Here is a 123,861-nt window from a genome sequence, read left to right as displayed (position 1 = left end):
GTAAAAAAACCTCCTTGCTGCTGGTGTTGAGCTGCACATTGCTTGCTTCCAAAGAGCAGCAGTCCCCTTACAATTAGGTTTGAGGATTATTTTTTCACTAGAAATTTGAATTGCTGTGAAAGAAGTTTCCCAAAGGCCCAAGCAATGCAGGATGTTCAGAATCAGGATTAGCTGAGTTGTGCCTTGCTTTTCTTCATGCATCCCTCAGTGTCTGAATCTGGGGATGTGAGGCTTCATTAGCTTTATTTGTGAGGTTTCATTAGCTTTGTTCATGTGGTTTTATTAGGTTTATTTGCCTAGTTACTGGCACAGTGCTTCTGCAGGAGGTGTTGAAATGACTTCATTCCATATGGTGTCCTCTTATTCAAGGCTGTGTTAGTGTAAATCTTTTCCCACAGGTTGTACATAGCTCCAGAGAAGGCTGGAGTCAGGATAATCACTGCATAATTGAGGATTAGGAATCTAATTCAGGATTCCTCTTGTTGCTGTGTCTTCACCTCATTCATTCTACCATTCTCTGAGCCTCCTACATAGTTCTCTATGTCAGCTTTAATCATAGAATGGTTTGGGTGGGAAGGGACCTTAAAGAGCACCTAGTTCCAACTCCCTGCCACAGACAGGGGCACCTCCCACTGGAGCAGGCTGCTGGTCTAGTTCCATCTTGTTTGGAACTAGATGGTCTTTAAGGTCCCTTCCCACCCAAACCATTCTGTGACTCTATGAATATCCCTAAGTGTAAAGCCATGCAGCAGGCCCTGCTCAGAGGTTTAAATGTCTGAGCTGATAATGGTTACAAAGTGAACAAAACAAAAAACCCCTCCAAAGTGTGATTCAAGGAGGGAAATGACTTTAATGTCCTGCAGACTGAACTTCATAGGAAAGAAATAGAACTAAGTCTAGATAGAGAACAGAACAAGAGGTCTGGGGACCAGACCACAGACAACAGCATCACCATTAACTGCCTGAGGAGGGAACTGGACAAGAAGAGCATGGAACTGCAGCGCCTGGAAAACACAGTGAGGGAAATGAGGACTGAACCTCAGCTGGAGCTCCAGGTTGGTGAGCAGCTGCAGCAAGAGTGGTCAGGACAGAGAGTGCTGGGGCTGGAGCTGTACTTCAGACATACACATTGGAACTGGTTCCAGTGGGAGGCCTCTGGAGCTCATGGGTCAGTGTTTTCTTTCCAGTCTGAATATGCATTTTTTTTCCCTGACCTGGTTGGAGTTGTCCTGCTCAATGCAGGGGGGCTGCACAAACTGACCTTTGAAGGTCCCTTCCAACTGTGAAGATGTGACCTGCCCAGCTTCCATTTCTCTTTAGTGAAGTAGAAGCACTATTTCTACTTTTGATCTTTGCCATACAAGCCTTAGGAGAAAATGGAATGTTGTGTCCATAGTGTGTTTGACTTTGGCTGGCTTGTCAAGCACTGGAGCAGGCTGCCCAGGGAGGTGGTGGAGTCCCCATCCCTGGAGGTGCTCAAGAAACCTGGGGCACTTGGGGATGTGGTTTGATGGCCATGGTGGTTCTGGGCCAGCAGTTGGACTCAATGATCTTGGAGGTCTTCTCCAACTGAAACCATTCTGTGATTCTCTGTAGGCCTCCAAAACATTTTTGTAGACTTCCAGAGAGCTTGCTGCTGCCAGACAGTTCAAACCAACCCACTACAGGTGGCATTTTGGGGAGTAGGCACTTCTGTAAGAAGAATTGGTAAATGCAAGGCTTCAGAATGCCTTACTTAAGGAAAACATGAAGTGTTTATAAGCCTGAGCTGAATGCAGAGCTGTGTCAGAAAGGACTACTCCTGACAAAGCAGATTCCTAGACACCAACCTGTAGCACCTTCCCCTTCCTCCAAGACTTCAGCCCCTCAAAAATGAGCTGTAATTAGGTAGCCAGTTTTACATTATGATTTGAGATCAAGTTCATTCCTTTATTTTCTACCACACCACAGGCTGGTGCTACCTCACAGATGGCTCATGATTTTCTCAACCCATTATTTTCCCTTTCAAATCCTCCCACCAGGAAGTTTCTTCTTTTCTCCTGTTTCCCTGCCATACTATCAGCAGTCCCAGCACTTTATGCTTTGAAGGGTGCACATTGCTGCCTGCAGGAATCAAATCACTGATCAGTGATTCATGGACAGTTTCATTCCAGCTTACAGTGCAGCCAGTCAGGTTTGAGCACCTGAAATGCCTTAGCCAGAGCTGCTCTAAAGGTTACACTAACCTAGCCAATTCATTCATCATTTTTACATCAATTTGGCATTTTAAATTATTAAAAGTGAAGATTCTAAGCAATACTTTATTTAGGAAAGTGGAGTAAGAGGCAAGAACAACCTGCAGGCTGGGGTCAGAGTGGCTGGAGAGCAGCCAGGCAGAGAGGGACCTGGGGGTGCTGGTTGATAGTAGCCAGCAGTGTGCCCAGTGGGCCAAGAAGGCCAATGGCATCCTGGCCTGCATCAGGAACAGTGTGGCCAGCAGGAGCAGGGAGGTCATTCTGCCCCTGTACTCTGCACTGGTTAGGCCACACTTTGAGTCCTGTGTCCAGTTCTGGGCCCCTCAGTTTAGGAAAGATGTTGAGATGCTGGAAGGTGTCCAGAGAAGGGCAACAAAGCTGGGGAGGGGTCTGGAGCACAGCCCTGGGAGGAGAGGCTGAGGGAGCTGGGGTTGCTTAGCCTGCAGAAGAGGAGGCTCAGGGGAGACCTTCTTGCTCTCTACAACTCCCTGAAGGGAGGTTGTAGCCAGGTGGGGGTTGGCCTCTTCTCCCAGGCAGCCAGCACCAGAACAAGAGGACACAGTCTCAAGCTGTGCCAGGGGAGGTTCAGGCTGGATGCTAGGAAGAAGTTCTTCCCATCAAGAGAGATTGGCCATTGGGATGTGCTGCCCAGGGAGGTGGTGGAGTCCCCATCCCTGGAGGTGTTTAGGAAGAGCCTGCCTGAGACACTTGGTGCTATGGTTTAGTTGATCAGATGGTGCTGGGTGAGAGGTTGGACTTGATGATCTCAAAGGTCTTTTCCAACCTGGTTAATTCTGTCCTATTCTATTCTAAACCACATAGCTGTTGTAGACCAGACCTTGCTGACCTCATTTTCCTGTCATATTCAGCTGTTTAAGTTGAAGCTGAACTATAGAAAAACAGGAATGAGCAGGAAGTTCTAAGGGCAGACATCAACATTTCTCTTGGCTGATTCCTGAATTGCTGTTATTCAGATGGCTGCAATCAAAGAAAAAAATGAAAGCATTGGGAGAATCTCCTCTCTGACTGTCCAGCTGGAGTCAACCAAGGACACACTCCGTAAAGTGAGAGAAGACCTTGCCTCCAAACAGATTGACTTGGAGGCTGCTGAGAGAGCAGTGTCAGATCTGACAGCCTGTCTGCAGGAGAAAGAGAGAGCCCTTGGGGTTAGCCATGAGGAAATCAAGGAGCTCCATTCCCAGCTTGGCAGGAAGATGCAGGAGCTCCACATTCGGAAGAGCGAAGAAGACCGTTTGCACCGAGCGCAGCTGGAGTGGGAGACGCTGAAACTGCAGGTGCTGGAGAAGCAGAGGACTGCTGAGATCTTCCAGAAGCACATTGATAGCATGACCCAGGTCATGGCCCAGCACAGTCGAACTGCTGGAGCAATGGAGCTTGAGAAATCTCAGCTTCTAAAAGAAATCTATGACTGGAAACTCAGAGCAGAAGAAGTGAAGGTGTGTCTGTGTTTGTAAGACACTAAATATTTGCTCTTTTTAAACATGTATCTTAATGTGCTAATCCTGGGGGTTAAAGCAGGTCAGACAAGGCTCCAGGGAGACCTTAGAGCTGCATTTCAATATCTAAAGGAGACCTACAGGAAGGCTGGGGAGGGACTGCTTAGAAGGGCCTGTGGGGATAGGACAAGGGGCAATGGTTTGAAACTGGAGCAGAGCAGATACAGGTTGGACATCAGGAGGAAGCTCTGCACAATGAGGGTGGGGAAATACTGGAACAGGTTGCCCAGGAATGAGGTTGAGGGCCTGTGCCTGGAGGTATTCAAGATCAGACTTGATGTGGCCCTGAGCAGCCTGATCTAGTTGGAGGTGTCCCTGCTGGCTGCAGGGGGGGTGGACAAGATGACCTTTAAGGCTCCCTCCCAACCCTGTGCAATCTGTTTACTTTTTTCTTGCCTTCTTGCCCCAAACTGTTCTCTGACTACAAAGATGTAAAGGACTGGTGATGCCTGCACATCCCTATGGTTGTTTGCTGTAATCCTGTACATTACACATAGTTACCAGTGGTTTCTTTATGCAAGCAGATTGCAAAGGATGAGAAAGAAGCCAGAATACATGCAATGGAGGCCAGACTGAGTGAGCTGGAACTGGAAAAGGTTAAACTGCTTAGCACATGCACTGAGAGGCTCCATGCACTTGATGATATGAAACTGCAGAAAGAGCAGCTACTGAATGAACTCCAGCTCAGCCAGAGCAAGCTAGCTGGCCTTGCAGGTAGGGAGCCTCAACTTAGCTCAGCTCTGAGAGCTGCTAAATTGAGCTGAGGTTAAAAATAAAAGAGCAGCTTGCTTGCTGAATCCAAATAGGGCTGCTGGTAGGGCAGAGGGGTGCTTGCCAGCATGGGATGCTGCTGGTGGTAGGGCAGAGGGGTGCCTGCCAGCATGGGATGCTGCTGGTGGTAGGGCAGAGGGGTGCCTGCCAGCATGGGATGCTGCTGGTGGTAGGGCAGAGGGGTGCCTGCCAGCATGGGATGCTGCTGGTGGTAGGGCAGAGGGGTGCCTGCCAGCATGGGATGCTTGAATTGCTTCAGGGAGCTATGTCATGGTTTGGGATTCTGGCACAGAGCGGTATGAATGCAGTCTTTGTGGCAGTCTCACTACCCTTAGCACAAAATACTTCAAGTGCCTGACTCTGAGGAGCCAAGAGGCAGATCTAGGGCATCACAGGATAGAAACCTGAGCAGTTTTTCCTGAGTGTCATTTAGAAGCACTAGTGGATCCCATTAACCATCTGTGGTCAGGAGATTTTTGTGTCTGCTTTGTTGTGTTTGTGCCCCAATGTTATTTGAAGTCTACATTCCACCTCCACTGCTTTCACAGCTAATGTGTGAGGAAAACAATCAAGAAAATACTCTTGAAAAGCTAAAAAATTAGGGGCTGGACCCAAGGCCACCAGCAAAATCCAGGGAGCTCCTCTCTTGAATCCACACTGCAGCCAGCCAGATGCTGCTGCTACTGTTCACATTCTTTGCTCTGCACTCACCCCTGGACTCTAATAATAAATACCCAGTGGCAACATTTATTTCTTCACAACTCAGCTGTACTTCTGAACACATGAAGTTTTGGAAGAGTGCCCCAAGATTTTACAGGGAAGGTTTGTATGGCACTGTTGAGAGGCAAGAGCATTAGGAAAGGCTTGTTGTAGGGAATGACCACAGAGGAATTAGAGCCAAATAGAGACTGAGCACTTACAAACTGGCTGGCTTGGAGAGGCATGTAGGCATCAGAGGAGCTGAAGAGAGATAAAATAACCAGAGCTGAGAAGTGGTGTGGCTGGGGAATGCTTGACAAATTAGATCAGTCCAGACCTAAGTCTGGTGATAAAGTGTTGCTGGAGAGAAGAATGACCAGGGCAAAATGCTGTCTCTCACTAATTCCCTTCACTGTCATGACATGCAGTTGGGTCTAGCTGCAGGACCTCAGAACTGGGGGTTTGCATCACTTTCTTGATTTGTGCTTTGCCAAGCACCCACAGAACTCCTTCTGGTGGAAGAGAAGCCTTTGAGGACATGGAGGACAACAAACTTGTTATGCATTTGTCACCAGTAGGTGTTACTTGCTCTACATCTTAGTTGTCTGCATATCTAACACTCCTTTAAAGAGGGTAGGTGACAGATCAGTAATCTTGGTCTAGAAGAAGAAGAATTTTCTTTGTCACTACCATTTCAATCTTTGCTTACCCTCCCCAGGGGGATTTGAAGATTTGAAGAGGAATTACCAGGATAAAATCAAGGAGATGGAAAACACTGCAAACAGACTGAAAATGCAGTTGATATCTGCCCAAGCTGAACTGGAACAGACCAGGACTGCTCTAAAGACTATGGAGGGATCTGATGGCAATGGTAATTATGGCTTGAGCTTCCCCAAAATCATGTTTGTCTTTTCAACAAGAAGATTTCTGTGAGTATGGATCCCTCAGTAAATGCTTTAATGATATGCCAGCTATTTGGTGAGCTAAATGAACATCATTGCAGATGGCAAACTCTTTTTATCTTGCCATTTACTAGATACTTAGAAAGCATGAGTTGAGTTTCCTCAAGTGATCTTTATGCATATGTCCAGGGAATGCCATCTTCTTGTCTTGAGTGGGGTGGCTCTGGTGCCACTGCCTTGAACAAAGCTCCAGCTGATTCTGGTGGGTGGTTTGCACACATAAGTGACCATGGGATCCTGGTTCAGCTTGCTTGTTGAAACACAATGCTGATAACTGACTTCCAGGGGCTTTTGTCAGAACTCAGGATGCATAATCCATGGCATTGATGAAGAATTCACTCTGTCTCCTACAGCCATGAAAGTTGCAGTGGGCATGCAGAAGAAGATCACAGCCAAGAGGGGACAGATAGATGCATTATGGAGCAAGATTAAATTCTTGGAAGAGGCAATGGCAAATGCAGCTAAGGTCATGAGAGCTCTGTATAAAAGTAGTTAACTGTAGTTAGAGAAGGTTTTCTTTGGAGAAATGTGTGGCCAAAAGCACAATTAGGCCTGAAAAGGCCCAAACTGAATTTGACTTGATTGAACTCTCCCTGTCCCAGCATGTATCAGGGAATACCACCACCTAAATTAGCCTTCTGCACAGAGACAGGGTTTGATTGATATTTATTCTCTGTGAGAGAACAGTTCTAGTTGCAGTGAGAACCAGGCTCTTACACAGCAGTTCTTCTTTAAAACACCAACTAATGCAGTCAGTATCCTTCTGAATGTGGCCCCCCCTTTGTTTTCTGAGATGGTTCTTTGCAGTCCTGGTTGTAAACTCAGTCTGTCAGGGTCTGGCTGGCTCATTGAGGCTTTCCCAGCATTTTCTGTGCCAAAGAGATCTTTAGTTACCAATAGCTGGAGTTAACTGAATGATCTTTTCTATCTCTTCACTATAACCTGTCCTCCTTCTTTACTGGCTTTGGATCCTGTGGCTCCTGGAGTTTAAGATTCCACTTTCAAAATGGTTCTAAAGTCTGACCTGTACTTTTCCTCAGGAGACCCAGCTTCTCCTGGCAAACCCTCATCTTTCTGCAAGATGCAATAGCTAAGCTTCTGAAAAGGTTTAATTCAGATCTTTCAAAGAGGAAAGAAAATGTGCAAGAAACAAATAGAGAGAGATGGGGGGTTTGGGGCTCATGCTTTGTTGTTCTCGTCTTCCATCTAGGAGAAGCATTACCTCAGAGAAGAAAATAGTAAACTAAGTCAGGAACTGAGCTGTATTACAGCAGAAAATACCAGGCTTGCTGGGGAAATGGAGATCCTGAGATCACAGGACAAATACCTGAAAGACAAATTATCTAAGATGGAGACAGCCCTGGATAAGGTAATTGAAGGTCATTTACCTTGATAAATCATTCCACCTCAGTGAGACTTGTGGGTGCTTTCCTCTGCAGTCACTTGGGAAGGGAAAAGTGATGCATCCACAGTGCCTCAGGGGGCCTGGCCAAGCCTTAGTGGCAGGCACAAAGCAGCACAGAAAGAGAGGCAGGCTGTATTTTAAAACCAAGGAAGGGACTCTGCTGGAGTCTGGTTCATAAAGATCTCTCTCTCTCTTTTTGCACTTTGGTTTAGAGCTCTCTCTCTTCTTCTTGTTCTCCTGATAAGCACTTAGTGAAAAATAGCCTCATGATTGGATCTTTTTTACTTGTTAAAGAAGAAATAGCATACAACAACAGAGACAGGTCAAGAAAGCTACCAGCCATCCATTTTAAAACCTTCAGTACAGTTTCTGGATAGTTTAGTGGATGTTTTTCCATCCCAGAGGTGTTCAGTAGGCCTGAGCTCATGTAAGAAGGTCAGCTGCTTCTGTAAGCCTGTCAAGAAAGGCATCTGGTGACAGTGCAGTATCTGTAATAAACACAGCATCTCAGTGTCTAACTTCTTTGGTTATCAGAATGAGGATGGAAAAGTGTAATCCATATAATTGTTCAGCACCAGACTTTATGGAGTTAGATCATCATAGAATCACAGAATGGTAGGGGTTGGAAGGGACCTCCAGAGATCACCCAGTCCAACCCCCCTGCCAGAGCAGGGTCACCCAGGGCAGCTCACACAGGAGCACATCCAGCTGGGTTTGGAATACCTCCAGAGAAGGAGACTCCACAACCTCTCTGGGAAGCCTGCTCTAGGACTCTGCCACCCTCACAGTGACAAAGTTTTCCCTTCTGTTCCCCTGGCATCTCCTCTGCCCCAGCTTGCCCCCAGTGCCCCTTGTGCTGTCCTTGGGCATCCCTGAGCAGAGCCTGGCTCTGTCCTCCCAACACTGCCCTGCACATCTCGATCAACAGGAGTGAGTGCACTCCTCAAGCTCCTCTGCTCCCAGGTAAAGAGCTCCATCTCCCTCAGCCTGTTCTCACAGGGAGATGTTCCACTGCCTTCAGCAGCTTTGTGGCTCTGCTCTGGACTCTTTCAAGCAGTTCCCTGAGGTCCTTCTTGAACTGAGGGGCCCAGAACTGGACACAATATTCCAATAAGTTTATGCATTCCACTATTCCAATATTCCAGTGATCCCAGTAATGGTTGGACTTGACCTTGTAAGGTCCTTCCCAACCAAAACAGTTCTGTGTTCTGTGAAAATGAGTTGATGTCTCTTCTCTCCTCCCATGCAGGCATCCAAGCAGTTTGCAGAGTACCAGTGCCTAATCCAGCGGCAGGAGCAGGAAGCCATGCGCTTCAGGCTGCAGCACACCTTGGATGTCAAGGTGAGGCTGCTCCTGAGAAGCAGGGGTGTTAAGCTAGAGGCATTTACTTGGTGTCCTGATTCTAGGTTTAGCCTTATTTATGGCACAGTGCTCCAAAACTTGTGCAACCCTGTTTTCTGTGGAATACACTCTGAGGGGTATTTATAGCAGGGACAACAACAAAAGGTAAACAGCTACAGGAATGAGCTAAGCTTTGCTTTCAGGGACACTTCAGCATTTTCATCCAGCCTTAGACAAATAAAAGCTGGAAATGTTCATGGCATTATGCTGGTAAATTAATCAGAGCTAAGATCTGTAGGAATGCCTTGTGTTAGTGTAACTGTCACAGACAGAAAACACAAACAAGCTTTTGGGCATCCACATCCTTCTTCAGGCCTGAAATAAAACCACAGAGTCACAGATTGCACTGGGTTGGGAGGGACCTTCAAAGGTCATCTTGTCCAACCCTCCTGCAGTCAGCATGGACATCTCCAACTAGATCAGGCTGCCCAAGGCTGCATCCAGCCTAATCTTGAATGTCTCCAGAGACAGGTCCTCAGCCACCTCCTTGGGCAGCCTGTTCCAGGATTTCCCCATTCTCTTTGTGAAGAACTTCCTCCTGATGTCCAACCTAAATCTCCCCTGCTCCGGTTTCAAATTGTTGTCCCAGCAAGCTGAAAGCTATACACAGGCTGTTACCAAAGGCAAAGTGATTTGACTGAAAGGGATGGCCTGTTGCAGAGGACATGCTGCCTACAGACATTTATTCTGCTTAGCTGTACATGTTTATTCCACTTGGTTAATGTTTTTCTGCAGGAGCTGCAGGGCCCAGGCTACTCATCAGCTTTTGCTTCAAGCAAGCTGAGGCACATAGTGCCCCTTTCCCACCTGCACTCTGTTCTCCTGCCACCTTCCTTGAGCTTGGACAGTTGTGCCCTGCCTGTGAGTACCTCAGAATGGGAAATGGGGGTGTTCCAAAGGGTGAAAACAACATGGCATTTCAAAATGGGAGTGTATCTGGTAGGAGTGTCCAAAAGTGAAATCTTAATACTGAAGGTGAAATAATATTCTGTAGCTTCTCATCTGGTTTGACCTTCCAGATGTTCTTGCTTTCCATTTATGAAACCCATGTAAAAAGCATGAGTATAGGTAAGAAGCTGAGGAAGAAAGTGCCTTTATGAATACTTTGTGCTGGCTGATCTTATTTCAGGTGCCTCCCAAGCCAGACATTTTGAAGGAAGAACCACTGCAGGATCTAAAGAGGATTCTTCAAGAGTTAACAGGCTCAGACAATGACATTCCCACTGTGGATCATGGCAAGGGGGACAGCAATGGTGGGGAAAAACCATCTTTAGCAACCATGAGGAATACAGTGTAAGAGCAAAATGCTGCCACTTCTGTTGTGTGCTGTGCTTCTGCCTTCTTCAACTGGGATCTGGCTGTTCATGTGCTTCAGGAGCAGTTATTGGATGCCTTTTTGCAAGCACATTGAGCCTGAAGAAGCTAAATAGAAGCAGTGTTGTGTGACTAACCAGAAGGAAGACTGCAGTCTTCTCTAAAGCAGAAGTTTGTTGTCTTTCTTCCATCTTTGTGACTACCCAGAACCCATAATGAATCCTACTCCTTTATTTCCCAAAGATATCCATTGCTAAGGTGGTCTAAACTCACTCCAGCTCTAAACAGAGTTTTTTAATCAACTCACAGAACAGTTTTATGATGCTTTTTCTTCACTCATAGAATGTGGCTGCCATAGAATGTGGCTGCTATAGAATGTGGTGGCTGCCACCATTGCTCAGCTTTGAAACAAGCTGGCCTTCTAAAACTTTGAAATGCAGCAATCCTTCTGGCACAGCTTTTTTTTTGGGGGGGTGATTCTGCCAGCAATGTGTTTCTCCATGCAGGGGGAGTGCAGCGAGAGACTCTGGGATAGTGAGAAGTTCTTGCACTTAGCTGAGGAACCTGCTTCAGAAAATACTCATCTGAGATTCAGTTTCTAAGCCTTTTGCAGTAGAGCATCAGTCCTGAGCTGCTTTGTGTTTTATTCATAATGCTAAGAGCTCCCTGGGAACTGCAAAACAAAGCTGTGATGTTACTTTCATCCCCCTAAAAAAAAGGGCTCTGGAACTTATTTACATTGTTTGCTTTTAATTTGCATGTGTAAGATGTGGAGATCCCACATGAGAGGCTCACATTCTGACTGTGGAGGCTAAGCAGCATTAGCAAAACTTAGCATAAGGTTTCTAGAATGCAAGGTTTGCCATCACTTTGTTTGCAGGGATCCTCCATGCTTCCATACTGCAGAACTTCAGTCCCAGAACATCACCCTGCCCTTCACATCTCAGGGTAAGTTTTCACTGGCCATGCTTGAGGGTGAGTGTCCCCCATATCAAGAGCAAAACTGGACCATTACAGACTATGACCAAAACTATAGTCCAAACACAGTATAACCTCTTAGGGCATTTACTCAAATACCTCTTGGTAGGTGCTGTTGCAAAGTCTTCATGGCACCTACTGCAAAATCTGCATCTGGTTGCAAACCAGCTCCAGGGAGGCTGATATCAGCACAGCAAAAATGATTGTCTTCCATGGTAGTTATTCATGAATAGGGATAGTCTTGGGTAGGACTCTGAGGCCCACTGTGCCTCAGAGGTAGGCTACAGCTCCTGCTTGTCCTCAGGAGTAACTGCTATGGGTTCCCTTTGGTACTCCTGAGTCTAAAAATCTCCTAGGTAGATACTGTCAGGCTTCCAGCAAACCTACTGCAAGGATTTTTCCTAGCTTCCAAAATACCTGGGAGAAGCATTTTTTCCATGGGAGACTTGAGAAGTAGTTGAAGAAGGGGAGTTTGTAAGAAACCTCCTGAATTACTTACAGGAAGTCCCACAAGGGGTGTTAGGAGTAAGGAAACAGCCTAAACCAGGGAGTGGCCAGCAGGAAAAAGCAGGACTTTCTTGCTGCTACCTTGTAGTAGCCTCCTGCTACCTTGGCTACTAATAAGGAAAGGAAAGGAGCACGATGAAGGGGAGTCCAATGTTGTGACTGGTGCAGAGATAATGTCAAAGCTGGTTTGGAGGTTTTTCTTCAGGTGTGTTCTCACTGCTCTTTCCTTGGCTGTCTCCTAGGAGCTGCTTCCATCTTCTCAGCAGCTCCAAGTTACACATCCTCCCCCCAGAATGTCTCTCAGGAGCAGAGGTACAGAGCAAAGTCTCCAGTACACATGCTGTTAACTTCTCCACCCCACGACTCTGCAGCTGGCCTCAGGGCCTCTCCAGAGCACAGACTGTCCACAAACAAGGTTGGCTCTCCAGAGGCTACACCCACAGCCCCCCAGATAAGTAAGTCTGGTTGCATTTACTGATCCAAAGAGCTTGCCTGGGTTTCTTCCCAGCCAGTACAGTGAGGAGGGATCTGGCAGGAGATTTAGCAGGTCATAACTGTCACCTTCAGTCAGTTGCCAGTCACTGCTCAAAGAGCAAGATAAGTGGCACTGCTCTTTTTATTCTCCTGTCTGTGGGTGTTTGTGTTCTGCCAGAAGAGTGCCTGTTGAGTTCTGCACTGCTCTGGAGCTTTAGAGACTTGGCAGTTCTGGTTTTATTCCTGGCTTTAGTAAGCTACATCTTTCTGTACCTTAAGTTTTCCATCTGTAAAATGCAACTGACACTACTGCTTTCCTTTGGGCAACCTGCAGTTTGACTGGCAAAGAAGGACTTGGAAGTCATGGTTTCAAATACTGCTTTAGTAACACAAACCACTTTTTCCCCATCCCATGAGAGGAGAAACTCACAGGCAAGATAACAATGAGGTTGTATTTTCCCTTAAACAGGAATTCACTTGAAGAGCCACACCAGAAAGTACAAATTCCTGTTAACAACCTTCTCTTCTTACTCATTTTCTCTGCTACTGCAAGTTTTATTGTTCCACATTTTATTTACCTCAGAGGGAATGTTAGAGTGGTTTATAATCACTTCTTTTTTTCTCTCTCTCTTTTTTTTCACATGGATAATTTTCTCACTAGCTTCTCAGTCCATGAAAGCCAGAGAGCAGACACCCAGGAGGCCACAGAACAAGATGGAAAGCCTGCAGGACCTGCTGGGATCCCTACAGATAAAAAACTAAGGTGCCAGATTTTACCAAAACTATTTTTCCTGTGTTATTAAAAATGCTCACACTGTCCAGAAACAGCTCCTGCTACCTCCCAGGGTGTTTGCATGAGGGCAGGGTAGGTGTGCCTGGTTTACTAGCAGTACCCACTGGTACATTATCCTGCTCCTAGGATCCTAATCCTTAGATTAACTCCCCAGTGCACTGTTGCTCAGCCCTTTAACTCTAATAAGCTTCAAGATCTTTAACATTTCAAAGCTGGCAGCAGGTCAGGGGTGCCTTTGTGTGCTGTCATGTCCAATTAAATGAAAATTTGAACAAGTTGATGGCTCTTGGATGGAAACTGAAAAATACTCTGACACCAGTAGGCTCCAAAACCAGAGTTTCCCAGCAGTGGCCTCAGAAGCATACTCTGTTATAGAATGGGTTGGGTTGGAAGGGACCTTCAAGATCCCCCAGTCCCAACCCCCTGCCATGGGCAGGGACACCTCCCACCAGCACAGCTTGCTCAAGGCCTCATCCAGCCTGGCCTTGAACACCGCCAGGGAGGGGACATCCCCAACCTCCCTGGACAACCTGTTCCAGTGTCTCTCCACCCTCACTGGCAAGAATTTCTTCTCAGTCTCCCCTCTTCCAGCTCAGCACCACTGTCCCTCATCCTGTCACTACAAGCCCTTGGCAAAACTCCCTCCTCAGCTTTCTGGTAGCCTCTCTTCAGGTACTGAATGGAGGAGTAGAAGTGAGGAACATGTATGTGTGGAGTCCCCTCAAATTCCACCATTGCTTTCTTCATGCTCTCCACATCAAAGAGCTTTTTAATAAGGCCTTGGATTGGCTTATCAACTTTTGATTTTGTCCAGCACCTATTGTCAGTTTCCTGACAGCTTCTTCATCTTTTTCCTCCTCAACCTCTTTTTAAATCCGAGATGACCACAGTGACCATGGAGGTTCAGGTTCCCTTCTTGCTCCCTTTGAAGCCATTGCTGGAATGCTAATGTGATGGCAGGATGAGATGGCATTTATTTCCTCTGAAGCCTTCTATGTGCACACTTAGTAAACCTGAGTTTAGGAGACCAAAGTCATTAATTTCAAACCATGCCAAGAGAGAGATTCTGAACTCAGTACACTGAGTTTTGCTCTTTGGTGCCTTGATTTCACAAGGCAGATGTGGTGATGCCTGCCTTTCACCAGGTTTATCCTTTCTGTTAAGGCCCTGCACATAAAGAATTGCAAGCTGAAGCTGCACTTAAAAGGGCTCAATAAATGCAGTGTAACATGCAGGAGGCTACACAGAGCTTCAGGTGTCTGCACCTGAGGCCTCAGCCAAGGTGGTGTTCAGCTAATCCTTTCTTGCTGCTATTTTCAGCTGTGTCAGCAATAATCAGAACTCAGGAAGTGAAGACAGAGAAAGCAAAGGGGAAGAAGACAAAGCAATCAGAATTCAGCTGCCATTTCACTTAGTGATTCCTGCCACCCCTGTACCTTGTGTTCAGATGTGTCTTGAAGGATTCATAATAAAACTCCTTACACTTTTCTAGCTCTGGCTTGCAACCACAACACTCTCTTCAGTTTAAAGGAGGGGGAAGTAGAGAGGAATAGAAATAAGTCTAAACACAGACTCACTGGCACACCTTTCAGTAGCTGTGTGCTGTCAGGGGCACTGGCCACAGGGCTTCAAGTGCCACTATTTCTTCCAGGTGCTCTGGCTCTTGCTCACCATTTCAGGTCTGCCTTTCAGCAAGTTAGCTTTTTTAATGCTTTATTGGGCATTGCATTGTCTCATTCTAAAAGAAGTTGCTTTCCCCTACCCCATTTGTGTCATTAATTCATTAAACTCACCAAATGGTTTGGGGTGGAAGGATCACAGGATCTTTCCACCACAAGGGACCTTAAAGGTGATCTAGTTCCAACTCCCCTGCCAATGGGCAGGGACACCTTCCACCAGAGCATCTCTGACTCATCTGGATGTCCCCAGACTGCCAAGCATTTCCAACAAAAGCAGGAAAGCTGCCTGTGGCCCCTGGTAACTGATGACATAGAGTGTGGGAACCACTTATCCACAGCTGGAAGACTGCACAGGTTTCACCCCATAGCATGATTCCTGTAAGCAGAATGGACTCAGGAGGTGCTATTTTGTCTGGAATTTTTCAGTGTGTTGGGATGTTTGGCTTGATTCATAGCACAAAAGGAGAGGCCACAGGGGTTTAGCTTTGCAGCTGAGGATGTGGATATCCCCAGCTTGGGATTTGCTAATGTGTTTTTTAATTCTTCAATCAGTGTCACTGTATAAAAACTAAATTAGGTAAAAGTTTAAGCAGAGAAAAAATGCATTTGGAATCTTTACTGACTTTTCTAACAGTCTAGTGTGACACATCCAAGGCTCCACCACCCTGGCTGAAATAGCTGGGTGTATTACTTTCAGTTGGCCTCCCAAATGCCCTGCAGCTGAGTCACCCACACAGACAACCTGCCCTGAATATGAATGCCTGAGAATCATGTTCTCAAAGGCCATTCCTGCTGTAAGCTTTAGTAATAAACAGGAAGGCAGTGTTGAGCACACCTGGGACACATGGATTTGTTCTTTCCACTTTTCTCTGTCTTCTGGCATTTGAGGATTTTGCAGCAGTGGGCACTTACAAGAGCTAAAAGGTGATCCAAAACCAAAACCAGTTCCAAAGCAGTAAGATAAGCAGGGTCAGAGTGATGTTTAAAGCTTCCCTGGTGTTTGACAATACCTCAGGGAATAGGATAGCTCTTGGGAACAGAGGCAGGGGAGGAAGGCATTTGTACTCATCCCAAATTGAGAACATCTCCAAATTTTGTTAGTTTTATTCTTTTTCTGAGAATTTTGCCATGGAAGCTGCTGGCTTGGTAGCAGAGGAGTCCTTGCTGTAAACAGGATGTCCTCCTGCAATAACCCAGTACCCAAGCACAGCAAAGCAGCCCCAGGGGCAGCAGGAGGTGCTAGTGGAGCAGCTTTGCTACCATTACTCTGTGACCTCATCATCTGCTTCCTGAAATGCAGCAAATGCCTTGGATTTGGGGCAGTGTGGAGCACCAGGCTGAAATGCAAGGATTTTGTCCAAACCAAATGATTCGTAGCTGTGGCTCAGCAGAAGTAGCTTCATGAGAGCAAACCATGCAGATCCAAGCTTGCTTTGTTGACTTCACAGCACTAACATCCAGAGCAGCTCAAATCTCTGAGGGTTGGTTGCATTTATTTTCAGTTTGAGATCTTCTTGTGTGGGAAGAAGAGGTTAGTGGGGTGTTCCTCAGTTGTTTATTGGCAGCAGCATTTTCATTTAAGTCAAGTGACTTTCTGTATTTCTGAATCATTTCAGCTGTCAGTCAAAATGCTAATTAGAGGCCTCTCTCCTCTCCTAGGAATCAGCTGCTTTGAAAATGGAAAGGCTCATGTTAGATGGCTTGTGGATCAGAGTTTGGACTTCTCACAATGTATTTGACAGACCTGCCAAAGTTTTCATAAGGAAGCGGATGTAGAGCATGAGCTCATCTGTTAGCCCCATGGCCCAGCAGGCTGCAAAAGGTCAGTGAAAAGTGCTCCCTCAGTTGTGTTCAGGGAGCCAAGCTAAAAGAGTTTCAAAAGGCTGCAGCCCTGTGGGAACAGAAGGGAGCAGGTGGAGAGGTACAAATAGCCAGAGAGAAGGGAGCTCTGCCAAGCAAAAAAGGCAGCTTAACCTCCTCCTGCTGCAATCCAGCCAAGTTGGGAACAGGCCTGGGCTTCTTCCTGCCACCAGCAGAAGGCAAGGAACTGGCCTGGGGAAGCAAAAGAGTCATGGCCTGGTGGGCTCTAGAGCAGATACCTACAAATCCTGCTCTTTGCAGTACAAACAGCACTTTTTCATTCCATGTCATGCCACAAACAGCACTTTGCTGTTCCATGTCATATAGGTGGAGGACAGGAGGACTGTTAGGCAAATCTTGACCACAGGAGGAGACCACAGCTGGCAACCAACCCCCTAGAAACAAAACCTAACAGCAGTCTAATATTTGTGGATGGATCATGTGGAGAGACTCCAAACTGTAAGTGTAATACCCAGAGAGGGGCTTTGGGGGAATGAATATGCAGCAGGACAAGTTGCAGTGCAAGTTTCTGTGTGTGACTTCAAACTGGTTTATGCCCAGCAGCCAGTCCAGCCTCAGGCTGTCTGCTCAGCTTGCCATCCAGGCACAGCATTTAATGAACCAAACTGCTTCACAAATAGGAGTAGATTAATTGCATTTCACCTAAAAGTAATCAAATTGTCTGGCCTGTCAGATGTCCATGGCAGGGAGGTTGGAGCAGATGATCTCTGAGGTCTCTTCCAACCTGAGCCATTCTGAGTTTGTTGCCAGCAGGGTGAGCAGGTGAACTTCAAAGGCAGGGGTTTGGCTGCAGCCTTTCTGGCCTTGCCAAGCTGAGTGGGACAGTTTATTGGGTTGGTTTTAGATATCCTGAGCAGCTGGCTGCTAGATCCACACAGGAATGTCAACAGGAACTTGTTTCTCACAGGTAGCTTCACTAGTCTCAGGGTCAGGACATTGTATTAGGTATCAACCCATTCTAGCACTATCAATTTCATGCAGCAAGACAACTTTGGTTACATTTACCTTCCTGTCTGAAAACATTGCTCAGGAAGGAGAAACCATCTTTGTAAACCAGGAGAAAACACTACTCAGCTCCTCCAGTTAGCCTGAAACCCAAACTTCTTTCTTTTACCAGACATATAACTGTTAATATAATACATAGCACAGGTCCTGCTGGGCAAGCAGGGATGTGAATGGCATCATCCTGAGGCTGTAGCAGCAGTACAGAGACCTTGCTCAGTCAGCAGGCTGATGCAATCTGGAGGACTACATGCATTGCCCATGGGACTCAAGTGCAGGGTGTTTCATTAAAAGAAACACAATTATTCTCCATCTGGGAGGTTTCTTAGGGGTTAGCCTCTTTGAAACATGTTCATCATTGCATTAGGGAATCTATTCTAGTGTGGGTTAAGTGGTTTTCTAGTGAATATCTTAATCCAATAGCACAGTTAATCTTCTCAGACAGGCCTCCAGTGCAGGTATAAATACACTCAAATGGCAGTGGCTCTAAGTTGACACTGTCTCCTCCTTTGAAGAGCTTGCATTAATGGGAGAAGAACTGTCAACAGCTTGAAATAATCTTTTGCCTTGACTTCAGTGGGTTCCAAAGATCCATTCCTTTTTCAGCTGTACCAATTTAATTAGGGTAGCAAGCCATTAGTTCCAGCACAACTTTACCTGTTCAGTGAAAGCTGGAAGTTACTGAGTGAAACCCACACAAATGTCCTGTGTCCTCAGCAGTGGGGCAGATGGACAGAACTTCAGAGCTTTGTTTGAGCATGGTAAGCAAAGAGGTAATTGAGCAGGAGAAGTATTTGTAACAGTGAAGCAGTGGCACCTAAATATTAACACAAAGCTTCTTTCAGTTTATTTTTTCAACCCAGGGCATGCTGACTACATCCTATTTGCCTTTTAAGTTCAGGTAGTAACTTAGGTCCCACATTAGTTCCTTGCTGTGAGTGTTGAGGACCAGTGCATGCACTTGTGCATGTGTTTAAGGCCACCAAAGCAGCATCAACCACCTGCTGAGCTCCATCCTCTCCCTTTGGAGTCAGAAGTTTTACCACATTCTTTGCAGAGCTGCAGTATTTCTTCACACAGTGTTTGCCAGGGATGTTTCTCATCCTGGACAAGCAGTTAACAAAAAGCTTATAGTCAGTCTTGAGTTTAGCTCCTACCCATATTCCCTACCTTGTTTTTTTTTCCTATGACAGTTCTCTTGAAGGAAATGAAAAGTTATTCACCTGAATCTTCAGGTGTTGGAGATAACCTGAGAGCAAAAACCCAACTGACCCACAGAACAAGTTGCTCTGCCACGTAGCAACAGCTGGGAGGGGCTTGGTTGAGCACACAAAAATTTCAGCTTCCCCATGGAATTATTTGCCTTAGTCTTCCTCCCTCTTCACCCTCCCCAAGACCTTCAGCTATTTTGTGGCTGTGTCTGCATGAGGAGGCAGCCCAGCCCACTCTCCATGGGTTTGTTTCAAGGAACAGCTGCTGCTGAAGTCCCAGAAACATTCCAGACACTTGCTCTTGGCAGCAGCTCCAGGAGGATCCCATCACCCTGATGTCCATTACCTACTAGATGCAGGAGATAAGCCTCCAAAGCTCAGCTTCCAATCTCCCACCAAAATCCATTCTATGTCCCACATTCAGACGACTCCACCATGCAAAGCAGGAGTAAGTTAGCAGAAGCAGTTGTGGCAGAGGCCCATGTTGAAGCTAAGTAGCTGCTAACAACACTGTGCCCTTGTTCCCAGGGAGGCAGACTATGTCCCCTAACTCAGTTTCAGAAGGAATCCCATTCCCCAGCCATCATGGCAGCCCAGGCTTTTGAAAAGCTTGCTCCCACCTTGACCAAGTAATTCATTAAGCCCAGCCAGGCCTTTCTGACCTTTGCTCTGCTCTCCTCTCAGCAGGATGATCTGCCCAAAAGGGACCTATCTGCCAAGCCTTCATTTGACCTGAGTGCTTCCTGCAGAGCAGGGAGCAGAGAGTGAGCTATTTTGGGGCTAGCTCCTCCAACTCACCTTTCAACAATTCTTTAGCACTAAGATTTCAGGTCAAGAAACTAAATTCCTGTCAGTTATTAAAATGAGGCAGTTCACTGGGCAGGTTGTGATGGACTGTCAGTCTGAAAGTGTTTATTGTTCACTTAACACATTACATAAGTTAAAACACTTAGGTTCCTATTACAGTGGAGGCAACCACACTCCTCACTATGCTTCCAAAGCCCTAAGCAGTTGGTACAAAGATGCATCCCACAGTCCCAACTCAAAGCAACATCAAGTCCAGGGTCCTGAGTTACTCAGGCAGGCAGCTGCTTGGAATGCTGCTCTTGCCTTCAGAGCCTACCTTGCACATCTTCAGATGTCTGAAGTTGATTTTGCAGGCTGCCCAATGCTTTCCTAAAGGGGATGGCAGAGCTCTGCTGCTCGCATGGTTTAACCAGGCTGGATATGGGCTTTACAGAGCTCTGTACTTGAGAGGGTCTTCTACTGAAGAAGGGGTAAAGTTTAGGGGCCCTGTGATTAATCTAAGCAGTTTTGCCATTGGCTAAGCAGCTTCCAAAATCCCATTAGTGGTACCCCCACCACTGATGCACTATTTGATCTTCATGTTCAGTCACTAAGGTCCTGTTGCTGCATTCTTCCCAACGTCTCACCTTCCCGTCTTCCACCAGGATAAATTTCCACTCCATTCTGGTGTCTGCTGGCAGACTAATAGACTCAGACCAGAAGCCATCCTTGTCATACTTGAGGGGAACGTAGCTGTGCCACTGGCCAAGACACTCATGGTCCCCAGTGACACCCAGCAGCTGGGCATCCGAGTGCGTGAGGTAGTGCACCCGGAAGGTCACGTGGATGTTCTGGAACATGGGGGGCACGGCTGCAACCCTCTTGGCTTTCAGGTCCCCATCAGGGCAGTCTCCCTGTTCCCATTCCTTGCTGTCCGAGTCTTCCAGGCTGCCATTCTTGCCAGCCTCCCCCCAGGCCAGGTGCTCAGAAACAACTTCCCACTCCTCATGGTCCAAGTCCTTACTCGCAACTGGCTGCTCTGGCTGCTCCTCATTTCTGTCCTTACAGACATCATCAGAGACTGCTGCCAAGTTCATCACACACCATCCATCACTTGCTTGTCCCGTCTGGGGGCTCAGGTCACCTGCCTGGCTGTCCTGTGGATCAGCTGGATGCTCCCTGGAGTCGGTGGCACCCTGCACGGGAGGCAGCTGCTCCGTCTCCAGAGGTTTGCCACTTTGAAGATGGTTAACCTCTTCCCTTGCCACATCCGCCACATCCACCACATCCTCTCCTGGCTTCCCAGGGCTGGTCAGGACAGCAGCCTCGGCCTCGGGCAGCTGCCCACCACTCTTCAGAAGATCCCCTAGAAATGACACGGAATTACACCAGGCAGGGTTAAGCCGCGCGGCTCGGCTCGGCAGCAGCAGCCCTGAGCCCTCGCTGGCAGCCTTGTCCGGACCGAGCCCCGCCGAGCTCCCCCCGCACCCCGCCGGTACCTGCAGCCTCCGCCTCGCACTGGGGCTCCTCGCTGCCGTCCCGCACCGGAGCCGCCTCGCCGCCGCCCTCCTCTCCCCGGCCGTCCCCGCTGCCGTACCAGAGCCAGGCGAGCAGCGCGGCCAGCAGCCCCACCAGCAGCGCCGGCCACAGCCCCGCTCCCAGCCAGCCCCAGCCGCGGGCCTCGGCGGGCAGGGCGGCGGCGGGGGAGCGCGGAGCAGAAGCCAGCGGGGGCGGCTGCCGCAGCACGGGCGGGCCGCGGTCGCGGGCCATGGCGGGGCGCTGGCGCTCGGGCACCCGCCGCGGCCCCCCTCGGCGCCGCTTTAAGCCAGGCCCCGGCCCCGGGGAGGAGCCGCCCCGGCGGGGAGGGAGAGAGGGAGGAGATGCCCTCGGAGCGCGGCGGGGGGGCAGAGGTTAGGTGGGAAAAAGTCATGAGGCTGCGCGCTGTCCCCTGCCCCCTTTCAGCCACCTCTCCCCTTCTCTGCTCTCCCCTTTCCTGCGTCTTTCCTCATTTCATCGCCTTAACCAGGCATTCTGCACAAGGGAGCCGTGCTGGAGGTGTTGTAAACCAGAGATAATGCAAAAAGCGAAGGGAGATGACCTGCAGAAGTTGAGGTTCTTTCCTATTTTCACATGAAAGCAAGCACTGGAGCTGTAGTAACTGCAGAGGTTTCATTCTAGCAGTACTGGTGGCCTTAGACATACAGACTCTAACAGGTCTGTGCTGTATGGCTGCTTTGCTTCTCGTTTTAATGGCTTATCTCTCTCCTCCCCTCCTTTTCTGCACTCTCTTCCCCTTTTTTCATCCCTTCTGGATGAAAATCCAAGCTTCCTCTGTTATCCCTTGGAAGTGTGATGCATTCTCTACTACTTTTGTAACTTCTGCATCATACTCTAATGTTAGAGAAGCTTACATTTTAAGTAAGAATTAAGCTACAATTTAGATTGCTTAATATTACCCAGCTCTGCTGTGTCTGTGTTATGCCCAGGAAGCTTTTCTGGACTACCAAGACTCCAGGGTCCATTAGTGCAGAGGATATTTGATGTTTCTTTTTTATTTGCCTTTGTTTTACTACCCATTTTTCCCTCTTGAAGTGATGATGTCAAATTTCATTTCTAAGTCAAGAAGGTTAGACAGCTCCTAGGAACCCAGGAGATTTAGTAAATACAACTAACACCTTGGTAGCTCTGGGGTAATTAAACAACTGTAAAAGTGTTTATGGGGCTGTTAACACCAAAGATTATCACCAGAGAAGGAGCTGGGGGGAAGCAGCTCCATTCAGCTTCCGCTGCTGCCTTTTTTCCACCCCCCAATCCATTCTCTTTATCTGCCCAAAGGTGTTGTCATGATTTGGTTTCTGAAGCCCACTGATGAGATTCCACTCCCCTATCTCATTAGAAAAGAGAAGGGCTAAGTGGATGTCCCTGTAAGTCTATTTCCAGTGTGTGAATGCCTTAATCTTTCAGTGTCACTTAGAGCAGTGCTACCTCAGCTTAACAGGACAGTAAATGTCACTCCAATTTATAGAAGCACAAGTGTGCAGTCTCCGTGGGGCAGTGGTGGCCTGTGCAGATGCACAGGATTCATGATCTAAACAGTTGTCCTTTCTGTGCTTACCACAGTCACTATGAAGCCCTCCTCCAGCAAAGTGCTGGGCTTGGGCTTCAGCAAAAATCTCTCTCTGGGCCCTTTGATGTGTGGGATGCGTTGGGGCATGTGCTCAGCACACACTGCTCAGATCTTCTGCTCAATCATACAGAGGGAGACAAGGACTGAGAAGCAGCCAGGACCTGCCAGGGCACTCTCTCAGTGGATGTGGGTTTGGGTGCACTCTGTTTTACCACTCTTGATGTTTCAAAGTGCAGCTTAGCCTTGCTGCTTAAAGCAGACACTGGACTGTAATGAGCTGTGCTAAGTACTGACACTCTTTCTGTAGTAGGTGATACTTTCACAGCTTGCTTAGACTCCTTTTTTCTAGCCTTCAAAACAGAGGCAGTCTCATGCTCTGCATTTGTCCCCACCCTGCTCAGCCAGGATTATCAGCTAGGGCACCTACCTGCTGCTGTTCTTTATGTCTGGATGTATATACTGCAATTTTACATTCCTACTCATCTCCCTGAAGCAGAGCAGACAAAAATCATTCATTGTTGTATCACTGAAAGAGAGCCTCCTGCCAGCCTCCAGCACTTTGGAGCTGCTAACCCCAGTGTTTCTATCCTTAAACACAGTTGATAGAACAGAGGAAGGAAGAAACACCAAGCTTAGAAGGGACTATTAGAGACATCCTTAAGGAACAGTTTGTTTTGAAGACCCAAAACCGCACATGATGAAAGGCAGGGTGCTGCTTTAATGAGCAAAGAAAAGAGCAAAGGTCTCCCCTGGTTCTCTTCATCTTCCATGCTGGTACAAGTCTCTTCTGTTGCCAGACTCTTTTTTCACTCAGTGTCTGCATAAGAATCTGAAGCAAAGCACACAGCTTGCTTTGAGTGCTCAGAGAGTAATTGTCATCACTGCCTTTGAAGGGCTACAGAAAGAGGGACTCACAAAGAACCCAGGTGCCACCAGAGCCAAGCTTGGAGCACAGCCAGGCAGGGAAGGACAGTTTTGCAACCCGGATCCCAGATTCCCACACAAGTCCTACACAGTTCCCAGAGGATATTTGTGCCCAGTCGCTTCCAGTTGCCCTCAGCATCCGCTCATCAAATGCACTTTGAGGGCTGTGGTCTCCTAGGTCATGGCCATGTTTGTGTCCTGCTGGGCAGCAGCCAGAGTTCAGAGGTGAGAGAGGTTTCTGTGAGCAAGGAATTCAGCTTTAGCAAGGATTCCATGTTAGCAGTGGCTGCACTGAGGGACAGGAGCTGAAAAGGCTTCCTAATTTGCATCCCTCCTGAGCAGGATTGCATTTCAGTCCAGGGTAGGTCCACACCAGTGCAGAAAGGAATTGTCTGACCCTTCAGGTTCCCTGTCCTCATTGCCTGTTTTGTGCAGGCTTTTGCTTTCATGGCTTGTGAGTGTTAGAAACAGAGATGCTGGACAGCAAAGTGAGAAGAGGATGCTGAGGGTCCTGTTCTGAAGCAAACACACAGATCATTGCAGACAGGAGCTTGCCTGACACCTTTTCCCATCTCCAAACCAGCACAGTAGGGAGGATATTTACTATTACTGTCCTAGAAACACCTCTAGAGCCACAGCTGGTATTAGGAAGTCCTGGCCCCTGTGCACTGTCTTAAGTGATATTCACTCTGCAGGCTGTGCCATCTAGTGTGGTGAGAGGGAATCTCAAGTGAGAAATGTCCTGCTGAATCAGAGCCCTGCTCACCCTTCCCTCTCCTCTGGCTCTGACAGTGGCAGTAGGGTGCTCTTTAGGGAGTGCTTTTGAGCCTGGCCTGTGTCTGATCCTGTGGTATGCACAGTGGCTGTGTTCAGGATGTTGGAGAGCACTGCCTTGTGTTGGACAGTGCTTCTAGTTTGAAAAGAGAACAAAATAGAAACCTGAACAGGTGTGCAAGAAATAGAAGCTGGGGAGCCCTGTTAACCCCTGTGGCTGTCCACAGACAACCCAAGGATGAGAGTTTGGCACTGGAAGCTTTCTGGAGGTTTGCAGAGAGATCTTCCTGAGCAGGTGAAAAAGCCAGTGGTGCTCTGGTGGAGCTCTGGTGAGGAGGGGAAGGAGAACAGGCCACAGGTGAGATGGAAGCAGGTAGCAGCTTTCCATTGGAAAGCTCAGTCTAAGGTAGCTCTCCCTAGAAGCTAGGTTGAAACCTGAAACTGAAGACTGCTGCCATGAAGGCTTTTGTGGCAGTTGCTTGACAGTCTCCACATTAGATCTCCACCCAAGCAGGCAGGAGGATGGAAAGGGCAAAGCATTCATCCAGCTCGGACCTGCATCACGCCCTGGGAAGAAACCATAGCTCTGAGTGTAGTTCTGAAGCTTCCTTTTCCCACGGAACGGCCAATACCTGGGCTCCCACCGCTGCTGCTGCTCTGTGCAGCATTTCCCAGAGGCCAGCAGGTGGCACATGAGGAGTGTGGCTGACAGCCCAAGCCCTGCCCGCCCAGGCCCAGAGGAGATGGTCTCCCAGTTGCCCTTAGCAACGTAAACCCTCCCAAAAGCCACCGTAGAGCAAAGCATTTCCAGTTGCTTATTATCACCCTTGTACTTAGCTGGAGTTCTTATGTCTGCCCTCAGCTCTCTCTTATCTGTGTGAGTCACTCTGTTTGCTCCCCCTTGGCCTGTTGGTCATAGGTGTGCAATCATTCCTGTAGCTCTCCCTGTTTTCATGTTGTTTGTATCCTTCTTAAAGAGCACTCACCAAAGCTGTTCTTCCTTAGCTTTTCAGTCACTGTCTTTTCAAGTCATGCTTCCTGTTGTTCTCATGTCCCCTAGCTGGTGCAGCTGCAGCTCATACACCATTTCATGACTGGCACCTGATGCTTTTTACCTCCTCCCAGCTTAGACTCAATCATAGAATGGCTCAGGTTGGAAGGGACCTTAGAGATCCTCTACTCCAATTCCCCCTGCCACGGGCAGGGACACCTCTCAACTAGACTCAGCTGCTCAAGGCCTCGTCCAACCTGGCCTTGAACAGCCCCAGGGAGGAGGCAGCCATAACCTCCCTGGGCAACCTTGTTCCAGGGTATCATCAGCTCCCAGAGTTTTCTCCAGGCTGCTCCAGCCCTTGGATCATCTTAGTGGCCTCCTCTGGCCTCACTCCAACAGCTCTGTGTCCTTCTTATGCTGGGGACACCAGAACTGGAGGCAGGATTGGAGGTGAAGTCTCAGTAGAGCAGAGGAAGGGGGCAGAATCCCTTCTCTTGCCCTGCTGCCCACACTCCTCTGGCTGCAGCCCAGCACACAGCTGCCTGCTGGGCTGCAGGAGGGCACTGCTGGCTCCTGGGGAGCTGCTCAATTAATCAACATCCCCAAGGCTTTAAGCTTTGACTTCCATGAGGATCCTTTACCTTGCCAGGCCCATTGAAAAAATGAGCATCAAAGACATCCAAATATTTGTTTTCAAGCAACTTTTAACTCAGAAATTTATCAGAGTCCAAAGTCTGAAGAACACTGAGAAAACAAATACAGACTTGACTTTTGTGATTGAAAAAATGGGACATCTGTGTTGGCAGCTGGCAGGGACAAGCTTCTAAGGTACCAGCAGTATGGGGTTAGCTCCTGGGGAAAGCCAGCTCCTGGGAGGACGCTCAGCCAGGAGCTGGTGTGGAATGTGGTGGTTGTTTCACAGTCTGCCTTGCAGTGTGTTACCTGTGGCAGCAGCTTTACAGGAAAATGGCTTTGTTTAGCTGGAGCTTCCCAAGTTATGGTCTTAGCCCAGCTGTGATTCTGGGCACCACAGTACAGGAAGGACAGTGAGGTCCTGGAATGTGTCCAGAGAAGAGCAATGAGGCTGGTGAGGGGTTTGGAAGGTGTCACACAAGGAGATGCTAGGGGACAGGGGGTTGTTTAGTCTGGAGAAGAAGAGGATGAGGGGAGACCTCATTGCTCTCTACAACTCCCTGAAAGGAGGCTGCAGTGAGGCTGGTGTTGGTCTCTTCTCCCAGGTAACTGGCAATAGGACAAGAGGGAATGGGTTGTGCCAGGGGAGCTTCAGGTTGGACATCAGGGAAACTTTCTTTGCTGCCAGAGTCATGGACTGAAAGAGGCTGCCCAGGGACCAACTGTAAGCCAGCTACCATGACCACAAAACTACATCCTGGAGCACCACATCTACAGCTTCTTGAATCCATCTGGGGATGGTTACTCCATCACCCCCCTGGGCAGCCTGTGCCAGAGTCTCACCACCCTCTTACTGAAGAACTTCCTCCTCAGCTCCAGTCTAACCCTGCTCTCCCTCAGCTTCAACCCATTGCCCCTTGTCCTTGTGACAGCAGATCTGGTGTCACAGAGTTGCATGGGAGTATCTTCATCCATGTCACCCATTTCCCCACCCTGAAAGAAGCAGCCAGGGATCTAAATAAGGCAGCAACAAGAATATTTCATGAGCCTTGAAATACAGCTTAGCTGAGATCAAATCTGCATGCCCTCTTCTGAAGCTGTCCCCCACAAGTTCCTCTTTCTTGGGTTGAATGTTTGAAGGAGGATGTCACTGGTCACTTAGTCATGTGCTGCCTGAGTCTGATGACAGGAGAAAGCTTGAAGACCTTTGCCACCCAGTCATGTCAGAAGAAAGGGCAAGGCATTGGCCAGCAATTTGTGCTTAACAAGGCAGCACTTGATGCCATGACTCCATCCCAAGACCCAGGTCACATGCTAGACCCAGCCAAGGGTGTGATGTTTTTGCTTCCCCAAAGTATTCTCTGCCTTGCCTTGCCCTCCCCTTCTCCCCCAGAGTTTTTTTTCCCTCAGTGGCACTTTTGTGTTGAGAAAATGGTGCACATCACTGAACACAGCATGGCCTTCAGCAGCTGGGAGCAGTTGTACTCCTGCAGGGAGGCTGGCAGCCTGCCCAGCCACACAGTTGCTGAATTTTGTTTACCCTGCTAGAGTCAAACCCTGCCCAGCTCTGGTGCTTGCTGCACCGTGGTGCCAAAGCTTTGCCTGCAGCTGGGCAGTGGCTCTGAGCTGCTGACCCACAGCATGTCTCTGCACCTCCTCAGGTGGGGCTGGGAGATGGATTACACCTGCTGAGGGGAACAGTTCACTCCTGGTCACAGAACCACTGAATTGTAGGGGTTTGGAAGGGCCCTCTGGAGATATCCAGTCCAATGCCCCTGCCAAGGCAGGGTCCCCTAAAGAAGGTCACAGAGGAGCACAGACAGAGGGATTTGGAATGTCTCCAGAGATGAAATCTCCATCACCTCTCTGGGCAGCCTGCTGCCCTTTGTCTGGGCACCACTGAACAAAGCCTGGTCCCATCCACCCTTGAAGTATTGATCAGCACTGATGAGATCCCCCTCAGGCTGCTCTTAGCTGCATGAACATGAGCACATCTCCCCAGCACTGTGCAATACAGGTGCCCCTGAACCCGTGTCAGCAGCCCCAGTGCACCACACAACTAAGCTCACTCAAGAACAGGTGAGAAACTGAGCCACCTTCTCCTGCCTCAGCACACAGGGTCAGCTGGAGTGTCTCTGGACAGCCCAGCACTGTGCTGTGTAAGTGCAGCTCCAAGTTCTGCATTTTTACCCATTTTCTTCTGAAGAAGAAGATTAGAGATGCTAGGTCCTAGGAAAGGAGATGCTGTGGGCTTCCTACCAGGATAAGGAGCTCCCTCCTTTCTTTATCTCTCTGGGTTGGACTCTTTGAATATCATCCTCCTTGCCTCCATCCTTCTGCTGCACAGATCACTCCAGACTCTGCTGCCTGGCACATTTCCATGGAAGCCAGTTCCTCTCATGCCTGTAGCTAGTGTTGGCCTGCCCTGGGGCAGGCTCTGGGGGCTGTCACACACACTGCCTCCTTGTGCAGCTGGCAGACACCAGCTCTTTGTCTCAGGGCTGGTTTACAAAGCATTTGTTTACCGATGGCTGCCACTGGCTAGCTGGGAGCAGGGCTAGGGAATGACTCATTCTGGCTTCGTTTCTGGGCCAGCCAAGAGAGCAGTGCAGTGCAGCAGAGTGGGAAGCAGGAAGAGGCTCCCACTTGGGGTTCTTTCCTCATCTGTAGCAATAAGTTTGGTGCATTTAAGGGCTGAGCCTGCAGGATTTGTGCATGGGAAGACTCCAGAGAGCTCAGCTGTGCTGGCACTGCCTGCTAAAAGACATCTCAGAGTTTTTATTAGATCCAGTTGATCACTTGAGTAAAGAATAATGCAATGCAGGCTAGCAAAACCATCTAACCACAGCCTTCAACACCTATGTTTATCTCAGGAACCAGGGAAGAGAGCAGTCTGTGACATGAGACAGGCTCAGAACACAGCAGACACTGGTTGTAGGTCTGCAGGCACACTCAAATGCACAGGCACTGTCATCTGCAGTTAGCCTCTGCTCAAATCCCTGCCTTACTGTTCCAGACCTCCACTTTTCCTCAATAAATAGGATGCAGAAGCAGCATGCATCCAAGTTTCAATGCAGCAGCATGCATTTTAAGCTCTAGAATCTGCTTTTGAATTCTTTCAGCTCACTAAGGAGTTGAGCATAGGTTACAAAAGACAAAACCAAACCAAGGCTCCTAGAGCACTGCAGGGGGGGTGTTGAAAAGCCCTGAGCCACCCAGTCCTTCAGAACCATCTCAGAAGTTTGTCTTTCTCATCCAGAGAAGGAGGATGTGGAGCCCTGAGCAGGGATGCAGCAATAAGACACACCAGAGCATGTCCACTGCAGTGGAGCATCCTTCACCTTTGTCCTGTTGGAGTTGCACTCCTGTGGAACATGACTCACAGGACAGGCAAAAGTGGTTGCTGATTTTACATGTGCTCCCTGTCACTTCAGACTAGGGATGGACTGCTGAAGATGTGCTCAGGCAGGCTGAATCCCAGCCACAAGAGGTCTGTCTCTGTCCCCTCCCTTCATGCCACCAAAAGGTGAAGCAAACAGGTGCAGCTGGCAGCACTACAGAATGCACTGATCTGTGCATTCCCCATGCACAAAGCTCCTGTCAGATCAGAGGGCTTGAGTCAGCAGCCAGAGTTCTCATCCAGCACACCTGGTTGGTCCTGTCCCTGCTTCAGGATTGTGTAGAAAGCTGAGGGCCTGGAGGAGTTCTGTCAGGTCCTCCCTGGGTTCTCCCTGACTTAACCCATAAGGGCTCCTCCCATCGCCTGAGGTGTCCTCAGGGGAGAAACCAGGTGGAGAGTAGGATTTCATGCACAAGGTACAAGATCAAGCACTTGAAAAGAAAGAGGTTTGGATTGCTGCAGCCTGCATTGGAGGAAGATGCAGTCTGGCAGCTACAGCTTGATTTAAGGCAGTAAAACTCTGACAGCAGATTTCCAGATTAGCTGAGTTTGGCCCTGCAAGCCAGATCCTCAGTGCCTCTTGCCAGAGTCTCCCGTACACCTCACTGCATGCTCTGGGGCTTCCTCTCCCTCCTTTCCCAATTCAGTGCAAGTCACAGCCTGTCTTGCACAGCCACCAGTGCCATTGTCTCATCCCACATCTCCTCCACCCCACATCCCCTAGCATGGCTCCTTGAGGCTGCCCAAGCCCAGCAGTGAGGGCTCTGCCATCCTGCTGGGGATGAACACAAGATTAACAGATTCATAGAATGGTTTGTGAATGGTTAAGGGACCTTAAAGATCACCCAGTTCCAACCCCCCTGCCACTGGACACTTCCCACCAGCTGTGGCAGTTTTAGGCTGTGCCTTTCAAATGTAGCTGCAGATTTTGAGCAGAAAAGTAGGGAAAAAAATATATAAATCAATCAACCCACCACACCAGCCCAGGTTGCTCAAGGCCTCATCCAGCCTGGCCTTGAACACCTCCAGGGAGGGAGCACCCACAACACCTCTGGGCAACCTGTGCCAGTCTCTCCCCACCCTCACTGCAAAGAATTCCACTCTAAGGTGTAAAGATGTGCAAAGAGGACATAGTGTGGGTGAGTGGTGGATGTGGTGGGGAGAAGAGAGTGGGGGCTGATTAGGTTCAAGGTGAAGTCTGGAGGAGGAGTGGAACTGAGTGAGGAGAGAAATCTGGGTGGAAAGAATAGCAAGGCAAGGGAGGCCTGAAGCGATGGTGGCCTCCTACGAAGGTGGCACAGTTTGCCACCTCCTCCTCTTGAGGCTCTCCATGCAGCAGCAGCTGATGAGTCAGGGAGGCAGCAAACCAAAGGAGAAGTGGCTGGTGGGTGTTGAAGTGCTGCACTGGTTAATTGGGGCAGAGCTCAGGTGATGGGGAGTATGGCTGGGTGTGGGGAGGTGTAAGTGTGTGGCATGATCTGTATCACAACTGCAACAAGCATGTAGTGTGGGGAGGGGGGAATTGTGGCTTTCAATTCATGAGTTCTGGGGTGATTTAGTTGGGGAGTGTCACAAACATGAGAGTCAAGCAGGACCAAATTTCACTTTGGGGCCCTTCCCTCCAAGAAGGACATTTAGGAGCTGGAGAGTGTTCACAGAAGGGCAACAAAGCTGGTGAAGGGTCTGGAGAACAGGGCTGGGGAGGAGCAGCTGAGGGACCTGGGGTTGTTTGGTGTGGAGGAGGCTGAGGGGAGACCTCAGTGCTCTCTACAGCTTCCTGAGAGGAGGTCTCAGTGAGATGGGGATTGGTCTCTTCCTCCCTAGTAGCAGGTGATAGAAGGCTGTGAAAAGCAGTGATGTAAACACTGCTCTGCACAACGAGAGAGTTGCTCTCTATTCCTCTCCTGCATTAGTCTCTTATTTAGAGACAACAGACCTGCTTCTGTTCTGACTGATCCTGGATTCTTACTGACACTGCAGCACATGCAGCAGGATGTCCTCACTACAAACACAGGCCCCAGAGCAGGTCAGCTGCTCAGGTGAAATGAGAAAGGGGTCCCCATCCCACTGCTTCAGCAGCCATGGAAGATGTGGTTAATATGCTGCAGGAGGAGGTATCTGCTTGTCGAAATCATCCCCACAGCTGCTCCCCACCAAAAGCCAGGACTTGATAGTGTAACAGAAGGTTTATGGTTTCAGAGAGAAAATTGCCATCCAAGATTCCTTCTTTTCCCCAGAGGGAGAGTTCTATTGCTGGAGTTAAATTAGCCTTCAAAACCAGAGTCTAATTATTTACTCTGTCGCCTGCTGTCTGAGGAGATGATGGTGACACAGAGCTAAAAACACCACTGTGGAGTGGGAACCTCCATGAAAACAAGCTGCCAGAACAATCTTTTTCCTTTTTTCCTGCATGGGTGGAACCATAAAACCCGGAGTTTTCCCAAACAACTCTGAAATGTGACCTCAAGACCTTCCCCGAGCAAGAGGAGAAAAACAAAGGCGAGCAGTAACCTAACGCTGCTAACAATTGCAGCCACAATGACAGGAGGTGGTGGTTGGGAAGGGAAACACTTGGGTCCATCCGAGCAGGAAATCCACCTGATGGGCTGCTGGCTCTTCTCTAGGGCAGCCAGTACTGGCACCAGGCTGAGGGTGGCCAGCTGCCAGCTCAGGGTTTGGCAGGGCAAGAGGAGAGGGAACTGACTCATGAGTTTCAAAACGCATGGTGCTGCTGGCAGCTGGGGTATGGCTGTGGGACAGGAGCCCTGTGCTGCAGGGGCTTTCCTGCCTTCTGTGCAGTGTGAAGGTGGTGATGGGAGGTGTTTAGCACAGCACCCACTATGGGAAAGCCTCTGCTGCAGCTGTCTTTTCTTCCTGATAGCACTGCAACAGGAGGAGAATCCTAGAATGGGTTGGGTTGGAAGGGACCTTCAAGATCATCCAGTTCCAACCCCTGCCATGGGCAGGGACACCTCCCACCAGCACAGCTTGCTCAAGGCCTTATCTAGCCTGGCCTTGAACACCTCCCGGGGGGGGGGGTCATCCAGGACCTCCCTGGGCAACCTGTTCCAGTGTCTCCTCACCCTCACTGCACAGAATTTCCTCCTACTCTCCAGTCTAAGTCTGCCTTCCATCAAGATGCTGCGTGGGGAGCTGGAGGAAGAGTGCCCAGGCTCTTCAAGAGAAAGGAGCACATCAGTTTGGGTTTTTTGGTGGTTTCACTGTGTTAGTGGAAGCTGGATTATGGTAGGAGCTGATCTGAGAAGATATGGTGGCACCTGACTGAAGCTTACTTCAATCTAGAGGCTGTTCATGTTCCCTTCGGGTGCTTGTTCCTCAGAAACCCTGCTGCACCGGGAGCCAGAACAGATCCAGGGGAAAGATTTCGGCCGTGCCAGCAGGGGCTCCTCCTGCAGGAAGAAACAAACCCAAATTCTTCTGGCATACGTTTTCCCTCCCCTGGTAAGCAGGGTACAGGGACCAGCCTGATGGACTAAGCGTGGCCATGTCTGGGTCCCAAAGCCTCCCCACCACTGGTTCTCACCGGGAAGGAGGGATGGAGGGAGGCAGGGAAAGAGAGAGGGAGAGAGGGAAAGAGGAAAAGAAGGGAGGAAAGGAAGGGAGAAAGGAAGGGAGAAAGGAAGGGAGAAAGGAAGGGAGAAAGGAAGGGAGAAAGGAAGGGAGAAAGGAAGGGAGAAAGGAAGGGAGAAAGGAAGGGAGAAAGGAAGGGAGGTAAGGAGGGATGGGAGGGACGGAAGGAATGGAGGGATGGCAAGGAGGTAAGCAAGGCTAGAGGCAGGCAGGCATCGCGGCTCCTCCCGGCTCCTCCCGGCCCGTCGGCGGGCGGGGCTCGGCGTCCGCCCTCCCCCTGCGCCCGGCCCGGAGCCCGGCGGCGGCGGCGGCGCTGGCTGTGTCCCTCCTACGGCAGCAGCCATGAAGTCCCTGTGCCTCGTCACCGTGGGGGTCCTGGCCATGACACTGCTGATCGCCAGCGTCTCCTTGCTGGTGGCACACGTCTTCCAGACCGTGGTGGACCTGCAAGTGAAGCAGGTGAGAGCTCGGCCCGCGTCTCTCCCCAGCCCCTCCTGGCCGGTTTATTCCCTCTCAAAATAACCCCGGGAGGGAGGGAGGGAGAGGGCTGACGAGTGACATTTCTGGCTCCCTCGTTGCAGCAGCTGCGGTTGGGTGAGGGCAGGAGCATCCCTGGGCAGTGACCCCCCCTGCCCGGCACCACCCCGTTGGCTGGGGCTCGGGATGGGGGCCGAGGCTGCACTGGGCCTGGGCTGGGTAAAAACTGCGTGAATAGGAGTAAAAATCGTCTCTCTCTCGGCAGCTCTGCTGGCTGTGGGGCAGGGGACACCTAAGACCCCTCTCGTTTTGCTGTCCCAGTCGCAGGCTTCTTGCAGCTGCCGTTCAGCTGCTCCTGCTGCTGCTCCGGTTGCTGCTGCCGCTGGAGCACAGCCAGAGGTGCTGGGGGCTGGAGCACCTCTGGTGGGTTGCCAGGCCGGGCTGACAGCAAGGATTTCACCTTAAAGGCTGCTTGTAGAGCCCCTGGAGACATCCATCCTGGCGCTTTGTAGGGCTGCAAAGATGCTGAGGGGAGTGGTGAGGCAAGACAGAGAACTGGGGCTTTTTAGTATGGGAAAGAGCAGAGTGAGGGGAGATCTCTTCAATGCTTGAAGGGTGGGTGGCAGGAGGATGGGATCAGGCTTTCTTTCAGTGCTGCCCAGTGACAGGACAAAGGGAATGGGCACAAACTCAAACAGAAGAACTTCCAGTGAAACATGAGGGAGAACTTCTTTAATTTAAGAGTGCTGGAGCCCTGGAGCAGGCTGCTCCAGAGGTGGTCCCTCTGGAGACATTCCAACCCCACCTGGATGTGTTCCTGTGTGACCTTCTTTAGGTGAACCTTCCTTGGCAGAAGGGTTGGACTGGCTGATCTCCAGAGGTCCCTTCCAACCCCTGCCATTCTGTGATTCAGTGAGGGCAGAGTCCTTCACTCTCTGTGGTGCCTGGGCTTTTGTTCCTCTCTCATACAGGCTCTTTGCAGTTAGCCAGTGGGCCAGTGAGAAGGGTCAGCCGTGTCTGTGTTAGCAACTCCTGTGAAGCAGAGAAATGAGCAATGATTTATCTGCTGTCTGCTACCCTGACAGAGAAACCCAAAGTCCTAACAAATGAAGGGATTTGAGCAGTGCTATTGTCTGCCTGGTGCCCAAAGTCTGCTGATCCCCTGTGCTGCCCTCACCAAAGCGCTGCTCTGTTCCATGGGGTGTTGACAGAGGGCATTTCCTAGCACAGAAGCTGTGTTGGCTTAACTTACATCAGTTTGGGTGAGTGAGTGCAATTTGAGGTTGGTAGTCAGCTTAAAGCAACTTGTGGCACTTTGAACTGTGCCTGTAAACTGCAGGGGCCAGCCAAAAAAAACTAACCAAATGAAGGAGGTTACCACAGGGTAAGCTGTCAGCCTGCAGCCTGCCAGTGTGGCAGTTGCTCTTCAGGAGCACCTGACACAGGAGGAGCTCCTGTGTATGTCCTCAGGAGCGCAGCATGGGTAAGGGAAGCCTTCTCCTGAAGTTATTTGCTCCTCAGCAAATTCCTCTTCTAGTCTGCAAGCCAGGTGTGAAGTGATGTGAGTGTTCAGGTATGCAAAGTCCTATGCAAAGCAAGCCAAATCAGCACAGCTCTGCATTGGCATCTGCAGGTCCTTCTCCCAGGTCTTAGGTCTCTTTGGGAAGGAGTCTGTAATCCTCTGGATCACAGCAGAAGTTCTAGGTCTCAGTCTCTTCTGTAGAGTCAGAGAGTTGGTTGAATTAGAAAAGCCTTCTAAGATCACTGAGCCCAACCATCAACCCAGCCCCACCAAGGCCACTAAACCATGGCCCCAAGTGCCATGGCCACATGTTTCCTGAACACCTCCAGGGATGGGGCTCCACCACCTCCCTGGGCAGCCTGTTCCAATCCCTGACCACTCTTGCAGCAAAGAAACTTTTTCTCCTCTCCAGCCTAAGCCTCCCCTGGCACAGTTTCAGGTCATTGCCTCTCCTCCTGTCACCTGAGAGCAGGGAGAAGAGGCCAACCCCCAGCTCACTGCAATCATCTTTCAGGGAGTTGCAGAGAGCAGTGAGGTCTGCCCTCAGCCTCCTCTCCGTGCTGGGAGCAGCAGAGGGAAGGTTTGGTGGGAGAGTGTGGGCCTGTCAGGAATTAGGTGTGATCCTCCTTACGCACATTATCTCTTGGCTGCCTGCTCCTCACCCTCCGGCTTGATTATGTAAGGGCAACTCGCTCCTCGCTCAGCAGGGCTTTCAGTAATGCAGGATCAACTTCCCAGAGCTCAGCCTTTTCCTTCTTACTGCTCCCCAGCTTCCAGGGTACCTCTGGATGGCACTGCTCCCCGTGCTTCCCTCCTGGCCCTCTGCAGGAGCCAGCCTCACAAACTGCGGTGGTGCAGCTTCCAGCTCCCAGGCTCTGCTGATTCGGCTGCTTTCCATGTGTGCTTTGTCCCATGTGAGCTTTTCCTCAGCTGTGTGTTTGGAAAGTTGCTGTCTCTTGTGCAACCACATGTGCAGCTTAGAAAATCTTCTGCAAATAGGCAGATCTCAGTTTGCCTGGGAAATGTGGCAAGACTTGAGCTTTTCCAGCTGGAGCTGGAACATCATCTCTGTGGCTCTGGCCCATCATAGCCTCCTCAGCCTCTTGTCACTTGCAGAAAGGACAGGAGGATGCCCTTCTGACAGGCTGTTCATGGTCCTTTGAGGGCTTCCAGCAGTCCTGAAGCAGGGCTGACATGCAGTGAAGGGCTGTCTTTGCAGCCTCCACTGCAGCTGCAATGGAAGATGGCATCTCTCTGAGACAGGAATCTGATGAGTCTGAGGCCTCTCCAGGCTACTGCCTGCAGCACTGGTGTCTGATTTGAGGCTTCTGAGAACTTTGTTTAGGTTGTGTCTCTTGTCCTTGCATAAAGATGCAGCAAGAAGAGACATCTGATCCTCTGTCCTCCCACAGCAGAGGAGCAATAACTACAGCAGAGCTCTCTCTCTTACATGTTTCAGATTAAAGAGTTCATCTGTGAGGTAAGATCTGACAACCTGCCCAGCCTAGCAGTGAACACAAGCTCTGACAAAAAACCCCACAAGTGGTCCCAGTCCTGCCACAGCAGATCCTGCTCTGGTGTGGAGGAAAGGCAGCAGAGGGATAGGCTTGAGTGCCATCAGCTGAGGGATATGGACATATTTTTGGCTCAGAACTGTGTGCTCATATTTTCTCTCAGGTCTAGGCTGTGTAACATCAGGTGATAACCCCAAATATCCCTGGTGACACAGGGTGAAAAGCAGAAGGAACCAAAAGCTGCTCATATGTTGTTATTTGAGAGTTCCCTGGGAGTCTGAAGCCAGCTGAGAAGTTTGTGCAGCTGGATTTACAGCCCTGGCTGTCACTGTACAGAGCTATAAATAGACAGGTGGCTTCTGTGGGAGTTCCAAACAGCGCCAGGCAGATCCAGCAAACAAATCACCAGATGACTTGGTTTCACTGCCCTTTTGCTCTGTGGCTCACCTCCCAGGGGAGCACTTATGATTTCAAACTTTCAGGCTCAACCTGCCAGAGCAAAGCTCCTGCAGTTCCTTTTTGTCAGTGCTCCTTGTGTGCCAGCTGGGGCATGAGTGTTTGTACAGAGGGCATGGTAGAAACCCACCTTGCATTAATGATCCTGCAGCAAACTGGGCAGCTTCCTTGGCACAGAATCCTGGAATGGGTTGAGCTGGAAGGGACCTTCAAGATCAGCCAGTTCCAGCTCCCTGCCATGGGCAGGGACACCTCCCACCAGCCCAGGTTGCTCAAGGCCTCATCCAGCCTGGCCTTGAACGCCTCCAGGGAGGGGACATCCACAGTCTCCCTGGGCAACCTGTGCCAGTGTCTCCCCACCCTCACTGGAAAGAATTTCTTCCTAATCTCCAGTCTCAATCTTCCCACTTCCAGCTGAAAGAGGCTAGGTAGATCACAAGCAAATAGGGTGGAAAGCATTGGGCTGCACAGGAGGTGAGGTGTTGGTAGTTCCAGAGCAATCCTCAGAGCTCCTGGAGCATGTCTGAAATAGATGGTTTTCTTTTGTGTGCTGTGCACAGAATATCTGGCTGGAGATTCTCAGAGGAAAGCAGCCTGCAACTGCAGAGTGCTCCCAGCTGGGCTGGCTTGCACTGCCATGCAGCAGTACTGCTGCCATGCCAAGCTTCTGCCAACAAGTTTTTCTGTCAGACAGTCTCCTCTTTATCTAATCAGGCAAAATTCAAATCTACAGCTCCTGAAGTGGGGAGGCCAAGAATCAGTCCTGAGGCAACTGTGGCTGATAAAGTTAAGGCCTCAAAAGCAGTAAGGGAGAGATGGCAGCTGTCCAGTCTGCCCTCCTTTTGAGCTTGCACTTACAATATTTGGCTTGTTTGGTCAGAAGAATGAAAAGAGCAAGTGTTGATGGGCCCAGTTAACTGCAAATCATTTCCCCTTCTCTCCCTTTCTTCCACCTACAGGTGATGAGGTTTTCAAAGAGAGCCTTTTCTTTGTGCTTGCTGCTAAAAGATTCCACTCTGCAAGCCACAGTTCCCTTTGCTACCCCTGCTGCAGCACCAGTGTTGGAGCTGTATGACAAGCCTTGATTGTGGTGGTGCTGGTGGTGATGCTTTTATACTGGGGTGAATCTTCTCTGAAAACAACACAGGAGAGGTTGAGAGGATATTCTGTGTTCACACACACAGAGAACCACAGAGTGCTAGGTTGGGAGGGACCCCAAGGATCCAACCCTTCTGGGTGATAGTGGAATTGAAATGGGCTGGCCCAGCACCCTGTCAAGGTGAGGCTTCAAACTGTCCAGTGTAGGACAATCCACTGCTTCCCCTGGGAGATGATTCCAACCTAACAGAGCTCCACAGAGGTGCAGTTTACCCACAGGAAAGCAATTTGCCACTTGCAGGCTTTCCTCACAGGCCACTGGAAAACAAAGTCTGCTTGCTTTGGAGGCAGAGTCTCCCAGCTGTGCTGGAATCTGGCATGTCAGGGCAAGGAAATCATAACCACAAGGAATCTGTGCTGCTTTTCTGGCCTCCTAGGAGGTCTCTCTTAGGACTACTTGGCTTCCCATTGTTGAGTGCCACTTTTGTCTGTAACATTGGCATGTTTGATGGGGTCTTCCACCAGGTGAGGCTTTTGCTGACAGAGAAGATGCCACAGGATCATTGTGTAATAGCTCCTAAGTGTTCATCCTGAAAAATGCCAGGCTGAAGTGTCTGTGGGAAGAAGTGGAGCAACAAACCCAGCAAATCTCTGCCCCTAGCCTGTGAGCCGTGTAGCAGGTGTCTGATCTTAGGATTTAGTGCTTCAAAGTCAGACAGCTCTGAAATCATTGGTAGAATTGGGGCCTTGAATCCCATTGTCTGTGCTTGGTCTGAAGGCACAGAATTCCTCAAGGGAATCCTACAGGGATCCTGCAGGAAGGCTGCAGAGAGACTTTTCCTGAGGGTGTCTAGAGACAGGACAAGGAGGAATGGTTTGAAGCTGAGGGAGGGCAGGGTCAGACTGGAGCTGAGGAAGAAGCTCTTCAGTATGAGGGGGGTGAGACTCTGGAGGAAAATGCCCAGGGAGGCTGTGGCAGCCTCCTCCCTGGGGGTGTTCAAGGCCAGGTTGGATGAGGCCTTCAGCAGCTGACTCTACTTGAGAGGTGTTCCTGACCTTGACAGGGGGGTTGGAGTAGATGAGCTCTGAGGTCCCTTCCAACCTGAGCCGTTCTAGGATTCTCTCTCTCCTCTCAAAGCCATGCAGCATCTCTCATTAACAGCTACTCTCTCTTTCTCTTGTTTCAGGGAACAGTGCTGAAAAATGGCACAGAAACCTTTGAGGCCTGGGAGGATCCTCCCCCACCAGTCTACATGCAGTTCTACTTCTTCAATGTGACCAACCCTCTAGAAGTGCTCCAAGGTGCTACTCCTCTGGTCGAGGAAATAGGGCCCTACACCTACAGGTAGGACCATGTCTCTGAGCCTGTTGTGTGTGAGGAAGCCAAAAAGAGGGGTTCAGAGCACTTGGGAGCCCATTCTAGGAGAAAACCTAACAGTTAAGGTGTGAGTAGAAGTTTGCTCAAGGGAGTACCACCCAGACAGCACAACCAGGCTGACACCTGGAGACCCTGCAGTCAGTTCCACTTCTGTCACTTTTTGGGGCTGGATTTTCACAGATTCCTGGAGTGATTTAAGTTGGAAGGGACCTTCAAGATCATCCAGTTCCAACCCCCCTGCCATAAGCAGGGACACCTCCCACCAGCCCAGGTTGTGCAAGGCCTCATCCAGCCTGGCCTTGAATACTTCCAAGGAGGGGACATCCACAGCCTCCCTGGGCAGCCTGTGCCAGTGTCTCCCCACCCTCACTGCCAAGAATTTCTTCCTCATCTCCAGTCTCAATCTTCCCTCTTCCAGTTCAAAGCCATTGTCCCTCATCCTGGCACTCCAAGCTTCATTCTGCATGCAGCAGTGTAAAGCAGAGCAGTCCTGGGGCCTTATGGTCTTGGAAATCATGGAGATAAGAACCTCAGCAAAAAGGCTGTTTCCTCCTTCTCCTTGACCTTGGTCTCTGCACTGCCTTTCTGTTTCTTTCCTCACACACCTCAGCTATAATCTTTTCCCTTATCTCCTCTGTATTTCAGTGCTGTTTCTTCAGCCTTGACCAACAACCTGGGGTTCTTTGGCAAAATATCTTAAACCAGCAGAGATGGGGAAAAAACACAGAAGCTGTCAAGTTGCAAGCATTTCTTCACCTCTCTGTATTACAGTGCTGATAATCAGTCAGCAGTGCATGCTCCCTGTCAGGAAGATAAATAGGGCCAGCTCCAGCTGTAACAGATCCACAGACTGCACTGGGTTGGAAGGGGCCCTCAAAGGGCATCTTGTCAGCAGGGACACCTCCAAGATCAGGCTGCCTACATGAAACCACACAGTCCCATGCTCTTCTGCACCCTGGTTCTCAATCCCCTTTGCTGGCTCCTTTCTCCCTCTTCCTGAGCTCTGAATGTCCTCTGGGCATCATGCACAGCCCCATTTGTGAAGCTTGTACTTAGCCTTGGAAGTGTGAAGTGGGCTGGCCAGGGCTGGTGGTGGAGCTGGCTGGGAGTGCCAGAGGGGAAGCTCAGCCTGAGCTGCTGGTTTGTGGCTCACTGGGAGAGCCTTCCCCTGCATTCCAGCCACGAAGGCTGTCCCTGGCTAGGTGATGGTGGTGCGAGGGAGGGAGGGAGGCTGAGCCTTCCAGCCCTGCATGTTTCACTGCTTCTGGCTGGTTTGGTTAGTCTGAGCCTGGCATGTCTGAGCAGGACTTGATTCTGCTGGCTCTGAAGGAGAGAAGAAAGAGGGAAGTTAGAAAGTGGAGTGTGCTTTCCCAGCAGATTCTTTAATCCTAGCCTAGCTGTCACTGTACCAGACTGTCAGCAGTGAGTGAGGGAAGAGAGGAGGCATGTGGGAGGAGAGGGAGAGGGAGGGATGGTGCAGATGGACTGCATGCTCCAGCCAGAGACAAAAGACCAAGTTTGGTTCACAGGCTCCATAGAGCAAAGCATCAAAGCCTCATAGAATCACAGAACTGTTTCAGCTGGAGAAGCCCTCCAAATCATCCAGTCCAAACATCAGCCCAGCACCACCATGGCCACTAAGCCATGTCCCCAGGTGCCATGGCCACACACTTCTTGAACACCTCCAGGCATGGTGACTCCACCAGCTCCCTGGGCTAGGCCTGTTCCAATGCCTCATTTAGGTTTAGCTTGTGGCAGAGCACCTAAAATGCCCCAACATGATGTGTGTGGCTCAGTGTCTTTATAACCTCCCAGGGGAGGTTCAGGCTGGATGTTAGGAAGAAATTCTTCCCAGCAAGAGAGGTTGGCCATTGGGATGTGCTGCCCAGGGAGGTGGTGGAGTCACTGTCTCTGAAGGTGTTTAAAATAAGACTGGATGAGGCACTTGGTGCCATGGTTTAGTTGATGAGGTGGTGTTGGGTGAGAGGTTGCACTTGATGATCTCTGAGGTCTTTTCCAACCTGGTTAATTGTTAATTCTGTGATTCTGTGATAAAGCAGTGGGGAGAAGGGCTGGAAGTGAACTGGCCCAGACAAGCAGAGGGGGAAAAAAAGCCCTAATGAATAAGGGAGGGGAGGTGGGAGAGCTTAGCTGAATCTCTTCCTGCATACTTTTCCTGCAATCCACAGTTTTGACCAGCACACTTTGGGAACCCAGTTAGCACAGGGGGAGAGTCTGTAACAAAAATGGAGTGGTGCTGGTGTTCATAAAGCCTGGGAGCTGAATTTGCACCATATAAAAGAGTTCATTCTGAAGTGCAGGCTGCTCATCTGCCTGAGCCTGCTGAGTCCCAAAGGACACCTGAATGTTGCCTGGTCTTGCACACAGCTTTTTATCTTTAACATCCAAGATCCTTCTACTCACATCCCTGCTCAGGGAGAGTGTTATTTTCCTCTCCAGCCCTTTTAGAGTTGGAGAGGCTTCTGAAGTCTACATTCCCTCCAGAGCTTGTTGACTGTGACATTGCTGTGCTTCCTGTGTACATTTCAAACTGCAAGACCTGTTTCAGGGAAGGCTCTTCACAGTGTCCATTTCCACCCCCTCAGTTGAAGCTCTAGGGTATAAATTAGGCTCTTGCCATACCAGGCTGGAAGTGTGCCTCTGGATCCTTCTGTCCTCTCTGAAGTGTTCCCTTCCCTTGAAGGGTTTTAAAGATGAGATAGAAATGTGAAGTGCAATTAACATGTGGGTTGGTGGCACTTTTGGAAGCCCCCTGTGAGGTGTGGGTCAGCTTACACTGGCAGCAGCAAAAATGAATCTGGTCCTAATGAGCTGAAAATGCCACCCTTCTGTGCCTAAAGCAGCACAACAGCCACCAGCTAATGGCAGTTCATAGAATCCTAGAATGGTTAGGGTTGGAAGGGGCCTCCACAGCTCATCCAGTCCAACCCCCCTGCAGTCAGCAGGGACTAGAGCACATTGCTCACAGCCTGACCTTGAATATCTCCAGGGATGGAGCCTCAGCTACCTCCCTGAGCAACCTGTTGCAGTGTTCCAGCTGCCTCCTGGTGCAGAACTTGTTCCTCACATCCAATCTAAATCTGCACTGCTCTCATTTCAAGCCCTTGCCCCTTGTCCTGCCCCTGCAGGCCTTTAAACAGTCCCTCTGCAGCCTTCTTGTAGCCCCCTTCAGGAAGGCCTCTATCAGGTCTCCCTGGAGCCTGTCCTCATAGCAGAGGCTCTCCAGCCCCCTAACCACCTTCATGCCCTCCTCTAGAGGGACCTGCTCCATCAGGTCTATGTCCTTTCTGTGTTGAGGGCTCCAGAGCTGGACAGGGTAGTGCAGGTGAAGTGTCCCCAGTTAATGTTATCTGTGCTCTGTGAACTTGATTAGCAGACCATCTCTTGTTTTTCAGGGAGTACAGGCCACGAGTGCACGTTCACTTTTTGGACAATGGTACCAAAGTATCTGCTCTGAATCCAAAGACATATATATTTGAACCTGAGAAATCAGTTGGAGACCCTGAAGTGGACCTGATCAGAACCATTAATATTCCTGCAGTGGTGAGTTTGCTTTCCTTTCTGCTTGGCAGTCATCCCCACACCCTTGCTAACCAGCAGCTGCTGCTTCACGCTGCCTCTCCCTGTGTGGTGACTGAAGAACGAGAGAGGCAGCTTGTGTCTGGGGCAGATAGCACCTTCAGCTTTGGTGTGGGCTGTTGTGTGTGGGGGTTATGGTGTCCCTCCCTCCCCACACACCTCTGTAAGTGCCTTGCTTTAGTGCTGAAGCTGACACACACACTTTAGGGGTGAGCAGAAACCAGGCTTGTGGGGGTTCCATCAGTGGAGCTCAGCAATCTCTGCTGTCAGCTGCACAGGAGGAGCTGGCTCTGGAATGAGAAAGTTTGGAATGCCTGGGGCTGCTTTTGGCAAAATGGCAAAAATTGCCTCCATGTCTGCATCATGGGAACAAAACAACTACAGCAGAGAAGTGTGAGGCAGAGCTGAAAGAGAGGAGGTGTCAGAATGAAACTGAAGTGAAAACCTGCACCCCCCAAACTGTGTGAGGTGCAAGGCCCTGCAGAGAGTCTCATTCCAGTGATCAGAGACAGACCCTGAGCTTTGGTCTCACAGGAACAGTGTGAGAGCAAGCAGAGCCAAACCTTGCAAAGGGAGTTAGAGTGTAGTAAATTACCTGCTGGCTGTGTCAGCCTTTACTCCCTGTACTAGCTTGGCTGGCTTCAATTACAGGCTACATTCACTTCTGCTTTCCCCCCAGCATTTGCCCAACTGCCTTGTCTGATTTTGTCCATGAGGACATAAATGCCCTCTCTGTAGCAGCAGAAAGGACTCAGTGTGTTAAAAGCTGTGACCACTCACAGTGTTTACAATTGCTGCCAGGCATTTGAGTGGTGGTAAGTGTTATCTCCTGCTCTGATTTTTGACTGTGGTGTACTGGAGCAGGCAGGACTAGAACTCCAAGCTGGTTCACCCAAGCAATATTCCCTTCCTTTGCTTTTGCTTTGTAAAAGACATCTTTTTGCAAGCAGTTGCTCTGCAGCCTTCTTGTAGCCTCCTTCAGGTACTGGAAGGCAGCTCTAAGGTCTGCCTGGAGCCTTCTCTTCTCCAGGCTGAACAACCCCAGCTCTCTCAGCCTGTCCTCAGAGTCACCATGAGGGTGGTGGCACACTGCAACAGTTTGTTCAGGGAGGTGATTGAGGCCCCATCCCTGAAGATATTCAGGGTCAGGCTGGAGAAGGCTCTGAGCAACCTGCTCTAGTGGATGATGTCCCTGCTGTGACTGCAGGGGGGTTGGACTGGATGACCTTTGGAGGTCCCTTCCAACCCAAACCATTCTATGATTCTATGTTGTGAATTGACTTGCCAGCTAGAAGGGAAATGCAGTGTGGGTTTGTTTGCATTTGGGAGAAGCTGGTAGCTTTTAAACCCCTGAAGTGTGACTTCCCAAGGCTGAAATCCAAAGCACATCCCCAGCTGTCCTGTGCTGGTGCTTTAGGAAGCACTTCTGCATGTTTCACTTCTTCATTCTGAAGACTCTGGCAATGGGTGGTGTGGAGCTGAGCTGGTTGTGTGCCAGCAGCAGGATGAACAGGAACCTGCAGGAGCTCATCCCTGTGGGAATAAAGCTGAAGAACCTGTTAGCCACTATGTTACCTGACATTTGCAAATGTGGAACTGGAAATACAGTTGAAACCCTGGTGAGACCACAGCTGGAGTATGGAGGCCAGCTCTGGGCTCCCCAGTTCAAGAGAGACAGGCAACTAACAGAGAGAGTCCAGTGGAGGCTATGAAGATGCTGAGGGGCCTGGAGCATCTCTGTGAGGAGGAAGGGCTGAGAGCCCTGGGGCTGTTGAGCCTGCAGAAGAGCAGCCTGAGAGGGGATCTTCTTAGTGCTGATGGGGGACAAGGGGATTGGTGCCAGACTTTTCTCAGTGGTGCCCAGTGACAGGACAAGGGACAGTGGACACAAACTGAAACCCAGGAGATTTCACTTGGGCTTGAGAATGCTGTGAGGGTGCTGGAGCCCTGGAGCAGGCTGCCCAGAGAGGTGGTGGAGTCTCCTTCTCTGAAGAGATTCCAAACCCACCTGGCCATTGTGATCCTGGGCAAGGTGCTGTGGGTGTCCCTGCTTTAGCAGGGAGGTTGGGCTGGGTGATCCCCAGAGGCCCCTTCCAGCCCCAACCACGCTGGGACCGCACAAACCACGTGCAGTGCTGCAGTGTCTGTGTGCCTGTGTTTGTGTGCAGCTGGCTTTGTTTGTTCTCCTGTGAACCTGACCACTGCTCCCTTATTCCAACCCCTGGCAGACTGCCATGGAGTGGACCAGGTCAACCCCTCTCCAGCTTGCCACAGAGGTGCTGCTGCTCCTGTACCAAGAATCCCTGTTCACGACTCGCACCGTCCACGACCTGCTGTGGGGCTACAAAGACAGGCTGCTGTCCACCATCCATCTGCTGCACCCCGAGATTGACCCAGTGTTTGGGCTCTTTAACAAGGTAACTGGGGAGCAAGACCTCCTGATGCTTCAGGTGGGGAATTACCATGGCCTGTGGGCTTTGTGGGGCTGGTTGGGTGAGCTCACTAGAAACTTTTCCTGACCAATGTCCTTAGTAATTGCAGGGTGTTTCTGGCATGCAAAATGCCATGCAGCCAGAAACCATGTGGAAGGCAGGCATGACTTGAAAACATGCAGCCAGGTTCCCTGTAGAAGCCAGAAGCCATGACTGAAAGGGTGTCTGCATGTCATTTTGAGCTGTGGGCACTCCTTGTTGCTTGGAGAGCTGGGTAGAGAATAAGTGTAGTGTTCTACACCTGAGGAGGCACAGCCTCATGCACCAGTACCAGTGAGGGGTTGGCCTGCTGGAAAGCAGCTCCATGGAGAAGGACCTGGGAGTCTTGGTGGACAATAAGTTACCCATGGGACAGCAATGTGGTCCAGAAGGCCAGTGGTCTGGCATTGGAGTGTGGTCAGCACGTCAAGGGAGGTTCTTCTTCCCCTCTCTTCTGCTCTGGTGAGGCCACATCTGAGTATTGTGTCCAGTTCTGGGCTCTCCAGTTCAAGAGGGTCAGGGATATATTGGAGAGTGTCCAAAGGAGGCTATGAGGATGCTGAAGGGACTGGAACAGCTGTGTGATGAGAAAAGGCTGAGAGACCTGGGGCTGGTTACTCTGCAGAGGAGAAGTCTGAGAGGGGATCTGATCAATGTTTGTAAGTCTCTGAGGGGTGGGTGTCAAGAAGAAGGGGCCAGACTCTTTTCAGTGGTGTCCTGGGATAGGACAAAGGGCAATGGACACAAACTGGAACCCAGGAAACTCCACCTCAACATGAGGAGAAACTTCTTTACTGTCAAGGTGCTGGAGCCCTGGAGCAGGCTGCCCAGGGAGGTTGTGGAGTCTCCTTCTCTGGAGACTTTGAAGCCCCACCTGGCTGTGTTCCTGTGTGACCTGCCCTGGGTGACCCTGCTCTGGCAGTGGGGTTGGACTGGTTGATATCTGGAGGTCCCTTCCACCCCAAACTGTGTTTCTGTGTCCTGCAGTGCTCAGGTTATCTCCTCTGGGTTTATTTTTTTTGCCAAAGGTTGGACTTTTGTTTCTTTCAGCAGCAAATTTCAAAGGAGAAGAAAAGTTCCTCTGAAGTTTTATTTCCTCCACTTGGGAGGTGTAAGCACCTGGCCCAGTCACCTCCACCTCTTTTCTACCCAAGGTGGAGTTTAATGTTCTGCCCTTACCTCAGGGGCAGGCCATGAATCCTGGGGTGGATTTAAAGTGCTGGCAGCTTCACCTCCTGCCACCCTGTTGGAGGTGTTAGAGAATGAGCAGAGTGCTGAAAACCTCCCCTCTCTGGTTGCAGATGAATGGCACTGATGATGGAGAATATGTTTTCCTGAGTGGGGAGACAGACTACCTTAACTTCTCAAGGATTGTGGAATGGAAAGGAAAAGAGTAAGTTGTGCCATGCAGTGTGGCCTCTGCCCTGTTCAGGTTTTGGATTCACTTGAGCATTGGTTACCAAAAATGGATCCTTTTATTCTGAGTAGCTCATGGCAGCTGTAGCTTCAGACCAGCCCCTCAGGATTTTGCTGTGTGTCGTATAACCATGAAAGGCAAACAGCTCAGCCCTGGGAGGGCACACTGCTGGGGACTCACCTCTGAACCTCTGACTGACTGCCCCTTGGCAGAGAGGACTCTCCCAGCCACCTCCTGGGACAGTACTGCTGTGTCTACAAAGTCAGTGTTGCCAGACTTCACCTGCTCTGCACCCAAAGCCAAGGCTGGGGCATCTTGTGGAGGGATGATGTAGACTGCAGATGAGGAAGAAATTGTTGCCAGTGAGGGTGGGGAGACACTGGAACAGGTTGCCCAGGGAAGCTGTGGTTGTCCTCTCCCTGGTGGTGCTTTCAAGGCCAGGTTGAATGAGGCCTTGAGCAACCTGTGCTGGTGGGAGATGTCCCTGCCTGTGGCAGGGGGGCTGGACCTGGGTGATCTTTAAGGTCCTTTCCAACCCAACTCATTCTATGAACCTTCAGTGGGCAGCCTGTGTTATGCAGAAGCCAAAGAGAAGCTACCTAAAACATCCCTCTGCTTTAACCAGAACAACTGCCAGCAGTGACATGTGTGGGAGGAAGTCCTGCAGGCATATTCATGCTTGCCTGGCACCAGTTTCAGTGGGCCACAAATGAAGTTTAAACCCATTTTAATCCCCTTTTTGTGAGCAGAGCTGTGACAGGAGGACTTGGCACTGTGTAGAGCTGATTCTGATTTGCTGGCATTGGCCTGACCACCACCCAAAGCTCTTTTAACCTTTACTCTCTGTGCTTTGTCTTCTTCAGGTCATTGAGCTGGTGGACAACAGAGACATGTAACATGATCAATGGGACAGATGGGACATCCTTCCACCCACTGATCAGCAAAGATGAGAACATTTATATCTTTTCTTCTGATTTTTGCAGGTAAGGAGAGGAAAATGTCACTCAGACTTTAGAGCAGGGTGTTTCTATCCATCCCTCTTGAGCTTTGATGTTAGGCTGCTGGTTTTCCTCCCAGGAAGTGTTCTGCATTTATTCATGGCATGAAGGATGAGAGAGTTACACCAGAACAACCCCATGCATGAAGGAAAGGATGGGCTGTATTAAAATAAAGTGAAGGCCACCTCCCTGGAGGTGCTCAAGGCCAGGTTGGAGGAGGCCTTGAGCAACCTGGGCTGGGGGCAGGTGTCCCTACCCATGGTAGGAGGTTGGAATTGGATGATCTGTAAGGTTACTTCCATCCCAACCTATTCTATGAACCTATGAACACTTGGAAGCTGACTGGAAGGGCAGAGTGGACTGTCATGCAAGCCTAGTACTGAGAAGAATGGAAAGATCTGTATCAGCCCTGCCCAAAGCTGCTTTCCTCCAACGTTTTCCCTTTCAGACAACCCAGATTGCCCTTTGCAGCGAGTCATGACTTGCTGCTGTTTGACGTGCAAGATACAGAAAATCTCAGTGTTTCCTTCCCTTATCTCTTCCCTTGCTCATTTCCCTGGCTCTGAAAACCAAAACTGATCTGCAGTTCCCTGCCTTCCATCCCTGTGTTACTTTCCTTGTCCCTTCCAGTAGCGTGTTGCCAGCACCTCCTCGCACAGCAGGCAGGAAGGGCCTGTGGTGACAGGACAGGGGGCAATGGCTTGAATCTAGAGCAGAGGAGATTTAGATTGGACCTTAGGAAGAAGATCTTTACTCTGATGGTGGTGAGGCACTGGAAGAGGTTGCCTGGAGAAGTTGTGGACACCTTATGCCTGGAAGTGTTTAAAACAAGGCTTAGCAACCTGGGCTGGTGGGAGGTGTCCCTGCTCAAGGCAGGGGGTTGGAACTGGGTTATCTTTAAGGTCCCTTTCAACTCAAGCCACTCTGTGGTTCTATGAATATGGGGAGCAGAGTGAGAGCCTGAGATGCTGACAGCAGGCATCAGTGTCCCTGCAGCAGCACAGCAGGCACAGGATTGTCTCTTTGGGGCAGCAGCAGAACGCTGAGCTGTGTGTTTGCTGAGCAAAAGCCTGGTGCATTTCATAGAGGGGAGTTTTGGAATGGGTTTTAACCAAGTCTGGAGCTTACTGCAGGTTTGTTACCCAGGCCTCAGCAAAGAGACCTCTGCAGCAGCTGTAGGTGTGTGCTCAAGACTAACAGCTCTGGGCCTGGCTTTTCTCCCTTGCAGGTCTCTGTACCTGGTGTACGACAGCTCAGGAACCATTTCGGGCATCCCAACCTACCGCTTTGTGCCCTCTGCCATGGTGTTTGCCAACACAACAGTGAACCCAGACAATGCTGGCTTCTGCATCCCTCCAGGAAACTGCCCTGGCACTGGTGTCCTCAATGTCAGCATCTGCAAGCAGGGTATGTCCAGATGGCATCGGGCTGCAAGGGACCCTCAAAGGGCATCTTGTCCGACCCCCCTGCAGCCGGCAGGGACGCCTCCAGCTGGAGCAGGCTGCCCAGGGCCACACTGAGTCTGATCTTGAATGTCTCCGTGGATGGGGGCCTCAACCACATCCCTGGGCAACCTGTCCCAATGTCTCACCACCCTCATTGTGCAGAACTTCCTCCTGATGTCCAACCCAAATCTCCCCTGCTCTGGTTTCAAACCATTGCCCCTCGTCCTATCACCGCAGCCTCTTCTAAACAGTCCCTCCTCAGCCTTCCTGTAGCCCTCTTCAGGTACTGGAAGGCTGCTCTAAGGTCTCTCTGGAGCCATCTCTTCTCCAGGCTGAACAACCCCAATTCTTTCAGCCTGTCCCCATAGGGGAGGTTTCTCCAGCCCTCTGATCTTCTTTGTGGAAACTTAAGACACAAAGCCATGCTGATGGTCCAGAAGGAAAAATGAGCTGGCTGTGAAGACAGGGAGTCAGAGTGTTGGTTCTGTAGCTCCAGGATGGACTTCACCTTTGACTGTTAAAGACACAGTGGAAATAGTTTTGAGGTCCTCAAAGACTTCCTTGAATCCTGCTGTGCCTATTTTAGGTGGTGAGTTTCTGTGTTTTCACTGTCTGTGTTTTCACACTCCAGGGGCTCCAATATTCCTGTCAGCTCCACATTTTTACCTAGCAGATCAGAAGTTTGTGGACGACATAGAGGGCATGCACCCAAAAAAGGAATACCATGAGACATTTCTGGACATCAATCCTGTGAGTGCAGCCTTTTTTTCAGGGGTCTGGAGTCCTGAGAAGAGAGCTAGGGAAGCATGGGGATGATGCCTGCCATGGGAGTTTGCAGAGTTGTTGGGATTCTCCCTGGGAAATGCTGGACATAAAGGGAGCGTGCAGCTGATGGGCCATGGCTTTACACTTGTGGTTTAGCCCTGGTAGGCAACTGAACACCACACTGCCCCTCAAGCAGGATGGAAGGGATAATCAGAAGGCTAAAAGCAAGAGAATTCAGGCTGAGGAAAGACAGGAAGAGAAACAAACCCAAGAAAAAACATGTGATGCAGAAATATCCCAGCTGGGCACCACCAGGCAGTCCTTGAGCAACAGCAGTCCTTGAGCAACAGCAGCCCTGGCAAGCTTCCCACCCAGTGCTTCATCACTGAGCATGATGTCACAGGGTATGGGATATCCCTTTGGCAGCTTTGGGTCAGCTCCTCCTGGCTGTGCCTTCTCCCAGCTTCTTGCCCACCCCCAGCCTACTCACTGGCAGGGCAGGGTGAGAAACAGAAGAGGCCTTCAGGCTGTGCAGGCACTGCTCACAGGAAGTACAGCATCCATGAGCTGCCAGCACTCCTTTTATCATCATTCCAAAGCACAGCCTAATATCAGCTGCCTCAAAGGAAACTAATTCTATCCCAGCTACAACCAGTACAACACTGATCTCCACATCCACACACACAAATATGTAGGTCAAGGGAGAGAGCAGGATCAGAGAAGCAGAGGAGACTGACTCATTAAGCTGTTCTGTGTAGCTAAAGCAGGAGGAAATGGCAGTGTTCCTCTTTAAGATCCTAGTGTAGATTGACAGGTTCATAGAATGGTTTGGGTTGGAAAGGACCTTCCCTTGGGTTGGAAGGGACACCTTCCACTGGACCACATTGCTCAAGGCCTCAAACAAGTGCAGGGATGGGGCACCCACAGACTCTCTGGACAGCAAAACCCCTGCCCTTTCAGGAGTAAAGGGCCACAGGCTTCCTGTGTGTGAGTTACAACAGCATCTTGGTGACAGGAAGTAAATAACAACCCTAGGTAGGCCTTGTCAGGTCCCCAGCAGTGTGAATATCAGGTTGTATTCCCTCAGCTCCTGGTAGTTCACATCTATTCCTGGGGTTCTTCTGACACTGATTTCTTTTCTTCCCAGCTGACAGGGCTTGTCCTGCAAGCAGCCAAGCGGATGCAGGTCAACGTTCATGTCAGGAAGCTACCTGAGTTTTTGTAAGTGCTCCCTGCTCAGCTCTGCAGAGATACTCTTGAGTCCTTCTGGCATGTTGATTTACTCCTCGCCACTGCTGGATGCTCCTCTTCTTACCCAGCTTCTCAGCTGATGTTTATTGGCTCAAACAACCCCCCCAAAAAAAGCAGCATTTTATCTGCCCAGTCCTCTCAGCACAGCTGGTGAGGTTTCTTCACGACAGCACCAGGAACACGGCTTGGGAGCAAGCTGCTGCTTCATGTGTGCCAAACATTCAGGGGTTTAGCTTGGTTTTGGGGTTTTTTTCTGCTCTGCACATGTTGCTTGGACAATAGTCTCTGTGTTTCACAAATATGAGCAACCTTCACCAGCAGCTTAGCTTTGCATTCCTGCTGACTGGCACAAATCTGTCATTCAGTTGGTTATTAATGAGCCTCTTCTGGATCCTTCTTGCTCTTTGTCTCCAAGTCCCAAAACAGAACTTATTGTTTATATTGGAGGTTAGGAGTCATATATTCATAGAATAGGTTGGGAGGGACCTTAAAGGTCATCCAGTTCCAACTCCCTGCCATGGGCAGGGACATCTCCCACCAGCCCAGGTTGCTCAGGGCCTCATCCAGGCCTCCAGGGAGGGGCATTTCTTCTACTCCAGCAGGGAGGTGAAAACCCACAGTCAAAAGGAACAAGCCAGAGGTTTTTCAGGGACACTTTCCTCATTCATTGTTCTGTTCTAATCTGTCTTCAGAACTCTACAAGCTGACAACTTGCAAACCCCTAATTTGTTACTGTGTTTGTGTTTGTGTTTTTCTTAACCCAGTGAAACAGGCAACATCCGAACCCTGATCTTCCCAGTGATGTATTTAAACGAGGTAAAGACTGTGGTTGTTCCTCTGCAGCACTGTGGTGCTTGTATGATTGCAAAAATACTCTGAGCTAACCAGAAAACAAAAAGCTGTTTGCTTTGTTGTCTTGTGCAGTGAGAGGGAGAAGCTGGTGCTGTCTCTAGGCTGCCTGCCGCTTCTCGACCACCGCGTTAAGTTCAGCCTTGCCAAACACTCTCAGTCCTTTTCATTTCCAGAGTATTGGCCATGAGGAAAAGGGCTGCTCAGCTGAGGAGGAGGGAGCTCAGGAGATCCCATCTCTTTGGGTTTTTGAGTCATCTTTTGTGAGCATTCCTGTGCTGTAGTTGCCATCACTGAATGCCTTAGCTTCAGTTTTAGTGAGGCACGCCATCCTTTCAGGCCTACATTACTCCCTTCCTAAGCTGAGAGTTAAAAATCACTGCTTGCTTCTGGAGTGCAGACTACATGATCCCTCTGGCTGTGTGAGGAGAGCTAAGAATTCCTAAAGGATATCAAGAAGCAGTGAAGTAGAGGGGGGAGAGTTGTGGGACTGTTGTTTCCCTACCCTGCACAAAACTAAACTGATCTCATCGCAAGGAAGAGCACAAATAACGTCTTCTTCTCCCTCTTCATCTCTCTCTGCTCCAGAGTGTTCTGATTGATGAAGGATCTGCCACCAAGCTCAGGCACGTCCTGCTGGAAGCCAGTGTTGTCACTGGGATCCCCTTTGTGATCATGGCTCTAGGAATTGTTTTTGGGATTGTTTTCATTGTGCTGGTGTGCAGGTCCCGGGGAGTAAGCGAAGAGGTAAGTGGCCTGGGAATGTCACCTTGCCTCCTGCACACCATTCTGTGTTGCATTTTCTTTTTGGTTGATTTTACCTGTCCAGTGTCTTTCTGCATACATTTTTATATGTTGTTTCTGTTTAAAATGCCCTTTCTAGGGAAGGGAAGTTTTAATAGACTCAGAATAAAAGCAGCAAAGCAAAGGAATGGAGCTAATGTAAGAAACATGGTAAGGCAGGTCCTGTCTTTTGTGCCTAATTCCCTCGCCAGCAGTAGTACAAGCATAATACAATCAGCCTGTCTAGAGGACCCTGAAGGATAAGATGCAAAAAAAAAATGAATTAAAATCAATCACACTGGATGGGCAGGTTGAAGGCAGCAGCAAGCTGACAGTGTTCTCAGCAGAAACAATTGTGTGCTGCCAGCAGGTTGCTCTTCGGCACCACAGTGCAGATTTCCAGCCAAAAGGCAGATGAATTTTACAGCAGGGAGTTTTCTCCAGACACTGCTGGTTTGCATGTCTGTTTCTGAGGAGTTCTGTCGCAGAATGAGATGTGCTGTCACAGAATGAGATGTTCTGTCACAGAATGACATGCTGGCATGAAGGCTGCTGGTCATGTCAAAAGCCGATGCCAAAATTCCACCCTGCTGGGCAAGGCAGCTGCGTTCAGCCCAGACAAACCCTTTGGTCAGAGACACAGACTGGGTACTCTAGGAGGCTGTTTTCTCCTTGTAGTTGCTGTGGTCTTAAGTGTGGTCTTGCTTGTGTGATGTTTCCCAAATCCAACTTCCCAGCAGTGTGAGAGAGCACCCTCAAGCCTGCCTCCAGAGCACCCAGCCACACCACATCCCCCTGCCACCACACCTCCGACAGGACTGTGTGATGGTTGTGGCAGCGAGGTCTGCAAGCTCCTTTCCTCAAGCAGCAGCTTTGAGCAGCTGACCTTGGCTTGCTTGGCTTCATGCTTTATTTTCTCAGGAGGCATTTCATGAGCAGATGCTCTCAGGACTGTACTTCAGGTTCCTTTACAAGCCAGCCTGGTACTTTTTCCTTTGAGCTGTTGAGTCTCCCTGTGTTTAGAGAGTCAAAACTGTCCCATCACCTGAGGCTTCTGTCCCAGGCATTCCTGCTCCACCCTACATGTAGAGCTTCCTACCAGCTCTCCTGGATGTTCTTGAACACTGCAGAGGGATTAAAATGACAAAGCAACACCTGAATTCCTTGAGTTTTCTGCATTGCTTTTGTTGCTCTTCCTGCAAACCAAAGTACTTCAGCTGGTTACAGCTCTCCCTGCAGTCCCCCTTCCAGCCTGCCATCATCTGCAGGATCCTAACAGGGAGCCTGAGGTGCCTGCCCAAGCTGCCACCCACCCTCTGGTGCTTTTTCAGTGCAGTGCTGGTTCTCTTAGAGGAGTCTGTACTTAGAAGTAGGAGCCAAGAGCTTTTTCCCTCCCTGTCTGCAGTTTGGCAATCCAGCTTCTCCCCCATGGAAGCTCTCCAGGGGGCCACAGTTAACTTTGCTGTGTTGTGTGTTTTCTTTCAGAGTACTGAAGATGAAAGGTCCCCACTCATCAGGACATCTTAGTAGATTTTAACATGGGTTTGGAGAGTAAACCATTAGAGCTGACCTAATACCAACTACCACTATCCAGTGCTGTCCACTGGGGAGAAAAGATGGTCTCAAGTATTTAACTTCTTGTGGTACAGAGGTGGAAGAGAATCTGCACTGTCAGCAGGGGAGGAGACTTTTCTTACCAGCTGTGTTCCAGTTTCAAAATGACCTTTTCAAACTGCTTGAGATCCTGGCTTTTATCAACTCTGCACTCTCTTTGTACCTGCACTGACAGCCACAGATGATCACAACCACTCTATCAGTGAAAAGGGCCTGATTCATGAGAGGAACACCATGGGTAACCTTGGAGACCAGCCTCAGGAGTGTGGGCTGCAAAGAACCCTTCTAGAATCAGAGCAGGATCCTGGAGCCTCCAGGAGCCAGGGACAATTCTGCCCTGGGCCTAGTATTGTCTTCTCTGTAAAGTGTTATGCACTGACTGTTGTTAATGTCACCAGCCCTTTCACAGCACTGATTGGTACAACTAACCCAAAACACTGAGCAAAACTCTGTTGAGCAGCTGTAATATCCAGGTAAAAAGAAGCCTCTTAACCCTTCTAACTCTGCACAGGATCCCCTTGCATGTTAGCCATGCTTAAAGGTTTTGAGTTTGTCTTTTCCCCTTCAACTTAAAACACAACAGAATGTTCTCAAGGGTGGAGGGTCCAAACCTGCTGTTCTTTATTCTCTGGGGGGTGTGTGTGTGTCACAGCTCTCAGCTGTGTGGTTTAACATGAGCACAGGTTGGCAGTCACAGTCACTGCCTGGGGTAAAAGCACACCTCTCTGTTAAGGTTTGTGTAAGGCTTTGGGGAGTCCAACACCACCTTCCTTTTGCTTTGGTTTGGTTTGGTTTTTAACTTGTCAAGTGGAAACTTGTTTTAAAAATCACCAAAAGTATTTCCCCTCCCCCCCCCCCCCCCCCCCAATTAAAAGAATATTCTCACTGAGAAGGATTTCCATTAGAGCTAGAGAATGGAATGTGTTTGAAAACTGTATTATTGTCTTCTAAATAGAGGCATTGGTTTTTGCATTGGTCTGGTTCAGGTTTGTTTGTTTGTTTCCTAGCTGATGATTTGTTCAGTGGTTTTGTTCCTCTGGAGCCAGCTCTAGCTGGGAAGTTCCATGCTGCCTGCAGTTATTTAATGTCTGTATTAGCTAAAAAAAGAGCTGGCACAGCCCAGGTTCCTCCCAGTGCCACAGCTGCAGCTTTGCCTCTGCCATGTGTTTTCCTCAGAGCTGCTATGTTAAACCTTAGCTGAGAAGCAGGACTCCAGCAGGACATTCACCTTGAGTGCTGCAAGCCCAGGGCCTGAGAAACTCATCACAGCTTCCTACGGCCTCACAGGAGCTCTTCTGGAGCAACTACTCCATTTGACACCGTGGGCCAAAACTGCCACCTCACCACACCTCCCAAAATGTTGCTTTCTGGGCAGCCAGGCTGGAAATACCACTGTGAAAACATGCTGGGAACTGGCTTTGCTCTGCCTGTAGCCAGGTGCTGCTCTTCTCACCCTGTTCTGGACACATTGTTGGAGTGACAGCCACCTCAGCCATCTCTGCTGTTCTTGTGCTTCCCTGGCCAATGGTTAAGGACAGCTCCTGGAGGGAATGTGCAGTGGACTTTCTTTCCTAGCTTCCTGCCAAAGCCTACAGATTAATGGTATGAGAAAGGGAGACCACTCTAGGAGTACTCTATCCAGCTCTGGAACCCCCAGCACAAGACAGACATGGAACTGGTGGAGAGGATTCAGATGAAGCCATGAAGATGATCAGAGGGCTGGAGCACCTCTGCTGTGGGGACAGGATGAGAGTTTGGGCTGTTCAGCCTGGAGAAGACTCCAGGGAGACCTTAAAGGGGCTGCAGGAGAGGTGGAGAGGGACTTTCTATAAGGGCTTGGAGTGACAGGGCAAGGGGCTATGGTTTGAAACTGGAGCAGGGTTGATTTAGGCTGGAGATAAGGAAGAAATTCTTGACCGGGGCAGGGGGGCACGGGAGCAGGTTGCCCAGGGAGGTTGTGGATGCTCTCTCCCTGGAGGTGGTCCAGGACAGGCTGGATGAGGCCTTGAACAACCTGGGCTGGTGGGAGGTGTCCCTGCCCATGGCAGTGGCTTGGAACTGGATGATCTTGAAGGTCTCTTCAAGCCAAACCAGTCTGTCATTCTATGACAACTCCTGCTTGCACTGTGAGCCACATCCACAGTGAGAATGGGTGGGGAGAGACCCCCACGGGTGCCTGGGCGCCGTCACTAGCAGGGCACGGCCGATTCACCTCTTGTTACACTCACAAAGCTCCAATCTTTGCTGGGGGCTGCCGAGTCTCCGCGGGGCGTTGAGCTGCTCCCCCCCCCCGCCTCGCCGCACGCAGTGGTACAGCCCGCGACGCGCCCCCTTTGGGTCACGGCGCGACGCTCGCTTGGCGGCGGGAGGCTCGCGCCACCCGGAAGCGCTTGGCGGCCGCCGGCCGGAAGCGTCGCGGGTTTGTTTCTGGTCGGACCCGCCCGTGGCTGCACGCCCCTTCCCGCGGCCCCGGCAACCAACAGCCTCATGGCTTTCAACTTCGGGGCGACGGCGGGCACCGGTGCCGCCAACCCCACAGGTGAGCGCGGAGGGGTCCCGGGAGGCGGCGGCAGGAGGGTTTTGTTTTCTCTCCCGGCGTTGTAGTCCCAGCCCAAACGGTGCCGGGCTCGCGTGCCCACCGCCCCTTACGTGACACGCAGTCTTCCAGCGGCGGCGGGGCGCGCGTGGCCCCCCTCCAATGAGAGCCGCAGTTCCCTCAGGAGCAGGACGCGCGTGGCCCCCCTCCAATGAGAGCCGCAGTTCCCTCAGCGGCGGGACGCGCGTGGCCTCCCCTCAGCGCGATCCGCAGCCCCTCAGCCGTGGCCAGACTCGCGTTCCCTGCCCCTCAGCGCAGCCCCAGCCGCAGCCCCTCAGCCGCAGCCAGACTCGCGTTCCCTGCCCCTCAGTGCAGCCCCTCAGCCGTGGGCAGACTCGCGTTCCCTGCCCCTCAGCGCAGCCCCTCAGCCGTGGCCAGACTCGCCTTCCCTGCCCCTCAGCGCAGCCCCTCAGCCATGGCCAGACTCGCGTTCCCTGCCCCTCAGTGCAGCCCCTCAGCCGTGGGCAGACTCGCGTTCCCTGCCCCTCAGCGCAGCCCCTCAGCCATGGCCAGACTCGCGTTCCCTGCTCCTCAGTGCAGCCCCAGCCGCAGCCCCAGCCGTGGCCAGACTCGCGTTCCCTGCTCCTCAGTGCAGCCCCTCAGCCGTGGCCAGACTCGCGTTCCCTGCTCCTCAGTGCAGCCCCTCAGCCGTGGCCAGACTCGCCTTCCCTGCCCCTCAGCGCAGCCCCTCAGCCATGGCCAGACTCGCCTTCCCTGCCCCTCGGCGCAGCCCCAGCCCCTCAGCCGCGGCCAGACTCGCGTTCCCTGCCCCTCGGTGCAGCCCCAGCCCCTCAGCCGCAGCCAGACTCGCGTTCCCAGCCCCTCGGCGCAGCCCCAGCCCCTCAGCCGCAGCCAGACTCGCGTTCCCTGCCCCTCAGCGCAGCCCCTCAGCCGCGGCCAGACTCGCGTTCCCTGCCCCTCAGCACAGCCCCAGCCGCAGCCCGGCAGCGGCTCTGGTGCCGTTCCGGCCGGGGCGCCTCCTCTCGGCGGAGCCGGTGAGACGCGGGCGAGTTCTCCTCGTTTCCTCCCGCCCTTCGGTCGAGCGTTGTCCCCCTGGTACCGGCCGGGTTCTGTCCGGGTTGTGTCCGTGTCGGCAGGCGTCCAGGGTCTGATCCCGCCGAGCGCTGCTGCTGCGGCTCTCGTTACGTGGTGCTGGGCGGCGGTGCCTGGCTAGACCTGCTGCCCAGGCACTTGGATCTCCACTTGTGTTCTGCTGGGGATCAGATGCTCTTGCAAGGCAGTTCTGGAGCAGCGTCAAAGACAGTCGAGTCATTTGTAAGGGCAGAGGGATGTTTCCCCTCTTGGCACTTGCTGTCCCTTTAGGGTGGGATGTAAGCCAGAGGCATTCTTACTCTGACTTAATGAAATGATTCTTTGTTGGCTCTTACACACTTTGGACAGGGCTCATCTTCACTGCAGTTGGCCTGGGGTGTATTGAGAATAATAGAATTGTTTGGGTTGGAAAATGCCACTGGGATCATCCAGTCCAACCAGCCACCCAACCCCACCATGGTCACCAAACCCTGGCCCCAGGTGCCAGGGCCACAGGTTTCCTGAACACCTCCAGGGCTGGGGACTCCACCACCTCCCTGGGCAGCCAATTCCAATCCCTGACCACTCTGGCAGCAAAGGCATTTTTCCTCATCTCCAACCTAAACCTTCCCAGCACAATTTCAGGCCATTTCCTCTCCTATCATCTAGTTCTGGGGAGAAGAGACCAACCCCCACCTCACTGCACCCTCCTTGCAGGGAGTTACAGAAGACCTCCCCTCAGCCTCCTTCAAACAAACACCCCCAGTTCCCTCAGCTGCTCCTCAACAGCCCTGTTCTCCAGACCCTTCCCCAGCTTCATTGCCTTTCTCTGGACCCTCTCTAGTCCCTCAATATCCTCCTTGGAGTGAGGGGTCCAAAACTGACCCTAGTATTTGAGGTGTGGCCTCACCAGAGCCCAGCACAGGGGCAGGATCACTTCCTCACTCCTGCTGGCCATGCTATTGCTGGTCCAGGCCAGGTGTTGTGTGGCCTTTCACTGTGCCTGTTTTAGACACAGACTTGGACAGATGGGCAGAAGCCAAGGGCAGGAGATTGAACACATCCAAGTGCCAGGTTCTGCACATCGACCACAGCAACCCCATGCAGAGCTACAGGCTGGGGTCAGAGTGGCTGAGAGCAGCCAGGCAGAGAGGGACCTGGGGGTGCTGGTTGATGGTAGGCTGAACATGAGCCTGCAGTGTGCCCAGGCGGCCAGGAGGGCCAATGGCATCCTGGCCTGTGTTAAGAACAGTGCAGCCAGCAGGAGCAGGGAGGTCATTCTGCCCCTGTACACTGCACTGGTTAGGCCACACCTCGAGTACTGTGTCCAGTTCTGGGCCCCTCAGTTTAGGAAGGAGGTTGACTTGCTGGAACGAGTCCAGAGAAGGGCAACGAAGTTGGTGAGGGGCTTGGAACACAGCCCTGGGAGGAGAGGCTGAGGGAGCTGGGGTTGCTTAGCCTGGAGAAGAGGAGACTCAGGAGTGACCTTATTGCTCTCTACAACTACCTGAAGGGGGGTTGTAGACAGGCAGAGGTTGGTCTCTTCTCCCAGGCAGCCAGCACCAGAACAAGAGGACACAGTCTCAGGCTGCGCCAGGGGAGGTTCAGGCTGGAGGTCAGGAGGAAGTTTTACACAGAGAGAGTGATTGCCCATTGGAATGGGCTGCCCAGGGAGGTGGTGGAGTCACTATCACTGGAGGTGTTCAGGAGGAGACTTGACAGGGTGCTTGGTGCCATGGGTTAGTTGATTGGGTGGTGTTGGATGATAGGTTGGACGTGATGATCTTGAAGGTCTCTTCCAACCTGGTTTATTCTATTCTATTCTATTCTATTCTATTCTATTCTATTCTATTCTATTCTATTCTATTCTATTCTATAAAAGCTGCTCTTGTACTGCTTGTGCACTGTCACAAGGTTTACTTTGCTCTCAGGCCAATACTAGAGGGAATTTAAGGATCGCATTCCAGACCTTTCCCCAAAACCAGAAAAAATAGGGCTTTAAACTAGATTTGAAGGGGGAAGGGGTTAATAGTCTCCTGCTGGCCGGTGACAAACAGAGGGGCAGCTCACCAGCAGCAGAGGGAAGGAGAGCTGGTAAGGGCTCTCAACTTGCTGCCCTGAGGCAAGCCACGAATGATCCACCAGGACATTCGGTGGGAACTGAGGGGAATTGGCACAAGAGGAGGCCAGGGCCAGCCCAGCTGAAGTGCTTCTGTGCAAATGCATGCAGCTTGGGCAACAAACAGGATGAGTTAAGGGCCACTGTGCTGCTGGGATGCCACGACATAGTGGCTGTTACTGACACTTGGTGGGATGAATCCCATGACTGGGATGTAGGCATAGATGGGTATAAACTCTTTAGGAAGGATAGGCAGGGAAGGAGAGGAGGAGGTGTTGCCCTCTATGTCAATAGCCAGTTGGAATCAGTGGAGCTCCAACTGGGGAGGGATGATGAGCTGGTTGAGAGTGTATGGGTTAAAATTAAAGGCAGGACAGGGGAAGGAGATATTACTGTGGGGGTCTCCTACAGGCCACCTGACCAGCAGATCCAAGCAGATGAGGCCCTCCACAGGCAAATAGAAGCGGCTTCAAGGTCACAAGCCCTGGTCCTCATGGGTGATTTCAACCACCCAGATATCTGCTGGAGGGACAACACAGCAAGGCACCAGCAATCCAGGATGTTCCTGGACTGCATAGAAGACAACTATGATACTATGATAGTATGATACTCTGATACTATGATAGTATCATAGTATCATTCAGGGTTGGAAGGGACCACAAGGATCAGCTAGTTCCAACCCCCCTGCCATGGGCAGGGACACCCCACACTACATCAGCCTGGCCAGAGCCTCATCCAGCCTGGGCTTAAACACCTCCAGGGACAGGGCCTCAACCACCTCCCTGGACAACCCATTCCAGGGCTTCACCACTCTCATGGGGAAGAACTTCCTCCTCACATCCAGCCTGAATCTCCCCACCTCCAGCTTCATCCCATTCCCCCTAGTCCTATCACTCCCTGAGATCCTGAGAAGTCCTTCCCCAGCCTTCCTGTAGCCCCCTTCAGATACTGGAAGGCCACAATGAGGTCACCTGGGAGCCTTCTCTTCTCCAGACTGAACAGCCCCAACTCCCTCAGTCTGTCCTGATAGGAGAGGTGCTCCAGCCCTCTGATCATCCTCCTGGCCCTTCTCTGGACACCTTCCAGCACCTCCACATCCCTCTTGTAATAGGGGCTCCAGAACTGGAGGCAGTACTCCAGGTGGGGTCTCCCCAGAGCTGAGCAGAGGGGGAGGATCACCTCCCTCGCCCTGCTGGCCACACTTCTCCTGATGCAGCCCAGGATCTGATTGGCTTTGCAGGCTGCAAGTGCACACTGACATGCTGACAGCAGGGAGGTAAGGTTAAACAGAAAGCTTGGAACTGCCCTGGTGTTCAGTAAATAATGTTTGGTGCCAGCCAGCGTCTCACTCTTGATTTTAACTGTGTGTGTCTCGGCCCCGGCGGTGGGCAAATGTTGCGGCTTTTCTTTCCTGACCCTGCCTTCTCCCCAGCACTAATGTTACCTTGCTCTTTTTCTGCTTCCCACTTGTCAGGATTTGGTGGGCTGGAAACTGCAAACTCCACTGCCAGTGGGTTTAATTTTGGGGGATTTGGATTAACTGCCAACCCCGCAGTGAATTTTAATATTGGGAATTTCGGTGTTTCCACTACCTCAACTCCACCATTCAATTTTGGTAACACTCTGGCAAGTGCAGGTAGATAATGCATCAACTCAATGTGTTCTGTGATCAATGTTGATAGCAGGGGTCCAAGAATGACGTTCTGAGCTGAGAATCTGTGCTTAGTGTTACTGCTGTCCAGTGAAGTCTGGGAGCAGAATGGGTTTGGGAGCCATCTGTAGCCTCGTAGGATTCTCTCTGTGTTAAATTCTCAAGAAAGAGCTGTTGAGCCACGAGATTCTTGGACTGCTGCAGTCATGTTCTTCATCTCCCCCTCTGTCTCCTCATTGGCCTTGCCTTGGCTGTCATGAATGCACCACCCCTCAGCAGTTTCTGTGGAGAAACAAATTTTATACGATCAGCACCAAATGAACAGCCCGCTGTCCCCCACAGCAGCCCCCAGCCAGCCTCTCCTTCAGGTGCTCCATGCCTCTTGGGGGGGTCTGGGGCATGATGGGTGAGCTGGCTATTGAAAAACCATCATGGTCCCCTGTGGATCCATCAGTTCTGCTGACAGAACTCCGAGTTAAATCTGCCCTGCTTCATACAAAAGTGCCTAACCATGTGGGTCTCTGGCTCTGGTACTTGTGTGGAGTCAGCTGCCAGGGTCCCGTTGCCGCTGCTCGTATAGGAATCACATCCATCCCACAGTGTCATTGCTCCCTGTGCTAGTGTCATAGAATCAATAAGGTTGGAAAAGACCTCCAAGATCATCAAGTCCAGCCTGTCACCCAAGACCTCCTCTTTCCTGTGTGCACTTGGGTGGAAAAGACCTCAAAGGTCATCAAGTCCAACCTGTCACCCAAGACCTCTTCTTACCTGTGTGCACTTGGGTGGTCTGCCTTTGGTTTTATTTTGTGGTGGGTGTTTCTTTGTCCTAGCTAAATTTGAACTACTCCAGACAGAGCTTGGATATTTACCTTTTTCCCAGCAGGTTGCATTCATAGATCCTTTTCCAAGAAGGGATGACAGAGGAGCTGTGAGTGCAGAACTAAAAATCATGTCAGATGGGTAGGGCTCAGACTCAACTGTTACAGGGAACAACTCCTTCTAACCACTCATGTTAAGGTGTTCACTGAATGAAAATTAAAGGTGATGGCATGTCAGCTTTGGTTTAAACTTTTGTGCACAGCCTAGAGGATGACAAGTGCTGTAGAGCTAAGCAGACAGTGTGCTGGGCTTTGGGGTTTCTGCTGTTGACTTGCAAGTTAGTTCCAGCATCTTTTTACAATCACAGAATGGTAGGGTTGGAATGGACCTCTGGAGGTCATCCAGTCCAACATCCCTGCCAAAGCAGGGTCACCTAGGGCAGGTCACACAGCAACCCATCCAGATGGGTCTTGTTAGTCTCCAGAGAAGGACACTCCACAGCCTCCCTGGGCTGCCTGCTTCAGGGATTCAGTACCTTCTCAGTAAAGTTTTTCCTCATGTTGAGGTGGATTTTTGACAAATCCTTTGTAGCCAGCTGTCTGTCTCATTTGAACACAAGTGAAAACAGCTTGAAGTGGAGAGAACTTGGTTCTGCAGGGCTAGTCCTGAACCTTGGGCCAGTGGTGCATTGGCACCACCATAGCACAGAGGTCATGGGGGGGCACCTTATGTACTGGGAGGCTGTGGGCCAGTAGCACCTGTCATGGCTCAGCTGCCCTGTACTGGGCACCTCCTCTAAGGGGGCATAGGGGAAAATGATGTCTCAGGGCTCCCCCTGGCACAGTGGAGCTCAGGCTCTCATTCAGGTCTCCTCCTGCTAGCCAGTGGCTGATTCTCCTGAAAGCCTGAGGAAGGCTGATTGCTTATGCATCCATCTTCCTCTGATGGTGGTTGAACCTCAAAATGAGATTTACTGGGGAGGAGGATAAGGAAACTAGGCTTAGAAACAAAGATCTAGTGGAGTTCTACCTGTGTGTAGAAAGAAATCATTGCTGTGACAGCCTTCCCCTGTAGGCATAGCAATGGTGTACACCCTGGCCTCTGGCTTTGCTTGATTTGGGTCTGGTTTTGCTCTGGAGAGGTTAGGAATGTTTAAATAGCTCCCAAAATCCTTTATTAAGCAACTCATAACAACACTGACTAGAAGCATTCCCGAGTTTAGGAAGCAGTTGTGTTTGGCACTCAGGGGAGCACATCCTGCTGGTAGAGGAGCAGGATGTCAGTAACCTGCTGCTTCTCTTGTGTGTCACACCCCACAGATGCCTTGGCTTTCTGGTTCATGTTTTTGCCCCCATTTCCTCAGCCACTGAACTCAATGCCCGTGGTCACTGTGAACCACATGCCTGTGCCATAACCCATCCATCTGTCAGCATCTCATGACACCCCTGGAAGTGTGTTGTGTGCTGTCACGTTCTCTACAGCTGCCACTCACAACATGCCCTCTGCCTTACTTGCCACCTTTGTTTGTAGGTGCATTTGGAGGATTTGGGACAACCACCACGACTGCAGCACCAGCCTTTAGCTTTTCTGCTCCCACCAACACAGGCACCGGTGGTAAGAAAGGGCAATGCTGAAAGGATTTGCTGTGGAAGGAGCTGCAGAGTGCCTGCCCCTTCACAGCGACGTTTCAAGGCTACTCTCTTCTTCTCAATAACTCTGCTTCTTTCCCCAGGACTTTTTGGTGGTACTCAGAACAAAGGCTTTGGATTTGGTACTAGTTTTGGCACAGGAACTGGAACTGGCTTGGGTAGTGGTTTGGGAACTGGGCTGGGCTTTGGAGGCTTCGGTACCCAGCAGCAGCAGACGAGTAAGTACAACCTTCTCTTCATCTGTCCCTTCCTTAACAATGAACATGTAGGGCTGCAGCAGGCACACAAGGAATGGGACAGGGGTGTGTGTACCAGGAGGCTGTTACCTTTGGCTCTTGCCTGAGGGAGGCTTCTCAGGATTTTGGCTGTTGAAATGCCTGCATTTGCTGCAGGTGCTGCCCACTGAATGTAACTCTGCCCCTCAGATGGAGGTGCCAAAGTGCCAGGTGATCTCAGGGGGCAAAATAGACTTCTCATGTAAAGAAAAAAGCTTTTCTTCCAGCTCAGCATACAGAAATTTCTATTGCTGCTGAAGGTGGGCTTTACAAAACATACCTGATATTTCTTTATCTATTGATTGATTCTGTGCACTTACTTCTGAAAATGCAAGAAGTGGTACCAGTGCTACACACAGGGTGTGTGCTAGAAAGTGAGTCTGCCTTGGTGCAGAGGAGTTCACTGAATCACAGAATGGTAGGGGTTGGAGGGGCTTCTGGAGATCCAGTCCAACCTCCTTGCCAAGGCAGGGTCACCAAGGGTGGGTCACACAGGAAGACATCCAGGCAGGTTTGCAGTGTCTCCAGAGGTGGAGACTCCACCACCTCTCTGGGCAGCCTGCTCCAGGGCTCCCTCACCCTTACATTAATGAAGCTCCTCGTCATGATTAGATGGAACTTCTGATGGTCAAGTTTGTGCCTGTTCATTTGGTTTTGCTCATCCAACACAGCATTAGGAAGCAGCTTGTTCAGCCAGCCTGCTCAGACACCTGCCCAGTCCAACCAGCTCATCAATACAGCCAGTGCCCTCTCGGCTCCCACACTCCTGGGAGATGAGAGAGATGCAATCTTGGCTAAATGGAACCAGCTTCAGGCCTTCTGGGGAACAGGCAAAGGCTACTTCAACAACAACATCGCTCCCGTGGAGTTCACGCAGGAAAACCCCTTCTGCAGGTTTAAGGTATGGACTTGTTCAGCTGCCCACAGAAACCTCTCCAGCACTTCAGTGCTTGCTGAGTGTCTGGTGAGTGATAGATCAGGCTTTGTTCCTGCTAGGAGTGCTCTGAGGTGGCACTTTAGCAGGTACTGTGCATGCTTCTGCTGCATGCTGATTAAAGGGGTTGAAGATGTGTGCAACTGGGACTGTGTTGAGGTACCAGGGAACAAGTGCACATGCTCTCTGCTAGCTGACAGGTCTGTGTGTGTGCTGGGAGCAGTCCTCTGGGAATGAGCTCTAAAGTGTATTTGTGTAGGATACAGCATTACAGAAACTATTGAAAGTAGCCTTCACCTCTGAAAGCAACTGTTAACATCTGGAATGAGAACTTCAGGCTCTTTCTTCATTGCTTTGCCTACATTTGGAGAACCCTCTGTGAACCTGGCCTGTGCCCAGCATTTTAGACACACCAGCCTTCAGCTTCTGCCTTTACTCTTGCCATTGCTAAAGCTGACTCCATTCCTTACAGGCTATCATCAGCAGTTCCACATCTTCCTTCTGTCAACAGGGAACGTGTAGCTCTCATCCTCCACAAATCTCATGCCTGCTGACTTCTTGCTAAGCTTTGGGCTTGAAAGTGGATTTGGGTCAGGCATGGTGATAGCCTCCTTTCTCAAGCTGCTTCTCTGAAGTGCAGACTTTCTCACCTGGATGTAGGCTAATGCCTAATTAGGACTGGGCTTGATGATGCACATCATGGCACTTTGTATAAAGTCTTTGTGTGTCTGCATAATGAACATTTGGCTGCTGTGGCATTGCATTTGTAGGTGTTTCTGTGAATATTTTGTTGATAATGCACCTAGACCCTTACAGAATCTTGTAAGCTGTTGCCTGAAGTGGCTTTAGAGATTTCTGGGCTTTGAAGAATTGCAAAGTTAAGTTATGAGAGGCAAAATTGGTTAGAGTTTCGTTTACCAAAAGGGGAAGTTCTCCTGTCAAGTTGGACAGCTGAGTTCACTTTTGCCCCCATGACTTGGGTATTACCAACGCCATGAGGAATTCACATACCTTAAATGAGCTACTGAAGGCTTCCATGGGTGCCAGCAGTGGCAGATGCCTAAGATACACGAGAATGAGGGCAAAGCATTATAAGCTTGTCTGGTTTATTGCTTCTGTAAGCATCAGACATCTGATAAGAATGGGGCATTAGCCAAAGGGTGCTCAAGGAAGCCACTTGTGCACCATTCCAGCTGTGGAACAAATGAGAAGCATGCAGCTCTTGACCATGAAAAGCTTGCTCCTAAAGCTTGCTCCAAGAGCTACTTGCAGGTGGCCTTGCAAGAGAACACTCGAAAGGGGGATTTGGTTTACCTTTCTGCATCTCCCAATATGTTGTCACTTGAACTTTGAGCCAGTTGCTCTAGAAGTGGAGCAACTTCACACCACAGGGAGAAGCTTTTGCTAAGTAACACATCCCCGGTTGTCGTTTGTGCGCTTGCAGGCTGTGGGTTACAGTTTGATCCCCAACAACAAGGATGAGGATGGCCTCGTGGTCTTGGTCTTCAACAGGAAAGAAGCAGATATTCGAAGCCAGCAGCAGCAGCTGGTGGAGTCACTACACAAAATCCTGGGAGGAAACCAGACCCTGACTGTCAACGTGGAAGGTGTCAAAACTTTGCCAGATGACCAGTACGTCAACTTCACACGGTTCTGCCTTCTTCTCTGGTGTTGCTTGCTGGCAGGGGGTGGCTTAGTCTGCTCTGTCTCCTGTGCTCTGTCTCCTTTTGATTTTAGATCTCTTCATCCCCAGTTTCATTTCATTTCATTTCTCTTGTTCCTTCATGTTGCTTTTTAAGTATCCTTTCTGTGTGTGCCGCCTTCTTTTGTTGAGAAGCTCAGCTCAGGAAATAGGCTACTCCAGCCCCTGCTCTGCAGCAAGAATTGGAGATGGGGGTGGGATAAAGCAATACTGAGTGTTTTAGGAGTTGGGAGGTGTTCTTCACTTGGTCATGTGCAAGGTGTAAGGCACTGGGGTGTGCAGAAATGGCCTCTTTGCAGTGTTCCGTATCACAGATGTTAGCTTGGATGGGAAGGCTGGTCCAGGGCTCCTTGACCTGGCCCATCCTGCCCTTGACTGCTTTGGCTTTTTTGGGGCCTGAAGTACCTCAGCACACAGACATTGCTGCTTCTTGCTTCCCCACAGTTCAATCTCTTTTAAAGACCAAATGTCTTAGGCTATTTTTAATGTTGTGCTAGCACCACCATATAATACTGTTGTTAAAACCAGGGCAGAGTGTCATTTTGGGGGGGGATTTACAGCTTTACCCTTTCTGCCTTGCTGTGTTAAGCCCTGCAGCTGCTCAGTGAAAGGAAGTGAGCAGTTGGCTGGGAGAAGTGGAAGCTTTGGGTTAGGGTTCTTTGTTCTGTTAGTTTCTTCTGACCATGAGCCTTTTCTCTTGCTCAGGACAGAAGTGATGATGTTAGACTCTTCTGACCAGAGGTCTTTCTCTTGCTCAGGACAGAAGTGATCATTTACGTGGTCGAGCGCTCGCCCAACGGCACCTCAAGGAGAGTCCCTGCATCCACCCTCCATGCCCACTTTGAACAGGCCAACATCAAATCATCCCTGCAGCAGCTGGGGGTCAGCTTCTCCATGGCCAGGACAGAGCTGTCCCCAGCACAGGCCAAGCAGCTCCTGCAGAACCCTCCTGCTGGTTTGTGCTCTGGGGCTGCACAGGGGCACAGCTGGGAGGGCTCTGGGAGGAATACAGGTGTCAGCCCCCTGGAAAACACCCTTTAAAAGTACAGTGGAAACAACAGGAGTTTTTCCTTTCAAAGTATGGATTGTCCAGTTCAATCAGCTCTGGGTTGTTCTTTTCCATGCTTTCAAACCAGGAGAAGTGCCTGAACTTACTGCCACAGTCCAGGACCAAGCCTTTTAAGAGCTACCTTTGTTTAATTAACCTTAATGTGTGTAAGAGCTATTCAGGTTAGCACAGTTACCAGAGTCTCTGTATTTCCTGGTATTTTTCCTGCTTGCCAGCTGTAAGAAGTGCTATCTGCTCACATCCATCCATGCTGAAACCTCACTTGTGTTTGTTTTTTCCTTTATTTTAAGGGGTCGATCCTATTATATGGGAACAAGCCAAAGTTGATAATCCTGATCCTGACAAGTAAGTCTTAACAGTCTGCCAGAGTGTTACAAAAAGACCTGGAAAGGGGGATAATGTAAATCATCCTGTAGCACCCTTCAGGTAACTTGTGAGAAGCTTCTTGGAGAGTAACTTTGTCAAGTGCTGGTCTCATGTGAAGCTGTGAGGATTCCCAGAAAGGTCTCTCCCATCCCTTCACTCATTCAGGCTTGTCAGGATGGAGAGCCTCCCTTGCATTACTTACCCCTTTACATGCACTAGTTGTTGTGGCTTCTTTTTGTGCAACTGGTGTTCTCTGTTCCTGAAAGTGATGAACCCTTGTACCCTCCCTGGTTACAGATCACTTAGGCTGGTTTCTTTTTGAAGGAGCAGGTTGTTAGCAATAGTGAGGACTCTAGAGCTTAACAAGTTATGTTCATGTATGAGCTCATTGCTCTTAAGACCACCGAGTCCAACCTTCAGCCTAAGACCACCACCACAGCCATTAAACTGTGTCCCCAAATGCTATGTCCATACATTTCTTGAACACCTTCAGGGATGGGGACTCCACCACCTCCTTGGGCAGCCTGTCCCTGACCAGAACACCTGTAACTTTATGTTCATCATTAATCCATACCAAGTGTCTTAACAGAAATGTGTCATCAGAACTACTCATACTCTTGTAGGCTGATTCCTGTGCCAATGGTGGGTTTCAAGGAACTGTTAAGAAGATTGAAGGCCCAAGATCAGATGACCAAGCAGCATCAAACTCGATTAGATGTAAGGTTTCTTCTCCCTACCATGGCTGTTGAATAAGGATGTGCTATTACAGGAGCCTCCCCACCTCATGTGTGTTGCAAACTAAAACTGGCCCCACATGCCTGGGGCTGTGGCTCTTTATCACTGTACTTTAATGTATTCCTCAGTTAGGTCTTAGAGCCAAAAACTGAGCAGTGGGGTTTGGCTTTTGGGTTTGTTTTTTCAGGTTCAGGTTTGTTATAGACTAAGTCAAACCAGCTGAATGAAGTTGCACTGGCACAGATTCTAATGTAGGCACCCAGTTTTCTGTTGCCTTGTGAAAATAAATAGAAACCAGACCAGGAGAGGTCTAGCAAAAGGCTTTCTGTGAGCATCTTCAGCCAGGACAGTGAGGTGCTGGCCTGAGTGCTGTTTTGAGACTCCCAGTTTCAAATCAGGGCTGATGGTGTTACCAAAAACTCTTAACGACTTCCAACTGACTCCCTCTCCTCTGCAGATAATCTCAGAAGATATCAGTGAGCTGCAGAAAAACCAAACAACAACTATGGCAAAGATTGCACAGTACAAGAGGAAGCTGATGGCTCTTTCTCACAGAACATTACAGGTAACGTGGACACTAAAGAATTTGTCCTGACACAGGCTAGTGCCAGAAGGCAAACTGAGAGGGGACAGGGTGACCTGTGCCATCTTCTGCATGGCCAGTGTTGAAAATGGAGTTCTGACTTGATCTGAATGGTTGATTTAAGTAACAGGCAGACCTGTCAGGGGAAGCTTCAGATATGCAGCGTGTCTTATCACTTTGGGAACCTTGGACCACAAAAGGTCTCCGAACAGCAGACTAGAGCAAATCTGATTAGAGACAGAGTAAATGCCAGAACAAATCTGATGATGGGGAATGAGCATAAAGGCACATGGATGGAGTGGTGGGGAGGAGAGATGGGCAAAGTCTTCTCTAATGAAGCTTAAAGGCTTCTTTTGTAGGTGTTGATAAAGCAGGAGATCCAAAGGAAAAGCGGTTATGCTATCCAGGCTGATGAAGAGCAACTTCGTGTACAGCTGGACACCATTCAGTGTGAACTTAATGCACCTACTCAGTTCAAGGTGAGTAGCCACCAGAGCTTTGCCACAAACCCTGGGGTTTGCTCACAAACAAACTCAAGTTTTCCAAATCATGCATACCTTGTGGAGAGCTTGCAGAAGAGAAGTCCAGCAGCGTTCCTCGGGTGTGGTCCTGTGCTCTCTGCTGCAAGACTGAGAGGGGTTTAAGTGTTTCTGAGCTTGAAGTCCAGGCGCTGCTTGTCCTTTGCCTGTCTTTCAAAGAGAGCATTAAAAATGGAATGATAGGCAGTGCTTCCTGCCCTGGTAGCTCTGACAGATGTAAATGTGCTGATCTGAGCCTGTTTTCTCTTCCCAGGGCAGGCTGAATGAGCTGATGTCCCAGATCAGGATGCAGAACCACTTTGGAACAGTGCGGGCTGAGGAGCGCTATTACGTGGATGCAGACCTCTTAAGGGAAATCAAGCAAGTAAGTATTGCTGGCTGGAGGTCTGGGATTGCTCTTTGAACTCCAGCATTTAAGCCACCTGCTCACTAACTTGGGAGATGTATCTTGAACATCATGGTTTTGTTTGAGGATGAAGTCCTTTTTGTTGCCCCTCAGGGACAGTGTTGTGCAGCACCACTCTAGCACAGACAATCCTGGCTTTCCTTCTCTGGAGGAAATGATGCCAAGGCTTTTCAGTGTGCCAAGGCCACCAGCTGTGACACCTCTGAGAAACATATATTACTTTAAAAAAAGCCTGTCCAGTAGAACTATCCTCATGCTGGTTTTTGAACTATCTGCAGCATCTGAAGCAGCAGCAAGAAGGCTTGAGCCACCTCATTAGCATAATAAAGGATGACTTGGAGGACATCAAACTTATAGAACACGGGCTGAACGAGAGCATTCCCATCAGAGGAGGAGTCTTCAGCTGACCTGGAGGATGCTGCTGGGCTTACACACAACAATGTTACTGGAGTTCAGGAGGTCACCTTCCAAGGCTAAAACTGTTGAGGTAAAATAAAAGACAGATCTCCTAGGAGCAGTGGTATTCTGGCTGTTATCTTTAGAAATTAGCAAAGCCTCCTCCAAGCTTCTCAATTTGACCTTTGGAAGGTTTCTATTTTATAAAGCTCTAAATGCTTTAACAAAAACTAAAAGAGAGAAGGAAAACTGAAGCTGTTCAGATACTGCTTTGCTACAAAACTCTATGTACTATTGTACATTGCCCTCTTCTTTTTTTTGGTTTTTCCCTTTCTTTTTCTTTTTTTTTTCCCTTTTTACAGCAGCACTGCCCTAGAACTGCAGTGCTGAGGGAGTTGCTCCACTTGTGATTTGGTTTGTGGAAAGCTTTCCATGGTTCTGTCCAAACAATCAAGTGACATCGTCATGTAAGCAGCTAACTGGAGTCCTTACAGAGGTGTCTGTTGCTGTAATTCTGTCAGTCTCTGCAGTACCAGTAGTTTACTACTGGGGCAAGCTGCAGCAAGTTGATGTTTCCAGTTTCTGTCTTCCCTTTGGACCACCAGGCTCTGAAGGTTGTGTTTTATCACTTTGCATACGTGAGTTATACAAAGCTTTCCTGCTCCTTCAGTAACAACAGAATGTCCAGGCCTTGTCTTCTGCCTTTTTTTAATTGCCAGAGAGTAATAAATTCAGTCTGACTTTCTAAGAACTCATGCTTGGTGTTGGCTCTTTCTCAGCTACAGCAGCAAAGCTCAAGGGTGACCTTATTGCTCTCTATAACTACCTTAAGGGGCTTGTGGACAGGCAGAGGTTGGTCTCTTCTCCCAGGCAACCAGTACCAGAACAAGAGGACACAGTCTCAGGCTGTGCCAGGGGAGGTTTAGGCTGGAGGACAGGTGGAAGTTTTACACAGAGAGAGTGATTGCCCATTGGCATGTGCTGCCTGGGGAGGTGGTGGAGTCACCATCACTGGAGGTGTTCAGGAGGAGACTTGACAGGGTGCTTGGTTGCATGGGTTAGTTGATTAGGTGGTGTTGGATGATAGGTTGGACATGATGATCTTGAAGGTCTGTTCCAACCTGGTTTATTCTATTCTAAAGCAGTGAAGTTGCTGACAGCTCCAAGTTAAAGCACTTTCCTCTCCTTCAGCCTGCAGGTAACCCCATGTCAGAGCTGCTGGGCACCCCTGCTAGAGTGACTGTACTGCAGGTTTGACATTAAGCCACAAGGTTTTCCTTACAGACACTTCAGAACCATAGGACCACAGAATGACTTGGGTTGGAACAGGCCTAAAAGATCATCTAGTTCCAAGCCCCCTGCCACGTTGCTCAAGGCCTCATCCAGCCTGGTCTAGGACATCTCCAGGAAGGTGGCATCCACAACCTTCCTGGGCAACCAGTTCCCATTTCTTCCCACCCTCATTGTCAAGAATTTCTACCTAATCTCCAGTCTAAATCTGCCCTCTTCCAGCTCAGATCCATTCCCTGTCATCCTCTCACTACAAGGCCTTGTAAAATACAACCCCTGCCTCCCTCTATTTAAGCTGTAATTGCATCATGCTTTGAATATACCCTGAACTTGGAGCACAGGCACTCTAGCAGGGGGCTACTTATCTGCTGCCCTGGCCTTTGAAAAACATTGGTCTCAACAGATCTTTTAAAGCTCCCCTGCTAGAGAGTTCTTGTTCTTTTTCAAAGTATTGTTCCACTGCATGTATTTAGTAGCTCCAACCTTAGCACAGCAGTGGAACAAAGGGGCAGCAGGTGTCAGAGGAGCCCTGCTGCTATCAGAGCTGACAATGTGGAGATGACATAAACACCCAGAAGCAGCACTCTAGAAAAACCTCTTTACTGAAAACGCTGTGCTCTACCAGCTGCTGCCTGCTTAAAACACAGCCTACAAGGAACACCTTTACTGCCCTTTTACTACACTTGAGCAGACCTGCAGCATTCCAGCACAGCACTGACAGGATCAACTAAGTTGCATCTTCCCTTTGAGCAGGAATGTCTACTTGGAACACAGCTCCTTGTTGAAAAGAGCCTGAGCTGAAGCCCATCACCTTCAGATGGACACAGCCGGTCGGTGTTCTCAGCCAGCAAAGCACTACCGGTACCTGCCTGCCTTTTCCCTGCTTGCCAGCTGCAGGCACACTCTGTGGTGAGGTGGGAAGCAGTCCCCTGGCTTTGCAGACACTCAAGGCATTGGATGTGGGGATCCTGCCCGGGTTGTCACTCCTCTGCCTGCCTGACCAGGCGGAAGGCCTCGAGGAACTCGTTGAAGTCAATGTTGCCATCCTTGTTGAAGTCGATGCTGCGCACCAAGTCGCTGATGCCATCATCTGTCAGCTCGATGTTCATGTGGGAGCTGAAGAGCTTCCAGGTTTGGTGGAACTCCTCAAAGGAGATGAGACCTGTTGGAGAAGGAAGGCACAGCCACCTCAGCACAAGCTCACCTCTGAACACAGGTGCCGGTCAGCCCCTCCTCAGCGTACAAGGACCCCAGCTTAGCACTGATCTCCTGTCCCAGCTGCCTGCATACCCTACAGGAAGGGAAGAAACCACTCAGTCTACATTTCCTGTGCTGCAACCAAATCTCCTGGTGTGGAGAACACTGGCTCCAACATGATGTGAAGCAATAAAGAGACATAATGCAATACAGACAGAAGGCAAAGACTTTGTCTTTTCTTTCCTGAGGTAATTTGCTGGAGATGACTGTTTGCAGGCAGGTTACACTTAAGATCCTGAGTGCTCTGCATTGCCATCAGTTCTTTCATCACAAGTGTTGCCCTGCTGAACTCCTCCAGAACTAGGCATTATTAGTTCTCTGCCTGGACTGCACAGTTCTTCAAAATGCATTGTGCTTGCAGAAGCATGCAGTGACATTTCAGCAGCTCTTCAAGGAAGAGAAAGTCCCAAGCTTAAAACCATTACATTAAAATGCCTTTGTACACACTAAAGGAAGCCCCAAGGCAGAAAGGAACAACAGTGCAGTGCCCAACACCCCTTGCACTCCTGCTTACCTGAGTGATCTCTGTCTATGATCCTGAATATGGTCTCCAGGTTGGATCTGTTGCGATAAATGACTTCCAGCAAGCTCGACTGGATGTGCTGAAACACAACATGGTCACACTCCTTCTACCCTCCTGGCAGCCCTCTGCAGACACCACACATCAGTGGAAGTGGTCCCTGCTCTCAGGAGTTTGCCAGCAATGGACTTTGCATGCTGTGTGCCTTCTGAATGAGGTTTGTGGTGGCTGGGCCCTCTGTGGCAGGCTGCAGTATGGAACATCATACAGAGCTTTGCTGGGCCAGCAGAGCAGAGAGTGACTGTGGCTGTTAACCACTGCAGGGTTGGGTTTGCTGGGTGTGATTAAGAAGCTGTGACTCAGAGAATGGAATAGAGCTTCCTTGCTCTAAGTCTGCATCCCAAACCACCCCTAGGTGTTGATTCCACATGCATCATCTGTTTCCACAGTGGACTACTTGAATTCACACAAGCTTCTGCACTGAGTCTAGTAGGATTGGGGATCAGACAGGAACCATCCTCTCCTTTCACACCATGCTGGGGATCTGGTGAGCTGCTCTGATGGAAGGGGCAAGGCCTTACCTCTTGGCTGCGCTGCTCCACAGCCAAGTCATCCAGCCAGGACCTGTACTCCAGCATGCCCTCTGCCGTGCTGCGCACCAGCTGCGGCCTCAGCATGCGCCAGGGCAGCCCCAGGTGCAGCACTGACTCCACTGCTGTGGCCCAGCTGCTCAGGCTGATCCTTCCTGCAAGGAAAATTCTGTGAGTCTAGGTGTCCCAGAAACATGTGGACATGGCACTCTGGGACATGGTTTGATGGCCACAGTGCTGTTGGGTTGACAGTTGGATTTGATGATCTTGGAGGTCTTTTCCAGCCCAAAACAATTCTATGGACAATAAGTATGTGAAAAGGGAGAGCCCTGGGGACCTCAGAGAGAGGGACAACTGACAACCCATCAAGGCAAAGCAAAAAGCCTAGAGCAGCACATAAACTCAGTCTACTGTGCTGCTGCCAGCAACAGCATCATTTCTCCACAGCCCACTTCAGCACTCTGGGACCAGAAGAAACCCTGCATGGCACTAGTGCTTCCTCAGTAACCCAGGAGTGTGGAAAAGGCCCTGGTTTAGCAGCTGCTCTTACAGCTCAGCTCCACTTGTGTGTGATTTTGCTGCCAAGGAAGAAAGCACTGCAGCAGTTCTACCCCCAAGGGAGCACTTCTGCCATCTACTGGGCCCTTGTCTGCCCTGACCCACAAATGAACAGATCTCAGCAACTCATCTTGGTTGCTGCACCAGCAGAACACTCCTTTCAGCCAGGGATCTGGCAACCCAAACTGTCAGCCCTCAGCTCCTTCCCTCAGGCTCTGACATGGGCAGCTTCCATGGAGGACATCCCACACAGTGATTTTAGACTCTGGGATGAAGGGGTTTCAGAGACCATCCAACCCTTTCCAAGTGATAAAAGATGTTGCAGGGCATCTTTTCCAGTGCTTCATGGATTACAAAGGGTTCTCCTACTACCACCCTAAACTGCTACTCATTAAGTTAATCACCTCTTGCTTGCCCCCCTCGTTACAATGCCACTAACAGGTACCCAAGGGAGACACTGAATAACAGCAAACAGGACCAACACTCTGGTGAGATCTGACACAGCCTCCTACTATATGACCATCACTGACAGACATCAGTCTCCCACCCAGCCACACACTCAACTTAGTCTCTTCAATCCTGTCCTCCCAGGGAATTCAGCTCAGCTAAGCTTTACCTGTGTTGTCCTTGTCGTAGGCCTTGAAGGCACTGATGAGGGCTGAGGTGTGAGCAAAGAGCTTCTCCCGCAGGGCCCGAAAGGCTGACTCTTCTACCCTGCTGATTCTGGAGGAGGCAGAAAAGAGAGCAGCACATTGAGGCCTCCCCACAAAGCTGCACCTCCCCACTCCTCCAGCCTGTCCATAGATTCCCCCAGGCCCTCACACAGCTGCTCTGCACAGCCACAGCTGCATCTCGATGCTCGTGGCAAAGCACTGCATGCCTGCAGCACAGCTCCCTGCAGCAGTGAATCCCTGCAGCGGTTTGTGAAGTGACAAAGCAGGAGGCACCTCTGGAAAGGGCAAAGGTTAGAACTTGATGTTGAAAAGAGAAGCTGGAAAATCAGAGTCCCCTCCTGCTCTTGTGATGTGCCCTCCCCAGCCCTTGAGCCTCCCTCACTAACTCCTGCACAAAGCTTGGCTCCTCCTCTGGCACTGCTGTTTAGAAACTCAAGCTGTGGAAGTTCAGCCCTGGAGTCAAACCTTCCCAGAGCTCCCCAAGGTTTCCCTGTTGGAATTTTGCCTTGGAAATCCTTGCCTTTGGGTCATGGTGAGAGTATGTGCTGTCTTGTTTGCTTGGTACTGAACAAAATGGGGCACCAGGTCTGGTCCCAGCTTCACGTAGGCTCCCCTGTTGCTGCCAATCTCATAGTAGTTTGAGGCTGAAAATATGGTTAGCACCTAAGGCCCAAAAGAGAGACAGTCACAGTCAGTGTACACAGCACTGGCACAGCTATCAGGGAAAAGAGCACAACCAGCTGGAGTCTGCTCTGAAAGCTCCATGTGGAGAAGCAAGAACGAGGGGGCAGCTGGCCTGGGAGCCTTACAGGAGTGAGATCCTTGAGGGCAGTGCTGGTCTTACATGGATCTGGCCACACAGGGCTTCTGCAGTGTCACTACACTCTATTGACAAACCTCCACCCTCACTGCAGAGTCAAAAGTGCCCCTGCTGAGGACACTGAAGTGACTGAACCTTCTGAGAGCAAACCTGCTGCAGCAGCTGAGCAACATCCTTTAGTACCTCCTCTTGGACTGAAGGTTGGACTCCATCTTGGAAGTCTCTTCCAGCCAAAACAAGCCTACGATTCTATGGGCTTCAGAAACAGCTTCATTAAGCAGGGGCAGTGGCACAAACTGGTTCAGACCTTCTCTTAGCTCCACACACAAGGACATGCGTTGCCTGCACAACACGTGTCCCCAGCACAGGAGGTGACTCATATCTGGCCTGAGATCAGGTGCTCCAGTGCCTCCTGATAAGGCTGTGCAGCCATTCTGTATCTCCTGGAAGCCCCACTGCAGAGCTGAGAGGAGCCAGCAGAGAGCCCTGACCCTGGCAGGGTGGAGGCAGGATGGAGATGTCCTGGGCTGACCTTGCGGCCGTGGCAGAACTCGTAGCCCTCCTGCTTGCACTCGTGGGAGCGGATGAGGAACTGCAAGTTGTGCTTCTCAAGGATCTTCCCAGTCACATCAGGCCCAAAGTAGCAGCCACCACCTCGCACTGTATTGACTCTGCAGCCCTCCTGGGGCATGGGGTCGCTCCAGAGGATGTCTAGAATCTGGAAGGATGGGAAAGGTTGATGGATGAAGTGTGCCCAACAGATACCACCCATCAGAGTTTGCTGAGCACATCCAGCTCTGTCTCCAAGTCCCTCCCTGGACTGCACAGGCAAGTGGAGATGTTTCCACCATCCTGCTCCACAGGACTGGGTCACAGACCTGCTCCACCACAGAGGTGACTGTTGTTGGACTGGAGCTACAGGCAAGTACCTGGGGGAAGAGGAGTGTCCCTAGGTCAGGCCTGATACAAACTTTGCTGCCTCTAAGGTCCCCAAAAGCCTTGCCTGTTCCCTCCATCCCAAAACACAGGTCCCAGAGCAAGAACACGCAGCAGATCTTGAGGCCATGAGCCAGCTTAGTGCTAAACTCCTTTGCTCTCTAGCCAGGACACTCCACAGCCTCCAGAAATGTAAGTGCTGACTCAATAACCACCATTTGGATTAAAGTTTCATCCCTTTAACCCTGACCTCAACATCTAGCTTCATGCTGATGAGGTGTGTGACAGGCACATGAAGAAGTGACAGTGGGTTTGGAGAGCACAGAAGGGGCTTACAGACTGGGCTGACACAAACAGGAATCCAACCTGCCCTTAGAGCTGCATTTCAGTGTCTGAAGGGGACCTACAGGAAGGCTGTTCAGAAGGTTCTGTGGGGATAGAATGAGGGGCAGTGGTTTGAAACTGGAGCAGGGGAGATTTAGGTGGGAACTCAGGAGGAAGTTCTGCACAATGAGAGTGGTGAGACACTGGAACAGGTTGTCCAGAGAGGTGGTGGAAGCCCCATCTCTGGAAATAGGCAAGGTCAAATTTGATGGAGGCCAGCACAGCCCCATCTAGTTGGAGGTGTCTCTGCTGCCTGCAGGGGTGTTGGACAAGATAGCCTTTGAGGCTCCCTTCCACTCTGATGCATTCTGTGATTCTGCACACAGTAGGTGATGTAACTAACCATGGGGCTCTACAAACATCTCATCTGTTATCTCCACCCTGCAGTGAATCCCAACCCTGCTGCCTCACTCTGTGCTTAAGCTGCAGCATTATTTTATATAACAAGAAGGGCTAACTCTGAGACAGAGCCCTGGGCACAGAAAGGTGAGAGCCTGGTGAACAGCCTGACTGGCAAAGGCCCCAGCAGAACAGCAGCTAGCACCAGGCTTCACACAGCCACTGCTCTCCTAGGTGACTTTGACACAGCTTGTCAGCTGCTGGGTGCAGCACAGGTCTCTAACAGAACATCCCCAGGCAGCAGAGGTCACAGGCTCACAGGACAGCCCTTGGCCACAGCCAAAACCAGGCTGCCTCAGGGAAAGAGCAGGAGGTACACAGAACCTCTTAGCCTGCCTGCTGCACTTCAGTGGTGTGCTGCTCCTTGACTGCCACAGGAGCAGCCAGAATCTCTCCATAGGGAGGTCTGTGCACTACTTGTAACAGCAAACCTGCATGGGGCACCCAGAGCCCACCGAGCCAGGGCCCTGCTTCCACTGCTCACCTGCTTCCACTCCTCCTGGCGAGTCCAGCAGGGCCCGTCCAGGTCTGCCAGGGAGACGGAGCTGGAGTAGGTGAGCTCCTCCGACTCGGACTCGCTGACATCCACCAGGCGCCGGCAGCGCTCGATCTGCTCCTGCACCGTCTGCCGGACCCAGCGGGAGAACTCCTGCCTGTTGGCCATGCTGGGAGCCTGTGCTGCGCGGGGCTGCGGGCACAGCCCGGGGGCTGCCTCCTTCCCTGCTGGCTCGGCCTCCGCCTTGCTCTCCCCGTTTGTTTCCTGTACCTCCGCGTTTCTGTTCGACTCCTTTCTTTTCTTCCCTCTTAAAACAGAAATAAACTGAAAGAGGTAAGGGAGAAAAAAGAGTTGGTCACACCTCTTGGAAACCTGCATCTCCAACTCTCACTGCTCAGAGCCTCGATTCCCTTTGCTGCCATCCAATGCTGATTAATTGTGGCATCCTCTCAGATGTGCTGTTCATGGTTTGTAGCTGGGGACTCAGATCCATCCTGACCACAGATCTTCATTGGCTTTATGGTGCTCAAACATTACACAAAAGGCAGAGCACATGGATTTGAGCTGCAGACTGAGGGAAGGACTAATGACTAGGTTTAGAGAAGGGAAGTAGTAGTATTTCTCAACTGGCAAGTGAGGCAGAGACAAGTTACATGATTTATCCAAATCCTGGAAGTCTAGAGGGAGAAATCTAGGCCAAAGCCTCAGCAGCAGCTGCACATCTATTTACCCATGCTACTACCCACCACTTCCCTGGCTACAACCCTTACAGCTTCCAGAAGCCAGGAATGCTGCTTCCCATCACACCTCCTGCACACACACTTCAACCAAAGCAACTCACTCCATGCCTTTGGAGTTTGGCTAGGAAGCCCATCCCTTAAAAACATCTCCTCAACAGCCAGGCTGCCATGCAGAAATAAGCTCCTGGCCACAAAGCAGCAGCATCTAGGAGATCAAACCTACTTTGTGCCTTTGAATTGTCTCCAGCATGTCCAGGTCGGTGGTGTCAGAGATGCCCCCGTGTATAATGAGCACTTTCTGATCAATCAGGGTGGCCAGGGGCAGCCAGCAGAAGACATTCTGGATCATCTTCAGGATCTTCTTCCCATGCACCTAGGAGGACAGATCAGAAAGGAAAAGATGAAGATCAAACTTTCAAACCCCACATCTCAGGTGGTAAGGGAGACAACCATCTGCCTACCTTGTATTTCTGCATGACTTCCTTGGTGAAACCATAGCTGAAGGAAGAGGAGAGAGGAAGTTCAGGAGGCTCGCCCAGGGGCACCCCTGGCATCACCACCAGACCCCCACCCAAGCCCCGTACCGTAAGTTGACCATGTGGTCCTCGTGGTTGCCACGGTTGAGGTGAACCTCCTTTGGGTAGATCAGGAGGAAGGTGAAGAGGACAATGAGGATCTCCAGGGACTGCTTGCCTCTGTCTACGAAGTCCCCATTGAACACATAGGACTTGGAAGGGGAAGGAAGGCCATTCTGGAAGGGCAAGGAACAGGTGGGTGTTGCCAGAGAGGCCTCCCCACCACATCCACATAGTTTCCTCCTCACTCCTGTCCCAGGTCACCTACAGCAGATCCTGACATTTGTATCCTGTAGCCTCCCCGTGGAAGGTGGCAGTCAGGAAGGGTTGCCACTGGTGTCAGCAGGCACACAAGTGTCCACTGGCACCAGTAGACCAGTGTCAGCTTCCAAGAGGTGGAGATGTGTCAGGTTTCAGAGCCAGCAAGATAATCAGCTGCTGCTTTGAGAAGCCATCTACAACCCATCAAACCCACCTGGAGAATCACACCTGAAGGGCCCAATTTCTGCAAACACTTCTCAGCATGACCCCTGTGATAGCTTGCAGTGCCTGGCCAGCCACCTCTGCAGCTGTGGAACCTACCTTATAAAATATGAGGAACAAGTCATCCAGCTGGCCGTGCAGGTCTCCTAGCAGGCACAAAAAGACAAGTCTCAGTGTGTTTAACTTACAAAGACACCAGGGCCAAGCAGAAGCAGGGCCACGATGCAGCCACGCCCCCTGCAGTCTCCAGAGCAGCCTGCAGCAGCTCACACACAGCATCAGAGGGTGAACCCACAGATTTTAGACAGCCCCAACTGCCTCTTGGTGCAGCAAAGCTCCTCTCCCAAGGAACAAGTGATAGGGCAAGAGGAAATGGCCTCAGGTAGCACCAAGGGAGGTTTAGGTTGGATATTAGGAAGAGTTTCTTCCATGAAAGATTTGTCAAGCCCTGGAACAGCTTACCCAGGGCACTGGTGGAGTCTCTATCCCTGGAGGGCTCTAAAAGAGGCAGAGATGTGGTGCTGAAGGCCATGGTTTGGCGGTGACCTGGTAGTGCTGGGTTGGACTTGACCTTAAAAATCTCTTCCAACTGGCATGAGTCTCTGATTCTGTTTTGCATGTGTGTTCCACACTCAGTACAGAGAAGGCCATCCTGCTCATGCCACCATTTGATAGCCTTCCCACCCCTTCCATGGGTGTGTCCTCCGCCCAGACCTACCACAGACGGTCACCTCCTCGCTGTAGCAGGTGGAGACATGGCTGATGTTTGGCAACTGCTTGAGGTGCTTCCTGGTCTCATGTAGAAGGTTTAAGACATAGCGAGCGTGGAGCTGCTACTAGGAGAAAGTGAAGGGATTAAAGCAGGAAATCAGTGACCTCTGTCTGCAAAGTCCCCCAAGGACCCACCACGAGAGCCTGGCTGGCAGAGACTCTCCGTGGGACAACTTACAGTGAGGCAGCTACTGGGAAACAGCCGGATGGGAGAGACTCACCCACTGCAGCCCAGGGCTGGCAAGAGGAACCCAAAAGCCTAAGAGAGCCCCACCACCACCTCCCAGAGCAGCAGGACTTCCAGCCCAGTATCACAGGTAAGAACCTGCTCCCCAAGACCTTTCTTAGCCTTGTCCACATTAAAGCAGGCCATGAGCTGCTGCATGTCTTGCAGGATAACAGCAGCCAGGACACAAGAGACCTTTGTTTTAGGGGAGGTGTTGTGTGGAGAAGGGCAGTTCTGGCCTGTTTTGCAGATCTTCCCTGTGACTGAGGGATGGCAGCACAACACTGCAGCAGTACAAGGACATGTAAAGTTAAAGCTCCTCCCTGGGAGTAGTTTGCTCCCAGGGAGGTGGTGGAGTCCCCATCCCTGCAGGTGTTCAAGAGGGGATTGGATGTGGCACTTGGAGCCATGGTTTAGTAGTCATGAGGTCTGTGGTGACAGGTTGGACTTGATGATCTTTGAGGTCTTTTCCAACCTTATTGATTCTATGATGATTCTAACTGGTACTGGGCTTCCCCTCCAGAGCACATCTTACATTGTAAATATGAGTCAAAGTTGCATGGCACAGCACAGTTTCCACCAGCTCTTTCCTCCTGGGCCATCCTAGACTTGACTTTATTTCATTCTTTACAATTTGAGGTACTGCAGCCAAAAAAAGGCAACAGAAAGTTTCAACCTGTGGGGGTTGGTCTGAAGCCAAATGATCTGCCCTACACCCCTGCTCAGAGAAGGAGAAATGTGCTTGCATTGGGGATCCTTACTTGTTTCTGCTTGAACGCTTCCAGCAAGGCAGTGGCATGGTCAGGAAGGAGTGGGAAAGAGAGATGGGGTCCAGGGTAGGAGTCTGGCACCTCTATGGATTCATAGTCACAGTATTTCTCCAGCTCTGCCTCTTTGATGCTTTCCCCACTTATAAACATGCGACTGATAAAGTCCCCTGGAGGGCAGAGGGGTTGGTTTGATTGTTGGGGTTAATTTGGAAGAGAAAGAGACACAAACACACAAAAATCAACCAGATGACATTGGGTTCAGACACCACTTCCAGTTATTTGCTAAAGAAAATGATTCCTTTATTGCTGTAACATCTCAGAACCCAAGCTCAACGATCAGAACATTACTGCCCTGTCATATACAGACACTGAAAGCCAATCTTCCTCAACAGAGCTCTGCTGGAAATCGTTGATAAGTAGTTCATATTGATTTACTATATCAGATTGCAGAGCTAAGCTCATTAGCAAGTTCCCAGCACTAAGCTCTTTGCAGCTTCAGGAAGATACTGAAGGGGTTCTCACAGCCCTCCTCCCCTCCTGCCCCAGTTTTAGCTGTGAGAAACTAAATATAAAACAGCCAGCCCAGAGCACAGCTCCCTAGGGGCAGATTCCCTCACTTCAGAAATGGGCTGAGACCTGCTTACCAGGGCTGCCTGAACCAGGGCAGACTGAGAAAACATCCTGGGCTTTACTCCCCCTTCCCCTAAGGAGCTGGGGTTATTCCACATTCCATGTACAGTCTCCAGACAATCCTCTCCCTGTCCAAATTCCTGATGCCAGCACTCTTTAGAGACTCTTGGTCCCCTTGGCCATCCTGATGGGCCAGCACTGAGCCACAAATCAACACAGGCTGCAGCCTTCTGAGCAGCTGGTGCCACAGCTACAATGGGCACACAGAAACTTACTCTCTTTACTGCTGCTTGGTGTGAAGTGGTCCATGAGGTAACTGAAGAAGTTGTGCAGCTGCAAGAAGAGAAAGAGCCCATCACCATTCACCCTGGGATGAAATCCTGCAGCATGGCAACTGAACATCACCTTTCTGGATGTGTTACCTGGGCCCTTCTCATGCTGGCTAACACTCCCCACAAATCCTACTGTACTGATTGTAGTCTGAATGTCAGAGAATGCAGCAGCTTGGAAGGGACCCTCAAAGGGCATCTCGTCTAACCCCCCTGCAGCCAGCAGGGACACCTCCAACTGGACCAGGCTGCCCAGGGCCACATCCAGGGTTTGATCAGACAGAAGCAGGCAGGAAATCAATAGGCTAACCCCACTCCTGAGAACCTTCCTGCCTACTCCTCTCCTTGGCCCCTCACCTTGATCTGGTCCTGCTCACAGGCATACTCGATGGACTGGAAGATCCGCCAGGTGCAGCGGCGCCGCATCTCCAGCCGCGCGACGTGGCGCCGGTACCACTGCTGGATCAGCACTGCTGCCTTGAAAGCTGGGGGACAAAACCACAACCAGCTGCTGAGCTCAGCTGGCCTACCCTGCTGCTGCTCCTCTCCCCACCCTGGCAACTGAAGAGACACCTTGCTTTTGCAGGAGCAAAGGTAATCATTAAGGAGCAAAATGCCCACTTCTTGACACCACACTGCAGGAGGTTGGTCAGACCTGACCAGAGACCTCCAAAGCACCATCCTGGCTCCTCAGCACCAGTGTTAACTACTTGTAAAGGCCTACAGAGCCAAACATGTTCTTCAGTAGTGGTAGACACTTTCTTCCTCCTCTGCCTTGATCATTTTGACGTCTGTCTTACAGTCAGTGCTGGGGCTTCAGGAAACCAGAGGTCTGACTGAGCACACACAAGGAGTTGGGAGGGAAACAAGACACCAAGTCCCTTTCCAGAGCCTTGAAAATAGGGGGTTTGTCTGCCCTCCTTTAAGCCAAGTAACTGCCTCAGCTTTGGTACTTCTGGACAAAGTGGAGCATAAATGGCAACATACCACTGGAATAAAATAAAGGCAACATTAACACCCACAGTGCAAAAAGGGAGGGAGACCTTTGGCCACTTCATGACACAGAAGGGCCAAAACACCAGGAATTTCCAGTGTCTGGTTGTGCTTCACTCCACAGGCAGCACTAGGCTCTTCCCTCCAAAGGATGCCTGTTTGCCTTGGTCTTTAAAACATAACCTTCCCTCTGCACTTCCCCAGTCCCAGAGTTTTGTATCTCACATGTGTGCACATTTAAAGGGAAGCACATTGGTGCAGCCTCCCAGTTCCTCGTTTCAAGTTCTGCCACAGAACTTCATGTACCTCTCTAGAAACTCTTCCCTCTACAGGCTGGCCCCCAAATCAAATGGGGACAGGAGTGGCAGGGTTAGCTCTGGTTTGGCATCTGGGAGCAACGGGGGTGTGGGCTGGGCAAGCTTCACAGAGAGAAGGAAATCCCCACCCCTACCCCAAAAGCTGCTAAGTGTTGGTAAGAGACAAAGAGCTCACATGAATTAGCCTGCATTAATGATGTAAGACAAACCACCCTCCATGGACTCCAGCAGAAACCCTGAGCCTTCCCTAAAGTGGAGATCCTGATGGCTTCTGTATTGAAAATAATAATCCTGAGTGGTGCTTCTGTTACAGCAGCAGGAGCTGCAGAGCACACAAGGGGAAGGGCTGCTGCTGTTGGAACTGAGTCACAGCAAAGTCATGGGCAAGGAGGTAAGACTTGGCCAGCCCAAATTCAAGCATCACTTAAGGATTCTTTGCCTGAGCCTTAGATCTTGCTGAGAAAATGCTTACTGATCTGCTGGGCTATGACAGAGTTTTAAAAGCTGACTTGTTTCCTGCAGTTTGGTGCTCCTGATACTACCCCTTCAAGCCTCCTGTGTAACAGACCCAACAGAGCAGCCCTCCTGCCTGCACAGTGATTGGGTTGTCAAAGCACAGAATCACAGCCACAAGCACTCTGCAATAAACAGCTTCCAGGCATCTTGCATTCCTCTAGCAGGGGATGAATGTCTAGCAGGGGATGAATGTCCAATTAGTGTGGCAGGAGTCAGATGGATTTCAGCTGAATCCTGAGCAGAAACTCATCATTATGACCCCACATCTACCAGTGAAAGCCAGCTCCTTTGCAACATTCACATTCAGCTCTCTGAAAGCCTGGTTTATCGAGCACCCACTGAGCCTAGGTACCACCACCCACAGCATTTTAGCTCCAGATGGGCAAGGCTTTGGGTTTTTGGGGCTACCTTTAACAGAGACTGCCTCTGCACCTGAAAGAGCCAGGTACTGTAATTCACCAGCTTACCTGGGTGAGTTCCATCTGCCAGGCTTTGTACTAGTTCAGAACAAAAGATAACACAGAGGGAAGAGAAAGATTTATCCACACTTTATGAGGATCCAAGCAGCAAAGTGATTTCATCCAGCATCACAGAAGCTGTGACAGCATGGCAAAGGGGCAGCACTCAAACCAAAAGGTGCCTGGTCTCACTGGCAGTGTAGTTCAGACTCCCTCTGGTTCCCCATCCCATTCACTCCAGCTGAACAGAGCTCTGTCCATCAGGAACAGCCTCTGGGCCTTGTACAAGGAGGGCAGGACAACAGCTGGCAGGTTACACTTGGGTGGCAAGTCCTAAGCAGTTCCACATCTGTAGATCACCAGATCTGAAGGGTTTTGAGAACCCAGTACATGGAATTCATTCAGAGAGCAGAGACTCCTGCTCACAGGACACCAAAAGACATCACCTCACTTCAATACCATCAAGAAAACCAAGAGTCTCAGAAAGGAACCACATCCACTGCACCTTCCCAACAGTGTCTGCAGGAGCAGACAGGGAGAGATCACTTCCCAAAGCATCACTCACCATTTTCAGACTTCTGCAGGGAGTACTTGTAGTTGGCATTTACCGAGCTACCAGATCCCATCTTCTCCAGCCACTGCTCCCAGAGCGATGCAGACCAGCCCAGGCTCACCAAAACCACCAGAGGGATGCAGGAAAGACCATTTGGTCAGGAGCAGAACAGCAGCCACATGTCCCACAGTTCTGAGGGGCTGTTACCAAATATATTAATACTTGATATGATCAACAAGCAGCTGCCTTGTCTTGTGCCCAAGTACATCATCTGCTACTTTGTGGCCAAAAGGGCCAGTGGTGTCTTGGGGCACATCAAGAAAAGCATGTCCAGCAGGTATCCAGCAGGTTCTCCTGCCCCTCTACTCTGCCTAGAATACTGTGTCCAGTTGTGGAATCCCCACTTCAAGAGAGGCAGGGATTTGCTGGTGAGAGTCCAACAGAGAGCTACAAGGGTGACTGGGGAACTTCAACATCTCTCAGACTGAGAGACCTGGGTCTTGAGAGGAGAGGCAGAGAGGGGACCTTATCAATGCCTATAAATACCAATGGGGTGAAGATGAAGGTGCCAGGCTCTTTTCAGTGGTGTCCACGTTTCTTTAACACCTCCAAGGATGGGGACTCCACCACCTCCCTGGGCAGCCTGTTCCAACCCCTGACCACTCTTGCAGCAAAGACATTTTCCTAATCTCCAACCTAACCCTCCCCTGGCACAGTTTCAGGCCATTGCCTCTCATTGTATCACCTAGAAAGAAGAGGCCAAACCCCAAAGCTAATTCCTAGGGCTCTCAGGAAAGATGAGACTTCATGTATCACCTGTGCAACTGAGTCCCCAGTAACTTGACCATGTTATAGGCATTTCAGCAACTGAGGGAAGAGATGAACAAAATGTGCAAGGCAGTGAGAGTTTCCTAGGAGAAGACCCAAAAGGCATGTTGGAGGGAAAGAGAAAGGTTAACATCTAGAATGCACCCAGGTGGGTCTTGAATGTCTCTAGAGGTGGAGACTCCACCACCTCCTAGTGAGAAGAAAACCAGCAACAGTTCTAAGAGCTACAGATTAATTAAACCTAAAATCAAGTCCTTCTGCCAGGAATAAAAATGCCAGCTAGTGCTAGGGAAAGTGATGAGCCTGCCTTGGCCTCCTGGACTAAATACCCATGCATGCTCCACGTGCCCAGCAGGCTGGGCATGTCTCGTGGCTGGAGAGGAGATGGTGAAGCTTGGTTTCTCTGCACTGACCTCTGCACCTGCACACTTCCTGCAGTGCCCAAAAGGAGAATTTCAGACAGGAAACCCCCCCCAGCTGCAGCTTTATACAGCTTGACAGATAAAAATGATGTTTCACCTCCCACTGTGGGTGCTGAGTAACTGCTTCTGCACACAGAACAGAGAAGGCAAAAAGAAAATGCAGCTTACCTGGGCTGCCAGTTTCTGACTGGTAAGAGTGAGCAACACAGCAGCAGCTCTCCACTTTGGAGATTCTTCTTTCTGTTCAGTACCTGAAGTGATTTCTTGGATGCCAAGGTCAGGAGCTCCTCAGAGCCTCCCTGGGGCAGGCAGCAGGAAGCTCCATGCCTTCCAGCAGCTGCTGTGGCAGAGGTGTGTGCTGCTCTGCACCTGCTCCAGCCCCTGCCACTTATTTACTGCACACTTGTTTTGAGCAGCCTTAAGAATCCTCTCTCATGTGATGCTTAAGAAAGGCTACAGCTCTGAAATGGATTAGGATTACTGAAGAGGATTACAACTGAGACATAGGCTACCTTGGCCTCTCTCATCTCACCACTCAGACCCTACACACTTTCTAGTTGCCTTTTGCTAAAGACAAACTCCTGGAGGGAAAAAGAAGTTCAAGCTTCACCCATTCCCTGTCCTGGGCTGAAAGACTTCTTGGGCTTTGTAGCTGAAGAATCTGTAATGCAGAAGCAAAAGGCTGGAGGAGGCAAGGGTAATGTACTTAACTTAGTTCTGTTTAATTAGTTCCCAATTCTAAGTGATGGATCTGACCAGGCTTGAGGAAGCAGAGGAGGTGTCTTACTTCCTGGCCTCTAAAAAGCAGGCTCACAAGGCAGATGAAATCCCCAACAGGACAATCACCAAACAATTCAGCCTCAGATAACACAAACAAGCCTCCTTTTTGAGAGACAAACATCCCACCAAATGCCCAAACCTTCCAGAAACAACCACTCCACATTTCCAGCATCCTTAGGCTGTTTTTATTGTCTGTATCTTTATCAATTCTATCACATTTCCTCGGTTAAATCATTCTTACACTAAAGCAGCTGAGCACATTGCATGGGTCAAATCAGCTAGTTTGGGTCAAATCAGCTAGCTTGGGTTAAATCAGCTAGTTTGGGTCAAATCAGCTAGCTTGGGTTAAATCAGCTAGCTTGGGTCAAATCAGCTAGCTTGGGTCAAATCAGCTAGTTTGGGTCAAATCAGCTAGTTTGGAAAGAGAAGGTGGTAAATGACAGCTGTTGCAAAGGCCTGAAGAGGAGGGGCAATGGTTTGAAGTGAGAGGAGATTTAGATTGGATGTGAGGAACAAGTTCTGCACCATGAGGCTGCTGCAACACTGCAACAGGCTGCTCAGGGAGGTGGTTGAGGCCCCATCCCTGGAGAGATTCAAGGTGAGGCTCAACAGAACTCGGAGCAGCCTGCTCTAGTGGAGGATGTCCCTGCTGGCTGCAGGGGGGTTGGACTGGCTGAGCTTTGGGAGGTCCCTTCCAACCCAAACCATTCTATGATTGATTCTGCTGGTGAGCAGCATGTCTGAACATTTACCAATGGATGAAATGCAAGGCTTTAAGATGATAATTGAAAAGTACAAAGCAAACTAAAAGGTTTCTTCACACCTAGTTTGTTTAAATCTCAACCCACCCACCCCACCCCCCCATTTTCCAGACCTGCTCTGAGCAAATTCTGATCACAAACACCCCAGCAGCAGACAAGTGGTTCCTGAATGTTCTTAGGTACCAAATATTTCTCTACTCCAGCTCTGTTTGTACACATGAAGCCAAATCCACTTGATAAGAGGGAGCTGGGCACATCACTGCCAGCAGATAATCAGCCTAACGCTGCTGAGGTCAGGAAGACTCTGCACAGCTACACCTGTACAGAGCCTTTTGTCTTTGCTTGTGGGTGGCTGCTATGTAAGGAAAACCTGCTGGGATCAGGAGCTGATGCCTGCTCTGGGATTTAAAGCAACATCACTCTAAACTCAGGCATCTCATGGCCACTCTTATTCACATCTTCCTCCGGGAGCTCTGGGATTCAAATGCATCATTCTGGCGTGAGGCTGCTGACATAATGGTATAAACTGGGTCAAGGCAAAGCCTGCAGTGCCTTTATCCAGGCAGAAGTAGAGGATGCAGGTAAGTAGGTCAGCCAGACTCAGCACCAGGAGATAAAGGCCCCACAGCACAGAAGGCTCTCAGGAACCACGTGCAGAGCCAGTTTGCAAATAGTGCAGGTGGCACTGCAGCTCCCTCTGACCTAACACTGATCACACCTTCTCTCCCTCAACATTCTCAGTGCTGTTAGCAGGCATCACAGCATGGCAGGGATTGGAAAGGACCCCTGGAGATCATCCAAACCCCTTGCCAGAGCAGGGTCCACTAGAGAAGGTCACACAGGAACACATCCAGGATGGTTTTGAATGCCTCCAGGGGTGGAGACTCCACTACCTCTTACACCAGCTCCTGATCAATCAACCCAGCATTGTCTACAGCTGTGCATGCAGCTAACTGCTGCATCTGCCCCTCACAGAGCAAGGAAGAGCAGGATGCTATCAGGAGTAACACCCAGCAAGCCATCAGCTGCCTATTTTTACTTCATTAGAACCAGACCTACAGGCCACGTACAAGAGAGGTGAGTTTATTAATCAGCACACAAATACAGCCAAGTTGCCCAATTAGTGCAACTAACAAAAATAATGAAAGCCATTTTTAGCCATCAGCACCTGCTAAACCATCAGTTTCACTGCAATCAAACCCATCCAGCTTCCACTGCAGTTCATTAACAGCATGGTCTGCCACATTCCCAAGCCTCAGCAAGCCAGTATTTCCTCAACAGTTCACATAACTAGTAAGCCAGACCAACTGCTCCTTGTGAGAGTGACTTAAACCCCATGTGCCAGCATTGGGAAGCTTCAGCTTTTCCCTCCTCTTGTCTGCTGAAATAAAAAGAGAACTAAATGAACAAAACAAGGGTTTGTAACAGAGCTAAGAAACAAACTCTTCAGACTCTCTCCAAGACAAGAATTCCTCTTGCTACAATCAAGTGTCTGATTTAACTGCTACAAATGCAATGCTAACAGGAGTTTGAAAACCTCTTCAAGCTGGAATGCAGCTTCTTGTGCTCCAGGCAGGACCATGGTACCTGAGTTTCTTGGAGCAGAGAGAACTTAACTCTTCCTCTGACACCCTGAAGCAACCATGTGAAGCCCCTTGTTAAGGTCAAGCCCTCTTTGCAAGTTCCCAGGACAAAACCCTCAGAGGATGCTGCTGCTCAGTCATCAGCAGCCATCCCAAATTAAACTTGACCCTTCTGGATGCCAAGGGCCCCAAACCCTGCTGCTGGGGATTCAGTTCCCTCTGGCTTCCTGACATCAGCCACCAGCTGGAGATGTGAGAGTGTAGCAGTGGGTTCTGGCAAAAATCACAGCAACAGCTGCAAGCTCTGCTGCCATTCATCCACACCTGGACAGGCTGCAGAGTTGGGTGGGGAGAAATGGAATGAAATCCAACAAGGACAAGAGTAGAGTCTTGCATCTGGACCAGCAGAGGCTGGGGACTGACCTGCTAGAGAGCAGCACAGGGGAAAGGGACCTGGGGGTCCTGGTGGACAGCAGGATGCCCATGAGCCAGCAGTGTGCCCTTGTGGGCAAGAAGGCCAAGGGCATCCTGGGGTGGATTGGAAGGGGGGTGGTGAGTAGGTCCAGAGAGGTTCTCCTGCCCCTCTGCTCTGCCCTGGTGAGGCCACAGCCAGAGTACTGTGTCCAATTCTGGGCCCCCCAGTTCAAGAAGGACCTCAGGGAACTGCTTGAGAGAGGCCAGCACTTTTCCTCAGATAATCCCCAAGGGTGCTGCAAAGAAAGTCAATCCTTAACTCAACCTCTGAAGCAACAAGGGAAGGTATTTACCCAGTGTCAACAAACAAAGCAAGGCCAGAACAGGCCTTCAGACCAGGTCACTCAAGTGGCACTGCAGGGCTTTGTCCCTCAAGGAGTCTTCAGCTATTTAAGTACAAGCAGCAAGGACAGCAGCATGCTACTTACAGCCTCACTTCTGAGTCCTGATCCACGTCTGGTACTGGTCTGGGTGTGCAGCGCTCATGACTGTGGTGTACACTGTGTTACTGGGAGGGAAAGGGGGAGCAGTGAGTGGGAGACTTCCCAAAGCAGGGAGGTGAATTTATCAAGCTAGCTAAGCAGCAGAACACATTGCAGTGCAAACAACCACTCAGAGCTACAGAAAGCCAAGGGCAGACTGGCAGCAGTGAAGGCAGCTGGCACAGCACAGCAAAGGAGCTGCATTGCTACACCCAGTTACCCCTGTGTGGGCACTGGTGAGGCTGCACCTTGAATACTGGGGTCAGTTTTGGGCTCCTCACTCCAAGAAGGACATTGAGGGGCTGGAGCAGGTCCAGAGAAGGGCAACCAAGCTGGTGAGGAGCAGCTGAGGGATTTGGGGTTGTTTAGTCTGGTGAAGAGGAGGTTGAGGGGAGACCTCATTGCCCTCTAGATCTCCCTGACGGGAGGTTGCAGTGAGGTGAGGGTTGGCCTCTGGTAAACCAACACAGGATAACCTGCAGAGGTGCAGCTTATGGAACAATGCAGAACAATAATGGCCCAGTGAAATAAATCTCTCTCAGAAATCCAGTAAATGGCACCTTTTTCACACACCAAGCTGAGCCACCTCAGGAATTCCAGGGAAAGCTATCTGCAGTATTGACAACCCCAAATGTCTCAAAGGCACCAATGACTCAGCACAAAGTTCCAGCTGCTCCTCCAAGCAGTCACTTGTTTCATTACTGCCAAGGAACTTCCCTGGGCCTAAGAAAGGGCAGGCTTGTGGCTAGAGTGGCAGAGCCAAGAGGAAGAATGATGCAGAAGTGAGAAAAGTCCCACATGCACAGGCAGAAGCCTCAGCTGGGAAACCATAAGGCACAGGAAGATCCTAAGGAAGGCTGTGATGGATATAAGTGGCCTGAAGCATGGTGGGATGCACTGGTCAACAGCTCTGCACCCAATACTTACTTGTTTAAGACTGGCTTCACTGACAGCACCTGCACAGAAAGTGTGAAGAGCTGTCATTCTGGTCACCAAAGAGGGAACTAAAAGGCTGCTCAGGAAGAGCAGCAGGATGGTGGGAGAAGGAGTAATGCAGAATGCAGGATTTCTCTTGCTGGGTTGGGTTGCTTGGGGTTTTCATATTCAACACCTGACCATTTCATTAAAGTGTCTCTTTAAAAGCTTGCTGAAATAGGCAACACTTAAGTCCTCTACCTGGAAGTATCACTCAAGCCTAACACTTTATCTGCTGTAGTATTTAGAGGTGTGCTTGAAATATGGAACTGCACAAAGATGGTGGTGATGAGGGGCAATGGCTTGGAGCTGGGAGAGGGGAGATTTCGACTGGAGATTAGGAAGCAATTCTTGCCAGTGAGGGTGGGGAGACACTGGCACAGGCTGCCCAGGGAGGCTGTGGATGCCCCTTCCCTGGAAGTGTTCAAGGCCAGGCTGGATGAAGCCTTGAGCAGCCTGGGCTGGTGGGAGGTGTCCCTGCCCATGGCAGAGGGTTGGAACTGGATGACCTTCAAGGTCCCTTCCAACCCAACCCATTCCATGAATCTCTGGGAGTCACCTCTCACACTTTCCACTTGGATTGGCAGCCTGCTATGAAATGCCTGTGGCAGAGGAGCTCAGAAACATTTGATCAGACCACCTCAGCAGCCTTAAACTCTCCAGAGCTGGGTGTACAGCACCCCTTTTTCCCCCCAAGAAAAACACAGCTGCATGTCTGCTTTGGAAAGAGCCCTGAAGGCACAGCATGGAATGTAAAAGGAGTTACCTTAAACAGTGTTTCAAAATTGATGTTCTTCTGCCCAGTGGCATTGAGGGCTTTGATGGCTGGAGTTCTGCAGGAGAATGCAGATAGCATTAAACCTGACTGTTCCAAAGATCACCAAGGTGACATCTTTACACTGAAATGCTTGCTTTGGCCCCAGATAACCCAGAGCTCTGTGGGACTGACTCTAGGCTCACACTGCTGAAGCTACTCCATTACTGCACCTTTGAGTACAGAGCAAGAGGGAATCTAGCAGCAGCTGCTTGCACACTACACAGCCCAAAGCCTGTGTGATGTCTGCAAGCACCTTCCTATTACCATCAAATACTGCTCCACTGTGAATCTAAATCCTTTCACTTTTACTAAGCTTGGCTTTGTCAATGAATTTTTAGTACCTGCCTAAGCACTGAAGTTTCTTCTCTCTTACACCACTCACTGCCAGGCAGACTTTCCTCTGCCCTAAGTCAGTATTGCTCCTCACCTTATCTGCTCTCTCTAGAGGGGCAGCACCAAGCTGCCTGCTGAGCTAACAGCTGCTCAGAGCAGAAAGCACCCAGCTCTTGAAGCTGTTCAGCATAAATGTTCTCTCATCCCACAGCTCCAGACTAAACTTACCTTCGATCATCAAAAGGAGGAGGAGTGGTCCAATGGTCGTAGTTTGTCTCCACACGAAACCATCTAGAACACAGCACACAAACAGCCAAGCAAACAAAGGGCAAATCAGCAGATTGATAGAATGACCCTCTGGATTTCCCCCACCTGACAAGCTGGTGGGATTCCTTCTCAAAGAGAAGGGATTTGGGTTCATTTCCAGGGCTTTCAAGCTTTCTCTGTCCAGGAAAGATCTTGAGTTGCTGGAAAGTGTCCAGAGAAGGGCAACAAAGCTGGGGAGGGGTCTGGAGCACAGCCCTGGGAGGAGAGGCTGAGGGAGCTGGGGTTGCTTAGCCTGGAGAAGAGGAGGCTCAGGGGAGACCTTCTTGCTCTCTCCAACTCCCTGAAGGGAGGCTGTAGCCAGGTGGGGGTTGGTCTCTTCTCCCAGGCAAGCAGCACCAGAACAAGAGGACACAGTCTCAAGCTGTGCCAGGGGAGGATGTTAGGAAGAAGTTCTTCCCAGAAAGTGATTTGCCATTGGAATGTGCTGCCCAGGGAGGTGGTGGAGTCTCCATCACTGGAGTTGTTTAGGAAGAGTCAGGATGGGGTGCTTGGTGCCATGGTTTAGTTGATGAGATGGTGTTGGGTGATAGGTTGGACTCAATGATCTCAAAGGTCTCTTCCAACCTGGTCAATTCTATTCTATTCTAACTGTAAGCATCAGTAAGAGATGCCCTGGGCCTCTCAAGAAACATGGCTCACTAACCCTGCCTAGCACTCAGGAGGGAAGATTAAAAACCCCAACCAACCAATTTGTTTTCCTACTTACGCTCCACCTAAAGGGTCAAGAGGCCAGAGATCTGCTGGCCCTCTTCTGTTCCTGGTGATGACCATGCCTTCTTTGGGGGACACACCTCCTACAATATAGTAAACTTCAGCAATGATGGGAATGCCAGCTAGTCTGAGAACAGCTGACTGAAAGTCCTCTGCTTTGCTCAGGGTCTAGTGCAAAAGGGAGATCACAGAGAAACAAAGATCACAGAGCACAGTCAAGCACAGCAATGAGCACTGGGTTAGCTAGTAAATAAATGAACAATCAATCTAGCTCTTGTGAAAAGGGCAACTGATGCAAAGTGCTACTTGAAAACATTGCTCTGAAAAGTTTCCCCAACTGCCTAGCCCAGGAATACAAAATGGATGTGATTAGGAACTGAACTCGTTCATTAGGAACCAAACTCATTAATCCCAGCTTTGGAAATACTCTAAAGAGACACAGAAATGGTTCAAAGTGGGGAAAAACATCTGCCCTTGAGAGACAGAGGCATGGCCATACCCTGCAAATTCAACCCTCAGAGTCTTTCAGTGTGAGCAACAGAATAAAGTAGATGAAAGGGAGGGAAAAACACCCACTCCTTGTCTTTGTCTTGCCAAAAGTTTAAGAGGATTTAGGGAACAATGGTGAACAATCAAGCCTGGCTTCTCCTGCCATAACCAAGTGACTAACAGCATCAACTAACCATCACCACAGCCAAGGAAACTGCTAATTCCAGGTCGAGAGCCACAACCTGCTGAAGCACAGGTTTAAAAATGAGAGCTGTGCAGGCAACACAAATGTGGACAGCCAAGCATTGACCAAAACTGCCTAGAAAGACAGGGAAAGGAAGAAGTAATTCTGCCAGCAGCTCTGCAGCTAGTAGTCTCAACCTGGAACTCAGTCTTAAAACTCCAGAAATGGCAACAAGAAAGTCTCCAGGAGCCATTCCAGCTCTGCTGGGAGTGTACCTACAAACCCTGTCACTGGTTTTTTACTGTAATTCAAGGCTGGAGAAGCAACAGACCTGGTTTTTCTTAGCAGTGTCCTCACACAGCATTCATAACATGTGCCATACAAGACCCCACTCAACTCCTACTCACCAGGGAGCTCTGCTTTTTAGCATGGTAACATGGCAAATGCAGTGCAAAACAGCCAGGGGGTCAGGTGCTAACCATTGAAGAGTGCACCTGCCCCAGTTTGTCAAGCTACCAATCATAGCCAGCTGAAATAGTCCCCAGGAAGGAAATCTTGGCACAGTTCCTCAAGGACTTTTGGCAGCGAGCAGAGATCACCCCCCTGAAGGACTTGAATGGCTTCTCTCTCCCTGACAAGTCTGGGGGCAACACCTCTCTCCTCTGATGAAATGCATTTATCAATTGCTTGAATTTTCTGTGAGGCTCACAGCTGGAACCTCAAATGCATGAGGAGCTGGCAGAAATGAGGTGAAGAGAGAAGCACTGAGTGCACTTACATCTCTGACAAGCCAGCTGACAGGGTAATTCCGGTTCAGGAAAGCAGCTACTGCGTTCTCCCACCACCTACCAGCAGCTGGAAAACAAACCAGAAGTTACCTCCCATGCCTGTTACACATGCTCTGTGACATCTACCCTCCTGCCTTCTTTCTGCCCAGTGTGCCCCCTCCAGCTCTGCAATCTCTGCATTACAGAAGTGGTGCAATAAACTCTAACAAACAACTAAGGGAAGCACAAAAGAGCTGCTTGTTGAAAAAGAGAAGGAAGGGATGGCAGAGCCAAACCCAAGCACCCAGCTGGACACACCTATCAAGTGCTGGTGGAAAAGGCAGTGACCCTTCCTCTGCCTTCCTGACTATCACAAGCCCTTCCAATTTCCCTTTCAATTCTCAGCAGTGACATCTCTCAACTTTCCTCCACTCCCAGCTCTCTCCTCAGCTTTTTCCCAGTGCCTCCATGCATTCTCTGAAGCCCTGCTGCCTTTCCATAGATCTCAGTCTTAAGCTTCTCTTCACATCCTCTTTCAAGCTGCCTTATAAGGGCAGAGAAACCCAGAATAGAGAAGGGGAGAGAAGTAGGAAAGCAGCTGTTTGTTTGCCCTACAGAGTGCATATTTTTCCCTCAGCCTCTACTCCACCATCTCCAACTGTCTCTTAAACAGACCACTTCATTTGTCACCTTTGACACCGAGTTCAGATGACAGAATCACAGAAGGATAGGGGCTGGAAGGGACCTCTGTCCAGATGTGCTGACAAATGTCTTTCTTCTGCAGCAGCAAAACCTGGCAGCATGTCTGCTTCTGCTACCCAGGGCTAAACAAGTCACTCCATTGCAGCTCCTTCCTGACAACCTTACTTCTGTTTTTCCCTCCTGGAGAACAGGAGAGAAGGGGGCAGTACCTGAAAGGAGCTATAAGAAGGCTGGGGAGGGACTTCATACAAGGTAGTGCTAGGACAAGGGGCAATGGCCTTGAACTGGAAGAGGGCAGATTGAAACTGGAGATTAGGAAGAAATTCTGTACAGTGAGGGTGGGGAGACACTGGAACAGGTTGCCCAGGGAGGTTGTAAATGCCTCCTCCCTGGAGGTGTTCAAGGTGTTCAAGGCCAGGTGAGCAAGCTGGGCTGGTGGGAAGTGTCCCTGCCCATGGCAGGAGGGTTGGAAATGGAACATCTTGAAGGTCCCTTCCAACCCAACCCATTCAATGATTCTAGGAAGAGCCAGAGCATGCAGTAACCAGCTAGAACAGAACAGCACAACAGCAGGTGTGGGAGACTGACTGTACCTCGTTCATCACCAGAGATTGTGAACTTGTGTGGGCTTTGGCCAGTCCATAGGCCTACGTAGCCAAGAAAGGTGGTGCCCTGGTATGCCACCTGGAACCAGGAAACACAAAGTTTGTCAGCACTACTGACAATACAAGCAAGGCTCTGAAGCACAGTCCTCTGCTTTTTTTCAACCACAGAAGCTGCTCCAAAGCACTTTGCCTTACATTAGAATAAAATCAAATAGCTTAAATAAATTGGAATAGAATAAAATAGAATGGAATGGAATGGAATAGGATAGAATGGAATGGAATAGGATAGAATGGAATGGAATAGGATAGAATGGAATGGAATAGGATAGAATGGAATGGAATAGGATAGAATGAATGGAATAGGATAGAATGGAATGGAATAGGATAGAATGGAATGGAATAGGATAGAATGGAATGGAATTAAATAGAATGGAATAGGATAGAATGAATGGAATTAAATAGAATGGAATTAAATAGAATGGAATTAAATAGAATGGAATTAAATAGAATGGAATTAAATAGAATGGAATTAAATAGAATGGAATTAAATAGAATGGAATTAAATAGAATGGAATTAGCAATTTTATTTGTTCCAGTTTATCACCACAAACCAGAAAGCAAAGGTAACTAATACTCATCCTGCATTCCTTGAGAGTGACTATGGTGCTCTACTAATCCAGCAAACTTGGGATGGAAACCACATGCCCACATTAAACCCCACTGCCTACCCAGCCCATTCCTCCATGGAATACCTCCCCCAGCCATGCTCACCACAGATCATACCTGCCCATTTTTCAGGAACCTCACATCAACTGTAATCTTGCTCAAGATGTCCACAAAGTCATAATCCAGGTTCCTACCGTGGTAAATGTTTCCTTTGGCATCCTGAGCAACAATGCTGGTACAGAACCTGCAGGAAGAAACAGAAGGGTTTCAGGAAAATGTGTGGCAGTTGAGTTAGCTCAACATGACACAGGCATGAAATCCAGCAGGAAAAGTCCCATCCCACAGAGTCTTACACACATTCCACAGTTCAGCCTGGCTCAGAAAAATCAAAAGCCAAACTGTTATTTGCTTCAGGGCAGATTACAGTCCAGGGAGGAAGCAGCACTTCCACTTAGGGAAAATTTCTTTGCTTCATGTTACCTCTTTTCTAAACAAGACAAAATGCTGACAGGTAGAAAAAGTCCACAGCCTGGAACTTCCTGGATTTCTAAACAAGACGTTTGACAGCTAAACCAAAACACTCACAAAGGATCTGGATTGCATTCTGACTATTAGAGATTATTTCACTTCAGACCTGGCTTTTATTTCTCATCACAACTTAAAGATACAAAAAGGTGAAACAAAAGCCTTTCAAACTGAAAGCAGCAGCCCAAGTGTCAGCCATTTCACATCTTATCTACAACAGGAAGCATGCTGAAACTCCTTTCAGTTCCATTAAAGCAAGCTCTTTAATCAAGTCTATTCAATCAGCAATGATTTACAAAGTTTCTTTGCCTTGGTGTTACAAGTTTGAAGGTAAATTAGTGCAAATACTTTGAACAGATGGCCCTTCCTCGTTACCAGATGGGGTTTTCATGCTTTTATGTATTTACACTGCTATACATACCAAGAAAAACCTCACTGCAGCTGCATGTTACCTGTGTTAACAAATAAACCATGCAGACATGGCACTTAGGGACATGGTCAGATGCCCATGGTGGTACTGGGTTGATGGCTGGACTCCATGACCTTAGAGGTCTTTTCCAACCTGAATGATTCTAAAACCACTGCTCTGTATTTCTCTTTCAATCCAGGACACAAACTGACTGAGGAGAACGAAACCTGCCAGCTGAAAGCATGGAAAGGGAATGGGAAGTGCCATGATCTGCCACGTGTCTTCACCTGCCTTACTGAGCGTTCTCCCACACTGAGCTGGAACAAACCTCTGCCTGATGCTGCAAGCCTCAGCCACTTACGCAGTCGACTCATAGGCGAAGTTGAGCAGGACTCCATCTCCAAGACTTATTCCCAGGGCTTTGCAGATCCCCAGGATCTCCCCCGCGAAGGGCTGCGGAATGAAGAGCTCCAGTTCTGCTGCTATGGGCCGAATGACCTCGTGGACCCATTCTGGTACACTTTCACTGCAAAACACACGCAGGGCATCAGCTGAGAAGACAACCAAGGCTGCAGCTTATACAGTAAGAGGGACCTCTGAAATCATACAACAGAGTCACTGAATCCATTGGGTTGGAAGGGACCCTCCAAGGTCATCCTGTCCAACCCCCTGCAGTGAGCCAGGGCACAGCACAGAATCCTTTTGGTTGGAAAACGCCTCTAAGATCATGGAATCCAACCACTGACCCATCACCACCATGGACAAATCCACAGTTTTGTTGATCATAGAACGGTAAAGGCTGGCAGGGACCTCTGAAGCTCATCAAGTCCAAGCCAGCTTTGCAAGTCCCCAGAGAACGCAGCACAACCCCGGCCAAACACGCGGCACGGGCTTCCTGCTGGTGAGGTGTTTTATCGCTAGCAGGGCGCTCCCCGTGCGTCCTCTGACAGCTCCTCAAGTGGCAGGGGACGCGCCAGGACCGGGTTAAGGCTCCCAAAAGCCTGACTGCGGAGTCCGGCAGCCGTGCCGCGCCGCTGCGGCCGCTCCGCCCGGGCAGCGGGGCTGGCAGGGGCTGACAAGCGCCGCGGGGCAGGAGGGAAAGGCCAGCCCGCGCCCGCTCCCCGCTCCCTCCACCGCTTCACCCTCCCCGTGCCCCGCAGGGGGCCGCCGCGCCCCGCACTCACTCGATGACCCGTGCGACAGCGGCGCGCAGGAAGGCGGCATCGAAGCGCCGCAGCACCGGCAGCCAGCGCTCCTCGGGGGGGCTGTCCAGGCTCACGTTACACAACAGCGGAGCCACCGCGGGGGCGGCCGGGGCCGCCGCCGCCGCCGCCCCATACAGCAGCACCAGCAGCCCCCACAGCCGCCCCATAGCCGCGGCCGCGCTCCGCTGGCGGCAGCAGTCACGCCCCCCCCCACCCGCACACCCACAGAGGGGCGGCCCCAGGCGAGGGGCAGGGACATGGCGGCGGCCCCGCGGCGCTGCGGGCGGGGAGGCGCCTCCCGCGCGCGCCCGCCCCGAGGCGAGCACGAGCGGCCCCAGCCCTGCTGTGGGAGCTGCGGGCGGGGAGAGGCTTCCCCCCCACCACCACAGACAGCTGTCCTGAGGCGAGCACGAGCGGCCCCAGCCCTGCTGTGGGGAGCTGCGGGCGGGGAGAGGCTTACCCCCCCCCCCAGACACCCGTCCTGAGGCGAGGAGCAGCGGCCCCAGCCCTGCTGTGGGGCGCTGAGACACTTCCCCCACACACACAGCCACCCGTCCTGAGGCGAGGAGCAGCGGCCCGAGCCCTGCTGTGGGAGCTGCGGGCGGGGAGAGGCTTCCCCCCCACCACCACAGACAGCTGTCCTGAGGCGCGCACGAGCGGCCCCAGCCCTGCTGTGGGGAGCTGCGGGCGGGGAGAGGCTTCCCCCCACACACAGACACCCGCTCTGAGGCGAGGAGCAGCGGCCCCAGCCCTGCTGTGGGAGCTGCGGGCGGGGAGACGCTTCCCCCCCCCACACACAGACACCCGTCCTGAGGCCAGGAGCGGCGGCCCCAGCCCTGCTGTGGGGCGCTGAGACACTTCCCCCCACACACAGACAGCCGCCCTGAGGCGAGGAGCAGCGGCCGCAGCCCTCAGAAGGGATCCCGCCGGCAGCGTGCCGCAGAGCTGCCTCCCTTCACGGCCCCGGGGGCAGCCGCCGCTCCCGCCCCAAGCGCTGCCGGCGCAGCAGGGACGAGAGGTAGCGCCTGAGGGATGAAAACACAAGGAAAAAGAGGGGCAAAAGTAAGGGGTAGCATCTGTTTCGTGCCTCCCGTGCCTCAGCTGGGGCGCAGGAAGGTGGCTTTGGTGCAAGCGGTCAGGCAGTGGAAGAGGCTGGGCAGGGAGGCGGCACAGTCACCCTCCCTGGAGGCGTCTAAGAAAGGTGTGGAGACGGCCCCCGGGAAGGTTTGGTGGCCAGGGTAGGCTTAGGGTCGGTGGTTGGACTCGATTTTTTTCCAACCCTAATGACTCCGTTTGCCATGTAGTTTATCAAGAAGGCAGGGCACTGCTCTTCAAACAGGGGAGGGGAGCCTGAGAAGGGAGAGTTACTGCCCCCTGCAAGGCAATAGAGGAGGGGAAAGAGGAGAGGCAAAGCCCTAAGGGGGACAACACACAGAAATTGCATCTCCCTTTGCCCCTCAGCAGTCAGCTTTTGTGCACCAGCCAATGCCACCCCAAAATTCCATAGTTTTCCAGCTACTGTAAATGACAGCATGAAAATTGCCTCTTATACCCTAATTCCATTCCTCATAAACCATAATGAAACTGGTTTTACCCAGAGCTGTTCACTTAACCTTAGCTGTAGTACAAGGATGAGGCTTTTCTTATTAGTCAGGTAAAAACCTGCTTTTAGAAGTGGCTTGGTCTGTCCAATCACCTTTGCAAGAGACACAAACATTATTGAACACACTCCATAGACAGGAGAAGTTACTAGAATGAACCAGAGTATTTTCTGTTCTTTTCTTTCCAATTGTTTCATCATTGCTTCAAGTATAACACTTTAATTTTTTTTACAAGAAGTCATACATTCTAAGAGTTAGATACAAAACCAGCTGGAAGTTATAATTAAAGAGAAACTCTTTGCCCCCAGAATGCTTTAAACAAATCCTGCAAGGATTAAGGCTTCTTTTGTCTGTCCAACAGCTTAGCAGCTTTCAGGATGCAGTTCTGAACAGACTTGAGATACATCCACAAGGCATTTCAGTCCATTTTCAGTGTTCCAAGGGCTGTTTCTTGCAGGGTGATGAAACACTCCCCCCCTTACTGTTACTTCAGCAGGCTTTTCCTCTTTTTCAGAAGTGCATCTCGAAGAGCCAGCTAAATATCAATGAAAAGGGGAATATCCAGGTAAGGAGACAACACCATCACATCACAACCCACCTCCATTTCTTCAGCCTCAAAAAAATTTGCTCCAGCTTAGATTGGAGGTTAGGAAGAAATTCATGACAGTGAGGGTGAAGAGACACTGGCACAGGTTGCCCAGGGAGGTTGTGGATGTCCCCTCCCTGGAGGTGTTCAAGGCCTTGAGCAAGCTGGGCTGGTGGGAGGTATCCCTGCCCATGGCAAGGGCTTGGAATTGGATGGTCTTTAAGGTCCCTTCCAACCCAAACCCATTCTGTGCTTTTATGACCAAACTGTGAGTAGTAAATGACAAATGCTAGTGACTGGAGTGGCAGAAGTGCTGTGGTTATTTAGCTCAACTCCATAGGACAATTAGAGTGTTGAGCCTCACAAAAAACCCCAAAATGTTTGAGTATATCATTACCAAATCCTATATAACCCATGAGGGGAACAAACTCTTCTCCCACTGACTCATTCAATTAGAAGAGATGAAGAAAAACTCCAGTCCAGCTGAGAGGCAAGAAGGATTAAATAGCTTACTTTGAATGAGTATTACAAAGCTGCTTCTCCAGGAGGGGAAGGAAGGGTGCTAGAGGTTCTGCCTATCACTCTAACCAGATTTTGCTGTGTAATTCAGACATGTTTTGGTAAGGGGATCTAGCTCTGGGTTGTAGACAATGGTTAATGTTCCTCTGTCACCTCACAGGGCCGCAGGACACAGCAGCCTGCATCTGTGGTGCTCCAAGCCACTTGGGAACAGTTATTTCCAAGTGATGGTCAGAACTGATGCTTTGGCCTAACTTTTCACTGAAGTATGACAAGGAAATCTTCTGTCACTGTTGAGCTGTTACATTTAAACTTGAAATACTAATTAGGAGTGAGGACTGAAACCATAGAAGACAACTTCTTAGGAAAAGTGAGCCAAGGGCAAGAAGCATTGTTAAGAGCAGCCTAAGTGCCTGGATTGTTAGTTTGCACCATTTTTGTGTGCTTTGAGAGCTGGGTTAATGTGGTCAGCCTCATTTAGGGTGAGTTTACAGAGGGTATCAGTCCAAGACTTCCTGTGTAACACAATTTGAGATGTTCTGACTCACTCTTTGTGGCTGCTTAAGGCCACAAATTGCAAACAGACATTATCCCAATGCTAGGAGCCTGGAAGCAGCTCCAAGGAGGGTCTGTGAAAGAGCATTTGAATGCAATCTAGCACAAGGCAGAGCCCAGCAAGGCAACAAGAAATTAACACCACAGAGGAACAAGACCCCTGCCTAAGTGGATTCTATGAACTTGTGCAAAGGAGCTCAGTTTTCTAACACCTATAAACCCCAAGCTGGCCAGCTGCCAGCTTATATAAAGGGATTTTAAGGCAGACTGTTGTTGTTAGCACAAACTGACCCTGGCCAAGGTGAAACACAGCAGGGCAAGCTAATATGCCTGCTACACAATTGCTCTGCTATCAGCTGCCACCCAGTTCAGGCACTATCCCCAGCTGAGGTGCATCACTGGGGCAGTTTCAAAGAGGTGATAAGCAGCATTTGTGTTTGTGCTTTAAGTCCAGTTATGGCAAGCTGTCTGCAAGGGAAGGACAGACATGTCCATAGTAAGATGGGAACAGGAGAAAAGTCAGAAAAACTAGAGTGAAGAAACACCAAAAGCTCATCCTGAAAACTCCTCCATATCCAGAGTATCTTCTAGCACAAGATTGGAGTCAGGGCTCTAATAGGATCTTTAACCTATACAAGTGAAAACAACCACATCACTTCTCAGTGATGTCCAATGGTTGGACAAGGGGCAGTGGGTGCAAGCTGAAGCAGGAGGTTCCATGTGAACATAAGGAAAAACTTTCACTGAGAGGGTGGCAGAGCCCTGGAGCAGGCTGCCCAGAGAGGCTGTGGAGTCTCCTTCTCTGGAGATGTTCAAAACCTGCCCAGATGTGTTCCTGTGTGACTCACCCTGGGTGACCCCACTCTGGCAGGGGGGGTGGACTGGATGATCTTTTGAGGTCCTTCCCAACCCCTAACACTGTGATCATTGCCTTCCTAATACACAGGATTTTACAGGGCTTGCTCCTCAGTGCATATTAAAAGGAGCTGACAATAGCATTCTTCACCTTTGGTACCTCCTCTAGGATAGTGTTCAAGGGAAGCCACCCAGCCCACACTCCTTGGGAGCAGTTAAACCAAATTAATCAGCCACAACTTGGCTGGACTTGATCCCAAGAGGCCTTTTCCAACCTCAGTGATTGTGTGCACAGGACAGGCAGCACTTCAGCTGCACTCTGTGCCCTGCTCAGACTGCCCCAGGCCTTTTCAGCAGGGCTGGTTACCTGTTTCTCCCTGAAGGAACGTTTAGTTTTCGTCCTGACACTCTGGCTGTATCTCATCATCATGAAGTTCTTGTTCTTCTTCTTTTCTTTGTTGGAAGAGCTGGCAAAAGGGTTAATTCTTGTTTTCTTTTTCACAAATTCTTTTCTGTCTGTCTTTCCAGCCTAGAATAAAGAGTGTAACAACGACAGGGGGTCACTTGCCTTTCCCCACAGTTAACACCAGCTGCTGGCAGGAACCCATCCAGGCTCAGAGTGGCCTTGGGTGTGTGCCTCATGCATTCTTCCATGCCAGCTGTATTTAAGTCAGGGAAAACTGGCTGTGTCTTTTCATTATCACCTGTGACCACCAAGAGGTTGTGTGGTACAACGAGCACAGAAATACATAAAACTTTGAGATATGCAGCTGGCAGCTGGGCATTCATCTTCCAGTTGCAACCCCACCAGCTCCTCCTGCAGGAGACAAACCCAACCCCAACCCTGGAGAGTCTGGGGCCCAGCTGAGCTCCTCACCATTGCAGTTGCCAGCCTGGTCTCCTTGTCTGACTTAGGCTTCTTGTGCAGGTGTTCGATATCTCGAAGCGAAAGCAGCTCTCCCCTGCACACAGAAATCCAGCAAAACATCCATCACACCACTTCATCAGGCAAGCAGCAGATGCTCTCTTGCCCCTCTGTGTCTCAAAGGTCCTACCTGCCCTCCTCCTCCTCATCATCTATGTCAATGGTTTTCCTCTTTGCGGACTTGCCGGGCGCAGCGTTGACCTCTTTGGACAGCTGGGCAAGGCGTATTTTGTGGAAGTCCTCTTGAGTGAGCAGCCTGCTTGTACTGACTGCTGCAGCTTTGGCTTTCCGTTCCTCTAGGGGCATGCTTTTCACCTTCTCTGCCTTTCAGGAGAGCACAACAGTCATCCACAGCTTTGAAACCACCTCTGTGCCACAGTCTGTGACCCTCGCCTCCCAAACACCTACCCTGGGGCAGTGCTGGTCACAGAATCACAGAAACACTCAGTTTGGCAAAGAGGCCCAGGACCACCAAGTCCAACCAGTAACCCTGCTCTACAAGGTTCACCCCTAAACCATGTCCCCAAGCACCACATCCAAACCACCTCCAAACACATCCAGGGTTGGTGGCTCAACCACCATGTGCTAACACCACACAGTGGATATAAGATTAAGGTACATCCAACTCCATTGTTCCAGAGTGAATAAAAGCATCAAATGTCACAGCTTTGAAGGAACTTGGCACTAGGACAGAACTGCCCCATCTGTCCTCCTCACTCTGCCATCATGTTTTCTTCAGCACAGGGGACAGAACTTTGGCCTCACTAATTCTTACCAAGTTACTCCACAGCCCTGTTTAGGTACAGGGCAAGAACACCTACTCTGCTGTAAGAGGATTCATTTTACCTGGGGTAGAAGACACTTAGAACTTACTACTTCTTGCTGCTCCTCATCTGAGGAGTGGTGCACATCAATCCACTCTCCATCTTCATCATCTTCCTCACTCAGACTAGCACTTTCCCATCCATCTGCTCAAGGGAAGAAATGCACAGAGCTGTTAATACAGATCCTGCTTAACTGCTTGAGCTCCAGGTTGTGTGGAGCATTGACACAAGGGAATGAAACAGTATTTGGCTTCTTTGATCTTTCAGTGGTTTATAATATACCCAAATAGGGTTTTTTTTAGGAGACAGCTGGACAAACTGGAGGCAGGATTGGAGGTAAGGTGTCAGGAGAGCAAAGGGGCAGAATTCTCTCTTGCCCTGCTGGCCACACTCCTTGGTGCAGCCCAGCACACAGCTGCCTTCTGGTCTGCCTGAGGGTACTGCTGACTGCTCCTGGGAGCTTCTCAATCCATCAACACCCCCAAGGCTTTTTCCTCAGGGCTGCTCTCAACCCACTCTACACCCAGCCTGGATTTGTGCCTGGGATTGGCCCAACCCAGCTGCAGGACCTTGCACTTTGGTTGAACCTCATGCAGTTGGCACTGGGCCACTTCTCAAGCCTGTCAAGATCCTTCTGAATGCCATCCCTGCCCTCAAGCAAGTCCCTTACACCACACAGCTTGGTGTGATCAGCAGAGTTGCTAAGGGTGCACTGATAATGGCCAAACAGATGTTCAAACCATGCAGCACATCAGAGCAGGCAACAAAATGCATGAGCATCCAGTTTGATGTGCAAGTAAGATCTTCCTGACAGCAATGCTCAAAGAAAGAAGTGTCAAAGGAAAAAGCTAACCTTCCTCTTGGGTTCCTCCCTTTTCCTTTTGACTCTCCACATCCAGTACTTCTGCTCCTGGAATGTAGTCTTTGGCATCCAGTTCCCCATATTCATGAATCCTGGCTTCCAAGGAAGCCTCAGTAGGCTTGCCCTGTAAATTAACAAAGCACATGTTAAAGCCATTTTCATGCCCCTAAACCTATGAACAAATCTGGGGGAGGACGAGAGCAGCAGGTGGAAGAGGTTCTGGCTGATAAAGTAAGATCTTCAGTTACTAAGGACTCCAGGAAGGTAGCTGAGCTTCTGAAGCATGACCCTTCTGTCAGGGAGTCTGGAGAGTCAGAGCTAAGAAAAGCTTGAAATAAAGAGCACACCACAGCAAAAAGCAGCAAGGGAGCAGTCAGGGGAAGAACTCAGGCACCTCCTTGTGCCAAGTGCTCGGTTTTGAGCATGGGAGCCCTCAGTTCTTGGGGACTACAGCAGCACTCACCCTGAATTTCTTCTGCAGCATCTCCGGGTTCAGAGAACGGAAGAGGTGGATCAGGGTTCTGGCAGACATCATCACATCTACCCAGAGAAGAGAGGCAGGAGTGAGTGCAGAACAGCAGAAATCAGAGCAACCCATCAGTAGTTACACCTGTCATGCCTTTTCTCAGCTACAGCTCCCTGGTTTCTCCAGGGCAGGACCCAGCTCTTCCTCAGGGCTAGGCAGTTTAATCATCTTCAGTTTGGTCACTTCCCCTGCCACAGCTCACCCTGACCCTTTTGTCTCTCCCCAAAGAGAGAAATGCACCAGACACAGAAAATTAAACCTCTCAGCCCACAACAACAACTAAAACCTCACTGTTGTGAGGGCTGTAACAAGGAGCAGATGACACAGGAGAAGATTTAAGCCCCATCTTACTTTTGTTTTTGTGATTCTTGTACTGAACAAGGTCACGGAGCAGATCTTCAGTCATGGCTAAGGGACACCTCGCAGTGATTTCTTTTATTGCATTGATGCTGAGAAATGGGAAGGGAAGGATTATTACTCCTGGAAGCAAAGAGCACAGCTGGCCCAGTAACAGACTGAATTATCTGCAACAGCATTTGTACAACATTTACTGTAACAGACCACCACAAAGAGCTCTCCATGCCATGGTTCTCCCTCCAGCTTTGACCCACACTCTACTCTCCAGCTCATTTGTCTGATCCTAAGCCTCAAAATTCTGGGTCTGGACTGAAGTCTGGGTCCAGGCAAACAGGAAAACAAAAAAAAGCAAACAAAGCCACCACCAAATAAAAATCAAGAAGCAGGTCTCAAAGCAACCATAAATTGCCAACAAGGAGGAGGAAAGTTTAAGCTGGGGTATTATCCTAACTCCTTTTTATTCAAGCAGGTTCCTCAAAGCACAGTCTGAGCAACAGGAAGAAGCTGAAAGTGGTTCAGAAAGAAAACTCTTCTTTCCACATTCAGAGATGTTTCTATTTGTAAGCTTCTGTACTCACCCCACAGTCATGACCTCCCCAGAATTCTTGTCAGTGACAAAGTTGTTGGCAATGGTCATTAGCACTGACTGGACAATCTGGAAAGGAGGAGGAAGGCTCAGCTCAGTGCATGGCTAATGAACTTGTGAAAATGGTTGCACTTTACTAACAAAGCAGCCAAAAATCAGCAGCTTTTGAAGACAAAGGCTCTGCCCAGGTCCCCTTTTCCCCCTCCCACAAATGCACTCAGTTCCATTTGCACACTGCCCAGCTGGAGCACTGACCTCGGGTGGGACAAGCTGATGTGAAGCCTGGGCAGCAAACAGAAGAATCTTGGTCACTTCTGGAAGGAGAGAAGGTAGGGAAGATGTCAGAATCCATTGCTGCAGCTCCCTCTGGCCAACAAACATCCATCGGCTAACTCAAGGCTGCTCAGATTAAGCCTCAAAGCCCCCTCAGTCTGGAGTTACTTGGGACAACTTTCTTCTCTTCCACCAAGCATTAGGAACTCATCTGGTCTGCACCCCAGCAGCAGTGCAGGCTCTCAAGGGGTATCTAAGAGAAGGAGGTGCTCTAGAACTGGGGCTAAACAGCAGTAAACCAAGACAGCACACAGCAGTCATGCATTGCTCAGCTGCTCAGGATCTGCAAGGACCAGGGACTGGGATTTTATTCCACAGATGCAGTTTCTCAAACACTCAGTGAAGGAGCAGAGTGCACAAAGCTTCCATAAAATTCCAAAGCACTCCGCACTTCTGGCAGTCAGGGCCTTTAAATTCCTTCACCCACTCTCTGAACTGTTCCTACTTGCTGCCGCACCACTGCTACTTGTTTACAACACACAATGGACACTTGCTAGTAGCTACTCACCTCTCTGATGGGGCTGTAGGAACCTCTGAACAAAGGGGTAGAAATTAAAGAGGAAAAGCTGTAGGAAAGAAGGTGTAACAGATTAGTCTCCTGTCTTGGCAGGACAGCTCCTTAGGCTGCTAAGTTGTGAAGCAGTCCATACAGCCTCCTCTCCAAATGCCTTGGGGTTTACTGCGTGGCACTTTCTCCTGTCTTGAGTCTGACAGAGATGGAGATGAGGAAATGACTTGTACAAAGGAAAGAGAAGGCTCAATCCCAAGCTCTGAATTTCAGAACTCTCATTTTCCAGAGGCACAAGGGCCAGAGCATGTCACCAAACCAGGCTGGCCACCATCAGACCATGGCCTGTGGTGATAGGACAAGGGGCAATGGCTTCAAACTGGAGAACAGAAGATCTAGATTGGATGTGAGGAACAAGTTCTGCACCATGAGGGTGCTGGAACACTGCAACAGGTTGCTCAGGGAGGTGGTTGAAGCCCCATCCCTGGAAATATTCAGAGTGAGGCCCAACAAGGCTCTGGGCAGCCTGGTGTAGCTGAGGATGTCCCTGCTCACTGCAGAGGGGGTTGGACTGGATGAGCTTTGGAGGTCCCTTCCAGCCTGGACCATTCTATGAGTATTAAACCAGAAGTATGTACCTCATGTATTCCAACCAGCCTAGAGATTAGGTCCATGTGCATCATCTTCACTTCAAACCGTTCTTTACAGTTCTCCAGCTGCTTCAGCAGTTTCTCTGCAAAGTCTAGAAGAAGTAAGAGCAGATTTGGGGCAGGCTCCAAGAGCACAGTGGGGTTAGGTCACAAAAAGGAGACAGCTTCTTGAGGCTTTTTAAGCCCTGGTGCCCTCTCACAGAAGGTGAAATGTGATCAGAGCACTTCTGCCAAGGGGTCATCTTTCTTCTCACATGCTTAGAAGGGTCTAAAATGCCCAGATGTTCATTATATCAGCCTGAGAGCAAGTCAAGTGGTATTAGACTAGGAAGAGAAAGCCATTTTTGAAGCCAAGCTGTGGTAAACTACTCCCTCTTCACCAAATTAAAGCCTTTACACATACAAGAAGTAGGAAGCCACATCCTGATCTGCAGCAACCTGGAGCAGATGATGTAACATTGCTCTTTCCTTGTCCTTCTACAAGTGTTCTGCCACAACCAGCACAGAAGAATAATCTCACTCTTCTGAAGTGCTAAAGGACCTCCAGGCTAGAGCACACTGCAGGTGTCACACTCCCAGATGCATCTCCTTGCCCCTTCCCTTCTCCTTGGAGGGTTGTCTCCAAGCCTCAGTGTCTGGGATCACCATTACTTAGGACAAAATGCAACACATGCTCACCTTGGGGATCATGAATCAAGTGAATTGCAGAGAAGTTGAACACCTCTGGCTTGTTCTTCTTCTTCTGTTTCTGCATGGCAAAAGCATAAGAGACATTTCTGGTTTAGTCTAGTCTGTTTCTGCCTTCCCATGAAGCAGCTGCAAATGCTCCAGCCCCAAGCTGCTGGCTACCATTCTTCACTTGAGGCAGCTTGATTTTAGCAAGCATCACTTAGGTGGCTACATCAGAGGCAATAAGAAGAGTTCTGCACTTGAAGGGTAAAGGCAAAGAGCTGGCAAGGCAGAGGCCACTCTGCTCACCTTGAGGACCTTCATGGCCTTTTCCAGCTTCTTCTTGCGCTTGGTGGTTTTCTTGTTGGTTCCATAGCGCACCAGCAGGTCCCTGGCTGTGGGAACATCGTCCTTGAGAGGGAAAGAAGGAAGAGAAGCCTCAGGTGGTTATCAGGCTTCAAGTTGGAATCAGAGAAAGATTAGGAAGTGAAAAATCTCTCTCTTCCTCACTTGCATCAGAGGAAAACTATTAGCCTCCTGCAGGTACCTGAATGGTGTTTGCTTGCACATGAAGAGGAAGCACAACACAGAGGGAGAAGCAAAAGAGGACAGATAATAACTAAACCAATTCATCAGGTGAAAGCCTCTTCCCACAACTCTACATGACACATCCACCCATGATGTGTCTTCATGAACCAGACTAAGAGCCCCTGCTTGGCTCAGCTGCTGTCTTCACAAGAAGAGGAAAGCAAAGGAGCTTTGAGCATTGTCTTCAGGCAGCCAGCCAAGGCATCCTGCTATAAGGAGCAAGCTGTCAAAAGCACTGAACTTGTGAAGTGTAGAAACATAGGGAGGAAACAAGATGGAAAACTAAGGAGCAGACAGATTGGCAGAGCCATGGTCCCCAGGATGCCAGACCTATGACAGTCTGAAGAAGGGAGAGGAGAAGACTGAATCCCAACACCCACCTCAGATTCTGAGTCACTGTCTTGTTTCTCATCTTCATCCTTCCCAAGAAAGAACTTCAAAGCAGCAACTAGTACCTGAGAAGCAAAGAAAGCTTGTGTAGGACAGGACAAACAAGGGCACTTACAACAGCCTCACATCCACACCTGAGGTCATTCAAAACTCCCCCCAAGGGGAGCAAATCACAGGCTGAAAGCTGCAGGTGCTTTAGAGTCCTGTTTTGTTGCTCATCCTCAGAGGGACAAACAGATTCAAACAGCAGCTGAGCCTCCACTGTGCCTGGAACAAGTTTGAAAACAAATTCTCCTCCTATCATTCTACAAACCAAATTCACAGAATCATTAAGGTTGGACAAGACCTTGAAGATGATGGAGTCCACCTGTAACCCAACCCAGCTGCAGTGATTCTGTCCTCACCTTTGTCACTTTGGAGAAGCAGGCAGTGGTGATGACATTCACTGTTTTGGCATCATTCCTGCAACAAACCAAACCATCACCTTCTCACTTGGGTTGGCAATTTCAAGGCATCCCCAGAAAATTAAACCTGCTGTTGAAGTCACTGTCCCCTGTGTTACGTGGAGTGGCTGGCCCATGAAGAGGGCACCAACACGAGCCTGCCAGGCCTACCAAATATTCCTCATGTAAAGCTCAATCATCACATCCAACGAGATCTTGGCAGCAGTGGGGTTGCTGTCCCTCAGCATAGTGTACATGAAGTTCTGCAGAGTCTAAGAGAGAAGGTTGGGAACGTTCATTAGAGGCTTTGCCACAGTCTGAAGAGGTTAAAGTGAAGCTTAGCTGAATGCTGCATTACTTACTGTGTTCACTTTGTTGTTTTTGTGTTTAGCATTGACATTCTTGATGTCAGACACGATGTGAGTGTACAAAGTCTGTAAAGAGAGACAACAGGGAGTCTGCTACACAAGCCATGCAGAGAACAGAATCACAGACTGGCTCAGGCTGGAAGGGACCTCAGATCTACTCCAACCTCCCCACCATGGGCAGGGACACCTCTCAACCTGACTGGGCTGCTCAAGGCCTCATCCCACCTGGCCTTTAACACCCCCAGGGAGGAAGCAGCCACAGCCTCCCTGGGCAGCCTGCTCCAGAGTCTCAGCACCCTCATACTGAAGAGCTTCTCCCTCAGCTCCAGTCTAACCCTGCTCTCCCTCAGCTTCAAACCATTCCTCCTTGTCCTGTCTCTAGACACCCTCATTGAAAGTCTCTCTGCAGCCTTCCTGCAGGATCCCTCCAGCTATTGGAAGGCAGCTCTAAGGTCCCCCTGGAGTCTTCTCTTCTCCAGGCTGCACAACCCCAGCTCCCTCAGCCTGTGCTCACAGCAGAGGTGTTCCAGCCCTTAGATCATCTTTGCAGCCCTCCCCTAAGATCTAAGCACTAAAATGAGGCCAACTGATCACCATCACGAGTGCTTTTCTAAGTCACAGGCACAAGAATTTCTCTCTTACCATCTCAAGTGCTTTTTTTTTGGTGTGTTTAAGAAGCAGACTTACAGTAAGGCAGGAAAAAGAACAACATAAAACACTGCTTAAAAATCATCCCACCCCTGCTTCATTCAGCATGGCCTGATGGCCACTGCAGTGCTGCTGGGGGCACACAGCAAGCAGTTCCACTTCTACAGCAGAACACCTGGAACACAGCCTTGGCTAGCAGCTGCTTTGGGTTTGGTTATTTTCCTCTCACAGGGAATTCACTCGGGCCTGCTCTGACAAGCAACTTCATTGTGCTTTCCCACCTGCAGACACATCCAAGCTGCTCAATTCCAAGGGCAGCACAGCCTGCAAGGTGGTTAAGATGTTGACAGCAGGATGCTTTGTTACTAACCAAACAGATCCCCCTTGCTTCTAGCACCATCAGCTGCCCCAAAGCTAGAGCTGCATTAAAAACTCTTCCTTTGTGACCAAGGAAAGAGAGCAGCTGCCTGCCAGTGCTGGGTTCCTTCTGCCAGGCTGGTCACAGCCCACTGGATGCCAAGGTTTGGGAGAGCAGAGCTCACCTTTCGGAGCAGCTTATCGTGGCACCGCAGCAGCTGGAAGAAGAGCTCCAGCAAACTCGTTGGGGTTATGAGGTTCTTGTTTCTCAGCAGGATCAGAGCTTTGCAGAAGGTCTGTGAGGGAGAAAGAGGCAGTCAGAGGCCAAACTTCATCCACTTCCCATGGTTATTAAGTCAGACACAAACCCACACCTCCGCCCTCGCGTGCAAGAGGGCCTGTTGTAAGCACGGGAGGCGCTCTGCCGCAAGCACCTCCCGCCGGGGGTCTCACCATGCGCAGGTCTGCATCCAGGACCGTGTGGTGGTAGGAGAGCAGCTCCTTCAGCTGCTGAGGAAAGCTGGCCATGTGTTCCGGGTAGCAGTGGGCGACCTGGGCAGAGAGACGTGTGGCTGAACTCTCCGGTAGAAGCCCTGGGTCACCTCACCCCCCTGGGAAGGTGCGAGCCGCCCTTACCTGTGCCAGGAACATCACCAGCTCCGCCAGGTCCTTACTGGGCTTGTCCGGCTGGAAGGTGAAAATCTCCACATGGGACTGGTAGTGGTGGTACTGCTGGAGGAACTGAGCACAGAGAGGGGCGGCTGCCGAGCGGGACCAGCAGCAGCCGCCCCCCTACAGCAGCTCATCTCCCCTGAGCAGCCGCCTCACCCCCACCCCGGCACGGCGGTGTGCGCCTCCCCCCCGGCTCCGCACCTCCTCGGTGTAGGAGGTGGGGTCCCGCTTGATGAGGTTCTGCAGCTGCGGCAGGTTGCTCGGCAGCTTGTTCCCTTGGCGGCCCGACATGATTGCTCCGAGCCGCTGCCGGTGCCGGCCCCGCCGAACCGCCTCAGCCGCGAACACGCGAGCGATCAGCTGCGCGCCGCCATGCGGGGCCGCCCCTCACCAACCAGCGCCGCCGAGGGACAAACTTCAGGGAGAGGCGCGTCCTCCCGCAGCGCGTCCTCCCGCGGCGCCTGCCCCCACAGCGCCTCCCCGCGGCGTGGCGGTAGCTGCTCCCTCACGGCCAAAGCAGCCAAAAAACAGCTCCTCGCCGGCATCTTTCTCCTTCCTGCCAGCCCTGCCAGCGGTAAAAGTAATCGGAGTGGAATTTAGCCAACAGCTTTCCCCCCTCTGCAGTTTCCGACTGATTTCTCACCCTCACTTGCATCACCTCACTCCCAGAACAGTGACACAACAGTCCCCTGTCCTTCCCCCAGCAAGCAAAATCAATGAAGTTGTGCTATTTGCTTTATTTCTGTTCTGCAGAACTGAGTATGAAATGATAAATCACCCATGCAGCACACCATGAGCTCTAACTGCACAATTAAATGAACTCTGTGTGAGTGGCTGTTTGATTTTGCATCACAGGTCTTTGCACACGTGCTCCATTAATTACCTAATTCATTCTATTGCTACTTAATCCATTGCACTAAATTTAAATTCTTCTCCTAGAGAGAGAAGGTTTAGCATTAAAGCCACCATAGATTATGTAGGAAGCATCTCTTCTTTTGATAGTCATTCACAGTCTGCCTGAGCCAGGACTCCCCTTGCAAAAAAGCTTTTCATTATGATGGTATAAATACTAGAGACAGCTGTAAGAAGCAAAATACTTTTTACTTAGGAACAAACATGAAGACTTATCATAGCTATTAGCATGATAAGAAAAGACATGCAAAATCTTGTCCAGACACTTATCCTGACTTCCCATCAACAAAACAACAAGGCATAAATTCAAGAAACCTGCTAGAGTCCAAAGCAGCCCTAAAAGGCTTCCTGCAACTTCCTTCATTCCTTTACAGTAAAAGGCAACACTAAGCTGAGCAGCTCCCCAGGGTGAGCTTTTATATCCTAAGCCCTTCCCCTCCTGCACTCTGATTGGTCTGATTTCCATAAGCTAATTAAGCCAGGAATGCTTAAATTCAGGTGGGAAAGCCTCCCTTTGTTCTGGTGGGTGTTAGTTGGATGGAGGTGTTCCTGGGTAAGCTAAGTGACATTTTTTAATACAAGGTTATTACAAATGAATGGAGGAGGCTGCTGTGGGGATTACAGAGGATAAATTTACCTTTGCTTTGCTTCAGTTGTTGCAAGGAGTTTGTTCTCCTGGACTTAATTCTTGCATTTCTGTAGCTGCTCAGAGAGTCAGTGCTCCTCTCATTTAAGCAAAAGGAACAACTCTGCAAGCCCAACACAAATATTTGTTGTGGGGCTCATAAATTATTTACATAATAATAATTGCTTACGATATTGTAGCAGTGTTTTGTTGCTCAGCACAGCCGGGTGATGTTGGAGTGGTAGCCTTGCTTAAGTGCTTAGTCAGCTGCAGCTCTAGTGGGAGAAGAGCGATCACAGATGGCAGCTGCTGTAAAGCGATCTAGATGGCACCAGAGGATTTCCAGTGCTGGCTTGGCTTGCAGGGACATTCCTTTGCTGCAGCACTACTGTGCTGCCTATCTTAGGCTGCATCAAGAGGAGTGTGGCCAGCAGTGCAAGATTGGAGATTCTGCCCCTCTGCTCTGCTGAGACCCCACCCCCAATGCTGCTTCCAGTTCTGGGGTCCCACCATGAGAAGGACACAGAGCTGTTGGAGTGAGTCCAAGAAGAGGCTACAAAGGTGATCCAAGGGCTGGAGCAGCTCTGCTGTGAGGACAGGCTGAGGGAGCTGGGGTGTTCAGCCTGGAGAAGACTCCAGGGGGACCTTAGAGTTGCCTTCCAATAGCTGAAGGGATCCTCCAGGAAGGCTGCAGAGGGATTTTTCATAAAGGCATCTAGAGAGAGGACCAGGGGGAATGGTTTGAAGCTGAGGGAGAGTAGGGTCAGACTGGAGCTGAGGAAGAACTTATTCAGTACAAGGCTGGTGAGACTCTGGAATAAGGCTGCCCAGGGAGGCTGTGGCTGCCTCCTCCCTGGGGGTGTTCAGGGCCAGGCTGGATGAATTCTTGAGCAGGCCAGTCAGGTTGAGAGGTGTCCCTGCCCATGGCAGGGGTTTGGAGTAAATGATCCCTGAGGTCCCTTCCAACCTGAGCCATTCCATGATGATAATCAAGGGAGTGAGGTTTTTGCAACCTCAGTTTAACATCCAAAGAATTACTTAAAACACTCCAGAGCCAAGGGGTGGGCAGGCAGGGCTGTCAGTGTGGGCTTCTCCCTTGCAGGAAAGATGAGGGGGATGAATCTTGATTCAGTTTAAAGCTGAGCAGCACTTGGGGAGTCTGAAAGCTTTTTCCCTTCTCTCCAAGGGGCTGTTTGCCTGAGGTCATCTGAGCAATACTTGTTTGCAGCCCCTTGGAAAAGCCTGTGCTTTGATTTCCTCTTCCTGCATGCCTCTCTTGAGTGTCTGAGGTCTCTTTGCCGCCTTTTGCACGAAGGGAGGAGGGAAAAGAGGGCTTCTCCAAGTTTTCATCATAACTTTTATCTCAGTCCTCCTTTTGCTCTTCAAAATTCATCCCCCACAAGAGTGCTTTTTTCCCCTGTAGGACAGCCACCTTGTATGGGAATGCCTAAACACCCAGCACACCTGTCTTGAAGGCCCTTTTTTCCCCAGTGCTGAGGCTCACTTTTGATCTGCAGACTGCAATCTCAAGAATGATTTAGGCAATATTTGAGTGTTTCAAGTCTGATCCTGCACTGAGTCACGGGGCCCTGAAGCAGCTCTGTGGTGCAGAGCTGAGCCTAAAATCAGAAAGCAGTTCAGCCTCAATCTGTCACAGTTTCTGCAAGTACATGGCAATATTTCTGTCCTGGTATTTCTGGAGGCTTTGCCTGTAAGTCTAAGCAGCTATTTAGGGAGAGATTCCAACTTTGCTGTGAAGGAGGAAAGAATATGATCAGTGACTTGGCTTTTTCTCATGTTCTTATGGGACCCTTACTCTGATTTAGTGGAGGGTGTCCCTTCCCATGGCAGGGGGGTTGGAACTGGATCATCCTTGGGGTCCCTTCCAACCCTGACAATTCTGTGAAGAAATTCTTGCCAGTGAGGGTGGGGAGACACTGGAACAGGCTGCTCAGGGTGGTCCTGGATGCCCACTCCCTGGAGGTGTTCAAGGCCAGGTTGGATGAGGCCTTGAGCAGCCTGGGCTAGTGGGAAGCATCCCTGCCCATGGCAGGGGGTTGGAACTGGCTGATCTTGAAGGTCTCTTCCAACCCAACCCATTCTGTGAATCTATGAATGTCACACAGAGGCTGCTGCAGAAAGAGTTTATTTCATGTTTCACTAACACAGCTACAGCTATGGGAAAAAGAGGGCTGCTGGTTTCTTGTTTTCAGCACAGCCTCAGGCTTTACAATCAACACCGGGCAGCAGCTGATTGTCCAGAGGTGCTGCTGGACACCTTATGCACTCATATGGGTGATGCCTCCATGGGTGACACAGTGAAATGTCAGGGCGAATGCAGAACCAGCCCTTCTGTGTGGGAAGGGTTTCTTCTGTGATGGAAGAGCCTCTGAAAGAAGGAATGAAGCCCTAACCAGGGTCCTGCTCTGGCAGTTGAGTCCCCTTCAGAGAAGGTCTTGAAGCTTTAAAAGCAAAGTGAGGAGCAAGAAAAGAAACTTGAGCCAAGTTGAGTGTTTTAATGACTGGTATGGGGAGCAGGGGTGGAAGAAGGCAGCAGTTTTAGTAAGCAAGCATGGCAAGGGAAGCACCTGAGCTGTCCTACAAGAGTTTGCTGTTCCTGGCACAGCTAAGGTCCTGGCAACTTTGCAGAATGCTTTGGGGTAGCAACATCTTTTGATCTCCAGCTGCATGAAAACCAGAAGCTTGCAATTGCCATAGTGCCAGAAGGATCTAGAATGCCCAATTGTAAAGTAACTTTGAATTCTTGGCCTCATCCCTCACCTTTCCTCCCAGGGATGGTTGTACCACAGCCTTCTGACAGTGGCAGAGGTGATCGAAGGGTCTGGGGTAAAGGCTGTGCAGAGGTTTGCTTTAGGGAGGGAAGTACCTGCACACTCAGCAGCAGATCAGATGAAGACCAACAGACTGCCACAAAGACAAATTCCCCAGTGTTGTAGACTGGTGTAGTTCCCTTAACCTCGAGGGGATTACTGATCTCCACCTGCTGAGGATCTGCTCTGCATGGGGAGAACACCTGAGACCGTCACAGGGGCACTGCTGATGTGTGCTAGGGGTATGGGAAAGGAGCTGGGGACAGCCGGGAGCTGCGCCTAGGAGACAGCACTGGTCTGGGGACATCAATGGGAAGAGGCAAGGTGGCACGACTTTGGGAGCTGGAATTTTGGACACTGCTGTCCGGTGCTGCAGAGCTCTGGCTGTGCTTTGGGAGGGAACACTGAGTGCAACAAGGCTGTGGTGCAGCAGGGCTGGGGCTAATCGGCGTAGCAGGAGGTGGGGGTCAGGGCCGCTTGGATCCTGTGGGTCTCCCCTTTGTAGCGGAATGGGACGGTGGAGCTGTAGCACTTGTCCCTGTTGTAGGTGTAGCAGGTTTCAGGCTGGTCACAGGAGGTGCTCTGCTGGACCTGGTATGTCTCTCCACCCAGCTCAATCTCCACAGGGTCACATCTTTGGCAGCTGCAAGAGATGGAGAACAGCGCTAGGGAGGTTGAGGAGGTAACCGCTCCCTGGCTTGGAAGAACATGGAACTTAGGCTCTGTGACCCTGCCTGCCCTTCTCTACTGGCCTGCAAACACCTTTTTGAGCTGCTGTGGGCAGTGCTGCAGGGAGGTCAGGAAATGAAGGCAGTAAGTTTACTTACAGCTCGGTCATGCGGTAGACAAAAGTGGTTCTGAGAGGGGAGAGGGGGTCGGAGATGTTCTCCCGAGCCTGCAGGGGCACTCTGCAAAGGAGGGAAGAGAATCACTCATGAAAGCTGCTGATTAAACAGGGGACTGATCTGCTGTCAACAACTCTCAACTCTCATCTTGCTCTTCACATCGCTTCCATTCTGCCCCTTCTCCATTGCAAAGCCCAGGACTCGCATCTTGGCCTTTTGGTGCCCTCAAAGGCAACAACCCTCCCTGGGAGGACTTCAGGAGTTCTGAAAGTGCCACTTTCAAGGTGAGAGTGGGAATAATTTATGGGGTTTTTTCCCATACAGTCTGCTGGCAGATCCCTGACGCTTCCAGGACCTAGGCAGAGATGTTTTAGTGCTTCTCCTGTTGTGAGCGCTACCAGAACTCCTGCAGCTCTGACCTTGCTCCATGTTTCCAAGAGACACAGACTCTTCTGTAAACTTTGTGTCAGTAAAGAGGACAAAATCTCCTCAGCTGAGGTCTGAACCTTTTCCCAACAGTTCAGGCATTAACTGGGCTTCCCCAGCCCACAAACCAGCAGCCTTGCTATCAGGTCAGGAAATCCAGAGCCATGGGCCCAGGCTGATTTCAGATCAGACCGAGTGCAGAAGTGTTCCACTCTGCTTCCCCAGCCTGTTTTGTGAAGCTACCACTGGATCACTTCCAGCATGGAGCTGCTCTTTATATCTGAAGGGACAAACACCAGGTAGGGTCCTGTGAGCTAGACAAACACAAACCAAAAGGAAACTGTCCCAGACACCACAGAGAACAGCCCCCAGAGAAGAGTTCATCAGTGCCAGGACATGGGAAACCATGCAAAGGAAAGGGAGCTCCTGTGGCCCTTCACCCCCTGCTCCCCACCCCCTTGCAGCACTTCTCTGCCACTTACATGATGCGGATGTTTCTCTCCACGACTTCTTCCTCAGGGTTTTCTTTGGAGGGGACTAATTTGGAGGTCACTGTCACACACTGACACTTGTTATTGACCAGCACATGCTCCTTGTCCTCAGAGTACCAGGGGTAGCCTGCAAGCACAGGATATGCAGCCCCAGGGTCATAAGAATCATTGAATGGTGGAGGTTGGAAGGCACCTCTCTAGATCATCCAGTCCACCCCTGCTGCCAAAGCAGGCTCACTTAGGGCAGGTCACACAGGAATGCATCCAGGTGGGTCTTGAAAGCTGCACTCCACAACCTCTCTGGGCAGGCTGCTCAAGGGCTCCAGCACCCTTATAGCAAAGAAATATTTCCTCATGTTGAGGTGGAATTCCCTGGGTTCCAGCTTGTGTTTGTTGCTGCTCACCCTGTCACAGGACACCACTGCAAAGAGCCTGGACCCTTCTTGACAGCCACGCTGCAGATAATTCTAAGCATTAAAAGGATCCCCTCTCAGGCTCCTCTTCTCCAGGCTAAACAGCCCCAGGGCTCTCAGCCTTTCTTCATCACACAGATGGGTCAAGAAGGAAAACTTTGAAACATGCTCTAGAAGAAAGCCAAGTGAGAAGGAAAGTCTCCTTACTGGAGGGGACCCAGTTCCTCCCTTGGGACTGTCCCAGCATTCTAGCCCCCAGTATTGGTTTGGCCTCTAAATAACCACCTCTGACCTCGCCAGAGTAGCAGATGCATCCATTCTAAGTGCTGTTTGGTCCTGCAGGTCCCTGAGGGAACAGCTGCCAAGAAGCACTACAGCAAGAAGGCAGTTGATGACCTGGTGGGGAAAGGCAAGAGGACCTCATGGCCCTTGTGGTTTGCAGGGAAAACTGCAGACTTTTTCTTACTCAAACAGAGACAAACCAGCTTGGGTACAGCTGCTGCACTCTCAGCATGCTGTTCAACATGGAACCATCTCCAGAGCTGCTGGGTTTAGCAACAACAGCCTCTGTTGCTCTAGGGTGGAAGGGCTGGTGCTCAAAGCAGCCTCTGTTGCTCTAGGGTGGAAGGGCTGGTGCTCAAAGCAGCCTCTGTTGCTCTAGGGTGGAAGGGCTGGTGCTCAAAGCAGCCTCTGTTGCTATAGGGTGGAAGGGCTGGTGCTCAAAGCCTGTGGGAGCAACAGCAAAGCCGGCAGGAGGAGCAGCCTCTGCACCCCACCGTCAGCTGTGCATTTCCCTCCTGTTAGCCACTCCTGGCAGCAGCTTCAAGCTGTCTGCAAGACCAAAGGAGGACAGGTCCTCTGCAGCATTGACTGGCAGAGCCCCCAGGGATGGAGTCCATACTCCAGTCCAATCCCTGTTGCTCTGCTTGCTTCCTGCCTGCCAACTCACCACTCAGCAGAACATTTCCCTTACTACAAAAAGCCTCTTTAGCTTTTGCCTCCTTGAGCCTTTTGTCTTACAGCTCTTGTCCTTCAGGCAGGCCTTCCCCTGCTGTCCCTCACTAACTGCTGTGCTGTGAGCAGCTCTTTCTAAGCCCTTAAGCCACAGCCAATATTCAAGTGAGATCCTCTTGGCTTGGGGAGTTGCCTCAGAACCTTTGGGAGCAGGCTGGAATTCAGCAGCCCAACTCCTATTAGCATTTGATGAATATGCAGGGCTTCTCTTTTTTTGGACTGTGCCCTGAAAATGTTGTCCTGATTTAATTCCTTGGGTAATCCTCTTGCCTTCAGTAACCATAGAAGTTGCAGGAACTCCACATACATTTTGAAGTACAATTACAAGTTACTAAAAAAATGACAAAAGAGAGGTTTCTGGGCAGTGCTTGAGTCCCCTATAAAGCCCCTCTGAGGAGGAGGGGGTTAATGCAACATTTCCTAATGTCTGCAGGTTGGATTTCTGCACCATTTCCTGCACTGGGCTGTTCCCTCCCTCCTCAACCCTACGTTGCATCAAGAGGAGTGTGGCCAGCAGGGCAAGAGAGGCTGGCTTGGAGTAGATGAGCTCTGAGGTCCCTTCCAACCTGAGCCATTCCAGGATTTTATGATCTTTGACAAACCCTCTCCCTCTCTCTCTTACTATTCCCCCCACAGTCTTGTGTTCTCCAGGCTGGACACCCCCAGCTCCCTCAGCCTGTCCTCACAGCAGAGCTGCTCCAGCCCTTGGATCATCTGTGTGGCCTCCTCTGGACTCCAACAAGCTCTGTGTCCAGCAGAACTGGAGGCAGGGTTGGAGGTGGGGTCTCAGCAGAGCAGAGCAAAGGGGCAGAATCCCTGCTGAGCATGAGGGGAAACAAGCATGGAGACAAACAAGCATGAGGGGGAAGAAGCATGGAGACAAGCATGGATGTCTGGTGGTTGGTGCTTCAGAATGCTGATCCAAACTGGCCAACCACCAAGTCTTACATTTGGAGCTCCTCATCGCTTGTTGAGCCTCGAGGCAGCGATTAAAAGCACAGAGCTCTGTGGTGCAGAGACACTGAGGTGTCCTTGCCCCCCTGAAGCATGTCTGCTTGAGCAGGCTTGGAGCTTTGATCTTTGGCTGCTAGAATCAGTAACAGTTGACTACCCCAAACCCATCACTGAAATCCCCAGCAGTTTTCCATGCTCCTCACTTCTCACCTACCTGCCACAAGGGTGATCCCCAAGGAGCCAGCCAAGGCCAGGCACAGCAACAAAGAGCTCTTCATCCTGCCTTCCCCTCTTTTGAAGAACCCCAGGGCAGAGCCTGTGCCTGCCTATAAGGGTGTGTGCAAATGATACAGCCACTAGTTTCTTACTGGTTTCCTAAAATAGACAGCCCAGCCAGCCAGCACCCGAGCTGGGGACTGAAACCAGGCTCTTGCAGTGACAGGCTCTTCTGCCTTCCAGTGGTGGAGGGGGCAGGGGGCTGCACTGTCAGTATGCTACTTTATCCTCTTCACCACCAACAAGCAGCAAAGCTGCAGGGTGCAAACCCACCCTGGTCTTCAGGGGACATCTTGCCATCGAGAGGTAGATTGAGACTGGAGATGAGGAAGAGATTGTTGCCACTAAGGGTGGG

General features: G+C 50.4%; 8 protein-coding genes across 16 annotated transcripts in view; 3 read left to right on the top strand and 5 right to left on the bottom strand.

Annotated features, from left to right (window-relative positions):
• The window catches only part of CCDC158 (coiled-coil domain containing 158), a 20,962-nt gene extending 6,491 nt beyond the window's left edge, over window positions 1-14,471 (top strand). The window contains 13 exon segments of the mRNA XM_068154040.1: window positions 864-1,055; window positions 3,209-3,691; window positions 4,276-4,465; window positions 5,940-6,092; window positions 6,537-6,649; window positions 7,394-7,552; window positions 8,838-8,930; window positions 9,726-9,851; window positions 10,120-10,283; window positions 11,185-11,252; window positions 12,032-12,244; window positions 12,925-13,026; window positions 14,377-14,471. Of these exon segments, the coding sequence (XP_068010141.1) occupies window positions 864-1,055; window positions 3,209-3,691; window positions 4,276-4,465; window positions 5,940-6,092; window positions 6,537-6,649; window positions 7,394-7,552; window positions 8,838-8,930; window positions 9,726-9,851; window positions 10,120-10,283; window positions 11,185-11,252; window positions 12,032-12,244; window positions 12,925-13,026; window positions 14,377-14,471 (2,151 nt within the window).
• A 5,242-nt stretch (window positions 14,472-19,713) lies between these two features.
• Window positions 19,714-21,415, bottom strand: STBD1 (starch binding domain 1). Its single transcript, XM_068153774.1, has 2 exons — window positions 21,115-21,415; window positions 19,714-20,981 (listed from the first exon to the last, which is right to left on the bottom strand). Exons 1-2 carry the CDS (start codon window positions 21,383-21,385, stop codon window positions 20,176-20,178), a joined length of 1,077 nt encoding a protein of 358 aa, XP_068009875.1. The 5' UTR covers window positions 21,386-21,415; the 3' UTR covers window positions 19,714-20,175.
• An 11,919-nt stretch (window positions 21,416-33,334) lies between these two features.
• On the top strand, window positions 33,335-55,668 carry SCARB2 (scavenger receptor class B member 2). Of its 2 annotated transcripts, XM_068153776.1 has the most exons (13): window positions 33,335-33,517; window positions 39,313-39,470; window positions 42,920-43,067; window positions 45,332-45,520; window positions 46,876-46,967; window positions 47,855-47,974; window positions 49,218-49,396; window positions 50,066-50,184; window positions 51,347-51,420; window positions 52,215-52,266; window positions 52,888-53,046; window positions 53,183-53,253; window positions 54,568-55,668. In XM_068153776.1, exons 1-12 carry the CDS (start codon window positions 33,401-33,403, stop codon window positions 53,210-53,212), a joined length of 1,437 nt encoding a protein of 478 aa, XP_068009877.1. In that variant the 5' UTR covers window positions 33,335-33,400; the 3' UTR covers window positions 53,213-53,253; window positions 54,568-55,668. The 2 variants fall into 2 exon arrangements, with proteins under 2 accessions (XP_068009877.1, XP_068009876.1); XM_068153775.1 differs by lacking the exon at window positions 53,183-53,253.
• Window positions 55,669-57,105: 1,437 nt separating this feature from the next.
• Window positions 57,106-72,318, top strand: NUP54 (nucleoporin 54). Of its 2 annotated transcripts, XM_068153769.1 has the most exons (13): window positions 57,106-57,235; window positions 61,918-62,079; window positions 64,444-64,527; window positions 64,646-64,780; window positions 65,509-65,738; window positions 67,216-67,403; window positions 68,232-68,428; window positions 68,833-68,887; window positions 69,532-69,625; window positions 70,101-70,208; window positions 70,586-70,705; window positions 71,019-71,129; window positions 71,450-72,318. In XM_068153769.1, exons 1-13 carry the CDS (start codon window positions 57,184-57,186, stop codon window positions 71,576-71,578), a joined length of 1,665 nt encoding a protein of 554 aa, XP_068009870.1. In that variant the 5' UTR covers window positions 57,106-57,183; the 3' UTR covers window positions 71,579-72,318. The 2 variants fall into 2 exon arrangements, with proteins under 2 accessions (XP_068009870.1, XP_068009871.1); XM_068153770.1 differs by lacking the exon at window positions 61,918-62,079 and having other exon boundaries at window positions 57,109-57,235.
• On the bottom strand, window positions 72,279-88,173 carry PPEF2 (protein phosphatase with EF-hand domain 2). Of its 5 annotated transcripts, none has more exons than XM_068153765.1 (16): window positions 86,865-88,173; window positions 84,373-84,500; window positions 83,962-84,019; window positions 83,048-83,223; window positions 82,008-82,122; window positions 81,389-81,435; window positions 80,816-80,982; window positions 80,693-80,729; window positions 80,455-80,604; window positions 79,480-79,815; window positions 77,809-77,994; window positions 76,977-77,119; window positions 76,399-76,505; window positions 75,216-75,379; window positions 74,629-74,716; window positions 72,279-74,019 (listed from the first exon to the last, which is right to left on the bottom strand). In XM_068153765.1, exons 1-16 carry the CDS (start codon window positions 86,923-86,925, stop codon window positions 73,838-73,840), a joined length of 2,145 nt encoding a protein of 714 aa, XP_068009866.1. In that variant the 5' UTR covers window positions 86,926-88,173; the 3' UTR covers window positions 72,279-73,837. The 5 variants fall into 5 exon arrangements, with proteins under 5 accessions (XP_068009866.1, XP_068009867.1, XP_068009865.1 ...); XM_068153766.1 differs by lacking the exon at window positions 86,865-88,173 and adding an exon at window positions 86,309-86,317; XM_068153764.1 differs by having other exon boundaries at window positions 84,373-86,929.
• A 2,537-nt stretch (window positions 88,174-90,710) lies between these two features.
• NAAA (N-acylethanolamine acid amidase) lies at window positions 90,711-101,102 on the bottom strand. Of its 3 annotated transcripts, none has more exons than XM_068153771.1 (11): window positions 100,877-101,102; window positions 100,054-100,218; window positions 98,876-99,002; window positions 98,081-98,171; window positions 96,797-96,873; window positions 95,341-95,513; window positions 94,536-94,598; window positions 93,924-93,990; window positions 93,110-93,138; window positions 92,129-92,208; window positions 90,711-91,024 (listed from the first exon to the last, which is right to left on the bottom strand). In XM_068153771.1, exons 1-10 carry the CDS (start codon window positions 101,062-101,064, stop codon window positions 92,133-92,135), a joined length of 1,056 nt encoding a protein of 351 aa, XP_068009872.1. In that variant the 5' UTR covers window positions 101,065-101,102; the 3' UTR covers window positions 90,711-91,024; window positions 92,129-92,132. The 3 variants fall into 3 exon arrangements, with proteins under 3 accessions (XP_068009872.1, XP_068009873.1, XP_068009874.1); XM_068153772.1 differs by having other exon boundaries at window positions 90,711-91,021; XM_068153773.1 differs by lacking the exons at window positions 90,711-91,024; window positions 93,110-93,138 and having other exon boundaries at window positions 92,124-92,208.
• A 1,557-nt stretch (window positions 101,103-102,659) lies between these two features.
• On the bottom strand, window positions 102,660-115,100 carry SDAD1 (SDA1 domain containing 1). The gene is made up of 22 exons (XM_068153763.1): window positions 114,921-115,100; window positions 114,684-114,788; window positions 114,501-114,599; window positions 114,233-114,343; window positions 113,037-113,108; window positions 112,846-112,946; window positions 112,636-112,693; window positions 112,222-112,296; window positions 111,563-111,664; window positions 111,263-111,332; window positions 110,573-110,676; window positions 109,935-109,992; window positions 109,349-109,407; window positions 109,086-109,162; window positions 108,502-108,599; window positions 108,088-108,164; window positions 107,616-107,748; window positions 106,812-106,906; window positions 106,069-106,262; window positions 105,891-105,975; window positions 105,381-105,542; window positions 102,660-103,033 (listed from the first exon to the last, which is right to left on the bottom strand). Exons 1-22 carry the CDS (start codon window positions 115,008-115,010, stop codon window positions 102,983-102,985), a joined length of 2,076 nt encoding a protein of 691 aa, XP_068009864.1. The 5' UTR covers window positions 115,011-115,100; the 3' UTR covers window positions 102,660-102,982.
• Window positions 115,101-118,386: 3,286 nt separating this feature from the next.
• Window positions 118,387-123,605, bottom strand: JCHAIN (joining chain of multimeric IgA and IgM). The gene is made up of 4 exons (XM_068153762.1): window positions 123,445-123,605; window positions 120,841-120,976; window positions 119,915-119,995; window positions 118,387-119,730 (listed from the first exon to the last, which is right to left on the bottom strand). Exons 1-4 carry the CDS (start codon window positions 123,506-123,508, stop codon window positions 119,529-119,531), a joined length of 483 nt encoding a protein of 160 aa, XP_068009863.1. The 5' UTR covers window positions 123,509-123,605; the 3' UTR covers window positions 118,387-119,528.
• Between the last annotated feature and the right edge of the window lie 256 nt (window positions 123,606-123,861).

Source organism: Melanerpes formicivorus, unplaced genomic scaffold (assembly GCF_026170545.1).
Source record: "Melanerpes formicivorus ecotype bairdi unplaced genomic scaffold, bMelFor1.0.p_v2 SCAF_27, whole genome shotgun sequence".
Classification (NCBI taxonomy): domain Eukaryota; kingdom Metazoa; phylum Chordata; class Aves; order Piciformes; family Picidae; genus Melanerpes; species Melanerpes formicivorus.
This window is presented reverse-complemented; position numbering and strand designations above follow the sequence as displayed.

Excerpts from the sequence above, each read along its gene's own strand:
- STBD1 (XM_068153774.1), bottom strand. The coding sequence starts at position 21,385 with ATGGCCCGCGACCGCGGCCCGCCCGTGCTGCGGCAGCCGCCCCCGCTG. Across the intron at positions 20,982-21,114 it reads GTGCGAGGCGGAGGCTGCAG|GGGATCTTCTGAAGAGTGGT; the intron begins GTACCGGCGGGG and ends TGTCATTTCTAG.
- SCARB2 (XM_068153775.1), top strand. The coding sequence starts at position 33,401 with ATGAAGTCCCTGTGCCTCGTCACCGTGGGGGTCCTGGCCATGACACTG. Across the intron at positions 47,975-49,217 it reads TTTTCTTCTGATTTTTGCAG|GTCTCTGTACCTGGTGTACG; the intron begins GTAAGGAGAGGA and ends TCTCCCTTGCAG. Across the intron at positions 53,047-54,567 it reads CCCGGGGAGTAAGCGAAGAG|AGTACTGAAGATGAAAGGTC; the intron begins GTAAGTGGCCTG and ends GTTTTCTTTCAG.
- NUP54 (XM_068153769.1), top strand. The coding sequence starts at position 57,184 with ATGGCTTTCAACTTCGGGGCGACGGCGGGCACCGGTGCCGCCAACCCC. Across the intron at positions 69,626-70,100 it reads AGCATCAAACTCGATTAGAT|ATAATCTCAGAAGATATCAG; the intron begins GTAAGGTTTCTT and ends TCTCCTCTGCAG. Across the intron at positions 71,130-71,449 it reads TCTTAAGGGAAATCAAGCAA|CATCTGAAGCAGCAGCAAGA; the intron begins GTAAGTATTGCT and ends AACTATCTGCAG.
- PPEF2 (XM_068153764.1), bottom strand. The coding sequence starts at position 84,696 with ATGGTGCTTTGGAGGTCTCTGGTCAGGTCTGACCAACCTCCTGCAGTG. Across the intron at positions 82,123-83,047 it reads AAGCGTTCAAGCAGAAACAA|CAGCTCCACGCTCGCTATGT; the intron begins GTAAGGATCCCC and ends TTCTCCTAGTAG. Across the intron at positions 77,995-79,479 it reads GCCAGGAGGAGTGGAAGCAG|ATTCTAGACATCCTCTGGAG; the intron begins GTGAGCAGTGGA and ends CCATCCTTCCAG.
- NAAA (XM_068153771.1), bottom strand. The coding sequence starts at position 101,064 with ATGGGGCGGCTGTGGGGGCTGCTGGTGCTGCTGTATGGGGCGGCGGCG. Across the intron at positions 98,172-98,875 it reads GGTTCCTGAAAAATGGGCAG|GTGGCATACCAGGGCACCAC; the intron begins GTATGATCTGTG and ends TCCTGGTTCCAG. Across the intron at positions 93,139-93,923 it reads ATTTTGAAACACTGTTTAAG|GTGCTGTCAGTGAAGCCAGT; the intron begins GTAACTCCTTTT and ends CTTTCTGTGCAG.
- SDAD1 (XM_068153763.1), bottom strand. The coding sequence starts at position 115,010 with ATGTCGGGCCGCCAAGGGAACAAGCTGCCGAGCAACCTGCCGCAGCTG. Across the intron at positions 109,408-109,934 it reads CCTACAGCCCCATCAGAGAG|AAGTGACCAAGATTCTTCTG; the intron begins GTGAGTAGCTAC and ends CTCTCCTTCCAG. Across the intron at positions 108,165-108,501 it reads CAAGAATCACAAAAACAAAA|ATGTGATGATGTCTGCCAGA; the intron begins GTAAGATGGGGC and ends TTCTCTGGGTAG.
- JCHAIN (XM_068153762.1), bottom strand. The coding sequence starts at position 123,508 with ATGAAGAGCTCTTTGTTGCTGTGCCTGGCCTTGGCTGGCTCCTTGGGG. Across the intron at positions 120,977-123,444 it reads GGGGATCACCCTTGTGGCAG|GCTACCCCTGGTACTCTGAG; the intron begins GTAGGTGAGAAG and ends CTGTGCTTGCAG. Across the intron at positions 119,731-119,914 it reads GTCTACCGCATGACCGAGCT|CTGCCAAAGATGTGACCCTG; the intron begins GTAAGTAAACTT and ends CATCTCTTGCAG.